The sequence below is a fragment of the Camelus bactrianus genome, chromosome 34 (genome assembly GCF_048773025.1).
Source record: "Camelus bactrianus isolate YW-2024 breed Bactrian camel chromosome 34, ASM4877302v1, whole genome shotgun sequence".
NCBI classification, from domain to species: Eukaryota; Metazoa; Chordata; class Mammalia; order Artiodactyla; family Camelidae; genus Camelus; species Camelus bactrianus.
The window spans coordinates 2,903,094-3,022,353 of record NC_133572.1 but is presented as its reverse complement, the minus strand read 5'-3'; the positions used below and the strand labels follow the sequence as shown (position 1 = coordinate 3,022,353).

The following is a 119,260-nucleotide window of genomic DNA, read 5'->3' as shown; positions in this document are numbered from 1 at the left end:
TAAAAAAACATGCAAATATTTTGCAGTAAAAAAGAATTATGTTGTGCATCAGTTCAAAATATTTAAAGATCGTGGTAAATGTGATTATATGATTCCTGGGAGGGGGCAGTCTGGTGGTCTCCGAAGCGTGAGAGCTGTAGCTCATCCACTCAGCACCAGCCTGTCTTTGCTTACGCGTTTAGATGCGTGTGCCCCCGTGCAGATACACACACTTGCCTGTAATTTATGTGATTACACGCACCTGTCCTTCAAGCTGCGACGTGTGCGCTCGCGTTGCCTCCCGCTGTACAGTGCCTTGCTTCTCCTGCTGCCCGGGGCCTCTGGCTTTCTGTGTGCCTTCTACCGTTCCAACATTGTAGTCTCCAGGACACTCACCTGACACCAAGTGTGAGGGGCAGTTCAGTGCCTGGAAGTGAGAGAAGCTTTCGTCATGTCTGGTGTTCTGCTAGCGCGAGAATGCGTTCTATTTTCCAGAAAAGATGAACTCTACCAGCAGATGCGCGTGCCGTTCCTACCAGGTGTGCTCGCTGACCGCGCAGCGCGCACACCTCGGCCTGGCATCTGTGAGGCGGGGGCCGCCCTCCCGGGACTCTGCCCTCCAGGCTCCCTGGTCCTCGGGGAAGGAGACGCTGCTTCTCAGCCTTTATCCCCGCCCTCCCCAACAGCGCCCCGGAGACAGGTAGGCGCTGTCGATTGAGTGTGTTGGGGGGGGTTGTTTGGGGGGGACTGTGTGTCTTACTTGCGAGGAGCAGGTGTTTCTGCGTCTCAAGGGAAGAAAAGGGGGAAATCATATATGAGAACCGGAACTGGAAAAATACCAGGACTTCAGGTGTAAGACCCCTGCCCTCCTTCCTTCTCTCTGCTCCCGCGTCTCTCTCACGGCAAGTTTTCTCATCTCTGCGTATCTGCTCCCCTTCGCTTTGGTCCTCACAGATCCCTCCCCTCCGCGTTCTCCAGCCTACATCCCGATGGGCTCAACTCACTCCTGCTGCTCCGCTGGACAGCAGGCTTCTCACGGGCCACCTCACGGGTGGGTGCCCGGTCCACGACCGGGCTTCCTCGGCCCCATGCATGTTCATCTAATCAGTGGCCACTCCCCCCAAACAGACTGCCTGGCCACGCTGCTTTGAAGGGCGGAAGGCGGGGGCTGCGGGCCACGCAGCTGGAGGCCGCAGCGAACGCAGCAAGAGCGGCACAACTGGCCGCGGAGCACCCCCGCAAGAGGGCGCTGCTGCGCCGCAGCAAGCAGGCAAACGCCGGCAGCCCCGGCTCCTCGGTGACCGTCTGCGCCACGTTTGTTTCAAGGCCTTCACACGGGGCCACTCATCTCACCATTTATGACGCAGCGTTAGGGTTGCCGGATTTCGCAAAGGCGAACACAGGATGGATGCCCGGGCAACATCCGGGGCATACACGTACCAAGGAATTGTTTGTTGTTTGTCTGAAATTCAAAGGTAACTGGGCGCCTTGGATTTTATCTGGCAAGTCTATTCAATCCCCATTTTACAAATGAGGACACTGAGGCACAAAGAGACGATTTGCCCAAGGACACGCAGCGAGGAAATGGCAGAGCCAATCTGGCTTCATCTCCTGTGCTCTTAGCCTGTGCTAAATTGCCACGTGAAACCTATGTTAGCGTGCAAACTCTAAAACAGAGAGTCTTTTGTGCAAAATAGAGCCCTTTATTCAAAAATGAAAATCAAACACCAAAGCATACTTAGATGGTTATCACTCGGAGTCCGGACAAGAGTGGAAGTCATCTTGTTGATTATAAATTTAATACAAAGTCTTGTTGACTATATATATACACACACACATACATATTTTTTTTTAATATAGAGACTGGTGGACTAGGTGAGGGTTGTGTACAATGAAGTGGGGTCCAAGAGAACTCTAAGGGATGGAGGGGCAGTAACTGCAGGAAGGGAAACGTGAACAAGGAGGGAACTTCGAAACTCAGGGTAAAGAGCCCGCGCGCACGCTGGCCGCAGACCCCAGCGAGAATTTCCCGCGCCCCAGGAACACACTGCTTTCAGGGCGGTGACAGTGACAAGGACACCACCACTGAGCTGCCAAGGCAGCCGGCTGCCCCCATAAAATGCCCCTGGGAGGCCAGCGTGCAGACTGAAGACCACACAGTGCGAAGGAGAGGAAGAAAAAGGCCCTTCTTTCTCTCCCAGCCCTGCCTGGTCCCTCCCGCCCTCTTGGTGTCCAAAATGCGCATCCGGCCAGCTGGCAGCGAGAATCAGAGCCTGGCGGGGCCAGCTCCAGTGCTACAAAGCAGGAGAAAGACGCGGGGTTTGGAGCTGCAAGACACTGAATTAACGACTGGCACAGATGGGAAGTACATTTTTCACCCCAAGAATGGAAAGAAGCCCAAAACACCATCATGCAACAGGGGGATAGATTGACTAAGAGAGGCATTTGCACTGAAAAAACCAAAGGTTTGCATGAAAACATCTCTTGGAGTGGAACTCTTAACACGCGGTGAGGCGCCGCCGAGGTGTTGGTGAGCAAGACAGGGCGCGATAAAGCCGGTTGTGGGAAAACATGCAGACTGTTGAGGGGTTTTCAAAAAACTGAGCAAGTTCCCAACACAGAGTTAAGATAGCTGAGAAATTCATTCTCTAAGAAGTTGAGTAAAAAAGTCTATCATTAGAGGATAGATTGTCCTCGAGGGGGGAGCCTCTTTGGTTATTACTGTCAAAAGCGGTGATAAAATTTCACTCTGCAAAATAGTATTTACTCTTAGCATTTCTAGAGATTCCAAGACTGACGTTTGTAGGGGCTGGGGTGTAGACCCCGCTCCCTGCGAGAAGGGAGTGAGTCCTAGGGTGGTGAATGGGGACAGTTCTGGCCACGTGATGAGAGGAAGGAAGTCGGGCATCTGTCCGGTCACCAGCCTCCACTCCGGAGGTGGTGGCCGTTGTAGGTGTCAGCAGCTCGTCTCTCTCCATGCAGCCGGGACTCTCCTGCTTCCATAGCGGCTCCTCTAATTGCAAAGTGTCCTCTCTGATTTGCTTTCCAGACAATCACATCTGTCCCCACAAGTGCTGACTCTCAGCCTGGCTTGAGCAAATTGAACCCATCACTCTTTGAAATGCCCATGCTGCCAAGGTCAGTCCAAGGAGTGCTCTTCTGTATTGGAAGCATGTGTCACCTCCTGCCGCCCCAGCGGTGGCGTCTCTTAGTGTTCATGGGCACCTCGCCCCAGCTGCGTCTGGTCCTCATTGACTGAGTCACACCCCCAGCCACCCTGTAGGTGTGGAAGTACCGCCTACCTAGAGCCAGGCTTTAAACTCACCCTCTTTAAATTTGAAATCAGGGCTACATTCTACTCCTTCTTCAAATATCTGAGTGTGTTTTAGAGAGTTTTGTGTTTCTAGTGCTTACCTGGGAAGCAATATAGTCTAGTGTTTAAACTCATGAACCAGACTTCCTGGGTTCAAATCCTGCCTCTAACGTTTACCAGGTATATGAATTCGGGTGAGATCTTAAATTCCTCTATGCCTGGCTTCCTCATCTATAAAATGAGTGTAATAATAAGAGCATCTATTTCAGAGAGCAGTGGTGAGAGTCAGTGCACACAAAGGAGACTTAGAGTAGAACAGCTGTTTGGGGAACTTCCCTCCTGCCCAAAGAACCGGAAGGAGAAGACAGGCGATAGGACTCAGATCCCAGAAAGAGGAGGAGCAGACTAGGGGAGCCCTGTGGTGCCCCAGCTTGCCGTCTGGAGGCAGTTTACAGGCTGAAACGCAGGGCAAGGGAATGCAAAGAAGTCCTGCAGTCTCATTCAGCTGATTGGAGCTCAGAGATTGGGGAGACCGAGGCAGCTAGAATTTGTGATGCAGAGAAGCTCCAGACAGCTGCAGAGGGGTCCCCTTGTCTGTGGCTGATGACCTGCATTTGTGTGGTGCAACCTCCACAAGGCAGAGGAAATCATCACCAGGAAAGAAGTAGGCTGAGCAATTCCCAGAGCTCACACAAGGCTGAGGGTGATTCCCACTGCACCAGCCAGAACAGAGGAAAATTGTAATACACAGGACACTGAGTAGAGCTCTGAGAAGGGTCATCCTCTCTAGCAGAGCTTTGCTCTGGACCCACTTTATTAAGCTTAAAAACAAGCCTTTAAAGGAACAAACATATCTGCTAATAACTTAACCATATTCCAAGACAAAATCCAACATTCTTTAAAGGAATACAGCAAAATCCAGCCTGCAACATCATAGAATTCACAATGTTTGTCATGCAATAAAAAATTACCAGGCATCCAAAGAGGCAGGAAAATATGACCCAGATCCAGGAGAAAAATAAATCAATAGCAATAGATAAAAAAAAATAAGAGAGATGAGGGAATTAGCAGATAAGAACTTTGAACAATTACAAATATGCTAAAAGATGTAAAGAAAAACATTAATATATCATATAAGAAAATGGAATATAAAGACCCAAATAGAACTTTTAGAGATGCAAAATATAATGTCTAAAATGAAAACTATACCAAATGAGATTAACTGCAGATTGAAAACTGCGGGAGGAAAAACTAGAGAAGTTGAAGGCATAATACGGGAAACAATCCAACTGAAACACAGAGAGAAAACGTTAAAAAAAAAAAAAAAAAAAAGTGAGAAGAGCAGAGCCTCGCGGCTGCGGGGCTGTGGGGCGGGGCTGCGAGGCTGTGGGGCGGGGCTGCGGGGCTGTGGGGCGGGGCTGCGAGGCTGTGGGGCGGGGCTGCGGGGCTGTAGGGCGGGGTCAGTCCAAATATCTGTAACTAGCATCCAAAACAAGTGAGGAAAGAAACAGCACTTGAAGAAATAACAGCCTCAAATTTTCCACTATAAACCCGTAGATCCGAGCGTCTCAACGAACTCTAATCAGTGTAAACATAAGGGGGAAAAAGCACAATATCAAATTTTCAAAAGCAAGTGATAGAATGAAAAAATCTTAAAACAACTAGAAAAGGAAAAAAAAAATAAAGACACATCAGTTCAGCAGAATAAACAAAGAATGGCAGCCGACCTACCGTCATAAATTACTCAAGCCAGCAGACGATGCAGCATCATCCTTGAAGCGCTGAAAGGATTTTAAAAATTCAACCTTGGTTTGTATAACCAGCGAAAACATCTTTCAAAAGTGGAGGCAAAATAAAGCCATTTTTTATGCTTAAAAGCCAAGAGAACCCATCACCAGTGATCTACCTTAAATAAAATCTTAAATGAGATTTCCAAGCAGAAGGAAAATGAGGGCAAAAGGAAATTTGGATCAATAAAGAGAAGTGATGAATGCCAAAGAAATCATATACGTGGGTGAATATAAAAATGTCTGTGATGATATTTTTAAATCTCTAAAGACAATTGACTGTTTAGAACAAAAGTAAAAAACGCTCTGTTGTAGAATTAATAAAACGAGTAGCAATAAAATGCATGACAACAAAAACACAAAGGAAAGAAGGGGGACGTGGGGGTGTCATGTTTGTCATACGCTTCTTATGCTACAGGTGGAGTGTGATACTAGACAAGGGTAGACTGTGAAAAATTACAGATGGATCCTGTGAATCCTGATCCTGGAGCAAGCCCTTAAAGAAGAGTGGAATAGTTAACAATTCAATAATGGAAACAACATGGAAGTATAAAAATTACTGAATTCCCTGAAAAGAAGTCTAATAAAGAAGGAAAAAGGGACAAAGAAAAGATGAGATAAATAGACACTGGTACCAAGATGGCAAACACAAACCCATGGAAATTAAATAAAATTGGCATGTCTAAAAACCTAATTAAACGTCAGAGATTGTCAGATTGGATTAAAAAAAAAAGCAAGAACCAGCTCTATACTGTACTCAAGCAACTCACTTTGTATACAAAGACACAGGCTGGAAAAGATAGATACCATACAGACACTAACTGAAAGGAAGCTGGAATGGCCATACTGACAATGGAGACAGCAGAATTCAGAAGGAGAACTATTATCTGAGGTAAAGAGGGAGATTCCATGGTGACAAAGGGGTGAATTCATCGAGAATACAGAACGTTCCTAAATATACATGCACATGTAATAGCAGAGACTCAGAATACATGAAGCAACATCTGATAAGACGGAAGGAGAAATGGGCCAATGCACAATTATAGTTGGAAATCTCAGTGCTACTTTCTCAATAATTGATGAAACAGGTAGAAAACGAGTAAGGCTGCTGTCAGTCGGTGCCAACGAACTGATACTTACAGAAGCTTCTACCGGCAAAAGCACAACACACGTTTTCTTGAAACCCACAGGAACATTCACCAAAACGGACCCTGTAATGGTCCACAAAATTAGTCTCAATACGTTTAAAATATTTGAAGTCACTTGGAGTATGCCTTTGGCCACAACAAAAATGATAACATAAATACATCAGGAGAACCCAAGTAGTTGCAAGTTAACACACTTCTGAATAACCCACGGTCAAAAAAGAAATCAAAAAGAAAATTAGAAATTACTTTGAACTGAATGAAAGCGTGTGTATTCGAATTTGAGAGAGGCAGCTAAAACGGTGCTCACAGGAAGATTTAGCACACTGAATCATCATACGAGAAAATTTAAAAGGTCTTTGAATTAATAATCTTATCTTTCACCTTCAAAACTACAAAAAGAAGAGCAAATTAAACCTGCAGGAGGCAGAAAGAAGGAAATAATAAAAATAAAATGATAAACTAATGATACAGAAAAGCAATAGAGAAAACCAATGAAACCAAAATTGGGTTCCTTTGAAGAAATCAGTGCAATAGGTAAGCCTCTCGCCAGCCTGATCCGCAAAAGGAGGGAACCCCAAGTGACCCACATGAAGTGAGAAGTCAGGGATGTGTTTGGATCGAAGCACAGGCTGGGGAGTACTGACTGAGAAGAGATCTGAGGTAATTTTGGGGGGTGGGGTAATGTTCTACATTTTGACTGACATGTGAGTTACAGGGATGTACACGCCTGTAAAACCCATTGAACTGTATACTTAAGATCCTTCTTCCTTCCTCCCTCTTGTTCAGGAAGTGTTACTGAGCACCTACTATGTGCCAGGCATTGAAAATGCAGATGACACAATCCTTTTCCATAAGTTCCAGCTAATAACAGAGATGGATGTGTACCCAGGAAATCAAACCATGATCTTAAGGCGCTGTGATCAAAGGGCCAAGGAAGAGGAACCCAGAAAGGAAGGTTAGGTCTGCGTGGTGGGCACTTGTGTGCATCTAAGGGGCTGGAGTCTCTCTAGGGGGCAGTGGAGAACCTGGGAGGCCAGCAGGGAGGAGGCGTGAGCACCCCTGAGTCACATCACGGTCACCCCTGGCCTCAGCGTGAAGGGTGGATCCGGGCCGTGAAGAGCAGAGCCTCCTGTGCTGACTTTCTGCTTCCCCCAACCTGCAGGTGTTGGAGGGTCTCAAGGCTCCGTCCCAGGCCTTCTCATACCTGCTTCTCTTCCCTTCTCTGGCTGCCCCCGCCCCCTGCTACCAGCTGACCTCGCCTAGTCCCCGCTTTAAATAGGATCTACTGACGCTGACCCCCGGTTTTCAGGCTCCAGCCCAGACCCCTCCCGACCCCTGGCGTCCTGTATCTAAAAGCCCTCTTGGCCTCCACCTGACCGTCTCAAACCTGTCTTCCCCCTCGTTTTTCGCAGCAGAGTAACTGTCGCCCCCATCCACCAGTCGGCTGCCCGCCGCACACCGGGAGACGTCGCAGCACCGCGTCCTCCCTAAGGCCTGTCCTGACTGTTCTAACCCAACGGCTTCTCGCTTCCTCAACACGCGGATGCCTTGGCTGGTAGTACTGTTCCCACGTGTCACCTGGTGGTTTAGACGTGCGTGCGAACACCTCGCCTGCCTCCTGCTGTGATCGAGGCCGGCGGTCGTTGGCCACCTCCGGGACCCCCGCCGCATCCCAGCCAGCCCCCTGCCCGTCTGGGGGGGGCGCCCCGGACGTCTGGCGTCAAGTGAATGAGAATCAAGAAATGCGTGGTTAAGGAAACATGAGATAAGTAGCTGAGGAATTTTGGAGCCCTGGAAAACTCAGCTGGTGACGGGGTCCGGAGTGAAAGAGAAAGGCAAAAAGCAGGACAGGTGCCGGTTTGACCTCTCTTTGCAGGAAGCCAGCTGCAGCCTCAGCGAAATTCTCCCCTTAAAAAAAAAGCAGAGAAAGTTGGCAGAGGAAGTGAAGACGTCAACCTCCCATCACTTCACAGATGTGTCCCTCAAGTAAAACTCAGCAGCTCAGACGCCAGATTGCCCCCCCACACACACACACACTCACACACACACACATACACACTCACACACATACACACACATACACACACACACACACTCATTCCTGGGAGAGAAACATCAAGTACATTTTATTTTATTTTTTTATAGAAGTATAGTCATTTCACAGTGTGCCAATTTCTGGTGTCCAGCATAATGTTTCAGTCATACTTATACATACATATGTTCCTTTTCAGATTATTTTTCATTGTAGGTTACTACAAGATATTGAATATAGTTCCCTGTGCTGTACAGTAGAAGCTTGTTGTTTATCTATTTTATACATACTAGTTAATATTTATAAATCTCGAACTCCCAGTTTATCCCATCCCACCCCCTTTTCCCAACTGTAAGTATGTTTTCTATGTCTGTGAGTCCATTTCTGTTTTGTAGATAAGCTCAGTGTCTTCTTTTTTTTTTTCTTTTTTTGATTCCACATATAAGTGATATCATATGGTATTTTTCTTTCTCTTTCTGGCTTACTTCACTTAGAATGACGATCTTCAGGTCTATCTATGTTGCTGCAAATGGCATTATTTTTATCCTTTTCATGGCTTAGTAGTATTCCATTGTATAAATATATCACATCCTCTTCATCCAGTCATCTGTCAATGGACATTTAAGTATGTTTTAGGTGCTTGGTAAGTATTCTTGGTGGGGCAAAATCTAGGTTAGGCATGTATAAAGCACTGAAGTACATGTTAGCTCTTTTCTTGTGTAAAGGCTAAGATTGTAGATCAGATTTGCAATAAATGTACTTGGACTATCACTGGTGTCAGAAGTATCTCCATCTGGTGATGCTAAAACCTGGCACCCTATCCCAGAGCTCTCAGCAGTGAAATCTGAGCATCTCCAGAGACCATGAGCAGCAGAAAAGGATGTGACTTGACTGGTCAAGTCTACACTGGCTTTGACTGGGGCCACCGTGCAGTCAGCCGGGGTCGGTCAGGATGTAATTGTCTGCACGGAGGAGGAGCTAGTCACCCTGGGCTTACATCTTCCAGAGCACAGATCTCCCTTGCTGAACCAGTCCTGAGCTTCAGACGTGACTTGTACAGATTTATTGAGGTATAGTTTCCATACCTTACAATTCACCCCTTGCAAGTGTATGATTTCATTGCTTTTAATAAAGGTATAGAGTTGTGCAGCCATCACCACAATCCAGTTTGGAAACCCTGCTACCATCCTAAAATTGTTCTTAAGTTCATTGGCAGTCAAGGTCAGCTCCCACCCCCCGACCTAGGTAGTCACTTATCTACTTTCTGTCTCTGTAACTTGCCTTTTCTGGACATTTAATATATATGGAATTAGAGAATCATATAATATAAGCAACCTTTGCATCTGGCTTCTTTAAGCACGATTTTTTTTTTTTAGGTTCATCCATGATGTAACCTGCACCGATATTTCATTCCTTTCTGTCACTGAATAGTACTCCCCAGCGTGGATATACCGCGCTGGTTTATCCATTCAGCAGATGGTAGGCATTTGGATTATCTCCAGTTTGGAGCTACCATGAATCATGCTGCTCTGAACTTTCACTTACGAGTCTTTGTGTGGACGTGTCTTCATTCTTCTTGGATAGATTCCTTAGAATTTGTGGGTTTGGGGTAACTTTATGTTTAACTTAAAGAAACAAGCAGTCTTTCAAAGTAGAGGTACCATCTTCGTTCCTGCCAGGAACGTGTAAGGGTTCCCGTTTCTGCATACCTGCACCCATGCTGTCCTTTCGAACGCAGCGCCTGGGAGAGGGTGCCGGGGCCGACGGTTTTAGCCTGCATTTCCTAATGGCTGGAGACACTGAGCCCCTTTCCATGTGCTTATTCGCTCTTCATATGTCTTCTCTGCTGGAAAGTTTGTTCAAGTCTTTTATCCATTTTTTAATCTGCTTGTTTGTCTTCTTACTGAGGGGTGAGCGTTCCCTTTACATTCTGGATACGAGTCCTTTACTAAATACATGTTTTGCAAGTACTTTATCCCAGTCCATGGCTGGTCTTTTTCATTTGTTAAGGTTGTTTCTTAAAGCACAAAGATTTTTAGTTTTAATAAAGTGCAATTTCTCCATTTTTTTTTAATGGCTCTCTTTTGGAGCTGTAAAGACTTTCACCAGCGTTCGCAAAGATCTTTCTCCTGTTTTCTTCTAAAAGTTTTCCAGTTTTAGTTCTTACACTTAGGACTATGATCCATGCTGAGTTAAATTTTATGTGTGATGTGAAAGAAAAAACTAGGTTAATGGATCTCCCTTTTCCCACCATCATGTCTCCATTGAATTGTCTTGTTACTCGATTTGGAAATCAATGGGCCATAAAAGTAAAGTTTTATTTCTGGACTGTCATTTCTGTTCCGATGACCTGTACACCCATCATGGTGCCAATACCACATTGCCTTGCTCACTGAAGCTTTCTAGTAAATTTTGTAAAATCATGTCCTGCAAATCCTCCAACTTTTCTCCTCCTCTTCTGCAGTATTGTCTTGGCTACCCTTGGTCTTTGCATTCAACATTCATATTTTAAGTGATTTTTTTATCATTGGGTTAATGTCTACTGCATTAATAACTGTCCTATTTCTGGCACTTGTTCTTTGTTTCTTTTTTGTCTTCCCCTCTTTTTCTTTCTTTCCTGGTTTTTATTGAGAATCTTATAAGATCCTATTTTTCTCCTCTCTGAACATCAATTGTACTTCTTTTTAAAATATTGCTTAGCCCGGAGTTAGGAATATATGTTTACAAGTAATCTAAGTCCACGTTCAAGTATGTCTATATTTATAATTCTCATTTTTCCCTCCTGTCCCTTACAACAGTGCTGTCATTCACTTATCTATATGGTACAATCACCCAAAACATTAGTATTATTACTCTAAACAAATAAGAATTACTCTAAACAATTAATAGGAAAAGTAAAATATGTTATTTCACTTCACTGACTACCTCTCTGGTGCTCTTCCTTTGAGTATATAGAACCACGTTTCTGACCTGTATCATTTTCCTTCTTCCTGAGGAGCTTCTTTTAAAATATATCTTGCAGGGCAGGCATACTGGTGACAAATGCTCTCCAGGTTTTTTTGTAAGAAAGTCTTTATCTTCCCTTGACTATTGAAGGAAAATTTTGCTGGATATAGAATTCTAGACTGGTGGTTGTTTTCTTTCAAAATTTAAAATTTGGAAAGAAAGCAACCTTACTTGCATGGTTTCCAATGAGAAGTCCAATAAAACGTTTATCCTTGTTCCCCTGTAAGCAAGGTGGCCCTCCCTTCCCCTCACTTCTTTCAAGACTTCCTTTGCCTTTGGTTTTCTGCAGCTGAAATACAAGATGCCAAGGTATAAACTCTTCAGTGTTTATCCTGCTCGGTGTTCTCTGAGTTCCTGTAGTTTGGTGTCTACCATTAATTTTGGAAAATTCTCCACCATTATTACTCAAATTTTTTCTTCTCCTTTCCTTCTTTCTTCTTCTTCTATTATTCCCAACACACAGATGTCACACTGCTTGTAATCATCCCACAATTTTTGGATAGTCTGTTTTGTCTTTTTCATTTTTTCCCACCTTTGCATTTCAGCTTGGAAAGCTTCTATTGACAGCTATTCAGTCTCACGGATTCCTTCCTCAGCTGTGTCCAGTGGACCCACGAGCCCATCAAAGGCACTCCTTCTTCGTGCTGCAGTGGGTTTGACTTCTAGCACTCCTTTTGATTCTTTCTTAGAATTTCTCTCTCTCTGCTCACGTTATCTATCCATTCTTGCCTGGTGTCTACTTTTTCACTGAAGCCCTTAACATGTACTCCATTATTTTTAGTTTGCTGCCTCATAATTCCAAAATCTATGACATCTCTCAGTCCAGTTCTGATACTGTTTTTGTCTTTTCAGACTGTTTTTTCCTGCCTTTTCACAAAAGCAGACATAGTGTACTAGGTAGTAAGGACTGAGGCAGATAGGCCTTTTCTGAGGTTTGGTGTTAATCTGGCTAAATGCTGGGCTGTGTTTAATGTTGATGGTAGCTGTAGGGTCCTTGTGCTTCAGCTCTTTTGCTTGAAATCTGCCGTTATGATCCTGGAGCCCTGTGGATGTGGTGGGAAGATGTCAGGGAGGGGGAGCATTCTGTATAATCTTATGATTAAATCTCGGTATTTTCCTGTGCCTGGGTCTTGGGCTGTGCCATTCAGAACTTTTTCTTTGTCTTTTTTTTTTTTTTTTTTTTTTTTTTAATCTTCCTTCAGGTGAGGCAGGAAGGCTATAGGAAACAGGAGTTGGCTAATTGCCCTTCTCCCCGATGGATAAGGCTCTGGTACAGCTGGCCCCTTGGAGAGCAGGACTTTGTGATGGAGAAGGCTCTGAGCACATATAAACGTGGCCACTTCCCCACGCTTTGCCTGAAACGTGAGGGAGCTGCTGTCGGGTTCTCTCCTCTCACCTGGAGTATCTGGTGCGCTCCTGAAGTAAAACCCATACAAGTGTGTATGTGGGTTTCCCCAAAGCTGCACCTCCGGGAGAGTCTCACTCTCCAGCAATCCACACTCAGCCTCCAGCAAGTCATCAGAATGATCATTTAAGTGCTCCTACCCTTTTGTGGCCACGGTGGTTTCTTCTCCAAGTGAGCTGATTGAGGCTTTGAGTCTCCTTTTTCATCTGTCTCCCCAGATTTCAGAGTGGTGCTTTGCCAGCGACATCCACTTTCTGATGGTCTAAGAAAGTCGTTTATTTTCAGTTTGTTCAGATTTTATCTTGTCACAAGTACAGAAGTGATGAATTCCAAGCTCTTTATATGTCATACCTGAAACTGGAATTCCTCCATTCTTTTGCTTTTAATCTCATTGTTGCTTTGACTCTAAGCCACTTCCCTTGCAGGCAGCACGTGGTCTGGTCTTGCTCTGTTTTATTCAGTCTGATCATCTGTGCCTTTTACATGGAGTGTTGAGTTACAATTCTGTACCTCGTTCCATGTGTGGGTTTTTTCCCCACAGCCTCAAGCAATTCCGCAACCCCAGCTGGGCGTCCTACAATTCAGCTGAGTTCTGACCCCACTGACCTGGAAGTGGCATCAGACAGCGCAGGGTGAGGGCTCAGTCCCACAACACTGCCCCACGTCAGATGCCGCCGCGAGTCCCAGTGGCTTCCTGTGCTTCTGACCTACCAGCTATAAATTGGAGGTTCCCATGACCCCCAGCTCTGGTTTGTGACTCACAGAACTTAGGAGAACCAAGGCTGTCAAAGATACAAATCAATAGGCAGATAAAGAGACACACAGGGCAAGCTCCCAAGCAGAGGAGCTTCTGTCCCGGCGGAGTTTTGGGCCCAGCACGGTGGCACATGGAAGTGCTCTGATTCACCAACCTGGAAGATCTCCAAACCCATCCTTTTGGGTTTTTACAGAGGCCCCGTCACACAGGCATGGCTGATTAAATCATGGGCCGCTGCAATCGGCTCAAACTTCAGCCCCTCTCCCTTCCCCAGAAATCAGGGGGTGGGGCTGAAAGTGCCAACTCTCCTTTCAAGATCGGTTCCCCTGGCAACCAGCGCCCCACCCCTCATCTTCGGGGGAGTTCCAAAAGTCATCTCATTAACAAACTCAGTTGTGGTTGAAAGGGTCTTGTTATGAATGATAAGATACCCATTCCACCTTTATGGCTCTTAACTCAGGAACTGAGGATAAGAAACTAAGTATTACAACAAAAGATGCCCTCATTGCTCTTATCACTTAGGAAATTCCCGGGGTTTGGGGAGCTGTTAGTCAGAAACTGGACAAAGACCAAATATATATTTCTTATCATAAAGCACAATGTCACAGCCCGTTTACATTTAGTGTAATTACTGATATGGCTGCATTTCCATCTCCTCTCTTTGTATTTGTTTCCTATTTTCCTCAAGTCTTTTTAAATTCCTCTCTTCCTCCCTCCCTCCCTTCCTTCTTTTGTATTAAATCAGTATGTTCAGTGCATCATTTAAATTCCTCTCTCGCTGTTGCTTTGCTATGTTTATAGTTACTTTCTTAGTGGCTGCTGTAGTCTTACAATATGCATCTCAACTTACCCCAATCTGATTTAGAATAACATGAGATTAATTCTAGGAACTTTGTTCCAAAATATTTTCTTTTCCTCTCCCCTCCTTTGTTCTATTATTATCATATCTATTTCTACCCAGTAATGTACAGTGTTATAACTTTTGCTTTATACAGGTTCTTTTAAAGAACGTAGTAGCACAGGGAACTACATTCAATACCTTGCAATACCCTTTAATGAAAAAGAACATGAAAAGGAATATGTATCTCTATCTGTATAACTGAATCACTATGCTGTATGCCAGAAATTAGCACTGCTTGTAAACTGACTCTACTTCAATAAAAAAGAAAACAACATTGACGTATTAATAAATTTAAACATGTTACCATTAATAAAAATATGGTGAAAATGAAAAAAGAAGAAATTAAGAGAAGAAATGAGAAAATATATTGATTGAGTCTTTGTGTTTATCATTTCTGGGTCTCCTCATCTCTTGCCGTGGACTTGACTGTCACCTGGTGTGCCCTTCTGTCAGCCTCAGCGACTTCCTGTAGGATTCCTCATAAGGCGTGGCTGCTAGTGAGACGTCGTCTCAGTCTGTGGTTGTCTGGCGAGACCTTTACTTTGCTCTCACTTGTGAAGGATGGTTTTGCTGGATACAGGATTCTTGGTTGGCAGATATTCTTCAGCATCAGAATATGTCATTCCATTCCTGTGTGGCCTCCATTGTTTCAGAATTGATTCATTTGTGTAATTGCTGTCTTTGCTGAGATGTTTAAAATTCATCGAATCACTGTTGTCGTACTTTCCTTACATTTGGGGCACAGTTTCTCTCAGTTACTTAGACATATTTATAATCGCTGCTTTAAAGGTTTCGTCTGCTAAACCGCACAGCTTAGGGACACCCAGAAGCAGCTTCCACTAACCGCCTTCTTTTTTCCCGAATGTGGTCCCATTTCCTCGTTGCTTTGCCTGCCTTGTAATCTCTTTGCTGAAAACTGGACACTTTACTTCATATATTTAGTAACCGTGTCTTCTCGTTGTCTCCTGAGCGGTGTTGCTTTTTGGTGTGTGTGTTCGCTTAATAGCTTGCTTGGACTAAACTGTGCTGCCTCCACAGTGGGCATCTATGAATGCCTCTGCTGCTTTGTTTCCTTGTGTTTCATTCCTCAGTTTAGTTTTCTGTAGTCATCCCTGTGTCTGCTTAGATCAGGGTTCAGCCAAAGACTGGTCAGAGGGTGGGCTCCGATACCCTGAGCCAACAACCCTCCACGCTCTGCTGATGAATCTGTGAGTGAGCTGGGGAGCCCATTCGAATGTATAGCTTTTTTTTTTCCCCAAGTCTTCCAAGGCTCCAACTTTCCATCAAGCGCTTGCCTCTCCCCTGCACGTGCGGGCAGGCTCCGCTGGCCGGGGCTGTGTGGGCGGCGAGGCTGCTCCTGCCTGTGCAGTGCTTACAGGCCACCTCTGTCAACGCATCAAGTGTGGGGAGTTTATCCATTTCCCCACGGCTGCCTCACTGCCCTCAATTTCCTGTTAAATTTCCAGGTGGTCACCGGTTCACTGCTCACCCACGTCAAGCTGGCAGCATTGCTGGGCCCCTCGGTCCACTTGTTTTCTGAGATCACCATTAAATTGATACCTCTCCAAATAAAGAGAGACCGCTGTTGGCAGTGACAAAACACTGCTGGTTTTTACAACCTGCCCTGGTTGACCCATCAAACAACAGCGCTGCGGGGGATGGGAACAGCTCCAGGCAAGGACAAAAACCCAGCGGTTTTCCTGAACAAACCTTCCTCAGTTTGTTGCATGTCTTCAGTCAGTTTCCCGAGTGCGAAATGGTTGTTTTCGACAGCTCTGACCACGACTTCTATTGCTTTTTTGGAGACGTGGTTTATCAACCTCTTTACGTTCTCATGCTGGAGGGGACCCTCTGAGCATGAGGGGATTTACTGCGTCTTCCCCAAGCCGCGAGAGCGATGTACCAGGAGGTAAGCGCTCTGGGCCGAAAGGCTTCCTGCCTGGACTCTGTCGGTTCCCGGCTCTGGCTCTTTGCAGCCTCCAGAGCAGAAAAGCAATGAGGTTGTACAAGGCGGTTGCTACCATTTTTACCATTTTGAAAATGTTAAGTTGCTAACAGAATTCAGCTAATAAAGATACACAGTGCACCTAAAATGACTGATTTCGCCCTTTTCATAATCATGCTGTCCTGTTTATGGCAAGGAAGGTGGTGTGTATGCTCCGTCTAAGGAGAGGCAAGTCCGTTGACTCCAGTAGAAAAGGAGGCAATTGATTTCTTTTCTCTCTTCTTTCTTCCCTTTCCGTCCCTTCTCTTCTCTCCCCACCCCGCTCCCCGCCTTCCTTCTCCCCGCCCCTCTCTCATGCCTTTTTCCATCCTGACCCCGCCACCCTGACTTAGCTCCAGGCACCGTACTAACAGCCCTCTCTGTGAACCGTCTCATTTATTTCCCACGACAACCTCATCGGGTGGGTCCTGCCCTAACAACGTGTCACAGATGAGGAAACTGAGGGTCAGAGAAACGTCCTGGCTTGCCAGAAGCTGCAGTCAGGTCGTTTCCACCCTTCTCTCCCCTTCCCCTCCGCAGCACCGACTCCACAAACAAACTGGATGTAAGGTGGCGGTGTGACCATGTCTCTGGGGGATGCGGTCGGGAGCTGGGGGCGAGGGTGCTGCTCCCGGCTGTGAGACGTGGCGATGCCTTCCTGCGGCGGGCGCTGCGAGAGCTGGGTCTGGTCCTGGACTTGGGCTGGAGACGACAGGGAGGGCCCTTCGGACAGAAAGAGTTAGCACGACATTGCTGCTGGAGCACAGACGAGGGGGGCTACGCAGCCTGTCTGCGAGCGGGAAGCAAGAAGCAAGCTCGGAGGCTGTTGAGGGCTTTGGAGGCCAGCCTAGAAAACTTGGATTTTATTCAGAAAACCCAGAAGACATGTTCATGGAAAGCTTTCAGGTTTTTTTGTGTGTGCGTGTGTGTGTGCAGAGAAGGGGCATGTCTGGACTGGGCTTTGCGTGGCATCATCTGGCTGTCCCGTGCAGGGAGCACTGGATGCATGAGGGACTAAAAGTAGAAGGTCAAGGTGATGGTCCAGAAGGAGATGACGACACCTCAGCTAAGGTGACAGACCAGGTACGGTAGCCGTGGGGGCCAAAGGCGTCCTGGGAGAAATCCTACAGGACTTGAGAGGACTCATAACCTCGTGAATTAGCAGCCAAATCTTATTCTAATTCTGATATCTGCCAGCTGATTTATAGCCTCTGGTTTTTCCTGAAATAATTCTAAGCAGCCTGTTGTTGTTGTTGTTCCGTTTTGTTTTCTGATGGGTCAGGACCTGGCTGTCTATTTTGAAAGTAGGTCATTTAACTTTCACCTTCTGAAATTCCACATTGTCGGCTGGTTTAACTTTTTTTTTGGTTGGGGGGAGGCTTATTTATTTAATTTTTATTATTATTTAAAAGACATGGTTTATTAATGTAATTCGGCTTATTTAATTACTATTTTTTAATGTGGTTTATTTATTTAACTACTGTTAGGTTTATTTATTTAATTACTATTATTTTTTTCATGTGGTATAACCTTTGATGTCTACAGTCACAGCTTGGTCGAGAGCACCAGCTTAGAAGAATCAAACATTTTTTTTTTCTTCCCACATCAAAACAAAACACCTCCCCCAAATGGCGATATTCCTGATAAGCTCTGGAAGGTGGGAGACCTGGATCATCTGGAGCCGTCCCACCGTGTAGCTGGGCAGCAGCTTTTCTTTGTCCTCACTGCTCCTGGGATCCAGCGGGGTCCACCAGACTCTGGGCCTGAAAGCCTTCCCTGGCTTCTCGCAGCCTCTGCCTTACTTAAGCCCCTGCGTTTCTCCTTTGCTGATTCACTACCTTAGCAGCGTTCTGTGTATGTGCGTCCGCGCACGAGGAAGCAGAATAATGAGGACGAAGGATTTGTGCCTCCCTTCCTCAGACATTCTGCACGTAGTAAAACGGCAGATAGAAAACACTGACTTCACCACTCTCACAAGAGCTGATTCTCCCTCTGTTTTCCTGTACTTTTGGGGCAATTTATGATTCGTTGCACAGTCTTAATTTTTTTTTGGCAGAAGTAATGAGAGCCCCTACTGCGCCCTTTCGGGGACACCCTGGATCATACAGTGCACTTTCCCGCCCTGCTCTGTAAACGCAGGGTTCGGAGAGTCCTGACAGAACAGCGAGTCCCACACAAGGCCTCGGCCCCAGGTCCTCTGCCTCTCGGAGGCTGCGTTCGCGGGCTGGGGACGGGACACGGCCCTGCAGGGGAGGCCAGGGAGAGTCGCGTCCCCACGCTTTTGGCCAAGTCGCCCTGGACCACGGTTATGTCACCTAGGCTCGTGGGACTGATGGTGGCTGTACCGCTTTTCGGATCCGTAACCATGACGCCATCTGATTGACAAGGTCCATCCTTGCTGCTGGAGAGAGAACGTAAAGGCGTGGCTCACAAGTAGGTCAGATCTTACCCGTCCTGCTCCGAAGGACTCCGGGTTTGTAAAGAGAAAGCACGTGGCTTTCATAAACACCCTCCGGGAGCATGTATTTTCCTACGTTCTTGCCTTATTTTTTAAGACCAGCAGTAACCTGAACTGGCCCCTGCACTCTGATAGAAACTGTCGCCTTCCCACCCAAGCCCAGCGAGTTCAGGGGGAAGAAAGATGAAGATGTGGCCACAGGGCCATCTCCTCTGGCGTCTGCTCCTCAGTGAGAGCTCCCAGCCCCCTAACCCTCTGACCCTGGCAGCTGTGTGGTGTGACCTTGGCTGGTGAGGCTCCGGGAGGCGGGACAGGTGTGCCGTTGTGCGTGGCGCCTGGGAGAATCAATACTGAGTGGTCTGTTTGTTCTGTCGGCTTCCACCTGTTGGAAACTCTGTAATTGTAGCCATTCATAACAAGGAAGAAGGAAGCACAGGGAATTCCTGTACTGGGGCAGGGAGTGTCTCCGCTGTTCCCCTGAGGGGACCACGCAGGAGGAACAGGCCTCCAGGGCTGGGCAAGGGCAGCATGTGGGCGAGAAAACAGGACCCCTGGGAGGAAGGCATGAGGCTGAGCGGGGACTCGGGAAGAGGCGAGCACAGCTCCCCGGAATGTCGCTGGGCCCTGCAGTCCCGCTTACTGCTCCCCCTACCCCCAGAGGAGAGAGCAGCTCGCAGCACCTGGGTCTAAATGCCACCCCCATCTCCCCACCTCTCCAGCCATCACCCAGTTTCCTGCAGCACAGGGAAAGCAGGACCCACTGCCCTGGAGCTCCGCCCACTGTCCTCCAGCACCCGGCTCCCCACCCTCCCTCATCCCCCACTTCCGCCCTGTTTCTGAGACCCAGGGGCTCAGGTGGAGACTGAGGGGCCTCCGCATCCTGACCCAGGCCCTCCTGCCTCTTCTTGAACCACGGCCTTTGACCACCCCCTCACTCCCCTCCCTTCTCTCTCCCGCAGAGACTTGACCCCAGTCTGTGCATCCTTGAGCCTCCTCTGTGTTTCTCTCCATCTTCCCTCCCTGGCACTGCCGGCCTCCCTGGAGCAGCCACCCCCTCCCCCACTCCCCCGCTCCCCACTCACCCCCAAACTCTGGCACTGAGGCTCCCAGCATCCCTCCAAAACACAACAGGACACAGCAAGACAGCAAAAATCCCCTTTCCTTGCGCCAGTCAACTTGGAATTACCTTCATCATAGGCCTTTACTTTCATCCTCAACTACTGTGGATCAGACGCCTGTTCCCTGTCAGGCAGGCGGGCCAGGGGGATACAGGAAGAGCCCTGAGAAGACACAAGTGCCCTTCGGATGAAGATCCCGTGAAATGCCATCTGCTGCTAGCTTTCCAGCACGGGTGACTTGCTCTCTTCCTGAAGTTGGCTGGGTCTGGGCCGGGCGGGAACCAGGGGCTATGGGAGTCGGGGTGAAAGGTGAGGTGGGGCTGAGGACATGAGGAGGGCTGAGGGCTCCAAGGACACACGTTTCTGGTGCTGCCAAGACCTCGCGGTGGCCTCCGGGGCGGGGTTCGCAGGAGCTGTCTAGGGCTCCAGGCCTTGGTGCAGAGGGAAGGCCCCTCTCCCAGCAGGCACCATGGCAAGCAGCCGGGTGGCCATGCCCTGGCCAGGCCCCTGCCCTGGACCCCAGGCTCCCCCGCCGTCTCTGGCTGAATCCCGCAGGACTGAGAGCTCCAGGGAAGGCCGAGGTCCATGCAACCAACTAGCTGTGCCCACCTGGGGGGCCAGCCGCAAAGAAAACTGCAGGGCCCCTTGTTCAAAAGGATTAAGAGTTTCAAGACGTGACAGCAGAGCGTTAAACCAAGCACGGGGCCCTGCACCTGCCTGGAGCCGGCCCCGCCCTGGGTTCTTTCATCACTTCCTAGTTGCTCAGTAAACACTCTTTGAAGGAGTGAGTTTGGTTTCCCTAAGGATTAGGGATTAGGAGCCAAGGACCCTGGGGAAGGAGAAATCGGAGCTCCTCCTCCCTCCTGCGCTCCGGGCGGCCGCCCAGCCTGGGGCCAATCAGTGATGCCTGCGCCCACGTCCTGCATCCACACTCGAGGAGGATCCTCTCTGCCGCCTCTGTGTGTCTGCCGTGGGCTGACTCAGAGGCACACACGGTGCTCACATGGAGCTTTCCGTGCCTCCGGGCAGCGACTCTGTGATTCTGAAGGAGACACAAGGCATGGTGCTCCGTGGAGAGGCCCAGGCAAATCAAAGCCATCACCGGAAAGCCCAAAAGGTGTGGTTAGTGTTTGCACCGTGGAACGTCCAGGTGTTCTGAGACGGGCAGAACGGTGGCTTTCTGCCCTACAATGTAGGTGTCATTAGATCCCAGACGTGCGGCATGCGGTCCCGACTCGCGATGGGATTGGACAGGGAGCAGAATGATGTCAGTGCCAAAGAGTGCATGGGGCTGGGCGAGAAAACTAGCCCCGAGAAGCAGCAATTCCTCGGGTGAGGCTCAGCCTTTCCAACTCAGTTGACTCCACCCGCAAAATAATACAGTGAGCGATAACACAAATACCGGTCAGAGCAAAGGCCCTTGGCATTTTTCCTGTACCAGCTACTGTTCTCAGCCCTTTGAAGACGCACGCTTGGTTAGATCCTTAGAGCAGCCCCACAATGCGGGAACCGTGACTACCCACGTTTTACCAGTGGAGGAAAGTTGGGTAACTTGGCAAGGCCACGGCTGACAGGTTGGAGCAGCGAGGTCCAAACCCAGGTCTCCAGGCTCCAGACATGCACCTCATGACTCATCTCTTAATACCTCCTGGGACCAGGAGGGACAAACAAGCGTCAACGGGTGGGAGAGAAAGGCAACCTAAACCCACAAGGCAGCAGTATTAACACCATCCTTTAACAACAGAGACAATGATGTTACGTGCCTCTGATGCCCCCCTGTCTCTGTGGCCTCAGTTTTCTCCTCTGTAAAATGGGTGTGGGTAATCTTTGCATCAGATGATCTCCAAGATCCCTGCCAATCCTCAGTTGCTGATTTAAAAGGTCCTCCTTTTTTCACAGGGGCCTGGGAGAAGGCCAGTCCTCAGACGTGTGTGCTGGAGCAGCACAAAGACTCAGAGCTGGATACAGCCCACCCTGACCTTGGGGCTGACACAAGCAAGCACACCCCAGAATAGGGACGATGCAGAAGCCAGTGCACAGACAGGGTGAGGGAGTGGGGGCAGCTGACAGCCTTCTGAACCCCTGGGGTGGGGGGGGGCTCTGGTGCAGCCCTGCTGCTGGGATGCAGGCTGGGGTGGAGGGAGGCTGTAGACCAGTGGCACCTGGGCTTCACGGAGAGGCAAGCCCACCACATCGCCATTTATGACAGCTTTTCCATAGGGGTTGATTTCTGTCCCTCCGGAACAGGGCTTGGTGTGGAGGGGGCGAGGTGCCGAAGCCGGGGAGAGAAAGGGGGATTTTAATCATAAACCAGCAGTGTTCTCCGAGACCAAGACCGGGCTGGGAGCTCTGTGGTGGGGGCCTGGGGAAGGATAGGTTACGATTTCGCAGGCAGAGAAGAACGCAGAAGGGCATTCCAGGTGAAGCAAGAGCTGCCGGCAGCTGGTGTGTGGTAACAGCCCCTGTGCTCAGAGCTGGGGTGCACATGTGTTTGGGGGAGAAGCCGTGTGAGGCCAGAAAGTTAACTTGTGTCCAGGGAGTGCGTGTGGAGGGTCCTGTGTGCTGGGCTCAGAGTTAACCTCCAGCCTGGCTGCCTCTGAAGGCCTTTGAAGATTTGTTTACTGCTTTGTTAATAAATATGTATTGGATGCTTTTTATTACACAGACACTGATGGCCACAGTAGAATGTACAGAAGGGAAAGGAAAAAGAGCTTTAAAGAAGGACGAAATCCCCAGAGATACCCGCTGGAGGGGCCGCGATGCCTGGCGTTTTCGGGGAGACCTCCATCTCTCTCTCCAGTGGGCCAGCAAGGCCTGGGGCTGATGTCTTCCTTTAAAGAACTGCCTGTAAAAGTCCTGGCATTGGGGCAAGAGGCCCCGGGGAATCGGGAACACAGGGGTCCAGGAAGCCAGAGCAGTCAGGCAGACCAAGGCGCCAGCAGCCCCGCCTTCGCCACCCAGGCTCTCCTGCAGGGCAGCCTGAGGTCTCCACCCCGCCCCCAGTTCCCGGGACAGCGGCGCGCGCAGATCCTGGAGGGCGCCCAGGGGGCGGCGGCTCCGGACGCGCGGCTTCCACGTCTGCTGCTGGGGCCGTCCAACCGCGCCAGTCGGCGGGCGGAGGGTTGGGCTGATCAGCCGGCCGGGCTGGCGGCGCCTCATGCTGCGCGCCAGCGGAGAGGCAGAAACCAAAGGCTGCAAGGTGGGTTCTGGGGAGGGAGGATGGGGGAGCTGAGAGGAAGGTGCCGGTGGGCGCTCCCACCCCTCTGCCCGGCAGCCTGGCGGGGGCGACGCTTCCTGCCTGCTGTCCCTGCTGCGCCTACAAGTGTGTGCAGCACATGGAGTTCCTGGGAGGCCACCTGTGGGGTGGGGGCCCCAGGGGAGCAGCTGGGCTCCCCTGCTGTCCCCAAGCCTGGCCTGCACCTTGCCCCATGAGCTCAGAACCCTGCAGGGACTGGAGGAGGCCCAGAAGCCCTGGGGCTGAGATCCGAAGGGACATCAGTGGCCCTGCTGCCAGACCCAGACTCTTTATTTTACCGATGAGGAAACTGAGGTTCAGAGTGGTGACATGACTTGCCCAGGATGGCAGGTCTGGAAACCAGAATTCCTCATCTGGAGGTCGGTGCTCCCTGGAGCCCTTGCCACGGAGCCGGGACAGCAGCAGGAACAAAGAACTGGGAAAGACAGAGTCAGAAATAGAAAGAGACAGAAAGAGAACCTCCCTGAGCAAAGGAAGGTCAGGAAATGGGGCGACACTTCCTCCCTGGCACCGCTTGAGCTGTGTTCTGGCCGCGTGACTCAGCCAGCCTTGCTGACTCTGGCCTAGGTGTGTGCACCTGTGCGTGTGTGTGTGTATGTGTGTGTGTGTGTGCACCTGTGCGTGTGTGTGTGTGTATACAGCCCAGCCTGTGGGAGAGCCCTCTGATGCCACGTCTGTCCACGTACACACGTTCTTGGGAACTTGCCCTGCATTTGGCTCTGAGGAGGATTCCAGGAATCCCCGGGGAAGTAGCTCGGCGTGGCTCCGGAGGGCAGGAGGGGCCCCGGGGTGGGAGTCCCCGGCGGCAATCCGAGTCTCAGAGAAGAGCCTAACTCACGAGGCCGTGCGTTCCCGTCTCTGGAAGAAACCAGCATGTGTGGAGGAGTCTTTTTATTAAGGCTATGGGTGCAGGGCTATGAAACTAGAGCAGCGTATTCTGCGGAGAACTGGAATTTTAATTCAAGGGTCCAGGGTTCATGTCCTTTTTCAGGTGAAATTAACACTCACGGCCGCGTTCGGTGGTGCTTGCCCACGAGAGCTGCTCTGGGCACATCTCTGGATGGTGAGTGAGAGGGTTCACGCCTGTCCTCTGAGGTCCCCTGGTGTCTCAGTCTGGACTGTTAAGAGTCATGAGTGCCCTGAGTCTCGGGCGAGTTTGGAGGAGGGAGGTCACTTCTGCACAGAGACGGCCGGATGCCCCCTGGAGGTGGCACTGAGGCTGGCCTTGAGGAGGAGGCTGGAGCTGCGCACTTGTGGGGAGGGACTCCTGAGCAGAGTCAGGGAGGTGGCTGTGTCTAGGACAACGCAGTGGACAGTGTGGTGAGGAATGATGGTTGGGACCAGATGGTGGAGGGCCCGGAGGGTCAGGCTACGGAATGGGCACTTGCTTACCGGGCCTGGGCATATTTGGATGGTCCTGAGAAGGGCCTGAGGTCCCTGGGAGAAACAGTCTGTCACAGGCCAGGGCCCGTGGGAGGGCCTTTTCACCCAGGAGCCCACGTAATCCTCCCCACAACCTTATGAGGAGGTTATTACTACTGTCTCCATTTTGTAGAGGAGGAAACCGAGAATCAGAGAAGTCAAGAACTTGTCCAAGGTCACACAGCAAATAAGCTGGGGGCAGGGCCTGAACCCAGAGAAAGCTGAAATAGGTCCAACCTAGTAGCTGAAGAAATGTCAGAGGCCTGAGCAGAGGAGACCGTGGCGAGGGGGCTTGGGGTTCTGGTTCCTGACAGGGCACCCCATGTTTGGAACAGGGTCAGGTTTGGTGCTGATGGGAGATGTGAGGGCCTGTGATGGTCCAAGCACTGGGACGGGGCTGTGGCGGCCATGGTTCTGCAGCCCATGCCTCCAGGCGCCCTGCTGTGAATTTTCTGAGCTCACAGGTGTCTGGGGAGCTGGGGGTGGCTGGCGGGGGGCGGCTGGCAGGGGATTCCCCAGGGATCTAGCAAGTCAGGCGCTGAGGTCCCAGCCACACACAACAAGCATGAGTTCTGTGTCCAGGCACTGGGGACTCGGGCGTTTGCCGTGACTCCTCGGGGGAGAAATAGTTGGGTTGTCCTGCTGTCCCAGGCCTTGGTTCCCTCCTTGGTTCCCTGCGGAAAGGGCTGGGGAGGGGGGTGTGGCTCAGTGGTGGGGCACAAGCTTAGCATCCACAAGGTCCTGGGTTCAATCCTCCATTAAAAATGAATAGTAACAAGCCTGCCCGGCTAGCTCAGTTGGTAGAGCATGAGACCCTTAATCTCAGGGTCGTGGGTTCAAGCCCCACGTTGGGCACAAGGTTCTTTTAATCATCTGTCTGGATTGAAACAATTCTTTGCTCTTTAAGAAAATACCAAAAACTCTGATAATGAAAATTTATAAAAAAATAAATAATAATAAATAAATAAATAAACCTAATTACCCCCCAAAATAAATAATTTTTAAAGAATTTATTTTAAAAAATTATAAATAAATAAATACATACACATTTTTTTTTTTAAACGGGGTGAGCCCGGCCGTGGAGATGGGTTTGCAGAATACTGTGGACTTCCACAGGTGCGGTTTCAGGATCCTAAGAATGGGGCCAGGCCTCTTACAGTGTCATAGCATCCGGGTGATCTGGGGACAAGTGTGCCCTGTTCTACAGATGGGGAAACTGAGGCTTCAGAATCCACGGTCCTTCCCCGGTGGTTAGCATGTGGCAACGCAGGTGCAGACCCGTGGGCTCCGGACTCTCTCGGCTGCCATGGGGGCGGCAGCTGTAGGAGGGCAGCCTCCAGCCTCTCCCGTAAAATCGGGCGAGGAGGGGGTTTCCCAGACAGGCCCCAGCACTGGACGGACCGTTCCAAACTGTTTGTCTTTTTCCCCCTTAAACAACACATGCTCCCACCCCTGCACAAAATGGGATATTTTTTCCACTCACCCACCTAGTGGGCAAGCAGTTTCTTTGATGTCTTACACAGTCTCCTGTTCTCGAAGGGAGGCGTGGTGAGGCCTCGTCTGGTCGGAGGGCCAGAAAGCGTCCCACCCCAGGCGCGGGGCCCGGGAAGAGAAAAGGGAGAAAGAGAAGCAGTGCGCTGACAGCAGGGGCAGAGCACCTCTGGGACCCACGCTCTGGGGACCTGGCCGTCCGATGCTCAGAGGGACAGCGTGGAGCAGGGAGGTGACCAGGGAGAAAGACCAGAGCTGGCCAGTCTCACCATTTGTCGTGAAACCCACCCGCGTTCAAGAGTGAAAGGGAGAGTGTCGGTAATGATGCTGGGACAAGGGCCGAAGCCAGGATGTCGCGGGCGCATCGTCATCCTCACGACACCCAGCAGGCATTGAGCGCCAGACAGGGATTTGCTTGTTTAAGCCTCACTACGACCCTGTCGGGCAGGGACTGCGATCAGCCCCATTTTATAGGAAAATTAAGTGAGGGACAGAGAGGCAAAGCAACGTGCCCACCATCGCACAGCCAGTGACTGGTAGCAGCAGGATTTGCCCCGGCCGGTTTGGCTGCCCCAGAGCTCCTGATGTTTTGGCCCCTGTCTTCCCTACACGTGCTCTCAGCGGCCGATTTAGCACAACTTCATCCGCGCTTGGGCTGGGGTGGCGGGGAGGAAGCGCCCTGCAGCTCCTGTCCGTGCGGTCTCTGCACCTGCTGAGTGCCTCTCTGGTTCTTTCTGCCTGTGTAGACGAGGTCACCACCACCTATGGACTAGATCAGACACAGGAAGGCCCTCTTGAAGGCCAGTGCGGGGATTGGGTTCCCAAAACCCTGTCTACCTGGGTGGACTCGTGGGGGCCACCGTCTGAGAGACAAAGTGACATTCAGGGCCTCTCTCGGCTTGAGGACTGTGAACTTTTCTTCGGGGCGGGTCCTTCCGGAGACACAGCCTGCCCTTGGTCTGTTGGCTCTGGCTCTCAGCCTCGGTTTCTCCAAATGTCAGCGAGCTCTTTCTCCCCCTGCCTGCTTGTCGGCTCATCCTTGATGGGCCTGCGTGGCCGAGGGAGGCGGTCACAGGGGCAGCAGACTCTGACCCTGGCGGTGCTCCGGGCATTTCTGGGAGATGCAGGGAGGGAGGTGGGAGCAGATTCCAAGGGTCTCTGACCCCACTGAGCCTGTGCTGAAGGCCCCTTATTCACGAGGTAGAGCAGCCCTGCCTGGGGCTGGAAAAAATGCTGAGCCCGAGAGACGGCGGGAGGGTGGGCGCTTGGCAGCAAGGCTGGTTGGCTAAGTCCCGGCCCCCTGCTCCGGCCCCCGGTTCCGTGCTCTTCCGTGTCCTGCTGGGCTGAGCAGAAAGGTGAGCCGGGCAGACTCAGCGCACCTGCTGTGGGTGTGCCGGAGCTGCCGGCTGGGATCCAGCGGCACGGACGCCCGCCTCCGGACCTGCGCCTGCATTTCTGGTCCACCGGCTTCTTTCACTCCCTTGTCAACCCCAGCAGCCCCAGGGGAGGGAGGGGCCGGCTCCAGCGGCTCAGTTACCAGTGCAGATAGAGGAAAGTCTCCTCTTACCTGGGCCAAAGGCTTCTTGTCACTGTACTTACTTTAGCCACGGCTCCGTGTTGTGCTCCGGGGTTTGCCGCATTCTGCTGGGAAATGGATGGGAACTGAATCCACACAAGCACCCGCCCTTGCCCGCTGGTATGGACGGTTGGATTGGTGCCGAGGAGGGGGAGGGAGACGCACTTCCTGCAGCCCCATCCTGAGCAAACACGGGCCTTCAGGAACCCTCCTCCCACTGCGCCCCGAGGCCGGGTGCACAGAAGTGCACGCTGGGAGCTTGGCTCCAGCGAGCTCACTCGGTCCTTATTACGCCCCGAGACAGAGCTGCTGCGATCTCTATTCTCACGTGGTGGGTGAGGGCCAAGGCCTCCACGCTGGAGTGACTTGCCGGTGGCCAGGCAGCTAATAAGAGGCTGAGCTGGGATTTGAACCCAGGCAGCCTGGCCCCAGGACCACGTCCTCAACCACCCCCAGCCCGCCCCCCTGAGTGCTGAGTGCAGGGGCAGCTCTGACTCTCACCAGCCGCTCGCAGGACTCGCCCTCTCAGCCTGCACGCCTTCCCTCCTGGGTGAAGTGGGGACAGCAACCTGACCGTCCACCCCAGGCGAGCTCAAGGTGCGAGGCGCTCCAGGCCGCGCCCTGCTAGTCATGGTGGCTTTGCCCGTCGTCTGGGGGGCCTCCCTCTTCCTTTGGTCCTTGCCCGCGTGGTGCCAGTCTTGGACTGAAATTCCCCAGACAGACTCTCTCACCTAATTGCCTTCTGCCTACGCAGCCCCTGCTGTGCGCCCAAGGCTCTCCAGGGATCTGGTTTAAGAAGAGATAACGTGGTCCCCAGAAGTTACTACTGGGGAAGAGCTACCACCAGGAAAGACAAACGGCTCTGCATCGAACCTCTGGGTCTCTCTCTGGAGCCGAGGCTTGTGGTGGCTTTGGTTTCCGAGGCTTCGGGAGTTGGGGGTAAGTGGACGTTCTGGGGACAGGTCATCTCCGTGCCCCTGAGGGCTTGGCTTGCAGAGCCTGGTGCACAGTCCCCCAGGTGGAAGGCGACCCGACTCTCCTCTTCGCTACTTTTGTTTGAGTGTCTTCGTGGGCTGACAGTTGGGTTTTAGGGTATTGTTTTGTTTTTCAGCTTGTTTTGGTGACCTGGTCTTCTTTTATTGGAGGGAAATGTATGTAACATAAAATGGACCACCTTAACCATTTGTGAGCACACAGCAGGGCGGCGGCGAGAACAGTCACCGCGTTGCGCAGCCGTCACCACCAGCACCGTCGCAGGACCTTTCTCATCTTCCCCACCGACGGGTCTGCTATTAATCTGGGCTCCAGGAAGGCCGCCGTCTCGCCCTGTCTCAGCTTCCCCACGCGTAGCAGGCTTGCCGCCAGAAGCCCCCTCCGCCCGGGAGATCTCTCTGCTGCTGTTCCTTAGACTTTCTGGTTCTTTAATTCTCTGCTTCAGCCGCTGAGCTTCTGAGAGACCGCCCTCCTTCGGGCTGAGCTGTGTGCTGAGCCCTTGACATAGCACCCAGCCTGTTTCTCCCGGTGGTCCTGGGAGGTGGTTGCTATCCACCCCTCCCAGATGAGGAAGCAGCATCAGAGGTGTCGCATAGCCACGACCACAGTCGTTTCTGAGCCAGGATTTGATTCTGGACGCTCTGGTCTTCCTCCTCCACTTGGACGGGGTGTCGCGAACAGCGCAAGCACAGCCAGCCCGGGCCCTTCCGTCCTTGCCTCCTCGGCAAGGTGCCAAGAGCCGGCCTGGGTTCGGGTGTGTGTCCTGCAAACCATCTTCCGTTAGAGTTCTCAGCTGGAGCCTTGAGCCAAAAAAGATTTGCTTGGAAATAGCTTAATTATGTACCATAGATAAACCACTAATGGAATTGACCAAAGTGCTGAATTAAGCTTTCCAGCTAATTACACTCGTGCCATAAAAATGTGAGTTTAGCTTGGACCAGGCGAGAGAAGGCGCGGCTCCGCTGGCCGCGGGGGGCTTGGGTCACCGGGCCACTCCTGATGACGATCCGCTGTGCTTTTCTGTCCCCTCCGGGGGCCTTGCTGTAACCCGACTCCGCGTCTGCTCAGGGCAGGTAGCTGACTCCCTGCCGCGGGTACCGCTGAGTCCGTCTCCCACCTCTCCAGGTCCTCATTCAGTCCTCATTATGGCCCCGAGACAGAGCTGCTGTTATTTCTATTCTAGCATCTTTAGCTTCTGCGCCGTGTCTCTCCGGCACGTTTCTTACTGCTTGTCATCACCCCCTCCATGAACTACAGTAACCCCTGTACTCAGATTTTGGGGGTTCGTCTTTTCTTGGGGCTCAGGGTTCTGGTGTCTGCAGATGTTGCATGCTTCTCAGAAGAAAGTCAGCTGCAGAAGCAGCAAGGCTCCCAACAGACCCCCGCGTGGGCCCCCTGCAAATAACAGAGTAGACTGATTGCCAGACACTGTTTCTAACCTAGGACTTTGCATCCCCATTTTACAGATGAGGAAACTGAGGCTCAGAGAGGTTAAATCAATTGAGTTCACACTCCTACTTCTGGTCTCGATACCTCTGTCACAGACACCTCACTGTGCTGTTGCTCCCTGCATAGAGCTGACCTGATGGATGGAGGCCTCTGCTTGCTACGAGAGCTCTATTAACCCACCTGTAAAATGGGGGCAGACTCCCTGACTCCACACAAGGTGCACTGCCCCAGGCATGGGCCAGGCAGAAACACAGGAGCGTGGGGAAGTCCAGTTAAAATTCTGCAATGGAACTTCTTTTTAAAGAATGCAATTTTAATGCCTCAAACCACAGCTCAAATCAGAAACAAAGACACAGAAAGGAACTGCTAAGTGAAATGAATGTTAATGAAAAAAAATTACTAGGCCTCCATTATGTAATCACACATTGCAAACCAAAAATACATTTTTTTAAACACACGAGCCCTATTTACTGGAATTAGAAATAGAATAAAAAGCTCTAATTTGTACTGAGTAGCAATCCACATGCCACATCCGAATGTTCTGACACTGTAGGGACTAAATCAGTGTGGCGTTACGGAATGTTAATGCCCCAGATAAAAAAGCCCGAAAAACAAAAGCAAAATGGATCAACAGATACATGCGCCTACTATGTGCAGTGCGTTGCACGGGGAGAAAGAACAGGTCGTAATACCTGTTTTGACAGCGTGGGTGACGGCTGCCAGGGCAGCAGGAGAGGCTGGTCTCTGGAAGGAAGCAGGCTTTGGGGCGGCTTAACTAGGTAGGCGAGAGCGGAACTGGGCCTTCGAGGATGGCAGCCTTCAGCAGATGGGTGGTGGCAGGAGGTCCTGGAAGAATGTTCCGTGAGGGTCCTTCAGTCCACCTGGGTGGACAGTGTCTGCCGACCAGTCTGCATGGAAATTAAACGGCGGCGCTCTGCCCCGGTCCTGGGGTGCGCCTCAACCCTTTCCATGTTTCCAAGGTTGACCTCCCCCTCCCGCTGGCCTTCGCTGGCTCGGTTTACCATCTAAAAGCCCTGAGGAGCCGGGGTGCAGGCTGGACTCTCTGAACCCCCCTTTCCTGTAGGTAGAGAAGCCGTACAGAATTAAGCACGGTTGGCCCTGCCTGGGCGCGTGGGTGTCTGTGTAGGGCCTTCTAGAATCTGCATGGCTGTGGGGTGTGTCGGAGGGGCCGGGCTCCAAGAGGCTGGGGCTAGTGCTCAGAACCCTGCAGAAGGTGCTGTGGGGCAGTAGGTGGGGCAGGCGGCCCCACCCTCAGAGACTCACCGTCTTGGGACAAAGTTATCCGAACAAAACAGAGAGAAGGCCAGGTGAGACCCTTTGAACCACAGGCCCGCTGTTGAATTCTTTCCTGTCTGCTGCCCGACGCCTTTTCAGGCCTGGTGATAGGGCCAAAGGCACCTTTTCACAGGTGGCCGTGTCCCAGGCCTGGTGACGGTGATGCAATGGAGGTGCTAGGGCTTGAACCCAGGACCTCGTGCATGCTAGGCACACACTTGACCTCCCCGCCTGGTGCCTTTGACCGTCAGGGTGAGCTGCACAGTCCAGTTAGGGGCTGGGGGCCCAGGCAGCACCCCATAGTCCAGAACCCTCTAGCCTGCCGAGGCCAGACTCTCAATCGGCGGTGGGAAGGGTCAGGGCTGATGGGACCCCAGGGAGCCTGGGCTCTGCGTGCGTCCAAGCAGCATGGAGACAACACACCCCCCAAAATCCAGTGGGAATCTGAGGCTCGGTCGTCTTCAAGAAGCAGCCCACACCGGTGTGTCTTGTTACCCAGAACTCCTGCCCTCCCTTTGCAAATGTTTGCCCAGGGGTGTGGAGACTGCGTGTGACCACAGATAAGAGAGGGCGGAGGGCGCTGGGTGCCAGCAAGTGTGGACGTGTGCGGCAGACACCCGTGAGCTCAACTTGGTGCGGCCTCGGTCGGCTGGTTCACGCGGCGCCTCCCCCGTACGAAGCCCTGAGCTCCGAGAGGGGTCGGCTGTTCGCACCCGTCGCGTGGAAGTGGGAACCTGGAAGCCAAGCAGCTCGCTCAAGGTCACGGCTGGTCAGTGTAGAAGAAATCCAGACGCGGGCACCGGGCGCCGGAGCCCCCGCTCTTAACAGGGTGAGTCGGGGACCCCGACAACGATCCTTCAGGTCGCCGGAGCCCCTTGCAGTCTGCACAGCGGTCCGCACTCCGCTCTTGTATCGTGGCAGCAGTCAGTGAGCCTCGTGCTGGGCGTCACACTCCCTGACTGTGCTAGCAAATGAAACTACGACCGTGGAAACACTGAGTAAGTTGTAAAGTGCTCTACAGTGTGGTGTCATTATTGGCCCCAATGTACAGTTGAGGAAAATAAATTCAGAGAGGTTAAGTGGCTCGCCTGGAGACACACAGGGGACAAATGGCAGAGTAAGGATGCCTGGAACCTCCAGACGAGTGCTGCTTGTTTCCTTGACGTCTTCGAAGAGAGGCTGGTTCTGGGTTTATCTGGGTTTACCTGTTCACCCCCCTCAACAAATCGTTACCAAATGAAAATGAGGCAGAGAATCAAAAGGAGACCAGCCTAACTTTTCCATAGCGTGGCTTCCTTGTCGATATGAAAGAGAGTGAAGTGAAGGGTGGAGTTGGGGATGGTGTCATGTCCGTCAGCGCAGGGACTGGGCTGCAGAAACGGTTCAGAAGCTCATCTATTGCAGTCTAGTCAGTTTACAACGTTGTGTCTATTTCTGGTGTCCAGCATCATGGTTCTGGCATCCACATACGTACATATATTCCTTTTTATATTCTTTTCCATTATAGGTTACTACAAAATACTGAATATAGTTCCCTGTGCCATACAGTAGGGCCTTGTTGTTTATCTGTTTTATATACAGCAGTTAGTATCTGCAAATCTCGAACACTCTATTTATCCCTTCCCACCCCCTTCCCGCCTGGTAACCATAAGTTTGTTCTCTATGTCTGTGAGTCTGTTTCTGTTTTGTAAATAAGTCCATTTGTTTTTTTTTTTTAAGATTCTACATATAAGTGATATCATATGGTATTTTTCATTCTCTTTCTGGCTTACTTCACTTAGAATGACAATCTCCAGGTCCATCCATGTTGCTGCAAATGGAATTATTTTATTCTTTTTTATGGCTGCGTAGTATTCCATTGTATATACACACCACATCTTCTTTATCCAGTCATCTGGATGGACACTTAGGTTGCGTCCATGTCTTGGCTGCTGTAAATAGTGCTGCTGTGAACACTGGGGAGCACATATCCTTTCTAATCAGAGTTCTCAGTGGGTCCACTTGTGTGCTGTTACCTCCTGGTTAGCGGCAGAGCCCTGGGAAGCATGTGGGCAGGACAGGCCATCTTGCCCCAAGGATGGACCAACATGTATTTTATGATCTCATAAAGCTGAGAACACAAATTATTTTAAAACTGTGAGTTAAACTGGAATCTGGGATATGTCCCTGGGGCTTATGTGTACGCATGCAGTATTTCTAAAATAAAGAAATCGTAAGTATTGGGTTGGAAATATCGTAAGCTTGCTACCGAAAGGATGATAAAGAAAGCTCTGCACGTCAGCTCTGCTGTGCAGACTCACATGATGTGAAAAACAAGTGGAATTCTCTCTCGCCCCTGAAGCAGAGGGAGGAACCCCTGTTGCTAACCACATCTTAATTACTTGTTTGTTTATTCATTTTTGAAGAGATAAGAGATTCACATTTGTTTCATACCTTCTAGATACAGAAGCTGTGCTGGGAACATTTACAGCTGGCTGTTCATGTATGCTTTACAGAAAACTTGCTTATGAATTTTTAAGATGAGGGTTTCCAGATTCTGAGAGATTAACTCGATTTAAGTTTCCCAGGTCCTAAGAAATGAAAGCAGGATATGAGGATAAATCTGTCTGACTCCCAGGGGCTGTCATTTCTTCAACGACTGAGAAAATCAATTTTCATTTTCTTCGCTTTTCATTCCTTCTTTCTTCTCAGATCCTCCATCTAGAATCTCTTTTCCTCCTGTCTAAAATACCCCTTTAAAAAATGTCCTTTATTGAGAGTCTGCTTGGCAGACTAGAGTTTTGTTGGATAATGTCTACATTTCTCTTATTCTTAAAGACTATTTTTCATCCCAGCCTTGTTACGCCCCATCTCAGAGCAGAAGGGAAGGAACTCTGCTCGCTGTTTGCTTGAGCAAAGCTTGGAGGGCCTTGGCTGCTTGGAGACCAGCGTAAAAATGAACGAGACAGTGTGAAGTACTGCTCTGTGACATGTGTCATCTCCACAGAAGCCCACGAGGACCTGGCATTCTTATTCCTGTTTTATAGACAAGAAAACAGTAACAGACTGAAGTCACCTGGCCAAGATCTGTAACTTCTCCGTGGCAGAACTGGTGTCTGAACCCAGGAATTTCTGGCTCTAGGACCTGATGTTTTAGCCAATATATTATGCTGCCTCCAAAGTCTTAAAAAAAAAAAAAAGATGTGGTTTCCAGTGACCTCTGGGTTGTCAGTGGTGGCGTGGTGATGACAGTCATGACAGAGAGAGCATCTCTGAGGATGGGGAGACAGTGACACGCCCCAGAGAAGGGACGGCTCAGCCTCGTGGTTTGCCACAGGATATAGCGAGGACTTGGCTCCACTGTCCCCTTGGCTCCTTCGTCAGACATCCGTGGAGCAACGTCTGAACGCCAGGCCCCGTGGCAGAGAGGATGGGGGAGCCACACCCTGGTCCGTGGAGCTGAGTTGGGACAGGTCAGCAGAAAGCTCCGTGCCCGCCGGGTACACGGGTGTGTCAGGCTGGGTCCCGATGTGACAAAAGACACAAATTCACTATAGAGTAAGGTGGTGGGTGGTTTTCGGCTGTCTTGGGTCCATCACTGAGCGAAGGAGGAAGGAAGTAGGGCCGGAAGTGGAGGCTGTGAGTGGAGGGGTTGGGCCATCCTTCTGCTCACAGTGCAGGGTGGGGAGGCTGGCAGTGTCTGCACCCCGGAGCCTGTGGGCGCTCGGAGATGGGCTCAGCCAGGGTGGAGGGGTGGCCGGAAGGAAGCCAGCCTCCCTCCTCGCGCTGCTGGCCAGCTGAGAATGTCTCATTCCTGGTCATTTGTTCAGCGGCTGAGCTGGTGTGTCCCCGTGGGCCACTGACCCAGGAGTTCGTCTTCCGCAGTGATGGACTAAGCCTAGCCAGCATGGGGGCAGGGGATGGGGCCAGGACGGCACAGCTCACAGGTCTCCGGATTGGACCTTTGAAATCACACCTCAGCAAAGGGGCTGCAGGCTAGGGCTTCTGGGCAGGGGGACACGTCTTTCTTGTTTTTCTGTCTTTCATCTCCGCCAAGGTTGCACACCTCCGTCGTCTCTGTGGTTATCTTAGAACAATAGGGGGTTTTGCTTTCTGTTTGTTCTTCCTCCGAGTGTGGCGCTAACCGCAGCGGCCTGCAGGCAGGCAGAGAGCGAGGGCCCCTTCCTCTTCGTTCAGACCCCGCGGTCCCCGGCGCAGCTGGAGCTGGGGCTGAAACGGACAAGACAAGTGGTGGGCGTGCCGGTGCTTCTGTGGCTGAGCCCTGGGGACTCGCTGCTTTCTGGTGGAAAAGGAGAGTTCGGAGTCCTGACGGAGTCCAGACACCAGGACTTTCTAGGGCCACAGTTGCGTGGGCTAGCAGCCCCGTGGTCCCAGACCCGTCTAGTCCTCAAGGAGCTTAGTGACAAGCAGAGGAGGAAAGTGTACAGCTGACCTGCCCTCTTGGGCCCATTTCCTCATTCGAGAAATGAGTGAGGTTGGACTTGGTCAGTATTCCCGATGGGGTCGGTGCTGCCCCTTGGAAGAGTTCAGTGTGCAGGTGAGTCACCTGGCGGGGGTGGGGGAGGTCTCCTGAACCAGTGGGTGTGGTCCGAGGCTGAAGAGTCTGCATTTCCAACAGACTCCAGGTTCTGGGGGTCCAGGGGCCACGGTGCTCTGAGTGTTGAAGCCCAGAGGGTGTTTGGGAAATCTGTGGGGTGGCTTGGGGTAGCCACGTGACTAAGAGATGCCCTTAGCACTTCCTGGGGGTGGGCTGGGGATGCCGGTGCACATCGGCCCCATCAGGGAAGAATCGTCACCTGCCCTGCCCACGTCAACCTGAAATAAAGAGAAACCGGTGGCACCTTTACATAGCAGCCCTGAAACGTTTGCAAAGAAGGTATGCCAAACGCTCGATGGCTCAGGAGATGGTTGTTTCAGGAAGAGAAGCCTACATGGAATAAAGGCCAGGTCTTGATGTGACCAGATCATTCCCCCACTTCACGCATCCTGTCTCGTTCAGAGCATCCCACAAGCATACATTCAGCTGAGAAGGGTTTCCGTGCAACGTGGAGCTACCCCAAAAGCGAGGAAACCAGATTTGTATCGGGAGGCTCGAGGCTTCATCTAACAGATGTAGACATAGGACAACATGTCATTAAACTAGCGGGGACACAGGAGATGTCACCATGTCCATGAACTTCTTTATAGACTCTCTTTTTGAAATAGTTTATATCCTAATACGTGTGTGTGTGTATATTTGCAGGTCAGTGATAAGAAATCTCTTGCAAAACTCACATATGATAATCATCTACTTGGGGGCTGCTTGTGTTTCCCACTCTGACCCCGACGTTCTCGCTGGAGATCTCCCAGAGAAACTTCTCCAGTCCCTCCTCTCCCCACTGCCTGAAGGAAGAGGGTAGTGTTTCCCAGGCCGTCTTGGTGCTGCAGACTGAGGGTGCGCCTCCCCTCTGGGTGGAATTTCCAGACCAGAGAGTTGTTTTCCAAGACACTTCGTGCCGTGCCTCAGCAGGGCACAGGCCATGACGTGACACTTGCACAGGCGGCTCCGCTCCTCCCTGCTTTCCCCGCCGCCACACCCAGGACTGAATCCGGCGGGTCTGCGCCGCCCGCTCCGTGCAGGCGCTTTCCTCCCTGTTAGCAGACACAGACAGGCCAGCGGGGTTGCCGTTTCTCGTCTTCATGCTTTTTCTTCTGTTGTCCTCCGCACTTTTATTTCCTTGTGCCCCTTCTAGGGGGCGTCAGGTCTACTCATTCGTCACAAGCAGGTGTAGGCGTTGACTGCCCGGTGATGTGTCCCAGGGCGGCCACGTGTGAGTGCTTCCTGATTGAAATGTGTGTTATTTTGGCATAAACCACTCTCCCTTTACTCCTTTTTATCACAATCAGAGCTAAAATGTGAAAATGTTTCTGACGGACTGGCAGAGTTTTCCGAAAGCAGACACACACAGGTTTCCAAACCTCCACCTCAGATGTCGTCCTGTGTGCAAGGAAACCCGAGGGGCTTCCCAGGGTGGGTGGAGGGGGGAGGAGCCAGGCGCTAACCGGCCCCTGACCCGTGGGGAGGACCTGGAACCCCCAGAGCGAACTCCGCTCTGCAGGGACGGGTCGCCTGGGGCTGCTGCCTCCCCACACGGCCCCGAGACCGGCCGTCGCTCCGTTCCACAGGAGGACGTGGGGTGCTGCGTCAGGCTCGGCACCCAGGAAAGTGCTGGGAGCCCTGCCGGGACAGGACAGGCTGGCCTCGGGGCGCTGAGGTCCGGCAGGAGGGAGAGACATTCATTTTGATGGGCAGAAACACTAAGGAGGGTCACAGTCCCTGAGAACTTACCTCGTCTGAGGGTCTCAAAGGGCATCTTGTGCAGCCAGGCCCATCTGCAGAAGAGGAGACAGAGGCCCCGGGAGGGGAGGAAGTTGCTGGTCAGTGATGAGGACAGACAGATCCTACATCTCACTCCCAATTCTGTTTCCCTCTTGGCATGGGGAGTTGATTCCCGCTTGGGTCCGGGCCAGTTTCGTCGACGTTTTCGGGAGAATGTTCAGGTCCAGGAAGTTTTCAAGGCCTGCAGTGGACGGGAGAGGGGCAGGGGCGCCCACCCCTGGGCTGGCGAGGGACTCTTTCCACCAGTCCTACTTCTGAGAGCAGGGGCTCGTTCGCGGGACAGCAAGTCCCTGTGGAGGCTCTGTCCCTCAGCTGACGTCAGAAACAGCGAGTGTGCTTTAGAAGCAGCCGAGGAGCCGTCCAGGCTCGGGTGTCGGCACTGCCTCCAGGCTGTCCCCCGGGCTTTTCCTCACCTCCACTCTGACCGGTTGGGCCAGTCCAGGTCCCTACAGATCCCCGCTGCTCTAGTCTCCTCATTTCTGTGAGGCTTCTGTCCTCCACACAGTCCTCAGGCTGTCCTGGCTTCTCTGACCACTGGCCGTACCACCTAAGGCAGGTGACTAGACCCTTCTGAGCCTCACGGGTAAATGGTGCCACACAGGAGTGTAGGTCAGACCAAGGAGGACCACGTCCTCTGCACCCAGCAGAGTTCCTGGAACGTATTAGCTGTCTAAAGGGTGCAGTGTTCTGGAACCCACAAAGAGTCCTATTACTGACAAAATAAAGAATAACCCCATTAGAACCAAGTTCCTCCAGGAAGCTGTGTGGACTCCTGTTCTGTGCTGGTCGTCGTGCTAGCTGCGATGGTGACAGAATGAATGAGCTGTGATCCCTGACCTCCAGGAGCCAAAAACTTAGTGCAGGGTAGACTTGAATGCAACCAAGCGTAACGCAGTGTGATACAGTAGCAGCAGACCCAGAGGGTAGGAAAACAGAGCAGGCGCCCAGGCCCCAGCCCTGCGCCCGTCCACGTGAGGGCCCTCACATACTGTCCTCCCGCCCCTGTCGTGTCCTCCCCCTGCCATGGCCGGGGGCCGCTTCATGCTGTGCCTTCTGCCTGGAATAACCCCCATCTCCTCCCTGCCCAAGATTCCCCATCCTGCAGAGCCCGGAGACACACCCCATCCTGCACAAAGTCTTATCACCCCGATCCTGTATAATGTGCTGAATTTTCCCTGAAAATTATTTTATCATATAAGCAACAAAAAATATTTTATCATATAAGCAATATATGTTTCTCATAAAAAGAAAGATCAGTGAATATAACAAATAGTAAAGAAGAGAAGAAAAATCACCATCAACTCAATAAACAGAGATAATTACGTGGGGGTGTATTTCCTTCCCATCTTTTTTCGGTACAAACACACACACACACACACACACACACACACACACACACACTCTCTCTCACACTTATTACCCTTTCCCCGTTCTGCCTTACGCTTTAGTCCGTCACACGCATCCGTCTCCGTCAGCCTGGGAGCTGTCGGCGGGCACAGGGGATGTGCAGCTCACTCTGCATCCCTGTTACCAAACACAGCATCTTGCATCAGGCGCCTCTGTAAACGTTGGCTCCCGAGAACCACGAGGTGCGTTCATCTCGCCTTGGGATGCGGCACATAATTATTTTGAGAAGGCATGTCCTGGTGCCGGCTGGTTGTTAAAACCTCGTATGCCTTCCTCAAGCACCAGTCACCGCTGGCCAGTCAAGCACTCTGCTGGGTGGCTGGGGACGGGAATGAAAATCCGTAAAGATTCAGCAAGTGGCCGAGACCCGGGTGGGTGATTAAGTGCGTCCTGCCTCCTCCGCGGGGCTGCGTTGAAAGCCACTCTACCCTTGTTGTCGGACCGAGGCCCATTTCTTGCGTTAGAACGACATAGTTGATTCTGGTACATCTTTCTTTATTCTTCTTGATTAAAAATAGTGTTGGCAGTTCCCCGGGGCAGGGGGGGGGCAAGTGGGGGGAGATTTTCTTCTCTGGGAAATCAGATTTGGTTCTAAAAGACTCTTGCTTTGATTAAAATTCAGAAGGCTCTTGAGCTGGAGTTAGAAGTGGAAATGACACAGACTCTTCCAAAAAGCTCAGTGGTGGAGGTGGTGGTGGTGGGGGCGGGAGGGGGACAAGTCAAGAGGGGAGTTTACTCAGCGGGCCAGGCGAGGGCAGAGCAGAGGGGTTCACGGGAGCCGGGGCGGCAGACAACTTCAGGGTCCCTTCAAGGCGCAGGTGGAGAACGTGGAGGCTGGCGGTGTACTGAGGACCTTTTTGGGAACAAGATGTAAGCACTTCCTCGGTGTCGATGCTGCAGGACAGTAAACGCAGATGTAAGGGCAAGGAGCCCGTGTGCCTTCTGAGAGTCGTGTTTGAACACGGCAGGATGCTTGTTACTTGGACAGCTTTGCTCGTTCACGGGGATGTGGTGCCACAGAGCTGTTTCTGGAATTAAATCTCTCTAAGGGAATTTCGTCACAAGATCAAGGGGAAAGTCTGCAAGGTTTTGGCTTCTGATGAAAAGCATCTAAAACCAAGTAAAATCAAAGAGAACCTTAAACAAACACAATATTGATTCAGGTGATGGGAGGAAGTTTCAGCCGGAGAGGCTCTCTGGGGACCCGGGAGTGGAGAGGAGTGCGTGGGAATATTTAGGGCTCAGGCTCGCTGTCCCCGCCAGGATAAAGACGCCGCTGGTTTACGCAGTGCAGGGGAGGGTCCAAGCTGCCGAGGCCCACGGAGGCCAGTGATTTGCCCAGAGCTCAGACGCTGGTGGTGACGGGAGGGGAGGTGGATTTTCAGAAAACCCCAAATCGAGTTTTCTTTCTCAACTCTACATTGCTGTGGGAGGTAGAAGGATTCAGTTGAAAGACTGTAGGTTTGGGATGCCCTTGGTTTGAAACTTGCTGTTTCGGGACAAGTTTTTAGTATTTTTTTCCAGACTCAGTTTACTCATGAGAGTAAATCCCAAACGACCCCACGCCGGTCCCCACCTCCTGGAGCCTGACCCCCAGCCCTGAGAGTCTCCTCCAGGCCTCACACCCCCCCGGGCTCCTCCCACATTCAGGACCTGCCCTGGGGGCTGGGGACACAGCAGTAGCCCTGAGGGACAAAGCCTCGGCTTCGGGGAGCTCGTGTTCCGACCAGGGCTGGCAGCAGACGTGCGTGTGAGCACTGAGCACGTGTCCTTTCCGATATCCTCGCGGCCACCGGGGAAGAAGGAAAGGGAGCAGGCGAAATTGGCTTTATTAACATTTTATTTCACCCAAGGTACCCCCAGGGCAACCACTTCAGCATCTAGTCGGCCTGATACTTTGTGAATTAGAGAACTGGGGGATTGTTACAGCGCATCTCATTTTGGACCGGCCACATTGCAGCGGCTGGACAGCGTCGGGCGGCTCCCGGCTACCAGGTTGGACGGTGCAGTCCTGGGGCTCAGGATAAGAACCCGCCACCCCACCCCCCTTCCGAGGGAGGGAAGCAGAGGGAAGGGCTTCCCTGCAGGCCCCGCCGCCCTCAGGAAGGTGCTGCCAATGCAGAAAGGGCGGCCCCGCCCGGGGCGCTCTGCTGGCTTCACCAGGGAGAGAGACGCCCACAGCCCGAGTTCTGCCCTGGCCTGTGGGCTCAGGCGAAGGAACGACACCGAGCCATCCTCTCTGAAGTAACAACAACAGCAACAATAATAATAATATAATTAGTACTTAAAGAGCACTGAGTATTGGCCAGGCCCCGGGCTAAGCTCTGTCTTACTTTCATGGCAGCTTATCGAGAGAGGTGCTCATGGGACCCATTTTTTTTTTTTACTGACGTGTAGTCGAGTTACAATGTTTGGTTCGTGTGCACAGCAAAGTGATTCAGTTCTACATGTACATGCAGACATTTTGTTTTTCAGGTTCGTTTCCATTACAGCTCATTACAAGAAATTGAACAGAGCTCCCTGTGCTCTGCGGTGGGTCTGGCCCGTGTTTAACAGGGGAGGAAAGAGGCTCAGAGGAGTTGGGAACCTGCTGGGGGTCTCACACAGGCCTGGGACTTGAACCCCGGGCTTCCTAAAGCCAACGCTTCATGTGCTTAAAACAGACGAAGCACAGAAGGAGACCCCGGGTGAGCTCAGCTTCTCGGGACCTCTGTCATAGGGTCTCCCCCTCTGCTCACAGGCCACACTGCAGAGTCAAAACGCTTCAGAGAGGAAGGTGACCCTGCGGGTGAGCCGGTGTCCCACGGAGAGGTACACGGGAGACATCCCGTATCCCAGGCCCAGCCCTCCACCCGCTGGCGTCCAGGAGCCAGGACTGTCTCGAATCCTTATGACAAACAAGACAGCACCGGCTTTGAGGCCAGACGGTAACAACATGTGTGTCACAGATGGGGCGCCAGCTCACAGGCTTAGATGGCAGAGATCGTGGTGGCCTCTAACACACCCTGTGAAAGCTCGCTGTCCTTACTATATGGTCGTGACCGTTGTCACCACTTACACGACAGTGCGGCCAAGGGGCTCCCCACAGCCCAGAACCCCGCGGTGGTGCCCGTAATCTCAGAGGGTAACTGAGAACGTAACGTGACTTGATTGTCTGCCCCCAGTGGGTCCCGGCACCTGGTTGAACCTTGTTCACGGATGTATTGAGTAGACCCCCGTGCGCAGGTGAGCTAATGAGCCAGGTGTCCTTGCCAGCTCTCTCTGCGCTGAGATCATCTTTATGTTCCACCTCGGGTGGCCGGCCGCACTCGTGGCTCTTCAGAGCACAGTCAGAGAGACACTTAGAAGCCCTCAGACGTGGTGCAGGGGCCAGGACAGGTGAGAGGCTGGAAGCCCAGTGTCCGGAGGAGAAAGGGCCCGGGCTGGGCTGGGGGTTATCGGGGCATCCTCGTGGCCTTGCTGAACGGGCTCACCCTGAAGGGCATCCGGATCCCACTCACTCCCGGAGGCCCGCACTCAGTGCCACCTCCTTCCCCAGAGCCTTTCTCACAGGTCGGCCCCCGCGCCTCCCGAGCCGCCTCCAGTGTCCCACGGTGTGGAGGGCCTGAGCCCTCGCTGCGACGTCGAAGCCCTGCCCTGGGCTGTCTGCTGCGTGTGTTCTGTGTGGTTGCGCTCTGTCTTTCTGTGACTTCTCTCAGGGACAGTCGCAGACTGACTTGTGACATCCCTGGTGATGTGGTTGGTGGACACTCCTTTGGTCCAGAGAGGGTCTCAGGGGCTGTTTCATCACTGTCCGTTTTCATCGGGCTGTGTGTGCTGCCTCTCCATCCGGAACAGACCTCCTTGGAGAGCTGGATCTTGTAACCGTGGCCTCCGACTAGGATGTCTGCCCGGCCTACCTGGGGGCCTCGGTGGCAGCGCGTTGCTCCGCATGCAGGAAGAGCCAGTCCCCAAATCCAAACAGCTCCCTCTGAGGCCAGTCATCCGCCTAATACCCTTTACTTTTTTTTAATTTTGTTTTTATTGAAGTGTGGTTGATTTACAATGTTAGCTTCAGGTGTACAGCAAAGCGGCTCAGTTATACATATACCTACATATACACGTATTTTTTCAGATTCTTTTCCATTATAGGTTATTACGGGAAATTGAACATAGTTCCCTGTGCTGTACAGCAGGTCCTTGTTGTTTATCTGCTGTACATATAGTCGTGTGTATCTGTTAATCCCAAACTCTTAATTTACCCCCGCCCCTCACCGGCCCTCCCCCCTTTGCTAGCCGCCGTTTGTTCTCCACATCCGTGAGTGTGCCGCATCCTCAGACCGAGTACAAGACAGTGCCTAGAGCCTGGCAGGGGCTTAGCTCAGACGGTAGTTTAATAAAGGCAGGTATGGGGCAATTAGCTTGGTGTCTGCGGAAGAGGCAAAGGTGGGGGGCTGGGCAGGAGAGAGGCAGGAGCTGGGGTGCCCAGTGGCGTTGGGAGGGCCTCAGCTGTGCAGAGATGTGAGGTCAGCTACAGAAGGGCATGTGGAATAGCGGAAAAGACTTTGGCCTTGACGTCAGGGCCCCGAGGGGCAGGCATTTTCCCGAGCTCAATTTTATTTTCTATGTAACCTTGAGAAAGTCTTGTGAGGGCTGAAGAAGATATTTGTTGTGAATTCACTTTGTAAACCAGAAAGTGGCATGGCAAGACGTTATCCATCACCCTGAGATCTGGTCCCTGCCTACCCATCCAAATACATTTCTTACTCATTTGATTTAGCAAGGCCAATCCAATCCTCTTACTTAAAAAAAAAAGTTTTGCCCCTTATTGCAAAAATAACACATTGTCATAAAAAAATGTTAGAAAATACAGAAGAAAGTCAAGAGAAATCATCTCTGAAGATAACCAGCTAGAGCTAACACTATTAATATCTCATGTATAGCCTAAGTGGTTTTTCTTTCAGTACGTGTGACCGAAGCTTCTCGGATGTCGCGGCTGGGGGCAGACAGGGCAGCACTCCACTCTGTCCCCCCAGGGCCCTGGCTCTGTATGGCTGCTGCCTGGCACACATCCAGGGGGAGGAGCCTCCCCACCCGGGTTGCTTCGGGCGCCCAGGCATCGGTGCCAGTGACGGGTGCAGGGAGGTGACTCAGGGAGAGGGCTGTCTTACTCTGGCACCGAAAACACTTACTGGGCTTACGGATTTATTGTTTGTCTCTCTCCACTGGAACAGAAGCTCCACCCAGTCAAGAGCTTGCTGGATTTGCCATTACTGCCTCTTTGGCACCGAAAACAGTGCCGGCACATCACTGAATGGATGGGTGAGCGCCCAAGTGCTGTGCCACCTTGTACAGAAAAGGGAGCATTTGCCTCAATGAATTGTGCACGTGAACCGGAGGGAGGCCACGGTCACTGGGGACACACATCTGGTTGGCCAGATCTAGCTGTGGTTGGAGCTGGAGATAACCCCAGCCTCCTTGGCCATCACCGCTGTTCCCTGCGGTCTTGGCAAGCCTGCTGGCAAGGCCTGCTACTCAGCACAACGCTGAGCATTCTGCCAGGTCCCTCTCCGCGTTCACGTCCTCGCATCCCCAGGCTGCCCAGGCAAGGATGCTCCTCTGCTCCCTGTCCCAAAGCCGGCTCCTCCGCCAGCATCCTCAGCCTGCTGTCCCCGTGGGGCCCTTAGGCTTTTCTGACAAATAGGACTGCAGACCTTCCTTAGCGAGGGCAGAGACTCTGGCCGCAATGCTGCGTCTCTGTCTTCAAGGGTGAGCTTCAGGGATGCAAACAGCACTTGGGGGTCGGATGCAGGGAACTTCTAGAGCACTGCTGAGAGCCGGGGCTGCTGGGTGGGGGGCTCAGATAGCCCTGACGCTGTTGCAGAAAAGTGTTACAGCTCAGTTGTAACAGCAACCTGGATCTAGGCACGAGACCAAGCAGCACTCGGAGGGTTGGAGAACTCAGGTTTCTTACGCCAGCAGGCCCAGAGAAGTTAGCACTCCAAGCTCTGGACCCCGTCTGTAGGTTTACACAGGCTTTTATAGGCTGCCAGTTTACACTTTGCAACATCATATGCAAATAAGGTATAACAAAAGTTGACTAATTATTAGGAAGAAGCTTTGTAGAAATGGGCCAATCAGGAGGGAGAGAAATAACCAATCAGGAGTGAGCTCCATGCAAATGAAGCACTACAAATGGACCAATCAGGAGTGAGCTCAGGGAACCAATAGAATTTTAGGGGTAAGTTCCACTTTCCTAGAAGTAAGCCTTCAGAGGCAAAAAGTGAGATAAAGCTGCTGGGCCAGGGAACCGGATGGTGCTGGGAGGAGAGTAGTGGCCCTGCCTGGGGGTCCTGCCGGTCTTTTTTTATGGGGCTTCCCACATCAAAGCCACCCCCTTCTCAAGCACGAGGGTCTGCCCCCACCGGGCGGGACACGGCCTCCAGACTTCCCGCTGCTTCCCTGACACCTCTCCAAAACCTGGAAGGAGACGGGACTAGGCCTGCTTCCTTCGGAGACGCGGCAGCCCTACTTGGGGGGGGGGGGGGCGTCTCCCCCCGGTTTTCTCTAAATTGCCGTAAAACTCCTTCCACCACGGCCCCAGTGGAAAGCACGGGGTTCTCGTCTCTGTCCGTTTCCTCGGTGGGATTCAAATCGCTGGCAGCACACATGTCCCCAGACTGGAGTCAGCCACCCTCTGAAGAGGATGTTGGTCTATTTTGTATGTAGTGGTTTGTATCTGCTGATCCCAAACTCCTAATTTATCCCTCCCCACCCTTCCCCTTTGATAATCATAAGTTCGTTTTCTGTGCCTGTGAGTCTGTTTCGTTCTGTAAATAAGTTCATTTGCGTCATTTTGTTTTTAGATTTCACATGTAAGTGACATCAAACGACGTTTGCCTTTCTCTGACTCACTTCACCTGGTGTGATCGTTCCCTCGGTCCCTCCATGTTGCTGCAGGTGGCATGATTTCACTCTTTTTTTTTACGGCCAAGTGGCACACATTTTAAAATGCACTCTTGCTATGTCTGTGTGCTCAGCATCATCCATGAGCCAGGTGTTCTGCTAAGTGCAGGGAGTAGGATGTGGTCCCTTCCCTCCAGGCACTTACAGGGGTGTGCGTGTGTGTGTGCTGGCGCGCGCGCACGCACACATGTGCTCACACACCTGTGTCCCGGGGAAGGACAGGCAAGTAAATCTTTACAAGTAAATCCAACAGCAGGTGTAGGCCCCGGAGGCTGTGGATGCCCAGAGAAAGAGCGAGTTAAGTCAGACCGAGGGTCGGGGTGACTTCTCAGAGAAAGCGCCCCTCGAATGGGATTCTTGAGCATTTGTAGGACTCAGCTTAGACAAAGGGGCGTGCCAGCTGAGGGAACGAGTTTGAAGAGGCCGAGGCATGAAAGGGGCTGTGGTGGGACGGGGGGAGAGGACGCCAGTAAAGAGGTGGGGCTGCGCCCGTGTGTTTAAGATTTGTCCTGAAAGCACTGAGGAGGCCTGCTCCTCTCTGCTTTACTCGGGGCCCCTTGGCGGGGCTGTCACGGCTTTGCTTACCTGTTTTATTGGAAAGCAGTTTGTTAGTATGCACTAAGAGCCTTTACAGTGCGCGCGTGAAACGCCCTTTGGCTCGATGGCGTCGCCTCTGCCAATAATGACACTACTCACCACCGACGCGGTGCTCGTGGCCCAGGTATCGTAGCAGGTATTTCTGAGACCCTGTACATATTATTTATAAAATCCTTACAACAGGTTTGCAAAGTGGGGATCGTTGGTCCCTTTTACAGACAAGGAAACTGAGGTTTTAAAGAATTAGGCAGATTTAGGATCGAATCCATACTCTGTCACTGCTTAGCTGTTTTCCTAGGACAAGTTGCTTAACCTCTGTGAATCCCTTCCCGGAAGTAAAAAATAATCATAATGCAAACCAGCATTACAGAGAGGCTGCCCTTTATTGGACTATCCCTGCATCTGGATTATCTCAGCCAGAGCTGGCCTCCAATTTCCTGAGCATTTAAGATTCAATGGAAGAGCCAGAGTCACATGGCAGGGAGCGCGGAGGGCAGTGTTTGGCTTTGGGGGCCGCTCTGAGAGCTGTTACTTCTGCGCGTCTTCTACCTCCCTCATTTGCATCTTGTCCCCCCCGCGAGAGTACAAATTCACAGAGGAAAGGGGTGGTCTTAAGTGTATCCTGTGTCTCCCACGGCATCTGCCCGGTTCAGTGCCTTGCCTGGGCCCAGGGAGAGCCCGAAGGTAGCTTTCCCAAAGCAGATGGGACACCATGGCCCAAGGGGAAATAGGGGCTTTGAGAGTGAAGAACTGAGAGCTGCAGCAGGAGGGTGGACACAGGAAAGGTGGGTGTTTAGGGCTGGAGACTTGGCAGGGGAGGTTTGGAACTCAGGGGGCCTGGGGGCACGTGTTCAATAGCACGCATGCAAAACATTCTCACTCTTGTGGAGTTGAGAGAGCCTTCGTCTTAGGCTGCGTTCCCCAGAAACACATCCCCAGAGAGGGCTCCACTTGCACATGACTTATTAAGGAAATGCTCCAGGAAGGCCCAGTAAAGGCGTAGGAGGCAGGACGGGAGCGGGAGGAAGGCAGAGTGTGAGTGGGGCAGAGTTCCAGTCTCAGCCGGTCTCACAAAAGTGCAGACCCCAACTCAGACCGTGTCCCGTCTGGAGACTGGGGGACAGGCGTCCCCACTTCTGCGCCAGGTGGCATTGGCTAAGGGCTGTTTACAGGTGACCCGGAGACTTCGGGCCCCCCTGGCTCTGTGCCTGCGGACAAAGTGGCTCCGTTAGCTCAAGGGTCACCCTTCTCAGAGTGACAGGTGCCCGGAGCTAGAGGCAAAGGTGGGGGGGGCGGGGGAGAGGGCAGCGCACAAGTACTAGAGGGGATGCGATGGGGCGTCCGTAGTGTCGCCAGGGTAGAGGCAGCCTTAACTGTGCTCAGCTGATGTCCCTGCCTTGGAAACCACTTTGCAGCTTCCTCGTCTGCCAGCTGGGGATCGTGTCAGCTAACTTGCCCTTGTCACAGAGTGAGCGTTAAAACAGCGTGAAATGAGAAATGAGGGGCGCACAGAGCCACGCTGGCGACAGTAAGTCATGATGCTGAGCCAGGGGCCGTCGCTGAGCCTTTCCCCTCCAGGCCCAGAGGGCGCGTGAGCGCTGGGTCCTTGACCGTCTTGCAAGCATCCGCCCTGACAGCCTTTGGAAAGAGCTGGCTCTGCTGGGAGGGAAGCAGGCACTTTTTTTTCATGTTGGTAAATTTTGTCTCTAATGTACGCCAGTCGCCTTGAAGTGCATCTCATTAGCCACCAGCCCTCCCGCCGAGGCTGTGTTCCGCTTTGATGTGCTCATCAGCCAGGAAATATTGAAAAGCTAATCATAATAGGACTTAGCTCTTCTAAAATGCCTTTATCTTCAAAGTGGTTTACAACCACTAATTATTGGGAGAATTAGGGTGAACAGCCACCATATCATGGGGACCCCAAACCACTACCGAGGCCTTTAATGTGTCTTCTGATAGAGTGGGAGGACTGTGAACGGGGCTGCTGAACAGCAGTCATCCAGGCCCGGAGAGTTACATCACAGAGGTGGGCACAGCTGTCCCCGTCTCCCTTGAGAACACACGAGGAAATTGGACCCGTCACATAAGCCACAGCAGGCAGAATGGAGAGTCGCCCTCCCAAAGGGGCTTCTTTTATTTTATTTTTTTTAATGAATTTATTTGCTTTTTCTTTTTTCAGTAGAGACGCTGGGGATGGACCCCAGGACCTGGTGCGTGCTAAGCACATGCTCTGCCCCTGAGCCGTCCCCCCCAGTCCCAAAGGTGCTTCTATACCCCTGCCCCTTTATGTGGGCTGCTGGGGCATAAGGCCTCCCCGGTGGCCTGGGGTGGGTGACATCCCGCCACAGGGTCCCATCCCGCTGGGCCGTCCATGACAGATTTAGGGGTTTCTTGATTGTATCTCTCCCTGTAGTGTTTTTGTTGCTGCTGTTGTGTTGATTTTTGTTTCAGAGTTTGTTTTGCTGGGATTGTACCTGGGGCGGAGGAAGCACATTTGGGTTCCGATGATGATGAGAATGCTAACAGCAGCTGACACTTGTAAGGTGCTGCCCTGCCTTCCCGGGACAGGGGAGGAGAGTGGGGCCCAGAGAGGGTGGGAAACCTCTTTGTGGCCACACAGCCAGGGGCGCGGGTGATCCGGCCTCGGACTGGGTGTTCTTGCCCACCTCGGTTAAGGGGCCTGTCGGAGAAGGGGTGGGAGTCTCTGCAGCCCGCCACCCTGCGTGTCAGAGAAGTAAAGGACAAGCTGATGCGGAGCAGGGAAGGTCCCCTTCCCGGACGGACCTGGGCTGACACACTGGCATCTCGGTGTGAAGGCGGTGAAGGAGCAGCGTCTCTGTTCATCTGTTTCGCCGTCCTGGTCCCACCTGAGGGTCTGCCCAGAGCCGTGAACGAAGGCAGGCCACCTGTGCGCCCTGAGACTCGAGTGGAGCCCGTTTCCCAGATACTAAGATGGATTTAAAAGGGGCCCCGGCCTGTAAGTCCCTGGTGGGGGATGCTGTCTAAGGAGGAATCAGGGCAGACCATCCCCCGAGCAGACAGTGCTGCGGTTGCAGAGAGCGCCCCTAGGGACACCCTGGGCAGAAACACGGGCCTCAGGACGTCTTTCTTGGTAAGACCTGACCGTTGGTAGCTTGAAACTGGCCGCAGTGGCAATATTGACACCACAGAAACGGGCAGGCGCTGTGCCCACCACGGAGAACTGCTGGTTCCATATTGTGGTGTCTTTTTTTCCTAACACCATTTCTGACACCAAACGTGTGTTCTCTAATCCAGTTCAATTCTGACAGTAACACAGACCCTGAAGGCTAAGGGCTCAGTCCCACAAGACTGTCCCTGTTCAGATGCCTGCTTCACATCCCAGGTTGTCACCCATGTGTCTGACTCATGGGCTGTAAGTTCTGGGCTTCCCACAAGCCCCTCCTGCAGAACGCAGGAAGTGCCTTACTTACTATAAAGGATGCAGCTGTCAGGCAGCCAGATGGAAGAGATGCAGATGGGAGATGCAGGTAGGGGGCAGGGGAAGGTGGGGTGTGGCACGCCCCCACCCAATCCTCCACGTGTTCACCAGCCCCATTCACTAGGACTTCTTATGGAAGCTTTGACACCTAGGCAAGATTGATTACTTCACAAACCATTGGTGGTTAACTCAAGCTCCAGCCCCTCTCCCCTTCCTGGAGGTAAGGGTGGGGCTGAAAGTTCCAACCCGCCATGGACAAAAAATACAGCCTGCCATTTCAGGAAACAGTGTCTCCCAGCATCAAGCCATCACCCACTGCAGCCGCCCCCAGCGGTGTGCCCTGCGGGGAGCTCAGGCTGGAGGAAATCAGGATGCTGGCCCTAGAGAGTTAAGATGCTCATCAAAGGAGTGGTTTCCGTGAGCCCAGATTCCTGCATCTTCCCGTACACAGAGAGTCGCTCAGATCATCTACTTGAGATGTCTGGGGGTTTTTTTGTGATTAGCAGTAGTCTTTTGACATTTGACTATAAGTTTTATTTTTCAGCAAAAACCACTATATATCCTGGCTCCTCCCTTACCTCTTTGGAACAGTCCCTCAGAGCTACCCGAGAGGCTGTCTTCTTGGGCTACAGTCCTGGGGAGTGTCCTCAAATAAAACATAATTCTCAACTTTTATGTTGAGTACCTGTTATATGCCAAGTACCAGGCTGGGGATTTGTTCATTTAAATGATCAAATATCAATTTTACACCTACTCTGATTTATTGATAGGGCTTCTGCTTTTGAGAAAAAAATGCCACATCATGTGCACTTGACAATCTAGCCAACCGGGCCCAACAGTACATTCTAATGCATGAAGCATGAAGGAGTAGGCCCCTCAGGGGCAGGGGCCAGAGCAGTCCATACTGGGTGGTCAGGGAAGACTTCTCGGAGGAGGTGGACTTAGAGCTGAGCCCTAAAGGCGTGCACAGTGCTGAGAGCTGGAGCAGATGTGTTCTTCCAGGAGGGACAAGGAACTGACAACTGCCCTGTGTCGAGTCCTAGAACACACCCACAGCGCCGCTGCGCCTCTGGTCTTTGCTCTTACTCTCCGGGGTGGTAAGTTTGCATCCCAGCTCTGCTTTCTCGTGACCCTGGGCAGGCCACTTAACCTCCTGGAGACTGAGATTCTCATGAATAAAAGGGGGAAGAGACAGCCAGTCCTCACAGCTTCCCAGGATCACTATGGAAATGAGATGACAGAAGTGAAAGTTCTTTTTAAACCTCGAGGAAGTAATTAGCATCACTATTCCTTTATGTGTCTTTCATTATTTTATCACCTCCGGAGGAGTCATCTCACTCTCAGAATTTTAAACTAAAAAGAATAACTCTGAAAATGAATTAGAAGTTATTAGAAGAGCTAACATTTACCAGCCTCTCACTGTGCCAGGCACAGTTTCCAAGTGCTTTACGTGTTTGGAAGTTGCCTGGTCCTGACTTGAAGTAGGTACTGCCGTCTGCATTTTACAGATGGGGAAACTGAGGCCTGGGGAGGTCCTGCAACTTGCCCAAGGTCGTCCAGCTAGGACGTGGTGGAGGCAGGCTTTGAACCCAAGGAAATGTGGCTCTTCCCATTCTGCTAAGCAGGGTGGGAGACCTCTTCTCCAAGGGGAGGAAGACGAGAGATGGAGTTCTCTGAGCCTCCAGTAGCCCGAGTGGCTCACCCGGTACCTGGCTGGACCAGGCACCTCCCACCGGCTGCCGTCCCCGCCGACTCCCCGGACTGGGTCTCCCGTCCCTTCCAAACTGGCCACTTCCACTCACAGCTCAGGGTCTTCTATGCTGCCACCTGTTCGGAGTTAAATTGTGTCTCCCAACAGATACGTTGAGGTCTTAACCCCAGTACGTTGGAATGAGACATTATTTGAAAGTAGGGTTGATACAGGGAAAATGGGGCGTGAGAGGATGGCCACGTCCCAGGTCCCAGTGAGTCCCTGGCTTGGCTTCGTGCAGGAAAGGATTCAAGAGCGAGCCATAGCTGAGCTGAGTAGCCCTAGTCAGAGAGAGGCGCACTCCACAGACAGAGCGCAGGCCGTCTCAGAAGGCCAGAGAGGCCACAAAGCGCGGGGCGGGTGTTTGCACGGGCTGGGTAACTTCATATGCTAACAAGCGGGACGATTATTCCAACTACTTTGGCGAAGGGGCCGGGATTCCCCGGAATCAAGGCCCCTGCCCACTTTCTGACCTTTTATGGTCAGCCTCGGAGCTGGCGCGGCGCCTGTGGGAGTGCCATTTACCATGCTAATGTGTTACAAAGAGCCTGTGATGAAGGTCAAGGTCTACTGGAGGCCAAATCTCCCGCCGTCTTGGTGCTAATTGCTGCGTCATTCTTTTAATGGCTGTGCCCCGCCCGCTTGCCTCCTGTCTCAGGGGGATTGGCGATGTAATTGGCCAAGCTAGGATGAGGGTGGGCCCTTCATCCAGCACAAGGGGCATTCTTCTCAGAGGGGGAGATGGCGGGAGCAGACCCAGGAGGGGAGAGGCCATGCGACGACGGAGGTGGAGCTCAGGGGAGGGTGCAGCCGAGCCAAGGACTGCGCTGGGAAGGGGCGAGGGCGGATCCTACCTGGGTTTTGGACGTGCAGCCTCAGAACTGTGAGCGATAAGCTTCTGTTGTTTTAAGCCACCTGATCTTTGGTCCTTTGCTGTGGGGGACCTGAGAAACCAATCCACCTCCCATGTGAGACCGTGGTTCTTCTGACCTTGCTCCCTCCCAGGGGCTGGGTAAGAACCACTCCCTGTGAGCATCTCTCGTCCTTTTCTGTGCAGCTGCCTTTGAAACCTTTTGCTCAGCAGCCCTCCTGCGCCTGCTTAGTTTGACGAGACTGGTCCATGTGACACGAGCAGAGGGTGGAGGCTGGGGGTGGAGGCTCGGGGTCCTGCGGCAGGTGGAACCTTCCTGCCCCGGATCCGGGGCTATTAAGGAGAGTTGAACTCATCCTGACGATGCTTCAGGGCTCTTGATCAATGTCTGCCGCCCGAGAGATTCAGGGGAGCGCAGGGGGACTTTCAGGTCGGCCATGGGCGTGGTGCGGAGCGAGGGACCAGCCAATCTCCAACTCCACGGAGCCCAGAAGGCAGGGGCGCTGAGCCTGGAGCCTGCAGAGGGGATCTAGGCTTGGTCTGTGGACGCTCTGCTTGCGGGCAGCAGATACTAAGCTGTGAATGACTCTGGAAGTCTGGGAAGTGTTCCTGGGAATACTTGAGGGCTGGATCGCTTCCATCTGTGTATGAGGGTTTCATGGAACCATTCTGGAGGGGAACAGCGGTCTGCCAGCTCTGACACAGCCAGGCAGATCCAAGTGGCCTCTCTTTTCCCTTGTGATGCTGATGCCCTTTGCCCTCTGCCCTTGGAACCCATCCCACCGCTCTCCCTTTTATGGGTGCACTGTCTGGTCATCGAAAAAACCTTTGAGACAGAAAGCTGCGTCCAGCCCCGGGCCCAGGGCGTCACTGGACTTCATCTAACTGGGAGACAGCCGAGCTGCTCACCGGGCTTCCGTTTTGTCCTGAAATGTGGGCAGAAGCCCTGCTGATGATTTGTGGTCCTGCCCCTTGGGACCCCCAGGGGCTGCAGGCCGAGCCAGAGGAGGCAGGAGGGGAGCTCCGCAGGGTAGTGGTCTGCGGGTGGGCTCTGCCCTGCCCCCTCACTTTCAAAGTTCACCCAGCTCCCTCCGCTAAGGGACTGAGGGTTTTCACAGGGAAATTACTTAATTTTCAGCCATTTTCTGGTTGCCAGAGTTGAATGTAAAAAGAAGAATCAGGACCCTGGGGATAAACACAGTAGGCAGGGCTTGATTTGCAAGCCCTGGGGATTATGAGAAGGTTCTGGCTGGACCTTTTTTTTTTTTTTTTTTTTAAATAAATCTGTTGAGCTGTTGACATACAATACACCGCACATATTTAAATTGTGTAATTTGATGTTTTGATACCGATTTGTATACACATGTCTGTATATGTGTGTGTGTGCTTGACTGTACACATATATGGATATCTCCGTGAACGTAGCACCAGAGCTAAGATTTCGAACATATCCGCATCCCCCCAAAGTTCCTCTGGCCCATTCGTCACCCCTTCTCACCCATCCCCACCTCCCTGTCTCTTTCCTGACACTATAGATCAGTCTTCATTTAAAAAAATAATTTAATATAAATGGAATCCAAGAGTATGTCGCCTTTTTGTCTGGCTTCTTTCACTCCCATGGTGATTTTGAGATTCATGCAGGTTGTTGCTTGGATCAGGAGTTCCTGCCTTTCGAAGCCGAAGAGCCTGCCATTGTGTGTTTAGACCACCACCCGCGCACCCATGCACCTGCTGGTGAACGTGTGTGCTGTTTTCAGCTACAAGGAAAGCTTCTATGAACCTTCACGGACAAGCCTTGTATGGACAGAGGCTTTTGTTCTCCTGGGGGAAGATGTAGGAGTGGGGTGTCTGGATCGTTTGGTAGAAGTTTGTTTGGCTTTTTAGGGAAACCAGCGAATGTTTTCCGAAGGGGTTGTACATTTTGTGCATCTGTTCCCACCAGCAACATACAAGTGTTCCATCCGATCACCCCATATCCTCGCCAAGATTTGGTCAATCTTTTTCATTCCAGCCACCCTAATAAGCCTGTCGTGGTATTCCATTTCAGTTCCAAATTGCATTTCCCTTATGCCTAATAATGTTGAACATTTTCATATAGCTATTTGATATCCATATATCTTATTTGGTGAAGTGCCTGTTCAAATGTTTGTTCGTTTAAAAAAAATGAGCTGTTCATTTTCTTTTTAATGAGTTCTGAGAGTTTTTCATATATTCTGGATCAAAATCCACTATCAGATATGATTTGCAAACAACTTTTCCTCTGTAGCTTATGGTGTCTTTCAAAGAGCAGAAATTCAAAATTTTGATAAAATCCAATTCAGCAGGGTTTTCTTTTTAAGGGATTCTGCCACTGCTAGTGAACCGAAGAAACAGTTCACTCAGCCAAAGTCAAAAACCCGTTTTCTTCCTGAATTTTATATGTTTAGATTTTCCATTTAGGTCCATGATCCATTTTGAGTAAAGTTTTGTATGTGACACGAGGTGTGAATTGAAATTCCTTTCTGCAAGTGGGTATGCAATTACTCTGGTACCATTTGCTGGAAGGATCACCTTTCCTCTGCTGGACCACCTCTGCATCTTTGTCACAGGTCAGTTTTCTATCCGAGTCTATTTCTGGATCCTCTATTCTCTATTCCGTTTCATTGATCGTTTTTTCTGCCTTTATGCCGATACCACACTGTCTTGATTACTGGAGACTCATAATGTCTTGTAACCAGGTAGCGTTAGTCTTCCAATTTTGTTTTCCGTTTTCAAAGCTGTTTTGGCTGTTCTAGGTCATTTGCATTTTCCTATGGATGTTAGATCAGCTTGTCAATGTCTGCAAAAACCTGCTGTGGTTTTGACTGAGACGGAGGTGAGTCTATAAATGAATTTAGGGAGAAATGGTGTCTCATGGTGTCTCCATGAACATGCACATCTCTCCATTTATCAGCCTCCTTTTTAATTTTTCTCATCAACATTGTGTAGCTTTCCGTGTACAAGCATTACACACTTTTCGTCAGCTATATCCAGAAGCACCTCATATTTTTACCCCCTCTATTGTGCTATGGTTCCTGTACAGTGAACTGCATGTATTTCAGATGTGCAATTTGATGGATTTTGATAGATGTATGTGCCCATGAAACCACCACCGCTCTCAAGATAGCTCACATGGGAATTCGAAATTGCACCTCTTGGGGAGTGATGGAAATGTTTGCTGTCTTAAGGATTTCATGTTTTTGATGCTACTGTAAATGATATTTTGATTTCAGTTCGAACTCCTGTTGCTGGTATACAGAAATACAATCGGCTTCCGCAGAGGGAGATCGTACCCTGTAACCTTGTTAAAGTCACGTGGTAGCTCTTGCAGCGGTTTGTGAATTTCATCAGCTGAAATTCTGGGATGTCAGGTCCCAGTGAGATGACGTATGTTAGGGGCCTGGCAAGAGGACGCCCTGAAGGAATGACAGACAGGTTTATTGGCCCAGTGTCCCAGGAGCAGCCGGCGGGAAGAGGGTAGCGGTGCAGGCACCTTGCAGGTAGTCTGGCAGGAGCAGGAAGGCAGGGCAGCTCTGCGGGGGCTGCGTGTTTACAGAAGCTCAGGTGTTCTCACCATCACTATCCACAAGCCCTTCCTAAGCTCAGCAGTGACTCAGATGCCCTGGGCAGCGAGCACAAACCATGCAGACACCGCCGTGCTCCTTTGGGACTTAAGCCGGGGCAGTTCTCCCTGGGGAAGACAGAATAGAAGTGTCAGATCTGCCTGTGATTAGATGACGGCCAGTTCACACCGTGTAGGGATGAAGACAGAGCCGGGTTTCCCAGCGAGGGGCCGGTCCGCGGAGCCAGGGTGGGCGTTCCTCGTCCAGCCCAAGCAGTGAGACGGTGCGGTCCGCTCTGCCTGGTTGGCTCTGTTACACGGAGTTCATTAGAGGTCGTCTTCCAGCTTTGGGCCCAGATCTCTTGACAAATCTGGACGATGTTGACTGAAATCATGGATGACTTAGGAGCCGGGTGTAACCAGCCAGGACCCTGGGCTGGAGGCACGGCGATTTCCCGTCATTTCTGGCCATGGACACTGGAGGTACGACTAGGACTTCACTTTCCCCACAGAAGGCATTGCACTGCATGTCTGTATTTTTAACTTCAAATATTATCATATATTACAATTTGGACCTACTCTGCTTCCAAAATGTCTTCGGATGGAAAAATCCAAGGGCATTACTCTTCTTTATGATCACATTTAACCCCATTTTTCATTATTAACATTTTATTATTTTGAAACTTCACGGACTTACAGACTATCAGAGCTAAAAGGAACGTTTAAAGCAAGCATCTCTAGTCTGATTCAGATGAGGAAACTGAGGCCCAGACAGGCACTAACTTGTTCAAGGTCACTTAAGCAGCAGCAGAAGCCAGGTTCCTTGTGCCGTCTTCCACGCCATCATGTTTGCAGTGCATCCTCTGAAAAAATGTTTCAAGGGACTTTCTGGTCAAGGTGTATGATTTGTGATTCTGTGTTGGCTAAAGACAGCCCCGATGTCACCAAACCAGGCCCGGCAAGCCCAGCACAACAGGGGGCCTTCTGAGGACGGGGCACACTTTCTTGTCCGTCAGCAGAGGCCGCAGCATGGGAGGAACACTCACCAAGAACATGCTGATTGTGACTAATGTAGGAGAGGAAGCCTCTGGGCCAGGGGAGCTCTCTGTCCTTGGCGCCGCTGAGGAGTCAGGACCCTGTGGGATTAAGATCAAATACCCGTGAGATGAGGGCACGTTTGCATCTCAGCTTCTGCACTCACCACACTCACCTGCTGTGTGGCCTTGGTCAAGACACTCAACCTCTCTGAGCCTGGAGACGATACTCTCTCTCAGAGGGGTGTGAGAAACAGACAGGAACATGGACAGAGGGACCATGGCGTGGTGCCTGCCTCCAAGTAAATGCTCAAGAAACGGTAGCTGGCCTCTCAGGATGTGTGTCGTCGTTGGCTACAATTGGGAGAAAGTCTCTAGCCACCTCCTCTCAATCTGGAAATGTCCGTTTTCCTCCCCCCTCTTCTCCTGGCTCTTTGACAGGCGGGTTGGCCCATTAAGGGCCGTCCTGAGCTTGCGCACGTTAGGGGGCATTGCTAAGAGCAGCAGGGTCGCTGGCGAGTGGGGCTGTGCTCCCTGCCACCCTCTCCCATCTTCTTCCAGCACCCCCCCACCATCCCCACTCCTCTCTCTCATCTTCCACCTTCAGGTTCTGGGAAGACTTGGATGGCTACCCCTGACGGGAGAGTGGTTTCCAGACCCCGGAGACCTGGCCTGGGGAGCCAGGGGAGCCAGGGGAGCGAGGACAGCCGGGGACCCCTGGACGACCGGCCACGTGAGGAGACCCAGGGGGCCCGGGAGCTGGCACTGGCAGAGCTGGCCATGCTGAGGAAGGCGCAGGAATTCTTCCAGAGCTGTGATGCCGAGGGCAAGGGCTTCATCGCCAGGAGGGATATGCAGGTAAGAGGGGCCCTGGGCTGGGCCTGCCCACCCGGAAGACCAAAGGGCCTGGGTCTCCCTCTGTTGGGTTGGGTCCTGCGCCACCAGAGGTGACATCCCCTGGGAGCCAGATCTCCTAGGTTCCTTCTTTTTCTGGTCTTTACTTTCTGTCAGACGAAGGGTGGGGGGGTTTCTCTGTCTGACTCGGTAACTCCCCAGGATTGCGGGAAATGGCGATAGAAACATAAGGGACTTAAGTAAGACATGGAGAAGAACTCTTTGGAACAAAGGCAGAGAGGCACTGACTTGTTGCTTCATAGCACAGCTCTGAGCTGTGCCCAAGCCACTCCCGCGAGGTGCCTCGTGTGTCCCAGGGATGGGTGCGGTGTCGTACCCACAGCCTGGGAGGAAATTTACATGGTACGTCATTTCCATGTCTCCCCAAATATTCTTCTTTTGATAGTCTTTCAACCCTTTAAAAATGTAAAAGCCATTCTTAGCTCCCTGGCTGTACAAAAAGAGACACTGGGTCGGATTTACAGTGCGGGAGTGTGGTTCGCCCACCCCTGGTCTGGTGCCTCTCCACCACCAGTGCCAAAAGGTTCCTCCCAGCGTCTTCCTTAAATCTCTCATGCTGCAGTCATGATTTCACCCCGACGAGAGTGAAGGAGGCACAGGTCCCCCTCAGAACACTGAGACAGCATCTACCCCCCAACCCCCAGCCCTTCCATCACTCGTCTGTCCAGGGCATCTGAGGAGGGACACACAGCTGTGGTACAGGAGGGAGACTCACGATGGTCAGATTTTGTTTTGCAAGTCCGTTTTTTCAGAGGACACTAAAGCTGGGTGGTGAAAGGTGGACCCTCGTTAGTACCCGTCCCACCCCTGCTCACTGTGCGTGCCGCGCAGCCTGAGCCGGGAGGTGGACCTCGAGACCTGGATGGAGACGGCGGGCCTGTCCCTCTCTCCCTGCCCCCACCCCCGGGCGGGGTGCTGTTCAGGCTGCTCCCTGAGTCCTTCCCCATCCGGTAGCTGCGCAAATGGGGGGAGACCTGAGAAGAGAGGCAGCTTAGCCCACGAGTGAGCCCGGGACCGCTCCAGTTTTCAGTAATTGGCCCCCAGATGCCCTTCTGCCCTTGAAACTCATTCCCAAAGTCTCACTCCCTCTGGAGGGCCAGCCTCAGCGGGTTGTGGGGAACTTTGACAAACCCCTGTGAACTCATAATGGTCACTCCCAGGCCTGGGGCCGTGGTGGTCGGAGGCGGTGGTCTTCATGGCAGGACCCCCTTTTGATTCTCTTTCTAGAAAGAAAGGAAAGAGAATTCGCGTTTATTGAGGGTCAACCCTGGGCCACAAGCAGGGTGCAAATCAGCACTCTCCCCAGATCGACGCCAGTCAAGCTGCCCTGAAGCCCACTCTCTCATGACGGCGGGGAGGGCGTGGGGAGTTTAAACTGTTAAGTATACACTGTTAAAGAAATCGTCTGTGTTTGACTGGCTGGGAGCGAAGTCAGAAGCCTCAGGTCCCAGAGGCACCAAGTCAGCCTCCCTCCCTCGGGCCTCGCCTGGTCCAGGCGGGAGGAGCGGCCCGGACATCCCACCAGCGGGTCTTGTGCGTCCGCGGCCTTTCCCGCTCCCCGCTGTCGTGTTCTGAAGTTTGGAGAGGTCAGCTCTTCCAGCTGAGGAACTGCATCAAGAGAACAAAATGCCTTATTGAAGGGCCGCCTCTGCTGGAGGGGGATGGGCTGGAAGGAGATGTGGGAAGAAGCTGCTCTCCTGGAACTGACCCTGGGCTCCCCAGCGAGGCCCCCATGCCCTTGGTTCTCCTGGCAGAACCTACAGACCTCTGCCTGCCGCCATCACCCGACACGTGCTGCTGTGGCCGGTGGCCAGTCCCCGAACCCGCTCATCACCCCCATTCTCACCTTCGGCTCCCAGCATGGCCTCCCAGGATGGAGGAGAGCTCAGGGCATTCGTGCACACCCAGATCCAGGCACCAGGAAAGGCTCTTTAAGGTGGAGGGTGGCTCTGAAGGAAAGGGAGGCTGTGGGCTGGGTTGGGGGGTCTGGTGGGAGGGGCGGCGGAGAAGCAGAACTGGAACAAACCCACACAGAGCTTGCCATCCTTTGAGAAAGCAGCGAGATGGTGAGGCTCCTTCCCTGGTGCTCCTGGTCTCTTTCCTGAGTAACGAAAACCCACTTGCAGAGAACTGGCTCCCAGTCATCCAAGAGGCAGTGGAGAACCAGCCATCAGAGGTGATGCTCTGGGCACCAGGCATAGACAGCCAGCCGCCCCAACAGAGCAGGCACCACAGGAGGAAAAAGGAGCAGGTCCCTGGAGCAACCTGGAGGCACTGGAGCTGGGCTGCCCTGAGGCCAGGGTGCAAGCCCCCTGGGCTCAGGCTCCATGGCCAGACATCCTGCTACTGGACGGCGGACGGTGGACGGCGGACCCTGACCTGTGTGTGCAGAGTTTGGGCAGGGGGTTGAGGGTCTTCAGCTCCACCTGTGGCCCCTTGGACCTCACTTCCTCCTCCACAAGGAGCCCCTCTGTGTGCTCCTTGGAGACTGTTCCTGGCAGAACCGTGGTGAAGATTGCTTTGCAGGGAGGGGTCCCCCAGAGAAGCAGAGTCGTGGGCTGGAGGGTCCCGAGTGGGAACCAGTCCTTCCTCAGCGGGTCAGAGGGACATGGCTGGGCAGGTGGAGGGACTCCTTCAGCTGAGACAGGAAGATGGGGACAGATGGGCGGGGATCTCTGAGGAAACCTAGAGCCTCGTCAAAACTTTCCCCTGACTTTTTAGGGGAGTGTAATGATTACCTACCAGTACCGAGCCCTCCCCTCCCAGCGCTCCCTGTGGGTAATTCTGGGCTTGGCCCAACTGTTAAGAGCCACCTGAGCTGGCCAGCCAGCCCAGCCTGGCCCTGCCTGTTGCTGTGAGTCGTGTTACTGGCACACAGCCGGGCTGTGTCCCCCACGTTCTGTCCACGGTGGCTTCCAAGCTGTAACGTGTGAAGCTGTGACAAAGACCGAATGGCCTGCGAAATCTCAAATGTGATCCTCCTGGCCCTTACAGCAGACACTGGTCGACTCCTGATGTAGGTTAATAAGAAGGCTCTTGAAGAATTTTGCAGTAAATCGGCCTGAGTTTTAATCCTGAACCTGCAACTTACTAGCAATGTGAATTTGTGTTAAGTCTCTTAGCCCCTCGGAGCTGTGAACTTTTTGTAACTAACTCCCAGCGTTAGAAGAGAATTAGCAAGCATGTATATGTAGAGCTCTTGGCCCTGAGCTGGGACCTGGCAATCTCTCCATAAATGCACACTTGTCGGGCAGGGGGGCCTTGCACCCCGAGTATTAACCCAATCCCTGGTGTCCCGGGATGCTTTTTAAACTGTGGTAAAATACACGTAACAAAGTGCCTGTCGTCAGGGTTCCACGTTGTAGCACGGGCCAGAATTTCCTCTCCTCTTAGGGCTGGACACGACTCCACTGCACCCACTGACCACGCCTCGTTTATCCACTGGTCTGTCGGTGGCCACGTGGGTTGCTCCACACCCTTGGGTGTGAATCACGCTGCTACGAGCAGGGGTGTGCATATACTCTTCAAGTCCCTGCTGTCGGTTTTTTGGGGTACATACCCCAAAGTAGGATTGCTGGATCCTATGGCAATTTTGTTTTTAATATTTTGTGGAGCCAACATGCCATTTCCATAGCGGCTGCACTGTCTTTCTGGGACTTCAAGTGCAAGTCATCTCTCCTGCCTCAGAGATCACGAAGGGCCATTTCTGCTGGGGAGGGCACCTTCCCCTCGCACCCAGCTGGTGCCGCGCCGGCTTGCGTCCAGTCTATGTGAGTGGGGGCGGGCTTCCTCTTAGAGGGCAGTTGATAATGTCTAGGGACATTCTCGATTGAAATGACTGGAGACGGGGCTGCCGCTGGCACCTCCTAGGTTGTGCCCTGGGATGCTGTTAAATATCCCATAAAGCACAGGCTGGATCCCCCCCCCCCCCCACCGCCCACCAAAGACTCGCCATCTCATGATGTCAACAGCGTGGATGTCGAGGGGAACCCCAGGCCCCGCCCAGCCGTTGGCCTGAACCAAGCAGGTCAAGGCACCAAGCAGGATGAAGGTAGATCCCACCTCTGGGCCTCACCTCCCCGTCCTGGAGGTGTTCGGTGTGGCTGAGCTCTGCCACAGGAAAGAGAGTGGCTGGTGCTGGCTCAGAGGTCTGAACAGGAGACTTTGGAAGTCTGGAAGGAGGGAGACTTTAGTCTGGATGTAAAGGTGGGTCTTCTAATGACGCATTTGAAGCTATGCATCCATTCGCTTTAAGCTGCACGAGGTCTGTTGCGGGCTGGTGACCAGAAAGGCAGAGAGTCTGGCTGGGGCCCAGGGGGAGACAGCACTGTTCCCTGGCTCTGGGAGCCCGGCCCTCAGCGCTGCTGCTGCAGGACTGTTTCCCATTCCAGGCTCTGGAAAAACACCCAAGTTACAAGACCTCACTGAGCATCACCAGCGGGGCCAGATGGTGGATGTCCCGCTATTCAGAGGGGGAGAAGGATGCTGAAGTGGTCTTCAGAAGCTGCTTCTGGCTTTTGGAGGCCGGGGCCAACTCGAGACACTTGTGGGCAGAAGGGCCAGCCTGGGGCAGCCGTCCGGGAAGAGCCGTGTTAACCAGTGGGGTCTGGATTGTTTTCAGAGGCTCCATAAGGAGTTGCCCCTCAGCCTGGAGGACCTGGAGGATGTGTTTGATGCCCTGGATGCTGACGGCAATGGCTTTCTGACCCCAGAGGAGTTCGCCACTGGATTTAGTGAGTGGTGCCGGGCGCCGGGGCCCTGGGGAGGGGCCTCCCAGAGCTCTGTGAGGTGCACCCCTGCCTCGCCAGCCCCTAGAGTCGCTGTAGCAAAGCTCCTGCTCCCTGAGGTGTCCAGGCTGTGGGTCCTCTGGACCTCGTTTTACGCGTCCACCTCTTTTTATGGGGCTCATACCACTGCCCCCTCGGGGGCACTGTCACTGCTGGGTCCCCTCCTGCTGCAGAATGGCAGGGAGCAAGCAGAGACACTGGCGGAAAGCTCGGCATGGGGGCGGGGAGGGCTGAGATGGGATTGCCAGCCTCTCCTTTTCTGCCGAGATACCGGCAGATGACAGCGACTCATTTCGTTCAGAGTCTGGCTGAGTTGTCCAGGCTGAGGGACACCCGCTTTCAGAGGAATCTATAAAGGGTTTGAATAGACCAGTCGTGCCCCAGGTAACCAGGAGGAAGAAGAACCAGGAGATGCATGAACGAGATAAAGAAACCATGTACCCCCTCAGAGCAAATACTGATCAGACAGTGATTAGAGCAAACGCGGGTCAGAGAAGTCACCAGGCCGGTTTAGCCACACATCTGTCTCACACAAGGTGCCGGACGTTTCCTGAGAAGTATCTGCGTTTCCTGAGAAGTATCTGCGGCCTTTCCTGACCTTCAGAAATTTGTCACTGACTCATGAACGGGAGGCACAGTGGTACTGGGGGCACTGATGCTGGGAGACGGCACGGAGCGCAGGCAGCCAGGCTGCTGGAGGGCACTGGAGAGAAAAGTCTCCTTTAGAGAAGGAATCAGTGAAGAGACAAGTCTAGGCAGACTTTAAAGGATTGCGAACCACAAAGGTGCCGTGGCACCTGCCATGCCGTCTGCCCTCCCCAGGTCGTAGCCTCTCCACCAGACTCTCGTGGGAGTAGGAGAGAGACAAAAGCCAGAACACGGCATCCAAGGATCTTTGCAAGGGCGGAGGCTGGGGGGGGGGGTTCCCCTTTTCTTCCCTCAGCTGGACCTCAGATGATTCCTGGCGGCTGGGAAAGCAAAGGTCCCCCTGGGTGAGTGTCGCCCTAATCCAGACCCTTGTGCCACGCTCCCCCAGGTCACTTCATCTTCAGCCAGAATAAGCCAAGTCAGGAAGACGGAGGGGAGCCGGCGGCCCAGCCCCAGGAGGAGAAGGTGTACCAGACCGGAGGGGAGGAGGACCTGGGCGGCATGGACGAAGACGAGGAGGCGCAGTTCCAGGTGCTGATGGACAGGCTTGGAGCCCAGAAGGCTCTGGAAGAGTAAGTGGTGACGGTGGTCTGGGGGATGGAGCCCGACTTCCTCATCTGTTCCGTTTCGTCACTGAGGCTTCCTACGCGCTCGGCCCGGCCCCAGCTCCTTGCTTCCGGCCGGGTCACTCACTCCACGCAGCCTGTCCTTGGCCATGACCTGTCTGTGTTTCGGGGTCTACGGGCTCTGCTTTCTGCGTTATTTTCACGGGAAACACTCCCCCGCTGTCCATCATCAGCACGGTCCTCAGCTCAGCCCGCCATGCTCCCTGAGCGGTGCTCACCCGTCAGAGGGCTGTGCCAAGCCTTGAGGGTTTTCCTTGAGTCCTGCCTAAGGCTTCCTGTCACCATCAGCTCACCGGGTTTCCACCTCCGCTGGGTCTCTGGGGCTGCAGTGCGCCCTCCCCGCACCGTGCTGTGCTCCGGGCAAAGGCACCTTACGTGGAAGCATCCACACATTGGATCCCTGAGCCAAAGCCCACCTGTTCAGGCAGGTGGGAGGGGACCCAGTTCCGGGCAGCTCGCCACCCGGGCCATCAGCAGCTCAGCTGAAAACGTACGTGCCTGGGACTTTAAGCAAAAGATAATACCACCCCCTTTTCTTTTCTTTTTGGCAAAAAAGCGTTCTGGGATAAAGAGACACATAGATTCAAGCCCAGACATTTCAAGTAAAATGAAACAAAGTGGTGTTGTATCTGGGGCAAGCACACGGCGGCCTGAGAAGCACGCAGTGGCCTGAGAAGCACGGGGCGGCCTGAGAAGCACGCAGTGGCCTGAGAAGCACGGGGCAGCCTCGGCCCCTTCCCCGCCGCCCTTTGCCTCTTCCTGCTGGGGCTCTGGGTCTTGGGTTGGGTGTGTGTTTCATGAGGAACTGGAAAGGCTGGATTATTGGAGCTGATGTGCCCGAAGCTTGGGAAGAGGAGAGACTGAGGGGCGGGGGTGGATGATGAAGAGGAAGGAAGAGAGAGGGGCCTTCACACGGCACGCAGGCCAAAAAGTATGTGCAGCTCGAGAGTCTTTCCGCAAACAACACGACAGGTTGTGCCAGACTTGAGATAGGCCGGCAATAGCCCTTACCAGAAGGGACACCTGACCTAGCTTCTCCAAGGACAGTGACCTCCTGGAGGAGGGGGCTGGAGCGGGCGGGGTGAGCCAGCCCGGGGGCCATCACGAGTCACAAAAGAGGGGCGCCTCTGCTCGCTTCCGGGCACCTCACCGGGGGTGCTCCGAGGACGCCTGTCAAAGGCCTGTGCTGAGCTGAGCCCACATGAGATGTCCCGGCACGGAGGCTCTGGGCAAGGTTCCAGGCGCGGTCTACGGAAACCGACACACAGAGGACGGGGCCCAGAGCCACCGCTGTCCTCAGGGAAGTGAAACAAGAGGGAAGCGGGCCCCTGGGGGAACCAGTCCTGACCGCAGGACCGCAGATGAGGGGACAGGCGGCTCTGAAGACTTCGGAGGTCTTTAGAGATGTCACCGACCGAGATGGTCTGTGTGTTGTGCTGGAAGCAGGGCGATGGACAGCCTAACCCCCCAGAACCCCTTCTCACCCTGCACCCCATATCCTCCCATGAGGAGTGGCCTGCATGTGGCCCAGGCGTGGCCCAGACGTGGCCCAGACGTGGCGGACTGGCGTCTGGACTGCCAGCTCTTCCCGGTGGTCTGGTTGGCTGAGGGATTCAGCAGCTTATGGGCCTTGGCTTATTTTTCATTCAAGATTGAAAGACTTGTCCCTTCTCCAGAAATTCCCAGGGAGGTGATGTGGCCATGACCAGGTGGTTAAAGAGCTTTGGAAGAGCGTCGGGTGGATCTGCAGATTTCACTGGAGGCTCCAACAGGAACCTGGGAGGTGGGAACAGACAGGCCTGGGCCAGCAGGGTGGATCCTGACCCTAGAATGCGTTTACTTCACAACAGGCAACCTGCCACAGTGACGGGAGGTCATCCTTGTGTCTCCCTGAGACCCTTTTGTCCCTGAACCCTTTGCACCACCTCCGTCACATCTGCAGTACAACAGAGCAGACAGCCACACGTGTTCTGTGTGGGGGAAGCGGAACTCACTCTGGGAAGCAGGGAGGCTCTTTACCTCCCCTTGTCTTGCTTCCCAGATTCCGTCATGCCGTCCAGTCCTGTGCTAGCTTTTCAACAGATGATAAATACTTATTGGATGGAAGGATGGATGGGTGTGTGGGTAGGTGGATGGATGGAGGTTCTACACAGGTTGTGGATGTTTGGATGGAATGGAGCTCGGGAAGGAAAGCGGGATGGAGGGGTGGTTGGATACATCAGCTAACTAACCGGAGGTCGGGTCACTTCTGCGTGGGCCTCTCTCCGCTGGGTGCAGAGTAGTGTTTCTGCCCCAGGCACGCCGCTGGCATGCCATACCAGTATCACTTCTGAGTAAAATGTCTCACATATAGTGCTTGTTACACAAGCACAAAGGTTTTATTCTTTATCCTGAGGGTCCCTGCTTATAACCACCTTCAGATCACAGTGGTTTCAGAATTTAATGGAGTGCAGATCATATCGCTTTCTGGCTCAATTTGATCACCGGCTGTAGATTGTTGAGTTTCTCCATAGAGGGAGAGCAGGGCCTGTCGTGTGCGGGGCCCCCTCGTCCCTCCCCTCGCTGATCTGTGTGGCCCTTCGTGTCTCTGCTGCCGAGTGTGCGCACACGTGCCTGTTGGGGGTGCAACTCTGGGCATGTCGCTCTGGCTCTGTCTCTCTGCCTGCCTCCTTCCCTCCGGACTCTCTATTCGTCCTTCCACGTGTGCACACACACCTCTCAGACTTGCTCCTTCTCTTCCTCTTGCCTGCTGGTCACGCCTGCTGCCCCCAGGCCCCTGCAGGGCGCTGCGTCTTCCCTTCCCTGCCCCGCCGTGACAACGGCTTTCTGCCAGCCATCGGATGGCACGTCTTTCCCTCTGAGCTGCAAGGACCGTCCTTCTGGGGGCCACAGGCTCTCTCCTTCAGCTCCATGCGTCTGTCCTTGCCCACGCTGGGCTCCGGTCCCTCTGTTTCTTTCTGGCCTCTAGAGGTGCTCCCCACACAGCAGTGCGGGCTCAGCCCCACCAGCCCCTTGAGGGAGACAGCAGAGCGGAGGCCAGCACGGGACCAGACAGGCTCCCGGCTCCATCACCCACCAGCTGAGTGATCTGAGGCCGCCCTCTTCACCCCCTTCCTCCATCTCCTTGCCTGTAAATGGCGGGGATTGGCAGCACCAGCCTCTCAGGTTCCCAGAGAATCAAAAGAGGAAACACGCATGAAGGAGCCGGCGTGCGGCGAGCTGCTCCGGCCGTCAGTCTGACACCTGGGCCTGTTTCCGGGGCCCCGTTTCCGGGCCCCCCGCGCTCACGCTCCCTTTTCTCCTGCAGCGAACGTGACGTCAAGCAACTCTGGCTGCAGCTGAAGAAGGACAAACCTCACCTGCTGTCCGACTTCGAGGATTTCCTGACCAGAATCTTCTCGCAGCTCCAAGAAGCCCAGGAGGAGAAGAACGAACTCGAGTGCGCCCTGCAAAAGTGGGTACCCGTCTCCGCCGCCCTCGGCACGGGCGCGTGGAAGCCGGAAACACCTCTTTGGTCTCACGTTTGGCGATGCCGCCTTATGGCCGTCTGCCGGGGTGGGGCCGGGCCCTGTGGCTGTCATCACATGTACTTCTAAGCCCTCGCTCACGTTTGTTGGGCCCTCACCGTGTGCTAGACACTGTCCTGGGTACCTGGTCTGCACTAGCTCATTTGGACTCTCTATCATTGTCCCCAGTTTGCTGATGAGGAAATCGAGGCTCTGAAAGCGTGAGTAACATGTCCCAGGACGCACAGCGTGCGGGTGGCAGAGCCAGGATTCAGTCAGACAGTCAGGCGCCTGAGACCCATTAGACACCACTGTACGTGCCTCTGGGCAGTGAGGCCCCAACGCGCCGGCTCTGCCCGCACGATCCGGAGGGGCCCTCAGCCGTCCTGACCGCTCCCTCTCATCCCGCTCTCAGTCTCTCCTGCCATCCGCGTTGCCCCCCAGGGCTTCTCCCAATCATTACCGGTTTCTAGGGCTCCCTTGCCTGGATGAGGCGGCGCCAGGCTAGGTGAACACCAACCGGAGGAGGCAGCGCAGGGGCCGACGCGGTGTCGGCCGGGCCCCGTGCTGCGCAGGTGCGGGCCAGCGGGCGGGTGTCGGTCAGCCTGTGGGAATGAGTGTGTCTTCGGGCCCCGTGCCTGTCCGCGGTCATCCAGCCCACAGCACAGCAATGAGTTCGCGTTCTGTGAACCCTGGTGTCACTAAGGATGGTCTGTAGTCCTGAAGCCTCAGCCAAAATGCAGGCTGGTTCAGGTAGAGCGTGGAAGCACGCCGAGGAGGTCCTCTGCATGCCTCTGGTCCCACCTGGAGATTTGCTCGTGTTCCATAAAAATCCCCAATAATTCCAGCACAGACCACTGGCCCTTCCGTGCAGGTGCTTCCTACCAAAGCCTCCTGGGGTCCGCACTGCAGTCTGGGCTGACGTGGCCTTATAGAAAGCACACAGGCCCCTAGTTCCAAGAGAGCTGGCTCACCACATGTGCTCCTGTGTAGACCGCTGTCCACGCCCCGCCCTGAGCTCCCTGTCACCCGGGGCGTCCCCTGCAGCAATTCTAAAAACTTGCTGAGGTCCACGGGGTATACACAGGTGTGGAAAAAGGACCTGTCGGACCCTGCGTTAGGAGAAATTGTGGCCAATTGGTGCTGGAGGACACACGGTCTGGCGAGAGGAGTGTTAGGGACTGTGGGGAGGGCCTCCCGAGGCCCGGCGGGAGGAGGGGTTGAGAGTATGCTCTAGCGAGTCTTCCACCAAGTAAGCCAGGACTCAGACGGAGCCGAGTTTCAGTCTTAGCTCTGCTACTAACCAGCTGTGTGACGTCGGCCCAGTTACTTAACCTCTCTGAGCCACAGCCTCCTCATCTGTCAGACAGGGATGGGAACAGCGTCCGTCTCGGAGAGATGCGAGGACTAGATGTGATGACGCGTGTCAGCATTCGGAACAGCGTTGGCCCACCGCACGTATTCGGTGAATGTTAAGGTCGTCATGTTTATCACTGTTTTAAGTGGGGATGTTTGTGAGTCGTGGAGGATCTGCCTGGCTGATGTGGAGCATTTGGGGTGAAGCTTAAGGACCCCTTTATCCTTCCAGACAGCATGATGTAGAGCTTTGCTACCAAAGTCCAGCCTGGGGACCAGCAGGAAGCTTCTGGGGAATGCGGAGTGGCAGGCCTTGCCCCAGCCCCATTGACTCTGCATTTTAACAAGGTGTCCAGGGGCCTCCTGTGTGGACGTGAGAAATGGGGGCTGGGAATCGGGAGATCTGGGTTTGAGTCATCGGCAGCTTTCCTACCCACTGGCTCTGTGACCTCGCTCTGGTCTCCGGGCCTCTCTGAGCCTTGATTTTCCCACCTGTAAAATGAGGGGCTGGATGAAGTTCTGCCCCTCACCACCCTCCCCTCAGACCCCAACAATGGTCGCCCCGAGGAGCCACAGTGAAAGCCAGGCGGCACCCCCAGAGGGGACGCTTCCCTTGCTGACTAAGGAGGTGAGGGTCACTGTGGCCTGTGGCCCAGAACCCTACCTGCAGGGAGCGCCCCTGCTGACCTGCACTCCCGCAGGGAGAGACCCTCAGCCCTTCCGTCCATCTCTAAGTGGCCTTTGTTCGTGCTTCCATCCCAATTCAATGATGGTTTGAACGTTCCTGAGATGGAAGTCAAGGTCACTCTTGGCTGCATGGGCAAGACTAGCTCAGCCAAGACCCCCAGCTCTCTGCACCCACCCTCCGCAGGCACCCCTGCCGGCTGCACCTGCCCCGGGCCAGCTGACGAGGCCCCCTCCCGGGTGGGGGGCTCTGGTGGGATCCGGGGCTCGCTGAGCTCTCCGGCAGCCCCTTTCCCGAGTGTCCTCTGGTGCAGAACCCGAGACCTGTAGCCACGGGCGGAGCCCTGAAACAGGAGGCAGGAGCACCCCGAGGTCCCCTCCCCAGGCCCTGCCACTGGCCAGCTGTGTGACTCGGGCAACTTGCCTTACCTCTCTGTGCACCTGTTTCCTTGCTGGCAGGGGGAGAGAACGGGATTTTTCAAGCTTTCTGATTGTGACTCACCAGAAGAGATGCACTTGGCTTTGCTGCTCCCACACACGTACACGTGCGAGTAACTGAGACAAGGCCCAGGAAACGTGCTCACGCTCTTTCCGGGTGACCGGCTCTGAGGTTTTCAGGTAGTTTTTTTTTTTATTTATTTAAAATTTTTTTATTTTTAAATTTTTTAATTCTTATTTTTTATTGAAGTGCAGTCGCTTGACAGCACTAGAGTCAGGTGTACAGCAGAGTAGTGTCTCTATGTTCTCTTCTGTTAAAGGGAAAAAAAACAGAGTGGTCACCTCCTGCTCCTGGGTTACACCTGGACCACATACCCTTAGAAGTCCTTGCAGCTCCGAGGTCAGACAAGAAACCAGAAACCCCAACAGGGCGCAGAGGGTTTGAGTAGGAGGCTTTCTGGGTGACCCAGGGTGAGGCTGTGTGATTCTGGGGCATCTCCTAGGAGACAGGTCTGGGGGTTTGGGCTTGTTTGTGGGAGGGGCGCGGTCTGGCGGGGAGGGGAGAGAAAGGACGGTCTGCGGAAGGGTCTGATCGGGCTGGAGTCGGGGGAGTCCTGAGGACTCTCCACGCGTCACCCAGGCGCCTCCACAAGCTGGCCTTTCAGTGCCAGGGCCACTCCGTCAGGGAATCCATGCTGGCCTAGGGAGGGTGACGAGGCAGGGCGGCTGCGACCCGCCCAGGGCTGGGCCCCAGGAGGACGGTCCACGTAGGGCTGCACCTCGCACGGAAGGGGTACTTGCTCTGTGCCAGGCTGAGTTCAGCCAACAGAACACAGAGTCACCATCTTTGAGGAGTTTGTGATCAGACCGATGGGCAGAGCCGTCAAGATTCCGCCGCGAAGCTGACCGGGAAATCCATGCTGTTGAGACTTGAGGCAGCGTTGCCACTGGCAGCAGCACCCAGGCTCCCTCCTCCTTTTCCAAACCACACACCTTCTTCTCCCACAGGACCCAGAGAGATGCCACTGACCTGGGGGCAGTCCTGTCCCCGGCTCCCCTGCCCCCTCAGAGTTAGTTTCATGGCTGTTAGTAAGGTCCCCTCAGCTTCCCCCAGGGTCACCTCCAGGCTCTGGGAGGGAGGAGGACGCAGCGGGTCGCATGCTTGGGGCTGACATCTCGAGGCTGATGTCAGGAGACCCAGGCTCCGGGGCGGTGTCAGAAATGGCCCGGGGCCTTCCCTCACTGCTGTGGATTTTCTTTTCTTACCCTGCGTTTCGGGAGCAGGGGAAGGAGGCAAGTCTAGGACCATCCAGCCTCCACCCTCTTGTCCTTTGGGACAGAGGGTTGAGAAAATCTCAGATTTGCGTTGGCATCTGGGTCAGTGTTGACTCTGGTGCGTGTCCACTGGGAAGCAGCTATGGCCTCCTGGGTCAAGGTCAAATGCACAGACCTTGGGCTAAAGTCCAGCTCCCCTGCGGCCGCTCCGGAGTGGGCACATTCCCTCAGCACCCCCACATCCCCCCAGGAGGAGAGGGTCAGATTGCACCCGTGCCACACTTCTCTGAGTCCACCACGCAGAAGCTCGGAGAACCTGACCTTTTACGATGAGAGACGTAGTGCGACGTGAGGAAGAACTGACCCTCAGAATTAGGAATTCCTTTGCCAGAGAAACCACCCTCCCCGTCACCTTCGTCTGGAAAGACAAGCTTGAGCTCTCTGGATGCAAAACCATGCTGTCTGGAGAGTCGGACCTTTGACCAGACTCGCCGGGGGATGCTGGGGCCCCACCCCGGGACGGCCCCGTTGTTGCCTTGGTCTGGGGGTGGGGCTTGAAGTCTGCGTTTATAAAATATCCCGAGAGATTCTGACTTCCGACCAGAGTCGGGATCTGCTGGAGAAGGCGACCTGATTGAGTTCCTCACCAAGACAATAACCCCGAGGGTGGGGGTCAGGATGGATCAGGCTGCCTGGGAGCTCTGAGCACTCTGGAGAAAAGCGCTTTCTAGATCAGAGGCAGGCCCGGCTTAGTCCTCGGCCGCTCAGTAGCCTGGACCACCACCCTAGCCGCCTGGACCACCTTGGCCTTGACAAACCTGGCAGCGCCCCCCACACCCTCATTGGAGTCGGTTCCTCGTCTGCACAGTCTGTCCAGCTGATTCGGGCCTCAGGCCGTTTCTCAGGAGCAGGAGGGGCCCTTCAATTCCAGCCCCTGCCCTGCCGCTGTCCTGCAGCTTTCTGTCCACACTGACTTCCCTCAGCTCCAAGCGGGTGTCCAGACCAGGCTGCGTCTTCCAGCCTGACAGACGGCCCCAGCTGTGACACCCGGGACCCGACAGAGCCCGAGGGCTGGTGTTCGGTGCTGTGGGAGGGGCATCGCTCCCTCACCTTGCCGCCGGGTCGGGCAGCGGTGGGAGCATCGTGGGGATGACATTTGTGGCGAGCCTTCGCTGCATGGTCCTTGAATGTCGGCTTGCTTCAGGATGAGCAGGGAGCCTCGCGTGGAAGGTGGATTCCCAGGTCCCTCCCCGAGGGAGTCTACGTCAGTGTGCCTGGGGAGGGACCCAGGAACGTGCATCTTAGTGCGCGTCCCCAGGGCTTCTGATGCAGGCGGGCCCCAGACCACGCGCGCGCGGAGAAAGGCTGCCCCACTGGCTTCTTCTTCCAGAAGGTGTCAGCCTGCAAGGGGCACTCCCAGGGGCCCTTCCAGCCTATAACTGTGCACCTGCTCTTGGCATGGAAACACGAGGTTCTCGGTGCGGGTTGGTGAGGCTGTGGCTCAGCCACGCACATGTGTTTTTTAATTGGCATGTTATTACCTGAAGCCGAAGCGCGTTGTTAACATCGCCCCGCGAGCAGAGTGAAAGGCGAGGGCTCTGTGCGCTGTTGGCGGCGTGGACATGATGTGTAAACCTGACTAGTGAAAAATGGTTTGCTTTATAGGACAGGATAAAGCTGCAAAGCTGGTTTATACACGGCAGCAAAATCTAATTAGGGAGAAACCATCCATCTTGAAAATCCAATTGGCGATTTTACAACCTTTGCAGAATTTTCTACAAAGTCTTATGTTTTCCTTTCATTCAGCTGTACTTCAGGTTTCTGTGTGTGTGTGTGTGTGTGTGTGTGTGTTTGGGTCGGGGGCGGGTAATTAGGTTTATTTAATTATTTTGTTCTTATTTTTTTAATGGAGGGACTGGGGATTGAACCCAGGACCTTGTGCATGCTAAGCACACACTCTACCACTGAGCTAGACCCTCCCAACTTCGTTCAGCTTTACTCTAATCACATGCGCGTGTGAGAGAGAGAGACAGGCAGACAGGCAGAGACGGGGACAGAGAGGCATTAGACAGACTGAGAGAGACTGATTTCGGGGGAACAATAAAATCCCAAGTGGATTTTTCTAGTAAGAGCTTCCTTCTGCTGCCGGATCCTGCAGTTACCTGGAGAAGGAGGCAAGGGGCAGTGTTGAGTCTGAGTCCCTCCTACTGGCCTCATCCCAACTGCAAAGCTGGCGCAGGCTGAACTTGCTTCCGTTTTCTTCTCTGGCAAATAGCAGACTCATTGAGATGTTTCTGGTCCGGGGTCTTCACTCTGTGATCAGAGGATGAGGGGCAGGGATAGGGGAGACACAGGAAAAGGGTCAGTCCCCCATGATCGTGGCCCTCTCCGTCCGGCGGTACAGTCGGTCGGCCCCAGTCCTCGCCCCAGTCCATGCTCGTGCCATGATGGACAGACCCCAGATGGAACTTGGATCACTGCAATCCTAAACACAGACGTTTGGCATTGGCAGCTTTAAATCGAGGTTGCTGGGAGGACAGTGTGGTATTGCAGATGGACACGCGACTGGATCGAGGCCTGGATTCTCCCCCTACCCTGGCCCGGGAACCTGGCTGACCACAGACTGGCCACTTTGCTGCCTCGGCCCTCATTCCCTTCCCGTGGGACACAGGAGGCTTTCAAGCACGCAGTCTGTGATGGGAGGGAGACCCTTCCTCTATCTGCATCTGCCTTTCACCAGACTCTGCAGACCAGAGCTAGGCAGGCCAGCCCACTACCCATCCACACAGAAACTCAGAAAACCAGAGCAACAATTCTCCAAGGCCAGTGGCCATTTTGGACTTCTGTCTTGAGTTCCATCTCCTGAAATTTATCTAAAATGTAGACAAATGGCCATTTGTTCTGTCCAAGGTCAAGACTCCACCTTCATTTAGGGAGAAGACGCTACATTTTTCCTGGAATAATTTCAGCATATCCTGTCTGGAGCCTAGAAGCTGGACCAGGTGACTTTCTGAGATCCTTTGTTCCTAATCAAAGGCAAAGCAGAGAGGAAACAGGAGAAAAATATGTTGACCGAGTAATATTCTGTAGCAGGAAGGCCTTGGCCTGTGTGCCGTGAGCTGGAACCCCAGTGGTGCTGAGTGTTAACGCCGTCCTCCAGCTGGTACCTCAGCTCTCTGGGCACAGTGCACTCTGTGAAGGTTAATTGATTTCCCGCGCCTGTGGGAGGCTGGCAGGGTCAGTTCTTGCTCCCTGCAAATTATCTCTGAAGGCCTCTCGGAATGTAAGCCTTGTAATTACCTGAGAATCACTATTCTCAGCCCTCCTTCCTTCCCACATGTCCCATCCATAACTCTTCAGTCCCTCTGTTCCTGTTCACGTGCACAGCCCATGCGCGCGCACACAAACACACACACACACACACACACACACACACACACACAGTCATCCTTCAGAGAGGCGCATCTTCTGAACTCAGACGCCCTGGATGGTACAGCATCCTCGAGCTGGGACCTGGGCATCTCAGCCTGGCGCTCAGGGGGCCCCACCCTTTCAGACCCATCACTTCCCGAGCAGCATCCTCAGTACCAAAGTGTTGTCCTTTGGCAAGGAAACTGCGGAAAATCTCCCTCTTCTGGACTCAGCCTTTCTTAGCTTTTCCCCTGAGGACCCTACACCCTCCCCACCATCGCAGCAGGGGGCCTTCTCCCGCTTCCTGCCTCAGCCAGAGCCCTGCAGTCACAGGTCACAGAATTGTGTCAGCTGGAGCTTGGAAAGGGCCTGCTTCATGGTGTGTGGCTTCTTCTGCCTGTTCCTTTCCTCTGTGCCACTTCAGCGTGGACTTGAAGTTCATAAATGCTCAATTCCTGGTGTGCAGAGACCATTCTGGAAGTCCAAATTGTTTTACCCCAAATGTGGCTTTACGAAGAATTTAATCAGTACTTTGTAATGTTGGTGGCTACCCAATGGATCTCTCTCCACACAGCCTTCTCTCCTGAGCCACCCCTCTGTGTCCGTCCCACGTCTTCTGTCCCTCCTGCCTCCCTGCTTCTGCACACATCCCTGCACACACCAGACAGCTGCGTGATTTTCCTTCAGTTTCTACTTGCCTCTTGGCTGAAATCTGAAGGAATTTTAGAGAAACAACTTTCAAAATGGGATCCCCAGGCCTCTGGAGGATCAGAGAACTTATTTAATTAGAATGTAGTAGATGCAGTCTCTCTGCTCCCTGTCACGCTGGACAAGCATTATCTGACTTAGTCCTGGTGACTTCTTTCTGACATAGATGTTACCACCTGATTTTCCAGATGCAGAAAACCTCAGGCTCGCTGACATAAGATGGCTTGTCCAAGGCCAGAAAGCTTATCAGTGTCAGAACCAGGATTTGAACAGAGGCTTTGTCACTCTGAGTCTCATGAACTCTAAGCCAGCTGTAGCTGTCAGCAGGGGATTATGGCCTAGACCACCCTGGACTCTGCAAGAGGGGCTATCCAGCCATTACAGGGAGACAGAAAGGAGAGGGTAAATAGTCGTGATCATGACTATTACCTACTCTCCCTGGCTCCTCATACGTCTGTCCTCTGTCCCCCTGAGAACTCATGTTTCTTTCCCTCCCTCTCTTTTCTCTCTCTCTTCTTTGTCTCCTCCTTCCTCTGTTGCTCAAAATAACTGGGCACAGATGGCATAGAATGAAATAATTAAACACATCCCTGGAGGAGCAGAGTGTTTTGAGAATGGCTAGTAGAAGACAGATTGCATATTTATGCCCACATGTTATTAATTAGTAGCTCAGAGAGCTTTGTTATAGATTGTTCTCCTTGTCTTGTTCAACATTTTTATTAATGGCATGAATAAAGGGAGATGAGAGAAAATATTTTGTAGTAATAAAAAAAAGTTCCATCCCTAAAGAAGATATAACAGATACAAACCCTTATGTACCAAACAACATAGCAACAAAATACATAAAGCAGAAACTTGGAAAAGCAAAAGGAAAATTGATAAAGACAAAACTTTAGAAGACTTTAGCAAACTTATCTCAAATTTGACATTCGTCTAGCAAAAAGCAGATTAAATATACAAAGTATTTGAAACATCAACCAGCAAGCTTGACTTAATAGATGACTGTGGAGTGGTTCTATGAGACATTCTTCTCATAGAACTTATGTAAAAACTGATCATATGGGGCTACAAAGGAAAGGCTAATAGATTTCAAAAAGTAAATTCCTTACCAATATATTCTCTTACAATAATACAATAAAACTAGAAACCAGTAATTTGTATATTTTTAAAAATGTTCCTCTAAGTAACTCTCAGATAAATAATCAAAACCGACATTGTGGATTATTTGGCTTACATTATGATTGAACATTCAAAGTATCAACACAGCTTGGAAGGTCACTGAGCAACCAGTTGGGACCCATTAAGATAGTGACAATCTAGAAAGATGGACTGAATCTAAACAAACATAAAATCTAACAGAATTACATTTGAGACCTTGCCAAAATCCAAAACGCCAGTGGCAGAAACACAAGGTGGGAGGGAGAGGATTCAGTGGTACCATCTTTAAAACAAAAACAAGCACACAGCCATAAGGTTTAGAGGTTTCAGCTGACAAACAGGCTCGGCATTCATCCACTGTAGTGTGGCTGCCAAGAAAAGTGAATGTGCTTCTGGGCTGCATGACTAGATACGTGGCGTCCGGATCAGGAGAGCAGTCATCCAGCTCCCACCTGCACCAATCAGACTCAATCAGACTGGGCATTCAGTGTGGGGCTGCGTGGACTGAGAAGGCTAAATTAGAGCCCATTCAGAGAAGAGTAAAGGGGACGACGGTGAAAGGACTTACATAGAGGACAAATTCCACGTAAGATGTGGCTGGCGGAAATGGAGAGGCGTGGCCTCAACTCAAGGCGACTCCTTCAAGTCTTAACACTGTTTTAAAATATCTGCAGAAGATGCACAAGGTCATAGAAAGGACATATTTCTATGGGGCAGAATATTCCATAGAAGAAAGAACTGCTTAGAGACCCAGCATTCCCTGCCACTGGGGCCGTTCTAACCCAGTTTGGGTGAATACTTGGTGGGGATATGGTAGCAAGGATTTAACACTGGAAAAATAGGTGGCTGGATCAGGCAAGCTTTCCAACCCTGCAGGTTTTGAATTCCCCTGGAATCCGGTATTCCCCCAATGTGGTCCATGGTCTTCTGAGTTTGGTAGCCAAAGCCTTAGTTAGCTGTATTTCCTACAGATTTGCAGCCTTAACAGTTTGAGCACAGGCCCCGTGGGTGACATAATGTCTGAGTGTTCACAACCTAGTTGCGACAGCATAAACCCAAAAGAAACCACTGTTCAGGACTTTAAAATGAAATGTTCCGGCAAAGACGTGTGGTGTCCTCGGAGGTCTGGGGTGGGGGGCAGTGCGCTGGGATTGATGGGGAAGTTCTCTTGGAAGAAGACCCCGAAGTCTGTTTGCGCACATCAGGCCGCACGAGTGGTTTCAGAGACGGTGGCCACAAGGGGTGGTTAATGAGCAAACATAACGGGCCGCCTCCTTCCTTCAGGGGCAGGACGCGGGGCGCCCGGCGCCGGGCTCTCTCCCGAGTCTCCCCCGGGGCCTGTTCCCACGGCCGCTGCGGGGCTCCCGGCGGGCAGGCTGCTGGCGCCGCAGCTCCTGCTCACCTGGGGATGCGCCGCGGATGGGTTGCTCCATCGGGAGGTGGTGTTGACCAGGCTTTCCGTTCTTCATCTTCCTGATGGTCTCTGACCCTTTCCAAACCCAGCAGCCTTTTCTCCTCGAAACCAAGACCGTCCTCCTTTGTGGGGGGCCGGCCCCCGCCCGCCGCAGCCCCTGACAGCAATTACGACGGTAAATCAGACCTGACATGTGCTTAGGCTTCGTGGCTCCCACCGCTTTGCCCTCCCGTTCATCATTGCAACGAGGCCGGAGGGAACTCCAGCCCTGGGGTCGCAGGAGGTCGGAGCACTTACCCAAGGTCGCATGGAGGAAATGAGCCGGCTCTGGGATCAGAACCCCGGTCTCCTGCCCCCTGAGCTGGTTCAGTGATGCGAGGGGTGTGCATAGGGCCTTCACGTTCCTATTCCCGGGGCTCAGGTGTCCAGCCCTGAGTCAGGGCTCACCCTCTGTAGTCACTTGGGCCTTGGCAGGAGGCCAGCTTTGTTCAAAAGCATTTCCAAAGTGTGGGTTCCGTGTCTGAGTCCGCTGGGGTCCAGGATGCTGGACGCCCACCGGGGTCCCAGGGCCTCTTGGCGGCGGGCACATCCTTTGTGGTGAGGGCTGGGGGAAGGTTCCCTTCAGAAGATCCATCTATCTTTCCTCTATTTCTTTTTTGTTTTGTTTTGAGCAATTTGCAAAGTTACTGACTTCACGACAACAAACTGACATGTGAGCACAAAAAGCATAGAGTTTATTAATTTAATTAAATAAAATTTCAAGTTAATATAACACATTTAATGATAGTGTAAAATGAATGCCCTGCGTGGTTATTAGGCCTGAATGGTAAACAGCTCATATGAATGGCTGTAATTAGTATTGCTTTAACAGCACCAAATCCATTTTTAAGTTTTTCTCATCTCCCTTTATTAGTTCTCTGGTACCCATGTGGCTGGAATCACTGTCTCTAAAGTTTTCCTCAGTACCATTTGCATCTAGCATCTGAATTTCTTTGCACACAGGAAGAGAAGTCCAGGGACCAAGGGAAGACCATCTTTCTTTCTGGAATTTTCATGAAAACGTATTCATTTGTGTCCCTGGGGTGGCCCTGTTCCACAGCAGGTGACTTCACTCCCTATTTCTTGCCACGATTTCCTTGTAGTTGTTATGGGTTAGCTAAGAACCAAAGTGACAGTCCAAACATTTGTCATTTACCAAGACAAGATTTCTCACTCTTAGCCAAAAAGACACGTGTTACTCTGGGGACGGGGAACCCAGTGGTGAACACAGAGCCTCCGCTCTTGGGGTCTTGGAGAGCTGTCCTCTCTCGCTCAGCATTCCCTGGGCCAATGTCATATTCACTCTAAGTCAGGCTGGTGGTCTTGGGGGTCCAACCAAGAAAGGGAGCAAAGACAGGTGAGTGACCTGGACCACGGAGACCCACACCAGTTCCTGTGTTTGGGTCGGTTTTGTGGTTTCTGTAGGACTGGAAGGATGCCAATCAAAATGGCAGTCTGTGCGTGTGGTTGTCAGTGCTCCCCCAACAGGCAGCGAGTGAGGAAGGGCAGGCGGTGGGCTGCGGGCAGCCTCGGGCAGCAGGGAGGGCGCCGGACCAGAGTCCCGGGGGACATCAAGATACAGGAGGTGTGTATTTGAAGGGTGGAAGGCTCTGAGGAATGAATGCTTTCCCATCCTTGGTGTGTTCTTCAGAATCTCCCTAGTACTTCTTAGAACTGAGAACCAGGGCTCTTTCCTCAATTATAAAAGCATGTTTCCTCGAGTAAAGGACGCAGAGGGGCAGCGGTTGCGTTTAGAAGGGCAGGTGCCGAAATTTGCGGTAGGTGTGTGTTGTGTGTTCCGAACAGACCTTGAGAGCCACACCATCCACCTGCTTGCTGGAGCCTAGAGCCCCCGTAACAGGAGACAAAGAGGGGAGGGAGGGGCCGCGAGGGCCTTTCATACGCCCTCTTTGGACAGGAGGCGTGAAGACGCAGTCCCCTGGGAAAGCCACGTGTAGTCACTTCCGGTCCTGGTTCAGGTGCTAACACCCGGTCCCTCCGTTTGAACTTGGGGGAGGACCCGTTACCGGGAGAGAAGGAGGAGCCGCCCTGGGGTGGCCCACAGACCTTGTCCCCGAGCCACGTCTGTCTCCGTCTCCGTGCAGGAGCCCAGCTACTTACTTCCTGTCCTGTGGGGCTCTCCAGAGGAGGAGAGGATGCTGAGAGCAGGGGTGAGGACGTGTCAGCACCACCCTCAGCATTTAACCCGCCTCGCCCTGTGCCGAGACGGCCTGAGCCCTTGGCCAGGTGTGGGGCCCTTCCTTTAGAGGGGTGTGGTGACGGTGGTGGCGGTCACCACCAGTGCCCCTCTGGAAAATCTGCTGAGAAGTGCGGGTCACACAAAGTTCAGCACACAATTTCCAGGCGAGTACAGTTCAGACGGTGCTGATGGAGCTGGGCAGAGGGACAGCATCCAAAGGGGGAAAGAGAGAAGCCAAGAAACCAAGCAGAAAAGAAGCCAACACGACACACCTTTGTGCTGCCGACACCACAGGGATCAGTGGGCAAGCAGATGGTGAGCGTAGCAGAGGCAGGTGGGCTGCTGCTGACGCCGAGCAGAGGACAGGAAGCTAGAGCCGGGGGAGTTACGGCCAGGAGACAGGAGGACGAGAGGGTCCGGCCAGGCCCCTGGGGTCAGCTGGCCCTGCAGCCTTGGCTGACCTGACCTGCGATGCGGTCACCCTCTCCTCCCGGAGCTCCGGGACTCCCCACCGCGGGACAAGGGGGTCTTGGTGTCGATCTCATCAGACTTTGCTTCTGTCGGCAGGAAAATTACTGCTTATGACGAAGAAATCCAGCACCTCTATGAGGAGATGGAGCAACAAATCAAAAGCGAGAAGGAGAAGTTCCTCCTGAAGGTAAGAGCGCCCGTCCCGGGGTCTGGTTGTGGGCCAGGCTGAACCCTCACCTGCCCGGACCGCCTCCCCCTACTAAGCCTGCAGGGCGCCCGCCGCCCACCGCACTGTTGGCTTCCTGTTTCTCTGCGTTGTTGGTTTTTTCCAAGGCAGTCGTCACCTTCAACATGGTGCATCATTTACTGGTTGGTTTATTCTTATCGACTATGATCCACCTGCTCCTTCTAACATGTGAGCCCCATAGGGGGAGATCTTTATCTGACGCACTGACACAGCCGCAGCACCTCCACCACGCCTGGGGCATAGTCAGCAGGTGCTCGGCGTGTGTGTTGAATCAATGAATGAATGAACAAGTGAGCGAACGAAGGAAGGAATAAATGCACAAAAGGATGAAGGTACCTTACCAGTGGGAGCAGCCTGAAGCCTGGGCCAGGCCTGGGCCGGTCCCGAGACCTACACGGCAGGCACCCCCGAGCGCACCAGCCCGTCCCGCTCCATGCCCAGCAGCCCCCTCAGTAGACCCAGGGCTTCCCCCTTCCCCTTCGGCACCTAGAGAATTTAACTCCCAGAGCAACGCAAACTCCTCCCCTTCTCAATGCCCGGGGGAGAGACGTCAAACTCACACCCCTGCTTCTAGCCTGTCCTTCGCCTTCCCCCAAGCCCTGATGTTTGTCTTGGGAGGTCAGAACCAGTGACGTCCCCTCCTTTTCCAGGCTAAGCAGGGTCCTTTGGGGGACACATTCCTTAAACAGAGCTACAGGGAATGCTCTATGATCCGTTTTTGGATTATCCACTGAGTGGGTTCTCAGCAGAAAAGTCTTCGGTCTCAAATGGCGTTCTCCTGGCTTAGTCCAAGCCATGACAAAAATACCATAACCCGGTGGCTTATACACAACTAGTATTTATTTCGCACAGTTTTGGAGGCTAGAAGCCCACGGCAGTGGGCCAGCACGGCCGGGTTCTGCCGAGCGCCCTGCTCCGGGCTGCGGGCTGCCCACCGCTCTCTCTGTCCTCGGGTGGACAGGCAGGCCCCCTGGCATCTCCGATGGGGGCCCGAATCCCACTGACGTGGGTTCTGGGGCCCACCTCCTGGGGCCATCACCTTGGGAGTTAAGAGTCAGCATAGAATTTTGAACACGGGACCCCGTCACCCGCTGCCTCTCAGCGCAGATCTGAGCTGTTGTCAGGCCCCTTCCCTCTTCCTTGGTGCAGGCTGGTTTGAACCGGTCTTTCATTTTACACTGCTTCCGATTATCCACACCGCAGCCCCATTTACGATCACAGGTGTCCAGACTGAGAGGGCGTCTGAATGCCTCCCGGAAAAAGCCAGTCATGTTCTCCCAGGGCCCCTGCACGCGGGTTGGTATTTCCAGACCGCCCCCGCTTACTTCTTAGGGCTCCCATGCGTTCCGGCTGTGTCCGGACACACAGACAGGACTCAGCTCCTCCCCTTGCAGACACGGCCAGAGCTTTCCAAGAACGGCAGCTTCCCCCCACCCCGGCCCCACAAATAGGACAGCCACCCCCTTTACCCCAGTGGCCTTCTGCTCAGAGGGGCTGAGCTCTGGGGGGCATTTAGCCCCCTCTACCCAAACCATGACTAAGTCAAAGGTCGTAGCTGAGGAAAGAGGTGGGCGTCCAGAACAAAGGGTGGGCCAAGGCCCAGGGGTGGGGAATGGGAAGAGGTCGGAGGAGAAAAATTTTCGGCCAGGTGTGCACCAGTGAGGCCGCCTGAGCACGCCTGCACCTCCACCTCTCCCCTCCTGCCCCGGCTTCTCCCTCCTCGGTGCCTCTGAGACCCAAACGCCTTTCAGCCTCAGTGCTTAGATTCATGCTGTTTGCATAAACACGGAAGCTGTGAAGATGTGTTTGGCCAGGCTGTTAAGCCCCTGGGTACACAGGCTTCGCCTGGCACAGCGTGAGGACGGCGGGGCTACAGTTGAGGACAGCTGGGAAGGCTGGACCCCTGGTTGGATCTCTCCATCTCTCGCGCTGTGAGTCCACGAGGGAGATATTCAACCACCTGCACATCCAGCTCCATCATCACAGGCCCCCTCAATGCTCTGTGCCGGCGAGGCAGTGAGACACCGGGAGCCTGTGGGAAGGACCTCAAGGTCCAAAGGATGGGCGGGCCCTGTGGTTGAGCAGAGTCAAGGCGGAAAAAAATCTCCATCCCAGGTGCATTTGGGCCTCATGTGTCGCTCTTCCTGGCTTGGCAGGACACGGAGAGGTTCCAGGCCCGCAGTCAGGAGCTGGAACAGAAGCTGTTCTCCAAGGAGCAGGAGCTGGAGCAGCTGACCCAGAAACAGAAGCGGGTACGTTCCTGTCCGTGTCCTCAGAGGGCCAGACCCTTCCTCCCCCTCTGCTCTGGCTCCTGCCCGCTCTCCCTGCCATTCGCTTAAGGACTTTTTCTTTCCATCTGAGAAGCAGCATTTAGCTATACAAAAGAGAGCATTAGAAATTATAGGTAATTCCAAGTTAAAGCCTTTACCTCTCCCATGCCAGGTGTTGCACTTGGGAAAATTGCCGAGAATTCCCCCTCGAGGTTCCTGCAGGTATCATCATATGATTCTGCCCAGGAGCCGCCAGAAGGCCAAAGTGTAACATGTTTCCTGTAGCCTGTGTGAGGCAGGGCGGGGATGCTGAGGTAGGCAGGACACGGTCACTGATATCTGGGGGGAGGCTGCGGACTGTCACGTCTTCCTGCCAGGATGGCCAGGGGTGCCTCCAGGTGGAAGAGACTCTTCAAAGGTCAGCTTGGCCATCCCGTCTTCTCGTGTGCCGGACAAGGTGCACCAGCGTCCTTTGGGATGATTCCCGTCACCCTCCAGGATGGAGGCAGACACCTGAGCGCCAGAGACGGGCTGAGTGGTACACTGTGTGGGGTGGTGTCCTTCCACCACGGCTGGGAGACCGACTACCGAGGCACACCTCACGCTCGCAGCCTCCTCTCCAAAGCAAGGGCTCATAGAGCAGAGAGGCCCGGATTCCACTTGGCCTCCTGTTTTGTTTTGTCTGATGCTGGAAGGAATCCAGCCCTGGACAGACCCAGACGCATTGCTTCCATGTGAATAGAGAGGGCTGTTTTTAGCGACACATTAAAATCGCTTGAAGACACCCCATGCTAAGGCTGGAGACCGCATCACTCCCGTGAGCACCCAACCTGTAGAGTTTGGTTTCTCTCCCGCAGCAAGATGCTCTCAGCGCCTTCCCCTCCCCCTGCACAGACGCTCCTTGTTCCCTTCCTCCTCCTCACTCTTCTGCATTAAGTTCTTACCGATTAGACTTACCCTCCGCTGAATGATTGCCACCCCACTTAGTTACTGCTTGCTCGCCTGATTACACAGGAGCATCTTGAGAATCATACAAGCTTCCTTGTTGCGGCTTCCTCCTCCTCCTTCTGGCCACGTTCATTACACTGAACGCGTGATGGTCTGTTTGCCTTGCTCTGAGTCTTCCTCTGGTGAGAGGGCTGGAAGCGCTGCGCAGCATCACCACCAGCCAAGGAAAGCTGAGGTGATACAAACACAGGTTTTCAGTTGCTTCAGGGACATGAGAAGTGGTGTGTGTCTGGTTTGACCTGTCTGAGCTGTTTCCTAAGAGTTGCCAGGGTTTCTGGCTACTGACACCAAGCTTCTCTGGATTCAAGGAGCTGGACTGACTCAGCGTAGAGGAGGAAAGGGAATAAACGGGTGGACTCTTAGGATTGACGACCGGGAGGGGTGGTTTTATGAAAACGGCATCACCTGTTCCCGCCTCCATCGAGGACCAAGGAAAGGAAACTGCCATAAAGGAGAAGAGGGAGTTAGGTCAGATCTCAAGACCACCGATGAGACCACTGATGAGACGATAAGGCTCTCTGCCACCGGGGCAAGGGACACAGACGACGTGGCATTTCCTTCCCTGGCGGTCTCTGGGTGGCGCCGCTCCCGCGGCCTGTTCGGTGGCCCCGCTGAGACAGGGACGGGACAAGGTGTGCTCTGGAAGCCCGCCTGCCTCCGAGAGTGTGCGTGTGTGAACGAAGGGGAAAACAAAGCTCCCCGAGGCTGGAGGCAGTGAGGGGCCGCGGGGCAGGTTCAGCCCAGCAGGCGGGGAAATTGGGGTGGCGGGGTGGCGGGGGCAGGCCAGCCTGCCCGTGGCGGTGCTCACCCTCTGCACACCCCTCGCCCCGGTTCCTTTCCAGCTGGAAGGCCAGTGCGCCGCCCTGAGCGATGACAAGCAGGAAACCAGGGCCGAGAACACCAAGCTGAGACTCACAAACCAGGAGCTGGCCCGGGAGCTGGAGCGGACAGCCTGGGAGCTGCAGGAAGCGCAGCAGCAGCTGGAGAGCCTGCAGCGAGAGGCCTGCCAGCTGCACCAGGAGAAGGAGATGTGAGCTCAGCCCCTGCACCCCCGCGCTGCCCTCGGGCTCCATCCCCTGCTGTGAGCCTGTCAGCACTGCCCCCTACCCTCCCGACCCCCCTCCTTGCTCATAACATAGGGCTGCGGCTCCTCGAACCTCTGTCTAGGATCCTGAGACCAGTAAGCAGGCCAGCTCTGTGCCAGGCGTTACCGGGATGGATGAGACACGCAGAGTCTCATTCTGGGGAAATGCACTATGTAATTAGACAGAAGCTGTCCAGCCAACAGGTGGAAGGCGGGCTGCGGGAGAGCTGAGTGGAGCAGAGACCTCGCGTGGCCGTCGTGCTCCGGAGACCTGGGAGACCAAGGTGGTCAGGGCGGAGCAGGGGGACTTCCGAGGGCAGTGTATGGTTCCGTGGGGCCCTGGGAGCTTCCCTCCGCTCTGCCTGTCCTTTTCCCCGACCAGCCCTCCTCTCCGGGGGCCCAGTGGGGAATCCCATGTCTCTCCCAGCCCGGTTTGCTGACAAACTGCTGCTTTCGGTGTCCAGGGCTGGGTCTGCACCTGAGCGAGAGGGGTCCCTGAGGAATGAGTCTCAGGAGCATCCAGCTTTGAGAACAAGTGTGTTCTGAGGCCCGGGGGGGAGGAATCCCTCTAGTGTATCTGTTCATTCGTGGATCCGTGCGTTCATTGGCTCAGTCACGTGGCAAACGTTTGTTGAAAGCTACTGAGTTCGGGGACTGTACTGGGCACTGAGCATACCTCACTTGGGTGGAAAGTCCGACATTATCTCATTGGACCTTCTCAGTATCCTGTTGTAGCAGCTACTCTTATTATCAGCTCTGATTTACGGACGAGGAAACCGAGGTCCAGAGGTGTTCAGTAACTGTCCCAGGATGCTGAGTGCTGGCCACACGTGGCTGACTCCAGAAAGTGTGTGCACAGGACGGGGACCGGCCATCATTCATACACTCGTGCATTCACTCTGCAAAATTTACCTGTGGGCTTGGTCCCGGGCTGGGCAGGGTATGAAGTCTGATTGCAGAGGGAAGAGCCGTCTTACTCACCCAGGCTTGGTGTTTTCCACATGTTAACAACTCTCCTTGTTCAAAAGCCTTGACTTGAGTGTTGGCAAAACCTTGGTCCATCGGCCTAGATCGCATGGTTCATTGTCTGACTCACGTGTGGGGTGCTGCAGTGGTTGGGACTGATCAGGGGGAGAGGGGGGAGATGTGTTTGGGTTTGGAGTTTTACTGGAGTGAGATATCTCCCGCCAAAAAACAGATGCATTCCCAAGCCGTTGACTTAAAGCACAACCAGCCTCGCCGTCCCCACGCTTGGGGCACCAGGGGAAGGACAGTGTATTTCCTTGTAAACAAGCAGAATCCTTTCCTCCTCGTTGAGAGCAGGTCAACAAGGCGTTTGCCTTTACAAATAGAATGAAGGATTCGGGCTCTTAAAATTCAATCAAGTTCTAAAAGCAGCAAACATCTGCAGGCTGGAGAGCAGCAAAAGGAAGCGAGCGGCCACCCACCGGAGCCGGGGTAACGGCTCAGCGTGGGGACCGCACTCTTTCTCAAGTCTTATCTTAATTAACCAAGCCGGAGATGCAATCTCTGGAGGCTGGAAATTGAAAAAGAGGGAAGGAGGGTTAGAAGGGAGAGATAAATGACTGCAGAACCTTCAGGACTTGTCTGGCGGCATCTCGTGCAGCCGGAGGGCGCGCTGGAGCCCAGGAGAGCCAGCCTTGTCTGGGGAGGCTGGGAGAGAAGGGCAGCCTGTCCTCTGCAGGGCGGGATCCCAGCCCAGCGGTGCTGATGGGACCTTCATGCTCAAACCCTCCTCTTCATTTGACAAAGGAAAGAAACTGAGGCTCAGAGAGGGATAGTGACCAACCCACGGCCACTCAGCTCGTTAGGGCTGGAAAACGAGGTCAGAGCCCCGTCCTTCTGACGCCCAGGTTTCCCTGCCAGTGCCCCGCTGCCTGACACTGCTCCCGAGCAGCTGGGCGCCAGGAGGGGGAGCTTCTGGGTAAACAGACTCCGTCGTGTATTAGCTAGAATTCACAATGGGCAAAATGAATCTTCCTGTGCTCTGAAGGTGCTCAGGGAAGGAGAATGAGATTTTAAAGTCAGATAAAGAAGGAGCAATCAAGCAGGAGAGATAACAGGAAGACGGAGTTCAGCTGCAAAGCAGCTCCTCTGTCTGTGTTGTTAACTACCTTTCCTTTTGGATAGGTTGTTAATGACAAGGCACAAATTCGAACAGCACAGAAGGATGTACACTCAGAGGCTGGCCCCCTCCCCTGACTCCCGGCCTCCCGTCACCCCTTGATCCTTCCAGAGTGTTCCTCTGCATACGCAGGCGTGCATGGACACACACACACACATTTTTCATTCACAAAGTGGCAGCACACGGTTCTACGTTTGCCTGCATTTTTCACTTGGCAGATCTTTTGGAGAGTGCTCTGTTTTTCATTCCTTCTCATAAAAACACAGCCCACAGCCACTTCCTCCAGGCAGCCACAAACCTCTCACCGGTCACTACCACGAAATGGCGAGTTCTGCCCCTTTCACTTCATGCATCAGCCAGACGTAAACTTGTGGAATGTCTAGGTTAGAAGGACCTTAAGTGTCATTTAGTCAAATATTCAAGTGTCCTTTTTTTTCAGAAATGCTTTTCTTTTTGTTAACACACGAAAAATCTGAATATTTATGTGTGTGTGTTTAAACAGACAGAGGTATGCCTACTAGACAAACAGAGGTGTATTTGCACCACTACATGCCAGGTACGTGTGTGTGTTTGCACAGCTCGGAGGTCCGCTGGTGCTGTGTAAGGAGACCCGCCCCTGGAATGCCTTATGATGTGGGAATTAGCCCTGCAGTAAAATGGTCTGAGAATCCAGCCCTTAGGTCTCCAGTGAGTGAGCATCCTTAGAGGGGAACGCCGTCTGCTCCCGGCTGCCCCCAGAAAGAAGCAGGGCCTGGGGTTGGGGTCGGGGGGCCCCAGGGCTGGGCATGGGCCACCTTGGCTCCCAGGGCACCAGGCAGCGAACAGGCAGCTGTGCTGATCCCATGATGCTGATCAGAGCAGAGTCCCCGACAGGGATCATGGGAAATGCATTGTTTTCCCTCAAGTTGAAATTAAATATAATTGGGGATGAAATGTTCGGAGTTTGCAGCTCCTCAGGAGCCAGAGAAGTTTCGTTGCTTAATTAGGATTGTCTCAGGTGAACTTAGACTCTGATTCAGTCTGTTACCGTCGAAAATTGACTTTATAATTGTTCTATAAAGGGGAAAAACCCGCAGATACCTCTTAAGGAATTAGCTTGGCAGGCGAGTCCCGCGGCCCCAGCCAGCGGTGCTGCTCTTGCCAGCCCAGCAAGACCATCGACGGGGGGTACGTCCCTGCCCAGCCCAGGCGGTGCACAGTCCAGGCAGCCCTGACAGCCTGTGGACATGACAGATTTATCGGGCGTAAGGTGCTCCCTGTGGAAAACCATGCTGTGGTTTGGATTCGAGGGCCATTGGACCCTTTGCAGTAAGCCTGAGGGACATTTAAAATCTCTGCGCCATGGTGCAGAGCCCAGAAGGAAGCATGGAGGCAGAGCTGTACAGTTAAGCAAGGCTCCTTTTCCAGTGTCACTCAGTTCTGCTTTATGTTTTTCTGTTCTTCTCTGAGCGGGGCCGAATTCCTCGCCTACCCCACTCCTCCCTTCCATCTCTCCTCCTCCCTCCACCCCTGCTGGCCCCTCCTTCCACCCTCTCCCCTCCCTTCCTTCCCACCACTGTTTGCTGCCTGTGCCCCCAAGCCGGGCACCGCGTGGAGGGTGCAGGTGTAAGGAGAGCGCACACGGCCCCCGCCTTGCAGCCTAAACTGCCCTCCAGCGACCCCACGCATCGCTCAGCATCTCTCTCCCCTCCCTCAAAACTCCTAGGAATGAAATGCTCACACGGTGGTACGAAGGACGGATGACGCTTGATAGCATTAAATCTCTGCTTTGTAGCTAGAGATAAGAAATCCTAAGTCAGAGAAATGAATGGCCAACAGTAGAAATTCCAGACATCTGGGAACAGATCAGAGGCTGTTGGGGGCAGGTGGGAAAGGAAAAATGATTCTTCAGTGGCTCCTGAAAACGAAGTAAACCAGCGTGGGGTAGGAGGAAGCGCACCAGCTCGCTCTGTGGTTGGTCCGGAGCAGCGTGCTGACTCTGACCCCTGACCTCCGGTGCGAGCTGGGAGCGGTGCAGTCATCACTAGGGCGCGTTCTTGGGCCGGGGGCCGGGGGCTGGATTAGAACCCTGGCCCAGTCATGGGTCGTCCGTGTGACCTTTGACCGTCTGTGTCTGTAAAGTGGGGATAATGGCGGCTTCCAGACAGCGGCCCTGCGATGACTGGCTGAGATCTGGCTGAAGCCCCTGCGCTGAGCCGTGCTCTGCAGCGGGAGGCCGGCGGGGTCCCACTCGGGGGTCGGGGGTCTGGCTGCAGCCCCACCTGCCTGGCTCCCGGGCGTGTCTGCTCATCTCTGCCGTCTGCCTCCTCCTAGGGAAGTGTACCGCGTGACGGAGAGCCTGCAGCGGGAGAAGTCGGGGCTCCTGAAACAGCTGGATTTCCTGAGGTGCGTCCGCATCCCCACGCCTGAGGTTGAGAGGGGCAGCCCAGAGTCTCCCCCGCCTGCCGGGAGAGCGCCCTCGTCCCCCTGGCCCCGCCTACTTTTGGGCAGCAGAGTGCCACCTTTCCGCCACGTTTGGTCCATTCACATGCGCCGCCCTCCCCTCCCAGGCTGCACCTTCGCGGGCGGGCGTGGTGTTGCTGGGCACCGGCTCTGGACTCGCTCGAGTAGGAGGGGCCGGAATTTATTGAGCATCTGCCCTGTGCCAGACGCTGTGTCTCCAGCTTCACAGATCTTGGGGAAGGAGGGCAGTTGTTAATCCAGGAGTTAACTGATGAGGAAGTCAGTGTCAGAGAAGTAAAGCCATTTGCCAAAAGTGCCCCAGATCCTCGCTGCTGGAGCAGAACTGAGACCCGTATCTGGCTGACTGTCTTGATCCTGCTGTCTTCCATTCATGTTTGTTGAATGAGTACATGAATCACAGACGGGGCACCAAGGAAAGGGTTTAGCAGTTTCCTCGGTCTGCTAAACCCACTGTGAGTTCAAAGCCCGTGGTCTGGCATTCATAGCTCATCGGCTTGGGTTGGCATACGCCACCCCCCTAAAAAAAACCAAAAAAACAGCCAACTCAGACGTATGTGGAGAAAGATGAAAGTTTCCGTTTTGCCTCCAGAGTTTCTGAGCTGCTGTACACACTGCCTGCCAGACACCCCTCGATAAACAAGGACTTTGAATTCTGGTTTTTAAAGTGCGAATGGTTTTGAATCAGGTACATTATGAAGGTTTTAGGGTTTTTTTTTTTAATTTGAAAGCAAGGTAAGGTCACCGTGACCGACACTGTTGCAGCCGCTCAACAGAAACATGCTTCAGCCTGAATGCGTTTCAGATCCGCTTCACTCAAGACGTGATTCCAAAGGCTGGGGCCGTGGGAGAGGGTCATGGTGGCCAAGTTCTAATCCTTAGGAGAGAAGGTCCTGATTCATAGGAAGGTTTCAGCTGAAGGCAGAGAACAAGATGGACAAGTCTGAGTTTGGTTTTTTTTTTTTCTTTTGTCTATTGTTCTTAGAAAAACTAAAAGGGCAGATTCAGCGTGAGTGCGCAGGGGAGGATGCCAAGGCAGCACGCTGCCACTACTTTGGGTCTTTTTAATGGAGACCAGCATCCATGCAGAATCCCAGCCAGACGCCTCTCTGTGCCATCGCCTGGCCCCCCAAGTCGGCTGGTGAGAGCCCAGATGCGGAGGGAGGCCCACAGCAGCCCCCTCCCCACAGTGAGGTCACCAGGTAGCGACAGAGAAACCAGGATCAGGGAGAGAGGGAGCTGGGAGTGGGTGGGACAAGAGGACAGCGGGAATGGGTGCGGGGATCAGGACACCGGCTGGGGGGTGACCGGGCCAGGAGGGGCTGCCCTCCCAAGGCAAATGGGGGCAAAAGGAAGCAATTTGGGGTGCCCAGTAGGAACGTGTGCTTTGCAGCTGGATCTGGTTCAAAACCCAGGGCCGCCCCTGGTGAACCGTGTGACCTTGGGCAGTTGTCCACCAGCTGGCGCCTGAATTTTCTCACGCAGACAAACTTATTTACAAAGCAGAAAGAGACTCACAGACGTAGAACACAAACTTATGGTGACCAGGAGGGAAAGAGGGCGGGAAGAGTTAAACTGGGAGTTTGAGATTTGCAGGCACTAACTTCCATATATGAAATAGGTAAACAACCAGGTCCTACTGCCCAGCACAGGGAACCATATTCACTATCCTGTAGTGACCTATAATGGAGAAGAATATGAAAAGGAATATGTGTACGTATATGTATGACTGAAACATGCTGCACACCAGATATTGGCACAACATTGTAAACTGACTAGACTTCAATATATGGGCCAATCATCAGGGCCCCACCCTTGTCCCTGCACTCTCTTCTCAGCACAGCGTCTTCTTTTAAAACTTGAGTCCGGTCTAGACACTCCACAGCCAACCACCCCCCACCACGGCTCCAGATCTCACTGGGATCAAACCCGAGCCCCTACAGTGGTGCACAGGCCAGGGATGGAGGGCTCCCACACCACCCATCTCATCTCTGACCTCCTCCTCTGAGCACCTGCTCCCTCCTCTCTGTTCCCCTGTATCCCGACAACAGGCTTTGCCCTGGCTGGTCCCCCGTCCGTGATGAAGTCTCCCCCACCCTCCCCAAGCCGCTGCTCAGACGCCACCTTCCTGGAGAGGCCTTCCCTGACCACCCTCCATCTCTGGCCCTCTTTATTCCACTTGCCCGCTTGATTTTTCTCAATAGCATTGATCCCTGAGCTAAAATGCCAATGCCCTGGGGGGGGGGGCAGGAACTTTGTCTCGCAGCCCTCAGGGTACTCCTGGTGGCTGGAGCGGAGCCCAGCATGCCACGGGAGCTCAGGGGACATGTGTTGAGTGAAGGCACGCATGCATGAATGAACGGTTTGGAGAGTGGGGCCGGGGCTCGGTCCAGGTGGAGCTGGACCACCTGGCCAGCTGTAGGGGAGGCTCCCTTAGCGACAGCATGGACCAGGGCAGGATCCTGAAGGGCCCTGGGTGTCACAAGGCCATTCCGTCTATCCCCCTGCCTCTGACCTCACTTCTACACAGCTGTCCTTAACCCCAGTCCCTAAGGAAAGCGACTCCACGCCCTCCCTAGGCTTCCACACCCAGCCTTCCTCGGCACCCATCTGACCCTCAAACGGTTGCCCTTGCATCTGCTGACTGCGAACCCCGGGTCTGAATCGATTCCCCTTCTCCATCCACAGGGAAAGGAACAAGCACCTTCGGGATGAACGGGACATGCATTTTCAGGTAATTGGCCGGCGCCCCCTTCCCCTGGGGTCCAGTGGCCGCCACATTGTGCTGGGACCAGCCCAAGAGTGTCCTGAGGCTCTGGATCTGATGGCTCCTTTGTGTGGGCAGGACAGTGGCAGCAGATTTTTTGAAAGTAGCAAAAATAGAGGGTGACCTATTGTGTAACCGTGAGTTAATTTCCCATGAAGTGACGCACTTTCCTCTGGACAGAACGAGACTGAAATATTTGCCCACGTTTCTCGGAGGCAGAAATGCTAGTTCCATCCGTGACGTACATACATTCTCAAATAGCACAAAAATCCTGCGTTTATGGAAGATCTCCGCTTAGGGCTGCATTACACAGCATCTAGGATTTCACGTTCCCCTATTACCCCCCTCCCCGACAGTAGCCACTGGATGCTCTGAAGGGAAGCAAAAGTGGGGCAGGGTGGGTGGATGTGACTTCCTGACTATCAGGACCATCGTGCTGCGAATGTCACGTGTGTCCTTGGGTAGATCAGCTTCCTTGAACCAAGACCTCATTTATCACAGGAGGAGAAGGAATCTACTACTCTTCTTTTCCATGTTGTAGGGATTTTGGCAAAAACTCTGGCAAAAGGAGGTCTCGCACTGACCCTCAGCTGTTCAGTGCCCTAAATGTGGTTGGCAAACGGCAGCTAGTTTGCCTGGAAACCGGTCCCACCTGGTTTATAACTGCCAATCCTGGGGGGACCACGCACACCAGCACCTCTGTTCTATCGCTGGCTGGCAGCTCGCTTCTCCGCCGCCCACCTGTGTGTGCTGCTAGAGCAAGGCTTAAGCCTACACATGTTTGTTTGATGATGATAATGCTTATAATTGTTTTAGAAGTAACACGGAATGTATTTTAAAACTTCCCACCCAATGTCACCCTAATCTCTTGACCTCACTTCCCTTCACCTGCCAAACTCATTCTGCTTTGAGAAGAGAATGGAATTAAGATCCCTCGTGGGGCACAGAAGAAAGAGGGATAAAATCGTGTTCCTGCTGAATCATAATTAAAGATTCATTTGGAATCACAGCCATCCCTCCTGGGGCCCCGGGGCGCATGCAGCCCCTCCTTCTGTCAGCACGGATCACCGGGAACCATGGGGCTGGCTGCTTAATGAGCCAGTCTTCCTGTGATCCAGCTCCCTCCTCTCCTGGAAGACAAGACAGGCGTCTGTCGGGGAGTATGGGTGGTGGGAGTGCACCGCACTCCACCCAGGCTCTCCGCTGCAGATGTGTGAGCAGTTTGTCTGCACCCAGCCTGCTTCCACAAGGACCTGGAGTCCCCTGTCCAGCTGAGGGGCTGTGTTCAGGGCACGGGGTTACTCAACCCTCTGGGGCTTTGGAAATAAAGAGGAATTGGGGCCTCACAGGAGACTGTGATTTCAAGACGCATAGTTTTTTCTGCCCACAGATATTTTTTCCTGTGCATTCCACACTTAGCTCTTTTTATTTGTTCTTTTGCAAATGATCGCTACTCCTGGGAAGGCTAGCCTGGCGGACCCCAAGCTCTAAACGGTGTACCGGTTTGTTTGATTGCATTATTAGATGGGAGATGGGGGGGCGGTTCCAGGGAGAGATGACAGTGAGAGGAAGGAGTGGATGAGGGCTGGCAGGGAACCTGGGACCTCGCTTGCCTCCTTTAGAGTTTTACTTAAAGCCGGACCTGTGCAGTGGGCAAGTGAGCCCTCTTCTGCTCCAACGCTGGGACAGACCAGCAGGCGTGGGTCTGAGGGCATTTTGTGTTTCTGCAGAAAGACAAGGTGGCCAAGGCAAACCCAGCTGCTTCAGCAGGCTGGAAGCAGCGGTCTGGCTCTGTGATCGGCAAATACATGGACGGCAGAGGGATTCTCAGAAGGTGAGCCAGCCCCGCTTTGCTCACTGGTCATCTGTTCGCGGGTCCTGCTCCGGTTGGGCATGGGCTCTGAGCCCACTGAGAGCCGATGGGCCCCAGCGGGGAGCCCTGGGGTCAGGCACTTGGCCCCCTGGGATCTTGGAGGACGTGCCCCTTCCTGTTCTGACTTCTAAGTGGGAGGGAGCTGTGCGCAGAGCCAGCCCTCAGGACAGGCTGTTGTCACCTGAGGCCCCCCCAGCCTGGCGTGTGCCTGCAGAGAGACACAGCGGCGGGGCAGGGAGCGTGAGGGGATGAGGGGTCAGCGGGAGGAGGGCGGGCGTGCTGGACGGGGCTCTGCTGCGCAGAACGGACGCCCTCGGTTTTACAGAGACAGGACTGTGGCTCTAAAGGGTAATGAAAGTGTGATACGGGACAAGCACAGGATCTGTACTTGACGGACTCCTTTTAATAATTCCTGTTTAATTAGCTCAAGGATAACAGGTTTGGTTGCTGCTGGACAGCAGACAACGGCCTGAGAGTCCCCAGGGGCGTGCCCGTGGCTCCTCGGAGGAGACAAGCCCGTCCCCGCCCGCTCTTCCTCGGGGCATGGGCTCCATCCTCGTGCGTGGCCTCAGAGGGGTAGTGGGAGGCGGATCCCTAAGTGTCAGCCCTGGAGAAAGTGTGTGAACTTGCTCGTCTGGGAGACCCTGAGGACGGCAAGCGTGGAAGTCACGGGTTCGCCAGGCGGAGGTGACCTGAGGAGGCCAGGCGGCTGGTCAGTCAAGACCTTGAATCTGATCGTCATGAAGTCCCTTTCTAAATAGCTGAGTGGTGAGACCCAGTGTGGGAGCCAAATCCTTGCAGCAACAGTTGGCCTCCGGGTTCCTCCGAACCGAGTCTAGGCCTTCATCAGGCGGTTACCGATGGCCTGCCCTGTACCAGACGTTCTGCGGGGCCCTGCGAAGGCTCCGAAGACTCACCGGACGTGGTGTCCATCACGGATGCCTGCTGTGTGCGAGCTACAGTGCCGTGTGCTGGGGCCATGGCGGTGAACAGGGGCCCTCACCGCGGGGCTTACAGCTGAGCGGAGGAAGCGGACCGCAGACAGCGAAGAGCCAGCCGGCGGCGAGCCTGCACCCCGTGCGGCTTTGACAGAGGCGCCTGCTCCCTCCCGTCGGCGCAAAGCGTTTTGAGGCAAAACCAAGAATGAGCTTAGCCATGCTAAGCTGAAGGTATTCCCGAGAGTGACGGGGCTGGAGAATTTCCCAAATGAAGAGCTTTTGCCAAGAAATGCTTCATTTTAGGGTCGTTCCAGGGGCCGTTTCTTTTCTAGTTGCAAGGCCTTTGAAAAGCCGTGCTCTGTGTGTGTGTGTGTGTGTGTGTTTCCTGGCACGGGGGCACACCCGCCTGCACTTGCGTGTGAGTTGTGAGCGGAGCACGAGCAGATGGGGACACTCAGTGTGTGCTGAGGTGGGAAAGCACACAGTAGGCTCATTAGACTCTGGAAGAGATTTGTTGGAAAGAAGACAGTTAGCTTCTGTTAAAAGCTGGCTTTATAAATGAGCGTAAAGGTCCCTGAATTGCTGCAAATCCTTTATCCTATGTGAAGGGACCAAACTAAGCCACCGCCTGCGTGAGCAGGCACTACCCCTCAGCTTGGCCTCGCAGACTCGCCCGCAACTGCAGGACGGAGAAACACGCGGTGCTTCCTTTTTCCTTCCTGCTGTGGGGCCTTCGGAGCCCTCAGCTCCACGAGCCAGGGGCCAAATGCAGGCTCTTCCCTGTTCGGCGTGTTCCGTGTTCTTCACTCACTGTCTTTCTTTTGTCCCCCATGTCCTCACCACCTCATCCTGCTCTGTTTTCTCTTCTAATCCTTGTGTGTGTGTGTGTGTGTGTGTGTGTGTGTGTGTGTGTGTGTCTTTCGATTTTGGACCCAAGGTCCTCCCTGTAAAACAGTCCTCATCTCCACTTGTTCACAAAGACCTGAGAGCGCCCCCCAGAGGGGCTGTGGGACTTTGCTGTCACACCTTGGGGACGCAGCCTGTGCGCTGGCCCCACCGCCTGTTGCCCGGCTCCGCCACCTCCTACAGCGTCTCCTTGTTCCTCACGCTCAGATGCTCCCGGAAACAAATATGCACTCAGGCCTCCGAGGCCACTCGCTTCTGACCCCAAACAGAGAGGAAGGACAGGCAGGTGGGGGCGCCACCTGGTTTCCTTCGCACCCGAAGCCCCCAGGAGGGCAGCTTTCCCGGGCCAGCGGCCATCTGCAGTGCGAGGGCCCCTCCCAGAGCAGCGGTGCCCCTCGCCCGCGTCGCCTAGAGCCACTTCCCTAACGTGTCTGGTTTGTGCACCGTCTTATTGGTGAGGTGGGCAGGGCAGGCGGGCCAAGTTTCACGGTGAGGAAACAGCCCTGGAGAGTTGGCATCTTACCTCGGGACACACAGGTGGTGAGGGCTGGGGCTGGACCAGCGCCAAGGCCACCGATGGTCGGTTAACCCAGGATGCTTTGTTTCCACATCTGCTACACTCCTTTCTTCACACCTTTACTTCCCACAACCTGGGACAATGTAGCTGGTGTGTCTTTGCTGCTCTCAACCCCCTGAGCCAGGCCTTCCATGAGGACGGGGCCGTGTCCACCTGTTGCTGACTGTGTCCTTAGCTTAATACCTGGGAGCAATCATCACCTTCACCTTCATCATCTTCAACTATAATCATCTTCACCTTCATCAGCTTCCATCACCACCACCTGCCTCCTCACCTTCATCGCCTTCATCCTCGTCTTCATCAGTTTCATCAGCTTCCATCATCACCTGCCTCCTCAGCTTCCTCACCTTCATCACCTCACCTTCACCATCACCGCCTTCCTCACCAGGCACTCGGTCATTCCAGGTGTGGAATGACTAAGCTAAAGAGTGCTGGGTCTGGTTTTCCCTTCCCTGGCTCCTCTCTGCCCCACAGTGAGGTTGCTCCTCAACTGTCTGTCATAGAAGCCGTCAGGCCACCCCTACTTCAGTAAAAGACTGATACATTTTACAAAATTCTCCCCACCCTTCTTTCTTCCTGCAAACAGCCAATCAGTGGAGGAGGAAGATGTGTTTGGCGTTCCGAGGAGGAGGAGCTCACTGGGCCTGAACGGACACCCGCTTGCGGAAGAGGAGCCAGGGGCTGGGGGGCCGCTCCGCCGGGCACTCCGCAGAATCATCTCCATTGAAGAGGACCCCCTGCCCCAGCTGCTGGGGGGGGCCTTTGAGCAGCCACTGGGCAAATGCCCCGAAGAGGAGGAGGTCTCCGACCAGGGGCTGGAGGGACAAATCCCACAGGCCCGACCTCTGGGACAGGTGCCCACATCTCCTCGAGGGCAGCCTGTCGGAAAAGAAGCCCTGTGGAAGGTAAGGGCACGTCCCACGCTGGCTTGTGGGTCACCCCTGTCGCTTGGCCCTGGCGTGGGAGCACGAGAAGGGATCTGGGGGAGTCAGATGAAGCCGGCCTGGTGGTTCACCGGATTTCTCCGCCCTGCCGGGTGTCCCGGGGGGATCTCGGGGGTCTGGTCCAGTCTCCTGACAGCTTCTGTTGTTGGCCTCACTCCGTGCCCTGTGTGCTCTTTTCTGATTCAGATTCAAAAGCATTTAGTGAGTCAGAGAGACCCTCTATAACTAAATAAATACACCTAATTACCTCCCCCTGAATAAAAAAAAATTTTAAAGGTTAAAAAATTTTTAAAAAGCAAACAATTGAAGAAACAACGGGGACGGAAGTCAGAGCAGATTAACTTAGTAGGATATTATATTGCTGTTAAAAATCACGTTTTTGAAAACCGTTAGTGATTCAGAGAAATATTTATAATTTAATAATAATATATATCAATATAATGCTAAATAACATAATTTAATTATAATATATAACTTAGTAATATAGTTGTCATTTATTATCGATGTTAATACATAATAATATATTAAAATAGGTTAAAATTATATATACCATCTCAAATCTCTCAAAAAACATATGTTAATTCATCTGTATAAATGGAAAAAATGCACAGACGTATGAATAGTGACCATTTGCAGGCAGTGGGGTAGATTATGAGTAATTATTATTTTCCTCTCTACTAAGTTTTGTAATCTTAAAAACTAGTGTGCATCACTTTTACTTGTTAAAGCTGTTTTAAAAAGAGGAGCAGCGCGGGGAGGGTGTGGCTCCGTGGTAGAGCACATGCTTAGCACGCAGGAGGTCTTGGGTTCAATCCCCCGTACCTCCATTTTAAAAAACTAGTAATAAATAAATAAATAGACTTGTTTTTTAAAAAGAAGAACAGTGGGAAGGAGGGTGAAGACAGATCTCCTGACTTGCCGGCAGAGAGACCCTTTCCCCAGCCCCTCCCCATAGTTTGGCTCTCTCAGTGTCTCGGCGGGCGTGGGGGGGTTGTCCCCCAGGTTAAGTGCCTGGAGTGGGCTCGCTGCTCCAGTGAGGTGGGTCCTGCCCAAAGCTGAACCCCCACCGTGTTGATCGCATCCTGCCTCCTGTTGGCAATAAGCGCTCTGCCTGGGGCGGGGCGGGGGCGGGGGGAGCACAGAGCGAGGTCAACCACCGCCTCTGCGGCCAGAACCATCCCGCCCACCCCGGCCTTCATGGCCCCCTGACCGAACATCCTTGGGCCTGGTGGCACCAAGGGCTGCACAGAGCTTTGGTCTGGAACAAACGGAGACTCAGGCTGGGAAGGGAGTGATTCCTGTGCATTGCCGGAGTGAAGAAACTGGGGCTGCATTTCTGAGTGTGGGATTTTTTTTTTTTCTAAACTGAGTTTAAATTCTTGTAATTGACCTTGAATTCCCTCCTAAGTACTGCATGGAATTGATTTCGCCCCAAAAGGCTGTTAATGGCTTTTCTCTGAAACTCAAGTACTGCTAATATCTGCTGCCACTGCATTAGAGTATTTGCTCAATGACAGGAGCTTAACTCCCCCAAATCCGCTTCTAAACGGGCTCTAAGGACCTCCTCGTTTGTCGAGGCGGTGCTGGGCAGGGCGGGCAGGCAGGCAGCTCCCTGGACCTGAAGGGCCATTCGGCAGGAAGGACCCTCTGCTGGGCCCGACTACCTCTCACTCACCCAGCACCCCAGAGCAGGTCCATTCTGCGCTGGACTCCCAGCGCCTCCCGCTGCGGGGCGGAGGAGGAGGAGCAGGACTCAGTTCTGGGAAGCTCTGCCCATGGAGCCTGGCACCATAGGCTCTCCCGGGCTTCTGCGCGGGGGCTGTCTTGCCTTGTTTCCAGGGCAGACGGGCATCCCAGAGGGAAGCTGGTGCAATGGGACAGTAGGGCAGTGTGTCCATCTGGTCCAGGCTTTCAGTCATGGGACAGAAATGAGGCCCTACCTACTCCCACTGGGATGTCTCTGCCCCTGAGAGATACATAAGCCTTCTTTTTCCTGCCTCCCCTTCTCCCTGCAAACACCCACCTTGTCCTTCCGCTCCCTGCAGGAGATCTCTGCCACCTCTTAAGCCCCAGCTCACAGCCTCCCCGCCGCGTGCCCCTTGCCTCCTCCGTGCTCTCCCGGGGCCCTTGGAACGGCCCGCACCTGCCGGCCTCCCTCCCTCCACCACAAACCAGGCCCACAGCACAGGCCTGCAGCACAGGATGTGGGCCACAGTGTTGGCTGAGTGACGCCTCTCTGCCCTCTGCTGATGCTTGGAAGACACTCGAGGCCTCGAGCTCGAAGTTTCCTGCATCTGAGGCCAGAGCGGCCTCCCTGGACACCGCAGGGACAGTGAAGGGTGGGGGTGGCAGGCGTTGGGGGCTGGCGACAGTCCCCGCATGTGGCCGGACTCTCTGCCTCCCACAGGAGGAAGGCCCTGCCTCCACCCTAGACCGGCTCTTCAAGATCGTGTTCGTGGGCAATTCGGCAGTGGGGAAGACGTCCTTCCTGGGGAGGCTCTGTGACGGCAGCTTCTCCCCGGGCTCGGCGGCCACTGTAGGTGAGTTCTCTCCCCAGGCTGGACCCCCGGCCCACCTCGCGGAGGGCACAGCTGTGGGAAGGGGGCCCTGGGAGGCACTTGGAGCCGTGGGAGGGGCCGCGGGCCCGGCTGGTAGGGGAGGCCCACCTCTGCACAGAGCTGGCCCCTCAGCTCTTTCCATGGAGGATGGACCACGAATGCTCCCTACGTCCAGCCTGAGGGGAACTGAAGTTGGCAAAGGTGGACTTCTGGCCCTTTGTCCCCTCTCTGAGCCCATCGGTCTGGAATCATCCCTGTCCTACTCTCCCCAGGGCCGGCACCCCCCACAGCAACCTGCCTCCCCCGCGGGCCAGCCGCCTCCCTGCCCATGTGTGTGTGTGTGCGCGCGCACGCACCTGCCCGTGTGAGCCCACGCACACGCGTGCAGACAGGCGGGACGGGTGGCAGTGCTCTCGGTGCCTTCTCTTACTCATCAAATGTCCCCGACTCCACCCCAGGGCTGCTGGGTATCAGCTGGAGTCTGTTGCGGAAGCCCGTTAACCTCCACTATTACCAGCCCATCACGGCTTCATGTGCTCCCGGTAGCATCTTGGCTGACACTGCACTGAGATCGGGGCCTTTGCCCCCTCACCCAGAGCTGCTCCTCGTGTTGGAATATGTGGGAGACCCAGGGGCATGTCAACTTCTTAGCTTCTACTGACTCAAATCACTCAAGCAAAAAGAGGAAATCCACTGCGTGCCTTCTACGGGCCATTTAACCACACAGAAAAGTCAACTCTGTTTGCAAGTACGTTGATTTGATCTGAATATTTACCATAGTTTACAGTCATCTGTCTTCACGACAACCCTGAAAGGCAAGCACTGCTATTAGCCCAGTGGACAGACCGGGAAACTGAGGCCCAGAGAGGTCCAGAGGCAGGTCCTCGATCCCCTCCGCTGGTGGGCGCTGACCCTGGCCTGCACCCCTGACACACACGCGCCCCTGCTGTGCCAGTCCACCGTGTCCCTGACAACAATGAGCTGTGCGTGCCCAGCCCCCATTTTCTGCCACAGGACGTGGGCAGAGGTTGGCACAGGTGGGGAGGTTCAACAGAGCCTCAGAAATCCTGGACCTTCATCTCAGCTCCGCCACTGACCAGCCATGTGACCTCGGGAGGACACGTTTCCTCTTTGGGCTTCAGTACTTTCTCACCCAAAAAAATGAGAGATTTGAACCGGGTCACCCAGGACAGCTTCCAAGTCCAGGGCTCTGTCCAGACCACCGTGACCCTTGGCTGTCTCGCAGCCTGGCCCTACGAGACAAACCTCCTGCCCAGAGCCCTGCCTGGGGGCCTCCGTTCTCTTCCTGTAGCGTAACCTTCCTTCCAGCCTTCCCCCTGCAGGCTCCAGGCGCCCCTCCCTGCAGGCTCCAGGCGCCCCTCCCTGCAGGCTCCAGCCTTCCCCCTGCAGGCTCCAGGCGCCCCTTCCTGCAGGCTCCAGGCGCCCTGTTCTTACCGCTGAGCCTTTTCCTCCACTGTGCCACAGCTGGAACATTGTCCTGTCCCCTCCCGCCCTGATGCACCCGGAGACTGGGGGCATCCCAAGATGAAGAACTGCACCCTGATGGGAAGACAGTACAGAAGAGCCTGGCCTTGTGTGGCTGGAGATGGATGGCTGGGACTAAACCACGTGTGCTGAGCGCAGTGACACAGGAGGCAGCGGCCATGGAGCTGGACTGGACTTCCCTGGAGCATTCAGTGGGGTCCCCAAGGAACGACCACCAAGGTCATGGCTCGGGCATAGGCCCACGGGAGGCGGGGGAGGGACGCTGCAACCTCAAGCCCCCGGGGGCGTCCGTCCCGTAGTGCACACTCACGGCGCCTCTCCTGTTGGTGAAATCAGGGAATCGGGGTCTTACACTTCCAACCGGTGCCCCTGAGATGGAGCACTCTGAAAAAGAGAAAAATCAGACTAATTTGCACTTCCCAGGAGGCCAATTACGGAAACACCTACAGTTTAGGAAGGGGAAAAATATCCAAGTTTCCAAATCCGGGACACCCTTCACCGTGCTGCGCAAAACAAGCTGGAACGGTGGCGGGGGTTTGCCTCCCCGCACACGTGTCCTGAGCAGATGTCACGCCAGCCGCCTGGAAGATGCTCCCTTCAGAGACACAGAGGAGCCACCGTGCCGGCCTCCTGGAGCCCACGCAGCTCCCCCACCCCGACCCGGTCAAGCACGGCGGCCCCAGCCCCTCGACACGGCACTGGCAGGGATGCAGCAGCTCCCTAGAGCTCAGCTCCACCTGGGACTTCCTGGCCCCCCATCTCCCTCACGAGTGCAGGCTCGCACACCACCCTCAGCTTGTGCACCATCTGGTTCTATGACGCAACAGTGTGAACTGGGGCGCCCTGCCTCCCAGACCTCAGCACCAGCCCGTCCCCGCGGGCGTCCTGGAGACGGCAGGTGATGGTTCCTGTAGAAGGCTGGGGCTCGGCTTGTCACTGAGAAGACTGGCTGCTGGAGGCCAAGGCCCTAGAACCCAGGACTCCGAGTCCCGTCCTCCTCCTGAGGCCCCGCCTGGGTTCACAGTCCCCTGCTTAAAACCACAAGCCACAGCCAAGGTGTTTCTTCCCAAAGCATTCCTTGGCAGGATGTCCTCTGCCCTTCAGGGCACCTGTCCAGTTTCCATTCCTCTCTTCATCTCCGTGGAGAAACCCCACGAGCTTTCCTCCCTGACAACTTGCTGGCACTCCCCAGTCCCAGACCTTCCTGCTCAGAATGACCGCTCGGGCCTGTCCTGTCCAGAAAGGTGAACGCCACCCTCCCGGGGTCCATCGCCCAGCCCTGACCCACATATCCCACCGCACGGCACACCCGCGGTGACAGGGCTCCCCGTGAGTGTTGGAACAGGTCAGAAATCCCTCTGGTCCCACATTACTCTGCACTGTCTCTTTGGCTGGATGCTGGCTTCCTGTGTCCTCGCAACGTCTGTTCTCAAAGAACCTGCACTTAGATCCCGTCTCCGGGGGCTGCTGTGGGGCCCACCGTGTGTCTCCGTACCCTGTGCCCACTCTCCAGGGTCCATGACGCCAGGTGGGGTCACAGATGGAAGTCTGAAAGTGTGATCCATCCCACCAGGGAGATTTGAATTTTATTGTGGGAACATTGAACAGGATTTTAGGGGGAAATAAGAAAAGGAAGGATGGAAGGAGGGAGGGAGGAGGGAAGGAAGGGAGCGAGGGAGGGAGGGAGGAAGGATGGAGTTTGAGGACAGTGTTTCTGTCTCCTCCATCTTCACAATGAGGGAGTGAATTCATGAGTGGCAATTCTTTGCATTCGTCGGTTGCTTTTACATACCTGGTCTCATTTGACCCCTGAGGAGGGTCTGGGTTACACTGCAGGGAGAAGCCTGTGGTTCAGAGAGGTCAGGAGATTTGATCAAGGTCCCACAGCTAGGCAGTAGCAGAGACTGGACCAGAGCTCAGGTCCCGGCCCTCCCTGTCCAGCGCTCTGTCCCCGCCCACATCACCTGTCAGGAGCCACACGGGGAGGGAGGACACGGTGGGGCGTGGTTTCCTGACTTGGACTTGACGCTCTGCTCCACCCGCAGGCATCGATTACCGCGTGAAGACGGTGTGTGTGGACGACTCGCACGTGGCCCTGCAGCTGTGGGACACGGCGGGGCAGGAGAGGTGAGGCGACATCGTCGGGGAGCCCTGCCTCCCCCTCCCTGAGGGGGCAGGGGCGGCTGCGGAGGGGAGGCCCCGCACTGACCCGCCCTTCGGCGCAGGTACCGCTGCATCACCCGGCAGTTCTTCAGAAAGGCCGACGGCGTCATCGTCATGTACGACCTCACGGCCAGAGAGTCCTTCCTGTCGGTGCGGCAGTGGCTGAGCAGTGTGGAGGTGAGCCGGTGGTCCTCCCCAGGGAGGCCCTTCCTCCTGGGCCGCACCCACCCCCGCCCCACCTTCACCCCCGCTACCCGCACTTTCAAAACCTGGCTCAGACCCCACCTCCCGGAACAAACCTGTTCAGGCATCCATGTGTCTGTCTCCCCAAGGGCCCGGCAGCAGGCTGGTTACTGGGGACCCAAAGGTGAACATGAGAGATGCCGCCTCTGCCCTCCTTGGGGTGAGGGGTGGAGGGGACACAGGGAAAATACAGATTAAGCCAATGATGGTGTCATTTCGGCTGTGGAAAGTGGGAGAGGACTGGGGGAGGGGGCGCCCAGTGTCAAGGCCGGCTCCCCCCTCTGTGGTTACCCTGAGTCACCACCACCTCTCCCTGCCCCCTGCAGTTTTCTAGCTCCAGGGGGTCCCGCTGTGCCCAGCCCAGGAGCAGCACCTCACGGTGTCTGGGGGCCTTGGTCACCACTCCTCACGCCAGGGGAGGCTGGTCTGCAGTGTGAGGACCCCAGGCTTGCCCCAGAGTCACCCTGGGCAGGGCCCGAGAGACACAGGGCTCCTCTCTGACTGCTGGGCTCTCGGGGAAACTCTGCTTTCTCGGTGTCCTTGCAGCAGGCTTCGTCTTTACTTCCTGACCGCCTGCGTGTCCTCCGCGCCCACTCGGATACAGGCCTCTCAAGGCCAAGGGCGGTGCAGACAAGCCACCTACTGTTTCGTACGGGCCCTGCCCTGATTCTTTCGCTCACAGTCAAATAGGAGGTCCCAGCCCCTCGCACCAGCAGGACCGCTGCTCTGTGTGTTAATTTGCTCTAAGCACTGCCAGGCACTGTTCTGGGGTCTGGGGACTTGAGGAGCAGACATCCCGTGGAGCTTAGGTTCAAAATCTCTCTCAAGCCCATAGGCCTCGCCCCGCCCCTCACCTTCCTGTCACCCTGTCACATGCTGTACCCACGCTGTTACCTGCCCGGGTCTCTGCTGCTTTGTGCAGCTTCGTTGCAGAGCCCAGTGCTGACCTGGCCCCCCGGCACCTGCGCTCAGCAGATGCTGGCTGCATGGATGGAGGCTGTGTTGCTGTGCAGGCGGAACACGGGGGTTGTTCACTGTTTTGTCTTTCGGCCCTAAGAGTCACGCTTCCTCGTGCTGAAATCTGTTTCTCTGGAAGTTTGGACTGAATGGGCCACTCCCTTCTCTACTGTTAATCCACATCCTTCTCGTTACCAAGAAAAATAAGGAACAAGGATGGAAGCCAGATTCAGGGGTTTCTGGGAAATCTGCTTGATACAAATTATTTTTTCAAAACTATTGCATCTATAACACTGACCATAGAGAAAATGTACATTTTGGAAATGCAGTGAACAGCTCTACACAGAGCTAATAGCGGAGGCAGGTGGTGGGTGATCTGGAAGTGACTCCTATTTAAACTTTATAATTTGTGACGTGATTATTTTTGATGGCACCAGCCGGTTTCCCTTCCTCGCAGAAGTTAAGCACCGGGAGAGACTTCAGTGATTACCTAACTCAGTGGTTTTCAAAGCTTTCCTCCCAGGAGCCCTGGCATCAGACTGACCTTTCCCGCGGGCCAGGGAGGGGCAGGGAAGGGTCATGATCAAAGATCTGGGCCCCTCCTCCCCCACCTCAGAACCCTCTACTTTGTTCAGGATTGTGCCCTGGAGGTCCAGCTACAATTTTGCTAGACCAGAGTGTTTCCCTTTGAACATCACTGATGTGATGCAGCCAGCTTGTTCTCAGACGAAGTTGGGGCCATGACTTTTTCAAGGTCACCTATTCCTTTCCCAGCTGCAGACGGTTAATGGTTGGTTTCCTGTATCTAAACTTTGATAGAAGCACAGAGGGGCTTTCTGCACACACTGAACCAGAGGGTGCGGAACACATGGATTTGGGGTGGGGGCGGGGTGCCAACCTTGCCACGCCATTTTATGTAAGGGCCTTGAACATCTGTGGATTTTGTGCCTGCGGGGTGTCCTGGAACCAATCCCCTGCAGACACGGAGGGACAGCCATGTACCAGCGCTGGGACGAGGCATTTCAAATAGTCTGGGATTAACAGGAATGGATGGAGACAAATTTATATGCTCTCCACCGTTAGTAGGGGGCTGTCGTTTCTAAGGTCCCTGTTTTGGGCAGAGAGCCTGGGAATCTAGCAAAGAAGTGGAACCTCAGGTTGAACTTGGAGGTGGACCTGGAGGTTAAGAACTGTCAGAAGGGGCGCCCTCACAGCTGGCAGTGTGAGTTCAGTCGCTCCGCAGGGAACCGGCTGGGCCCCACCGCCTGGCCTGTTCCAGCGCGGAGTGGGGCTGGAAAGCATTGCCAGCCGCGCCCCCCCCCAGAGTGTCCACGGAAGCCACGCCGACACAGGAGGTCCGCCTGCGGTCAACTCAGAGGCATCCGCGTGGGGCGGGGCTTTTCTGCATGGCCTGTGGTTTGAGTTCTCCTGCTGTAAAGGTTTAGTGAAAGGCGCAGGTCCGCGTCCGGTGATGGTGCTTCCAGACTTGGAAGGCTCACCCCTGGCGTGCTCAAACAGGACAGATTCCGGGGCCTCCCTCCACCCCCCGCCCAGGCAGAATGATTCCGGGCCTAGAAATCCAAACGAGAGCTGAAGTTTGCCAGGTCGTTTGAGTCTCAGCCGCCACGGTTCCCAGCCTAAGCCAGTGCCTCTCCAAGTCGAATCGTATCCGGGAGCTGCTGGGACCTTGTTGAAACACGGATTCTGGTCCAGCAGGTCCCGGCGGGGGCCTGAGACGCGGCATTTCTGACAAGTTCTCAGGTGAAGCCGGTGCTGCTGGTCCAGGGAAGCACGTGGAGAAGCAAGATTCTAAACCACTTTCAGAGACGCCGGCGCTCCCTCGACGGGAACTGGCTGGGCGTGACCTGCGTGCCCGGCGCTCGCCGGGCGCCCTGGAGGACTCCGTGACCGACCCGGTTCCGCGGCCCGGGGTTCCGTGGGCACGTGCAGAGGGCTAAGGCAGGCGGTGGGGTGTGTGTAGAAGGCATGGAACAGTGGCATCATAAATCCGCCTCTTCTCAAGATTCTTGAAACGCTTAAGGCATTCTGCCTTGGCAACCAGCAATCAGAGATGAAACCTTGACACCCAGTTTCATCGGAACCCAGTATCTGTGGCCCACTTTGTGTCTCCCTAGCGCTCCGAGTGCTTCCCCAGCTCCCCGACCTGGAGGAGGAGGGGTGGAGGGGGCGCTTTCCGAAACCTTAGTTTTAAGTGAATACCAGCTCTTCTCAGCTGTCTTTTCCTCAACCTGAAAAGCGATACCGCAGAAAAGGCTGAGATTGCCATCGATCACACACGGCAAAGACTGACTCTTGTGGGGCAGGAACAGCGCTGGGGGAGGTATGGACTTCCCTGGATAGGAAGTTCTCACTGTCCCAGCCCAGCCACCTCCTGACCATGAAACGTGGCCAGCCACTCAGTGAAACAATGGACCGGAGGCTCTGGAAGGTTCCTCCTGGCCCCCACGTTCCACAGGGGGTGGCATGTGACTCTCAGGGGGTCCAGGATGGAGTTGGAGTGCATGTGGATGAGAGGGCCCTAGAGGATCTTTCCAGCCCATGGGGAACCAAACTCCTTGGGCTCAAGAGATGCAGGCAGCTGCTCTGTGTTATGAGGCAGGCATGTCCTGCCCTCTCCCGGGCCTCTTCCCAGCTCAGTACCTCTGCCTGGCCTGCAGGCCTCCTGCAGAAGAAGCCCACGCTGGGCCCAGACACACTCTGTGAAGATGCTCCTGCCAGTTCATCTTTCCTGTACACTCACAGGAAATCAAAGTCTTCAGCATTCCCGGCCCTGCCGGACCTGCTCACCTCCCCTGCATGGGTTTAACCTGTCCAGTCTGCAGGAGAAGTTCCTCAGGCTCTGAGGACCCCATGTTCAGATCGTGAGACGTACTGGACGTCTGAAGACTTTGGGGCCTGCATCAGGTGGAGAACATAGGACTGGTCCCAGCCTGATGGGCTGGTATTTCTCCCAAGCCCAGGTTGTTGGTCTGCAGTGTCTGCGGTCCCCACGCGTTAACCTGAACTGTGAGCGCTGTCCTCTTAGGTCTGCAAGTCAAGGGAATGGAATCTGACCGGCGTCCTTAACCAGCAAGACCAGTGACTCTGAGCTGGGGGAAGAAGAATGTGCAGATTAATCTCACCGAGGCTCTTGCTTCATAGATGGGAAGTCCTGAGCTGCAGAGAGAAGGGACTTGTCGAGGACACACGGCTTGTCCGGCAGCTGGGACACGGGCTTTGCCACTGTGCTCTGCTCCATCCTTGTCCATGGCCCAGGTCGAAATCCACTTCTGGAAAAGAGGCCTTCATCTCTCTTCAGCCCTTCTGGCTTCAGTCTCCAAGCAAAGCAGTTCTGCAGCTGAGAGGGGCCAGGCCCGCTTCCCTCCCCACCCCCAACCCTGGCCGGCTCACGCTCTGTGGTCTGTGTCGCTGGGAGTGATGTGCAGCACGCAGCAAAAAATAGCAGTTTGATTTTTTCCCCCCACGTTCCAAGTTGAGCTTGAAGTGCTGGCAGTTTAGAACAAGCTACACAAATAAATCTTGTTTTGACTCATCATCGGGGGGCCAGATAAATATGGAAACCCCCAAGATATAATTTTGCAGCCTTTTTTTTTTTTCTTAGCCTAACTGCATGCTTTAACGTGCTGAGAAAGTTTTTGTTCTGGGTCTGGAGAGACAGCAGCACTAACCTGGCTAAGTGCTTTTGTCTCCCAGCAAATAAAGTAGATACTCACACACACACACATACCCACACACACACACACACACACAGACACACACATCACAACAGCTGCTCATCCTGAGCTGAAATCCAGCCCTTGCTCCAAATTGACAGCTCTTGTTATTTAAAGTCAGAGAGGGGTAATCTTTTGAATTTCAACAAATCTATCTTCCAAGAGGCTCAAGTTCAGAGAAAGGCAACTGAAGTGATGGAAGGTGGGGAGAGGCTTCCATATCAGAGCTCACCTCACAGCTCAGGGAATACAGAGGGAATGAGGAGGGGCGGGCAGATCCCACAGGGACACGTGGCAGAGCCCAGACCCGTGGCACAGAGACCGTGTGCCCCACCCAGGAGCTCCGGTCCTTCCCTCCGACCTGGGGCGCCCGCCGGGATTCACCAACATCTCTAGAAGTGTCAGCCGAGGTTGGGTGGCCTCAGGCTTAGTCACCAAAGGAGATGCCCTTTGGACTTTTCATCTGGTGCATAATCATTAGCATCTTCGTCCAAGCAGTGAGCAGGCTGACACCCTAGCAGGCAGGTGAGCAGCTCAAGCTGTGAGGATTAAGTCAGAGAGGACCAGGAGACCCCAGCCCAGCCCCAGCGCCTCCTGTGTGGGAGCCTGACTGCCCGGGATGGGTCGCACGCGCCCTGGCCTCGTGTGATTTCTCACTTACTTTTGCCATAGTTTTGCAGAGAGGCCTAATCCCTCCTTCATCAGCGCAGGCCAGGGCCCGTGGAGGGGAAGCAAGGTGTCCAGAGAGTTTGTATAAAGAAGAATGTTGCAAAGAGCAGAAACCACAGCTCCAGCTGAGGCCTGGGCTTTTTTTCCCGCTGTTCTTTCTAAGCTCTTTCATTATTGTTTTTTTTTTAATCCAAGAATCACTTTAAGAAGGAAGACTGCCTCTTCTTGTCCAAGAGGCAGCCCTGTGCTGGTGGTGCGGGGCCCAGAGGCCCGGCTGGCGGTCCCCTACCTCAGCCCGCTTGGTCATTCAGGACCCAGCATCCCCTTTGCAAGGAAGGAAACAGGCCATTGCCCATCACAGGTAACACCAGGTTCCGGGTTAGAGTTCCGCCCTGGAATTTCAAGTCTGATGCTCTTATTTTCAGAGCGTTTCCATGTCAAGACATCCCACAAGCCTTAGTCATCCTCACACATCAGTCTGCAAATCTCTCTCCCCCGCTGTGCTCCGAACGGCAGGGCTTTTGGCCCATTTTCCCACTTCTTCCACTTCTCTTCCTTTTCGGTGAAAATCTCACCGCACAAGTTTCTGCAGCACAGCACAGGCGGGGAGGGGGGCTTCCCGGGACCCACAGTTGGACTGAGGAGCCGAGAGTTCCCCACACACCGTCGGGGGCTCCTTGCTAGCAGATAACTGGAACACGGCGCAGTCCGCCGAGGGCATCAGCCGCCGTGCGCGTGAGCGGGGCTACTCTTGATGGACCAGAAGACGCTGTGAGGTCTCGTGGTGCCCGGGAGCCGTGTGAATGTTCGTTGCCGTCTCGCCGTGGGTACGCCGAGAGACCGCCTGTAGAGCCGTCTGGTTAATAAGACACTCGGCAGCACAGGGTCACTGGAAGTAAGAATTTGGAGCCAAAGATTAGAGAATGGCGTTTGCCTATGCTAACAGGTGGATCCTTGTGTGCCTGACTTGGTCGAACATCCTCCTGGATTTTCTGAGCTCTAATGGTCTCATTGAATAAATGAGCATTTTTTCACTGCTGAGCTGCGGCAAGAGCGAGCATGTAGACTGAGGAGGCACGGAGGCTTCATTTCGAGTGGAACAGCCTTTAAACTTAGAGTCAGGGATGTGCAGCTGGACTGCGGACGTTTATTTGGAGGGACTCGAAGGTGAAGCAGTTGGACTGGGGGCAAGACGGCACCGCTGGTTGGTCTCTGTGATCCCACAGCCCTTGCTACTGAGCAAAATGCACAGCGACAGTGAAAAACTGTTTGTTTCCGAATTATGATGGAAAGCCCCTACTTAAATGTCTCACAGAGCAAAACTAGGCGCCGGCGTAAACGTGAACATTATCATATTGACTCGCCTGGTAACTGTGCAGCCCAGGCCCTTGTTCGCCCCCAGGAGAGGCCCACGTAGGACTTCCTCTCCACAAGGGAAGTGCAGCGACCCTGGGGCGCAGGGACCCTTGGGTGCAGAGGCCCTGGGGTTCAGGGACCCTGGGGTGCAGGCCCCTGGGGTGCAGGCCCCTGGCTGATCCGCCCCAGCCTTGGAGGAGTGAGCAGAGTTGACTCCTCGAATAAACTTGTTCCTCCAGCCCACGCAGGGCGGCTGCACTGGCCCCTAGTCCCTCCTGATCAGCGCTCCTTCAGAGCCAGGGCACCCATGACAGGGCTCCCTGTACGGTGCCCTCCCAGGAGGCACAGGACGGTCATCTGTCTGGCTCTGTGAACCCAGGACCATGAATCGGATTTGGACCTGACCCTCAGGGAACTACGTACCCAGTCTGAGGCACCTAGAGACGCCACTGCTGACCACGCAGCCCCCAAATCACCTCCAAGCCCGTCTCAGCAATTCCTTGTTTATTCTGGTCCACATAGACCACGTCTGGTCCCTGGGGGGTGCCCTCAGTGGCTCTGGAAGGACCTCTCTTTTATCAGCATCAGCTGTGACCTCGTCCTGCTCCCACTGCCAGGACACAAGGTGCGGGGGGTGGGGGGGCCCGGCACATTCCATCTGGGATCCAAGGAGCAGGGTGAGCACCTCTGCACTGAGAGGGCTAGGCACCTCACAGAAGCCCTGCAGACTGAGACTCTGGGGGACAGCGGTCTCCTCTGTCACCGCCTGGCATGTGTGGCCGGTTTGTGCCTTTCCAGCCAGGATTTCCCGCTTGCCCTTCTGGGATGCTTCTCTCACAGGGGGATTATCTGTCCCACAGGAAGCCGTGGGAGGCCGCATTCCCATTCTTCTGCTGGGCAATAAAATTGACAACGAGAAAGAGCGGGAAGTCCCTCGGGGCCTGGGGGAGCAGCTGGCCAAGGTAAGGGGCGGGCATTCCCATCTCTCTGGACAGGGCGGGAACCTTTTCCGGGAGCCCCTGGGCAAGGAGGCAAGTGAGCCAGACGGGTGTCCTGGCATCGTGGGGACGGTCCAGCTGCTGTGTATGTGGAACTTGCCAGAAAGCCACAGGCTGTAAGATGGACTTGACTTGAGTGGGGGCAGTTTCCCAGATTCTTTCTAGGAACTCGGAATTACGAATCCTCAGATAGCAATGTCAGCCGAGAAAACACTATTCAACCTCAAAGTTGAGAATTTTGTTTTATTCGGTGGACATTCTGCAGTCTTCACTCCTGAGATCGCTCTGAGGGACGGATCTGAAGAGGTAGGGGACGAGCCAAGATACACAGAAGTGTTTGCAACAGAGACCAGCTAGTCTGGAACATCCAAAGATTAGCGTTAATTAAAGAAAAGCAGACATCGCAAGTTAAGGAATTTAGCGCTTTTCTGTGAATGGGAAGTTGCAAAAGTCTGGGCTCACTGAAATCGTTCCTTCGATGTCTAGGGCCAGTGTCCTGTGCGTCCCCATCCTGAGTCTCCTTGGGGGGGTGCCATTTTCTGGGGTGCCTGCAGTGGCTGGCGGCTTGGTATCAAACATCCTGTTTCCATCCTGAGCTCCTCCTGGGCTCCCCGTCGGGGCAGCTGCAGTGTGAGGGCTTGATGGCTGCAGCATCCTTCGCTTCCTGACAGGGCAGGCAGTTGTTTTTCACTCACAATAAGGAGATTACTTACTTCAGTCCTACATCCGATACTTGAATCCCATCATCTGTGCTTCCCCGCTTGGTCGCCCTCAGGGATGAAGCACTCATCACCCACCAGACAACGTGCCCTCCCCCCGACAGCTCTGTTAGAGAGCTCACCCTTCCTACCACGGTTGAGCCTCCCAGAGGCAAGCCCAAGATAAACTCAGGGCATGTGCTGGGAAGCTTTCTGTTAAAGCAAGCTTCAGCCCTCCGGCCCGAGCAGAGCGTTTTCCAGCAACCACGTGTCTGGGGCGCTGGTGCTTCCCCACAAGGATTTCCCAGGACCCCGTAATTCTTAGTGTGTTCGTAGGTCTAGTCGGAGACTCCTGGCCTCGGAGGCCGGGAAGGCGGGCACAGGCGGCGAGGCTCGCGGGGAGAGGAGGAGGGAGGAGGGCCACAGGTGTTCTGTGGAGGGCCCCCCCCGGCAGCCGCATGTCCACACGCAGACCCGCATCCACCATCCTGAATCCGCAGAGCTCTAAGCGCAGGGAGGGGCTTTATTTGCACTTTGTTTGGCAGAAAAACCTGACCAGAACTGCTGTGAGACCATTTACGGGTTTTTGTTCACCTCATTTTGAATGAATATTCAAATGTTCCCCTGAAGAAATATTCATACAGTAGATTACAGGGTGCTCTCCCGGACTCGCTGAGGCTATTATGTAATACATGCTATGTGCCTGCATCTTCTTTTTAAAATGTAAAAATTCTGGATTCCAAGATGCATCGGGATTCAAGGATTTTGATCGAGGGACGGCAGCCCTGTGTTACCATCCCGTTTTCTTTTCTCTTCTTTCTACCCCCACCCCCCCGCCTTTTTTTTTTTTTTTTCTGTAAGTGAAAACAAAAAACACGACTCAGAGAAGTTAAGTGATTTCTTCAAATTATCACCCAGTTCCTCCCTGGTGGGCTCAGGGCTGAAGCTGGAAGGCAAATGCTGTCTCCCAGTTCTGGGTCCGGGCGTGCCCCACCCCCACCACGGAGCCTCCATTCTGCCACGGGGTCAAAGGGGAGTCGGGGTGGGACAGAGGTGTGCCGGGGGCTGGTGAAGGGGGCAGAGGATGGGTGGGGCCAGCGTTTGCAGGCATCCCCAACTGCCCGTCCCCACAGGGCACCAGCCTCCAGGGTTCATGCCGGATGCCACTAGCACTGGCATTAGCGAAGCAGGAGACCTATTGATGGGAGTGATGAGTGGATAACAATGACCCTTGACCCCACCCCCATGCTGGCCCAGTGAAGTGATGGGTGTTGTCCCGAGACACGTGGGCTGCTGGAGGATTCCTTAACTGTATTAATTCACTGGGCCAACGTCCTGGGGAGCGCTGGCTGCTGGGACCCCTGCTGCGACCTGAAGGGCGTCTCACCTCGGCTTCCCCGCCTGTGACGTGGGAAGGGTGCCCTGAGTCTTTGCCTGCTTCCCAGGCTGGAGCAAAAACGGGAAACGGGCCCGGACACACCGGACAGCAGCTGGAGGCGTGGAGCGCTGGGGCCGCAGCGCACGTTGTGCTGTTTGCAGCTGGTACAGCTCACCCGGGTTACCGATGGCTCCGGACGCCCCATCAGTCAGGGAGCCGGAGGGCACAGAAATCATCCTGGCACGGAGTGGGGAGGGGGCGAGAGGAAGGGAGGGCGTGGGAGATGCGGACAGGCGTTCTCCTCCGCCTCCCCTTGCCCCCTCCGGCGCCCCCACCTCCTCCTTCCTTCCCTGTTCTGTGACTCCAGGAGAACAGTCTGATCTTCTATGAATGCAGTGCCTACTCCGGTCACAACACCCGAGAGTCCGTGCTCCATCTGGCCAGGTAAAGAGAGACAACCAAGCAGGGGACGTGCCCCCGCTGTGCGGTCCCGGGGGAGGCCCTGCCTCTGCCTGGGTAAAGGGGCTGCAGGCCTCGGCCTTTGTGTGGGACCCCAGGGGTCAGGGCTAGCCCTCTGAAACACAGTGACAAAAGAAAGCCCCCTTGCCTGTCACCCCTTCCGCAGCTGCCTTCTGAGACTTAAAGGCTGTCCTTTTCCCAGGGATCCTCTTTTACATGCAAATATCCCTGGGAAAGGTCACATCAGAGGCCCCTCAACGCTGGCTAATATTTAGTGGGGCTTAGCTGGCAGCCAGAGGGGGCAAGAGGGCGGTGATACGGGCTCCTGGTGGGGGAGGGGCAGCCAAGAAGAGGGGCTGTGATGGGGACAGAGGCACCCAAGGGGATGGTGCTCAGGGACTGGTCCCATAAGCCTCTGCCTACACCGAAACTAAGGAAACAGACCACACAGACCAATTTTTAATCCTTCGACATTCACGCGTTCATCCATCCGTCTACGCATGCATCCATTCCATCCATCCATCCATCCATCCGACCATTCCATCCATCCGTCCATTCTGTCCATCCGACCATTCCATCCATCCATCCACTTTCCATCCAGCAGATACTGACTAGAGCTCATTTTATGCTCAACATTCATTCTGGGGCATCTCAAACCTATTTTTTATTTGAGTAATTAAGAGCCCAGAACAACTTCAATGCACTGGAGGGGTTAGGTTATGGAAGACCTAGGGAGTTATGGGGAAAGTTCTAGGGTTTTCTCTGCCACTGATCCCCCAGGCAAGTCACCCTGCCTCTCTGAGCTTTGACCCCCAACATAGGAACATCCGTGTGTACCTTCCCTGCCCACCCAGGGGCTGTTGTGAAAATCAGAAGAGACGTTGAGGTGGAAGTTCTTTGAAAGTATAAAGCAGACATAGGATACTTACTGCTATTTTTAATCCTTCACCTCTTATATTTTATCTGGAGCTGGGGCCAAGTGGGAAGCCCTTCCATAAAGTTAATAGCCAATCAGTATCATTCCTGAGCCTCCGCTGTGTGCCCAGTACTGTGATATGCTGCAGAGACTGAAGATACAGCCCCTGCTCCCGGCAGCTCACTCTCTGCCCAGGGAGCCACCCATGGACAGTGCATTACCCCTGGTGATGGGGTTATAGCAGAGGAAGGGGCCAAGTGCTGCTGGGGAACTTACACCACCCAGAGGATCGGGGAGGCTTCCTGGAGGAGGCGTTGTGAAGGAGCCGTATGGACTGTACTCCGGCTTTATCCATTACAGTCGTGCACCTGGGCTTGCCAGGGGGCGACTTGGAGTACTGTCTCTGATGCTCCGGTGAGGCTGGGTCCCTCCCTATGGTCCAGGCGGCCTGTAACCTGAGGTGCCTAGCAGCTTCTCCTCTGTGACCCTGTACCTTCCCCTCTCCCAGGATCCTCAAGGAGCAAGAAGACACAGTGAGGGAGGACACGCTTCAGGTCGACCGCCCCGCCAAGAAGAAAGCCTGCTGCGGCTGATACAGGCCTCCCAGGACCCCCGCCCGGGCCCGAGGCCACAGGGTCTCCCCTGCCTCCTGCACACGGGCTCCTGCGCCAGGGCCCCGACCGAGACCCGCCTGGACCGTTGTCCTTGTGGGTGACGTGCCCCAAGGGAAGGGGAGCACATCCCGCCAGGAAAGCTGCTCCTGGTGCATCTTGGGGTCTTTTCTCTCCCTCCTCTGTCTAGACCCGGAGGCCTGTTCCCTTCTTTTCTCCTCCACCAGCTTGGTTTCTTGGGGGAAAGAAACTGATGGACTTTTCCAGAAAATCCACCGCGTGCCTTCTCCCCCCGCCCATGCCCCTCTGAGCCTGGCCCCTGAGGTTGCCGTGGCAACTGTGCCAGCGACTTGCTGCTTCCTGTAGGCCAGAGACAGTGCTGGGTGGTGCCAGGGCGTTGGTCTGGCCTCAGAGCCTGTCTCTGGACCCGATGGGATGTTCTCGGCACATGCGTCATGGACCTCGGCACCTACCTCCGGTTCCACCCTGTCCCCCCAGGGGTCCTGCTCCTTCCCCAGCTTCAGGGCCCCTCCTCTCTCAGCAGCCTCCACACCTCCCCTATTTGTCCACTTGGGTTTTCTGGAGCCGTGCCTTTGAAAACCACCGCCTTTGCTCCCCACCGCCCACCCACAACCCCGACTCCAGGGTGGTCTGGGGGTGAGAAGTGTTTGCTGGGGTTAGGGAGTGGGCTCACTACAGGCTTGACTTTGACGAGAAGAAAAGAAAACGAGGGGGGAGGAACCATCTGCTGCTAAACAGAGCGACCATGTCCGGAGGGTGTAAGTAAGGCACACACAGCGTGTAAAAGCCACTTTCTAAATGTCCTCAAAATAGCTCTCAGAAAATCGTACGTGCTGATTAACTCGGTAAATTGACAGGCAGGCAGGGAGGCCTGACACCAGGTCCACAGCTGCTGACTTCATTTGATTTTACCTTTTCCAGAAGGCTGTATTAATTCTTTTTAAAAGTGGCCGTGATGTTGGCGTTTTGCAGGCGTTTGAGATGCGAACCGAGCGCACTGCCGGCCGCGGCACCCCTGTAACGGCACCGGCCCCTGCGCCACCCGGCACAGGTGCCCGAGCACGTGCGTGGGGAGGGGGGAGCTTTTTTGGCTTGAAAACAAGGATTGAAGCATGTGGCCCTCAAGGGGCCTCAGAGTGAGTCTGGGTCATGTGACTGTGGAACCTGGGGTTCCGTGGGCAGGTGTCCAGGGCAGAGGCTCGGGGTGACCCGGCACAGGGGCGTGGGCTGCCGGGCCACTCCGTGGAGGCGGTGTGGGTGCCCAGGGACTGCCTCCTGAGGGCGGGAGCACTCACCTCTGTCACCGCCTGTCACGCGGTGTCTGGCCGGCAGTGTTCGCCGGGAGGTCCTGGTGAGAGCAGAGCTGGCATCTCGAAAGCAAGGCCCACCTCTTGGTGGCTGCACGCCTGGGCCCCTGTGGCCGAGGCGACCTGCGGGGTTTGGCTTACTGGTGCAAATGAGGGGCTGCTTCTGGGTTTAAAACAAAGTGCCAAGGAGCGTTCCAGCTGCTGCAATTTGACTGCCTTTGTGACAGCGTGAGGCCCATCCAAGCCTCCACCTCAGCGCCGTTGTCACCTGCAGGCAGCTCGGTGGCCCAGCGTGGCCCAGGCTCCGCGCCGTGAAACGTGCTTCCCTGCCCGGTCTGCCTCCTTCCTGGAGCAGAACCAGCCACCTTCACGCAGCAGCGCCAGTCCCAGTGCTTCCTCTAGCCCCTGAGGACCTGTGCAGAGTGAGAACCTGCTCACAAGTTGGTGGCCCTGGGCAAAACCCAGGACCGCCTGATGCTCTGAGCCCCAGCCTGCAAATCCATAAAACAGCTCTCTGCCCTACCAGTCTGCCAAGGCGGGGTGCAGGTCGTGTGAGAAGTCTGGGTAGGGACTTAGCCAACTGAAAAGCTCTAAACAAGCGTTCGCATGACGTCTGTCTCCCGTGAAGGGACCAGAGCAAAAGACAATAGGAGGGAGAGAAAATCCTGCACGTCTTGGTAACTGAGAGAAGCTGGGGCCTCAGGTAAGAGCGTCTCCTGTTTCCTGGCTAATAGGACAAAGCTGGAGACTTGGCCTCAGGCTGTTCTGCATCTTCCCCTGCTGCACTGAAGGTGGACAGGGGGCCAGCTTCCAGGCTCCAGGCTCCCCCAGCAGGGTTCTGGTCTCAGAACTTTGTATTTGCTAGGGCCTGGCACTGACGAGACACCAGGCAGGTGGAGGTCCCATGGGTGCCATGAAGACGCTGGGTACCGCACTCGTCCCTGAAGCACCTTCACACGCATGGTGTCCGGAGGACTTTCTCTGTGGGGCGGTGGACACGGTCTCAGGTTGGAGGGCAGGGAGTGATGGCTGCACCCACTACTGTGAATGTACTTAGTACCTCTAAATTGGACATTTTAAATGGTTGAAATGGTAAATGTGTGTGATGTATATTTTACCACAATACATTCTTTTTGGAACGACCTCTTTCGCAAACATTTATGTCCCATGAAGGAGTGAAGGACTGAGTGTCTTCAATGCCCAGCAAATGAGGCTCTCAGGCACCCAGTGTGAATCTCAAGCTGTGTCAGGAGATGAAGGAGCAGGGAAGGAAGGCAAGGCCACTTAAGGCCCTTGAACTTCCGGTGCACTGAGGGGAGGAGACACTGGGAAGCCCCCAAGGATACATTAACATCTTGTGAAAACTTGCAGACAGCAACCCCAGGCTCCCCTCCCTGAAGGGCCCGGAGCCGACCCCGGCCTGGCCCCCCCACCCC

General features: G+C 54.1%; 1 protein-coding gene, 1 long non-coding RNA gene and 1 other non-coding gene across 10 annotated transcripts; 2 read left to right on the top strand and 1 right to left on the bottom strand.

Moving 5' to 3' along the window:
- The first annotated feature begins 22,889 nt into the window (after positions 1–22,889).
- Positions 22,890–118,966, top strand: CRACR2A (calcium release activated channel regulator 2A). 8 transcript variants are annotated; one of them, XR_012503947.1, is made up of 19 exons: positions 22,890–23,087; positions 28,388–28,572; positions 58,002–58,252; positions 62,931–63,042; positions 64,133–64,316; positions 67,678–67,824; positions 81,127–81,217; positions 83,434–83,529; positions 85,398–85,585; positions 90,099–90,170; positions 92,934–92,979; positions 94,743–94,846; positions 97,893–98,211; positions 100,658–100,790; positions 104,360–104,441; positions 104,540–104,654; positions 112,297–112,398; positions 114,578–114,954; positions 116,394–116,465. XR_012503947.1 is itself a non-coding variant. In XM_074357334.1 (18 exons), exons 1-18 carry the CDS (start codon positions 35,869–35,871, stop codon positions 116,476–116,478), a joined length of 2,244 nt encoding a protein of 747 aa, XP_074213435.1. In that variant the 5' UTR covers positions 35,019–35,868; the 3' UTR covers positions 116,479–118,966. The 8 variants fall into 8 exon arrangements, 2 of the variants coding, with proteins under 2 accessions (XP_074213436.1, XP_074213435.1); XR_012503949.1 differs by lacking the exons at positions 22,890–23,087; positions 28,388–28,572 and adding an exon at positions 34,981–35,908 and having other exon boundaries at positions 114,578–114,674; positions 114,878–114,954; positions 116,394–118,966; XR_012503946.1 differs by lacking the exon at positions 28,388–28,572 and having other exon boundaries at positions 22,891–23,087.
- On the top strand, positions 25,349–25,421 carry TRNAK-CUU (transfer RNA lysine (anticodon CUU)). Its single transcript has one exon. It is a non-coding gene; the product is annotated as a tRNA-Lys (tRNA).
- On the bottom strand, positions 25,560–28,380 carry LOC141575891 (uncharacterized). Its single transcript, XR_012503951.1, has 2 exons — positions 27,657–28,380; positions 25,560–26,826 (listed from the first exon to the last, which is right to left on the bottom strand). It is a non-coding gene; the product is annotated as an uncharacterized LOC141575891 (long non-coding RNA).
- Positions 118,967–119,260: the final 294 nt, after the last annotated feature.

Coding starts and splice junctions, on each gene's coding strand:
- CRACR2A (XM_074357334.1), top strand. CDS start 35,869: ATGGGGTCGGTGCTGCCCCTTGGAAGAGTTCAGTGTGCAG. Junction 83,530..85,397: donor TGACCCAGAAACAGAAGCGG/GTACGTTCCTGT, acceptor GTTCCTTTCCAG/CTGGAAGGCCAGTGCGCCGC. Junction 104,655..112,296: donor AGTGGCTGAGCAGTGTGGAG/GTGAGCCGGTGG, acceptor TCTGTCCCACAG/GAAGCCGTGGGAGGCCGCAT.